The following is a 144,179-nucleotide window of genomic DNA, read 5'->3' as shown; positions in this document are numbered from 1 at the left end:
CTGAAGTTATCTAAATTTGTGTATGTCGAAAAGAGAGAAAAAAAATGCATAGATAAATAATAACAATGAACTTCCAATGATCTACAGCAGCAGGCAAAGTGGGTCATCTTATAATCTTAACCTTGCTGCTTCTCCTGCTTGAACTCTTCCTATGTTGATTGTTCTTGGCTCTAAATAACCAGTGGGAACCACTGGCAAAAAAACCAAATGCTGGTGGTGTCAAAATCTCAAACGCCTTAAGATTCTGTTTTTTTTCTTCCTGTACCACACTTAAATCTTGTAAATGTTTTCTGAAATCATCAAGCTCAAGTTTAGACTTGAGTCTATCATTACAATCAGGTGGTTTTAATCTTTGCAACAGGTCGGCCATTCGTCATTTTTCCAGCTTCGTCCACATGACGGTGGCAGTGCGAAGCGTCAGGAGCTCATAAGTCTATGTCTGACATAAATTCCTTTGTCCTTGTTGGGGAAACTTTAAATCAGTAACACAGTAATTGAAAGGTATGCGAAGGTTGTGTGTGAAGGTACCCAGAATGGTGAGACATCCGGGGTTCGCTTATGACAGGACGTATGTAACATTTGTTGTCGATTTGAGAAGTTAAAAACCAAAATGAGAAAAGCAAAAAGTTTCTAAATGCATTTTTATTAGATCATTTTTAAAGTTTATTCTGCAGTTTTAATTAATTTTTGTCTTGTAAATACTCTTTTTTTTTTCAGAAAATCTCATTTTATTTCTGTGACTCTAATGTAATCCACCAATCCCGTCAGTATTTGTGCTACAAAAAAAGATCCATTAGAATATTAACTTGAAAAAAAAATACAATGATCCAACAAATCAATTATTCAGCCAGTTAAAATTATTGAAATGTCAGAATGTAGTGTATTATAATATTCCGCAAATCATGTATAAAGTTCAGAAAAAAAAAACTTTATCCACTAAAAAGTCAGAGCAAATTTGCAAAAAGAGAAAGTAACTTTAAGATAAAGGGAACAGAGGTCTGCACAGACCTTAAATTTTAAACCAAAGTGACGGAAAATTACATTTCAATACGGACCAACCTAGATAATGAATCAAAAGAATGTAACTCACACACCAGATCAAAAAAATGTATAAAATCCAGGTTATTATTAAAATACAATGAACAACTGTGATATGATAAAAATGTTAAGCGTGAGCGTGGCTGCAGGATGCTCAGACTGTAGTTATTTTGTAGTTGTCTGCTGTTTGTTCGCTGTGTTTAATGAACATTTTTTTTGCTGTTGTTTGCTGTTTCTTTTCAATGTTCAAATAATATAATTACATGAGATAAAGGGGCAGAGCAGATAAGTTCATTCTTATTTCTACTCCATTTATTCAAACAAACAAACAATTATTATTTTTACAATGAATGAAATCAACTAAACCTAAACCAATGTAATTTTATGTATTTCTTTGACTTTGTGAATCACTTTGAATCATCTTGAGTATGAATGTTGCAAAACAAATAAAAACTTTACTTTCAGTTCTGGTCATGCCTCTTCTACCCATGAGGTTTTGCCATCAGGGAGTTTTTCAGCCACTTTACAGACTTCTGCCAGACCCAGATACCCTGAAAGCTTTCGAACATAACCCCTGTTTCAAGGGTTCGTCAAGGTGCTCCCACCGCCTTATGACAATATCCCCAGTCAGAATGTGTCCACAGCTAATCACAGCTTGAGCAAAACCCATCTGACCCCTCTTTAACCGTCCCATGTCCCGTACAAACTGTTTGACAGTCACTCTCTGTGGCTTCCTCAAATAATTATTATGCAGCAGATTGAGCTTCTGCAGGTGCCGGGACCCTGTTAGCCTGCTGATGCCTGTCTGCTGCTGAGTCAGTTTTCCCCTCCACCAATCAGGTCATAAAAATATCTTTCTTCGGCTTGATGCACCGCCGGACCATTGGCGTGTAGCTGTGTTCAAGCTTCTCGCCGAGCAGTTTCCAAATGTGTTTTCCAGGTTTACCCCACAGTCTCGCTTGCACTCTGATCTAACTCGCCATCAGATGATGATCAGTTGAGAGCCCAGCACCTCCCTTCACTGTTGGGGTCAAAACGTACAAACTCAGATCAGGTGAATGAAAAACAGAACTTGATCATCAAAACTCAATACCAGGAGCCCTGGTACTCATGAACAAGGTGGTAGTGTCAATATATCACAGCATTTATATGAACTTGATTATCACGTCTTCAGATTGTAGTCACCTTTCTTTTCAGCACATTGAACAGCAGCAGCAGTTTATCTTTTTTATTTATTTGTTTTTGTTTTGTTTTTTCTTCTTGAAACACCCCTGTATGAACACCATTCGGCCAACATAAACACAGACATGAGGTTCGCCAGTAGATGGTGGATACAGAGGGACGCTCAACAGCTAGAGACAGATATTTCCCTGTGGAGTTGATAGAAACAAGGTCAGATTGGAGTGACTATGGAGTTATATTATTCAAGTGGACATAAACCTGACTCCAAGCGAATGGTAATATTATTCCTTAATAGTTGTTGGTACAAAAGAAGAAAAGAAAATGTTTGTTTGACATGAGAAAACCCCAATTCTATAAAGATTGAGATGACAGAAATGAAAGTAAAGTAGGAAGCAATGATTTCAAATCCTCTTATATGCATTTTCATTCACAATAGAACGTGAACTTAATTTTGATGGCGGTGAGGCATGTTTAAAATTGTTTGGAGAGCAGAAAAAAGGTTAGAACTGTAAATGCCTCTAATAGAACAGCTTGAAGAGCATTTTGGAACCAATTATGTGAATTGGCAACATGTCATTAGAGAGTGGGTATGAAAAAGTCTCTCATAAATGAAGATGTGCAGATGTTCAATTATTTGTGACAAAATGGGTAAAAATAGTAAATAAATTAGAAGAAATGATCATCCACTTGAATTCAAATCTACAACATCTACATATCATAACACAATCTGGAAAAGTTTCTGTGTGAGTGAATAACTCAAAAATGCATGCTCATGATTCAAGCTCATGAGGAGCAGACATGAAAACTTCCAGAAATCACTGCATGTAAATGTAGTGGATGCGAGGGGACTCAGAGTTACTGTACTTCATGAGGGCAGCCTGGAGCCAATCCGACCAGCAGGTCGACCACCTATTTAATGCAATCTCAATGGGAAAAAAAAAAAAAGTGTAAAAATGTTTGAGGATCTGAAAAAGGACAAAAGACCAACACACTCAGGGAGTGACCCTGGGACTCTTAATGGCTGTAGGTTTGTTGGGATCTAGGGTGAGGAGAGTCAAAAACAAAGTCAAGAGGAAACATTTACTGATTTACTTCATTAAAATATTAACTAAAAAAAGAAACATGCAAAATAAAAAGATCCAATAAATCTCAGTCCAACACCCCGCCCTCCACCGGCCGCAGCACCTCCTCCACGGTGAGGCCGTCCTCGGAAGAATAGCTATTCTGAGATGCCTTCGGGGAGGACAGCCACTCCAGAGAAGGGTAATTTTCTGCTGGGATGTGGTCCACACTTCAGGTCGCAGTCTACACCTCACTGGCTGGTCTGCCGGGCCTCCTCTATCTGCCGCCTCCATGCCACGGGCAACTCCGTACGCCAAGTGCCTCCTCTGCTGGGGCACCTCTGTCTGTTAGGCCCCAACTGGGCCTGGTCTGTCCTGCTGAATCAATCATCCCCCACATGATGTTCCGGTCTGTTTGTCACTCTACTGCACTTCTGTTCTGGTGTCCCCGAGTTCCGTTCTCCTGATTGGTGGTTGGTAGTTGGCCGCCCAGCCCTCCAGCACCATTGGCCAGTCTGTCAGCAGGAAGTGATTCACAGGTGTAGATAATCAACGTAAATGCCCTGCCAGGTAGAAAACATTAAAAGTCAAATGACTACAATTTAAAAATCACACAAAAAAGATAATAAGAAACATGTCGGAAAGCCCATACAATGGAATAAAACATGCAGATAAAAACAACACAAATAAACTCTTGCCTCCCAAAAAATGATAACAAATAAATAAGCTCATGCATTTGCTGTGTGATATAAACACAATTCATTATATCAACTGCCAATTAAGGTCATAATTAATTTGTGTCATGCAAGAACCCTGGTGTAAATAAAATTCCTGATTTTTCAAACACCCTGAGCAATAGTTTCAAGTCATAAGAGTCCTGCTACTGAAGTGGGAACTTAAAGTCCATATCTTTATTAATGGAAAACATTTAGCAGATTACAAAATCAGAACTCTAGAAATAGACAAATATTTTTAAAATAGCATGTAAATATTGTCTTTTTCATCTCTTCAGGCGACTGCTACTCCACGTGTTAAACGGCATGTCTGCACCCTCATCCTTGTTCATGGTCGTTGGGCCTCACTTAATTTCTACAGCCTCCATGATCCAACACTCGAAGCAGTTTTCTTCAGTGTGGATGACTGGCCTTGCCCCGGTCCAGGATCTGATTATCACTTCTGAAGTGGTCTCATGTCTGATTTCAGGTTTTCATGGATTTCTTTCCCTTTCATCGCTTGTCTGTCATTTAGAAGTCACCTTCTCATACCCCTTTTTATGTTCAGTTTCTCAAGTGTAGAACTGTCTTCATATTTGTTCTCTATATGTTTTCTTGCATGAGAAAAACAGTACTTTGTATTATGACATTGCATCTGTTTTCTGGTTGGATTTTATCCTTTACATGTAGGAGTAACTGGTGTGCTGATATTGTACTTTTGCATGGTTCTTGTTATAGGTTCAGTTATCTCTCTGATGTTTGGTAAAGGGACATTTCTGATGAAAGCAGGAGAATCCAGGTGAAATATGTCAGATGTATGTTTCAAAAACCTACTTTTTTGCATTTTTTTTTTTCATCAGCATGGGATGTTAAACTAAGCTTTTTGAAAAATTAGGTAAAAGATTATTTATTTTAAGATCCATCAGAAATACTTCTTAAACCCTGGGTGAAAGAAATATACTTTGAAGGTAACAAAGGACAATGAGATCGAAGAAGATAAATGCTTTTTTTCAGTACATATACGGAAAATTGAATTGCTGCATTTAACCCATTTCGTATTGAGCAGTGAGGATCCCTGTGTAGCACACAGGGAGCAGTTCAGGGGACCCATCATGGTAACTGGTTAGCTGTGGACTTCATACATGCAAACCTCCAATCACAAGCTTATTTCTCGAATCTGTAGGTTGCCACTGAATAACAAGGCTAAATCACTTAAACTCAACGGTTCTTTGATACCAAATTTACACTTAGATGTATATACAGTAGTGCTTTGATTTTAATCACAATGCAGGGGGATTTATAAATTGTCCATTCAAATGGTCTTTACATTCAAACAGAAAAAAAAGGAGAAAAATAGGACAATATGTCTACTTTTGCAACCTTATATTGGGAGTTGTTTTAACTCTTTTTTTTATTTGGTGTGATTCAAAAGCATAACAGCTATCAAATGGTAACATTCAAGGTATCCATGATTTGTACGAAGAATCTAGAGAGAGCGCAGCTTTATTACGATAACACGGAGATGCATGTTTGGGATTTCTTACATGTTAATGTCTCCTGTCGAGTTTTACAGTGTGCCCCATAAAGCTTGCATGGTTCCCTGTAAATTAAGAGAAATCATAAATATTCAGTGTCATCTTGTCGGAACAAATGCTAAACAAAAACACTTTAAGTCACCACAGCAGGATGTAAATCCTCCCTCCCTAAAGTATTCATTTAAAGACTCATAAATTCTGCATTTAGTCAGACGAAAGCAGCCAGCCAGTCGATCATGCTGTGAGTTGTGGTAGGGGGTGAAGGCAGCACAGTGACAGCTTGTTGTCGCTTTTTTTTTTTTTTTCCTGCCTAATTGTGGTTTAGTAACTGATATGTAGAAAAGGCATCTCTTGCTCAGCCTTGCCTTTGTTTTTCAAAGAGGTAAAGTCAAGTCGTGACTGTAGCTCTATAAATCAATTCATGTCAGTGAAAAGCTGTTCAAAGTCTCTTAATGGGAAAAAAAAAGTGATTTTAAAGCAACACAATATTTAAAAGCTGCGTGGAAAAAAAATGGTTTCGCTAAAAGTAACCTTTTGGTTCTCAACTTTGCAATCAAACACTGAAAAGTATGAGAGTCAAGTTGTGTGCTCTGGAGACGTGATGCACATACTCATGTGTTGTTTACATACCCAAGATTTTATCATTATTAGCAAGTAACAAGAAGATTTTAAAAGGTGGATTTTTTCAGAGCTGAAAGGTTTCACATCTGCGTAGGTCTCCCTCAGGCAAAATAGAAGAAAAAAAAAAGTATGAAAGAAAGAAAAAAGCCTGCATATGATCATGGCTTTTTAAGAAACAGTCAAGTTTCTGATGAATTATCAGACAGATTTAGCAGGTCTTTGTGTAAAATGCAAAGCACCATCATGACAGAAGCCAGGATCTCTATTTTCCCCACCACTGGAAACTGTTTAAAATTGTTTACAATGAAAAATGGTAAAGGTTGATTTGCTGGTGTTTATATGGAAACACGTTCACATTTTAATGAGGTTCATATTGAACCCTCAGTGATGGAGGAACAGAGGAGGAAGCGGGGCTGTACCCTGGGGTTGACTTCCTTTTGTCATCTCTTCCTCTCTGATCTCTGATCTTTCTTCTCTCTGCCTCTGCAGCTTTCCACCTTGTGTTTCGTCTCGAGGCTTTTGCAGCCACTGTAACAAGATTGAAGGGTGAAGAGACAAATAAAATAATTGCAGCTTTTAACTTATTTGCAATAAAACCTCTAGACATCTCACTGTAGGTATGATTGGAATAGCTTGTTTCCAAAGACTCACACTTGAAGAACTTTTTTTTTCTTGAATGTGAAGGTTGGGGGGGGGGTTCTTCAAACGCTGTTGCTGAATGTGTCAGCATTTGAGAGTCAGCACAGCAGTACTTGCTCGGAGAGAGAAATAATTGGCTGCATTGTGTGAAGGCATACATGTCAGTCTTCCTTGGTGCAGCTATGAATGTGATAACGCCAGTGAATTGTGCATTTCTCAAGCTCTGACTCTATTTCCATGTAGACTAAGGTGTATATTCAGTAAACATTCCTAAATGAATACCTACAATCAAAGATATACTGTTTTCTACATGGCTCCATGGTGCAGCTTAACAACTTTTAATCAGTGCTTCTCTTTGTTTTGCCACATGACGACTAACGACTGCTCCGTGTTTTGATTCTTACTTTTTCCATTAACATTTTTGTTATGTTAATTACCGTGATTTAATGCCTCCGAGAGAACATCAAAGGACAACGCCAGATGAGTGGCTGAGATAGAAAATGACAGGTTTCAGTATTTTGATCCCAGTTGGCAAATCAGGCAATGCTGTTTCTTTTCTCTTCTCTCTCTTTTTTTTTTCTTCTTCAAACTTCCTTCCTCTGAAGTTGCTTCATGCCTCCATGGTGAAGCTCAGTTTAGGGGAGAAAAGAAGGAGAATGGCTAAATTTACTCTTTTATGCAGAGCAGAACTGAGAGTGCATGTATAAAACAAATTAAATTTGGACATTATATATGAAATTCTGTGTTTTTTGGGGAGCAGGGGAGGTTTCAGAAGAGACATTAGATTTTAAAACTATGCCTTTTCTTTTAACTTATGACACCAGAAAAAAGAAAGAAAAAAAAAACAGTTAAATAGAACCTTAACAAGCCTTCGCCTTCCTCCTGGTAAATTATCAGTGGGCACATTTTTTTCTCCACCTTCACCTTAATAATACAAATTACAATAACAAGGGGTATTGAAGCTTAAATGAAGATATGGCCCCATGCTGAAAGCAGAATTTATTATTTCTCCAACATTGCTCTCATCGTTCCTCAGTGACACTTTTTCACCTAAAAGTGCCCGGTGGCTTTCCACCGCTTGTCATATTGTCATATATGGAAAGTACCCACAGCAGCAGCAGGACAGGAAGACACTAATAAGGTGACAAAATACAGAGCCGAGCATTTTCTAGGGGGAAAATGCTGCCACCATGATTTCATATGGAAAAGAAAATTAATGTGCAGCGCCGCTCCGATCCTGAATGTTATCTGTCCTCTCAGAATTTTTCAATAACCATTGGGACCAAAATTGTTAGATTCCTGCAAAGATTTTAAGAAAGAAAAAAACTTGGCTTGATATATGCCTGATATTTGCAATGAATGCAAAATGATTGAGAAAAAGTACAGTGCAATAATATTCATCTTTTCTTTAACCAATTTTTTTTTTCTTTAACCAACTTTTGTGGGTTAGGAAAATATGCCCGCACACATTTTCAATGTGAATGAAAACGACAATCATTTCACTTATTTGAACACACAAACATAAGTGTAAAGCAGGCTTTAAAGTGTAATGTTTTATCCTATTTTTTTCTCAGTCAAACTGAAGTTATAAAAAGGATTTTTTTAATTGCTGACGCTTGATGTCAGTAAAGAATCCCAGAGGGAGTACGTTTTTTTTTAAATACACAAACGATGGGCAGCGTATAGAAGTTTTGATCCTTTTTTTTAGTGTGTGTGTGTGTGTGTGTGTGTGTGTGTGTGTGTGTGTGTGTGCGTGTGCGTGTGCGTGTGTGATTTTCATCATTGTGCTAATGAACCTGGTTTTGCTCACAGCGCTGGCCCTCACTGGGGCATCGTGTCGAAGTCTCTGTTTACACGTTTTCAGATGAAAATGCACAGCTTTCATTGTGTTTTGACTTGGTGCCACTGAAAATGCAACTTTTTGAAAATGGCTCCCAATTTGTAACTTTCTGAAAACTCATCAACTCTAAGTGCATGGGGGAAACACTGCTAACTCGCATGTCCTTTATGACTGTGGTAACCGCTCGGCTGCACATGTGAGAACAGATGGGCTACAAAAATGTTTGACTCCAGAGTGTCATGACTCCCACTCCAGACTTTCTGCAGTGTTTCTGCCATCGATATGTGAACAGACACAGTTTTCAAAACATTGCTGTGTCGACGCAAATCTTCTCTGAAATGAAAAGAACAAACTGACGTGTTTTCACTTGAAATGCCATCAGGGCCTTAAACTGTGCAATCTCATCAGCGCTTCACGGAAATCAGTCTGCAACGGCGACTTTGATCCGCAGCAGTTCCGGCTGTCCACGGACAACAAAGTGCTGCCCGTCATCGTGTGATTCAGAACTGAAACCACCGGCGGTTCTATACTTAGGAGAGGCTGACGGGAGGAGTTCTCTGAAGGCGATCTGAAACACCTGCACAGACTGCTGCACTATCCATTAGATATAAACTAGTCTCAGATGGCCTATTCTCAATTGGACAAGATCATTAGTTTTGCTTGAGCCTCTAACACCACATAGACTTAACTGTTATCTCACAAGGGACTCCCACCTGCAGTCCTTCGCTTCACATGTTCCTTCCTGAGCCTCCCTTGCTATTCATATCCCTTATCCCGATGATCCTTCATCATCCTTTTACCTCCTGTACGTTCCTCTTTATTTCCATTGTACGTTCTGCCTTCTTCTTTCACAGCGCCACTAATTTATCTTTTAATTCCCTAATTCTTAGTTTTGTTTTACTGCACTCCTACCATCAATTTCTCCACCAACTCTGCACACTCACAGCAATTTTTCTTCCTCTCATCTTGCATTCACTCTGTCCATTTGTTCTACTCTCTATCATCTCTGCCTCCCCTGTTCGCTCCCCCCTTCTCCATGCTCCTTTTCCAACCCATCCACTATTTTCTTCTGTCCTCTCCGCCTTGCTAAACAGAGTCCCACATTATCCCCCTCCTTGCTTCTATCAGGGGTAGCTAGCCTGTCAGCCCCAAGCCTTAGTTAATCACTCAGGCAGCCAGGCAGTCGGGCTGCTTGCTGCTAGCTCCCTGGACACTAATAGCAAGACAAGCAGAGAGCGAGAACAGGCAGAGGGGGGTGAGGGTGGACTCATTAGGAATACAGGTATTTAAGGAAATGGTCCATTTCAAATCAAAAGATAATTTGTCTCTTGCTCACACAAAGCCTTTTCCGTGTGTGTGTGTGTGTGTGTGTGTGTGCATATGTGTGTGTGTGAGACAAGCTGATGTTGTATTAGATAACCTACAAATGTGAAGGAGGTGGGTTGTGCTCCGTGAGATGCTGAGGCCGGCTGTTGACATTATCAATTTGAGGCCTGATAAATACTTCCAGCGTTCAGATGGCATATTTTATCCCCAAAAGAGAGGCTGGCTTTGCAACCCGAAGGTGTTTTTTATGCTGACTCCATGTTGCTGCCGCACCAATGGGGCAGAACTCGATAAAGTTGAAATATGACCTCCGTTTGCACAATGACATTGCCTCAAAAAAAAAAAAAGGTTGTTGTCAGGTATATGAGGTGATCAATGCTTTTCAGGAAATCCCTATTTTCCCTTCCCCCAAACTCTTTCTTTTTTTTTTTCGATTCAACAGTCAATCAATACAGTACAAAAGTACCTAACAGACAGATATGCCAAGAATTGAATGGTAATATGTTTTATTCTGTAGCACGTGAAGCACAGTGTAACATGTGGTTCTTCATCTGTAATAATCCATTCTTCTAAATCAATCACCTAACATCTGAAATGGCTCCTTCAAGCTACATCCTGACAAAGGAATCTTAAAAATTATTTTAGAAAAACAAGTGGAATTCAATGAAAATATCCATTTGATAAATTTAGATCTTCAACAGCTTGTTATTCTTCAAGTGAAATTTGGACTATTAGCCTTGCAAAGAGAACTGTATCACCTATATTTCACTTTATTTATTTTAATGGATGGCAACAGAGCCCATCTGAAAGCCATATTTGAATTTTATGACTCAGCTTCAATTCCAATTCAACTTCAGTCAATAAATATTCAGAAAAACACACTCAAAAGAGTGACTTTAATTAAAAGTCAGGACTTTCAAAGTTGTCGCGAAAGTTAACTTCAATTGTGTTTATTTTTAAAGGGGTGATTACAACAATAATTAGGGCACTTAAAGTTAATTTGAAATATAGAGTCCATCAGTCACACCAGCAAACACAAACAATAGTTATAGAGGCTGCAGTTGAGAGATAGTGCAGGGAGATAAGAACAGGACAGAAAATCACAAGCAAATGCAAGAAAAAAAAAAGGCATAAAAGCTCCAGGGTGTGATTAGCTGTGAGGGATAAACCATTCCCCTGTTTTTCCCCAGAACGGAGGATCAAATTGATCTCCCCCATGTCACGATTAAAGTTGCATCCCAAGCAGACCGGACAATATATATCAAAATAATATATTTTGAAATCTAATTAAAGCAAACCTGTCACTCACACAATTGAGCTTTTGCTATTGTTGCTTCACATCGGGCAGTTTTGGTTTGCATATAGGAAGACTGCAGTAATAAGGCGACACACCCAAACTCTGCACTGTTCTTACATACAAAGATCCTATTTAGGAAAAAGATTCCCAGATTTGTTTCCTTTTTTTGTTTTTCCAAAAAATTTGGATTGATACAATAACATAATAATAACAAAAGCAATTAAATACTTGTGAACATTTTCAAATATTGTGTCATGGGTCCATGAACAGATAGGTACAGATGCATACATTTTACTGCTTCTTAATCCATCTCCAGTGTCCTGAGCTACTCTGGTTTCTCTGCAGCCATCGTCACTCTTACCCTGTGATTCCACCTGCTCCTCTCACAGCACATCGTGTTTGCTACCATTCAAAGACTTTAATTTATAACATTTTTAAAATAATGTCAATGACTTATGAACAACAACATCCAGCACTTGTAGCAGGTTTCTCACTCCCCTCAGTATGTTCAGCATGTTCTCTAAAGGTTCCCTGTGTTGATGTTCTGCAGACTTTCACACAAAACCAGGAGCCTGATTCTAAATACCTGATGACGCCATGCTTTTTTCATGACTATTTCCTGAGTGGGAAAAAAGAAAAATCTCACATTTGGACTGATACTTTGGTACATTTTGGTTAAAATTCTGGATTTGCTTGTATTTTTTAAATCAAAGATTTTTTTCTCAAAGCAGATACTGAAGCATAAAATAAAATAAAATAAAATAAAATAAAATAAAATAAAATAAAATAAAATACATTTCTTGAGAAGTGGTAGCTGTGGGCTTTTACCTTAATTTCAGCCTACTGAAAGCATGCTGTGATGTCCCAGGTTGTGGTTTTGAAGCCCAGAGTTGAATCAAACTATATCTATTGTTCTGCGTATTAGTGTCTAATAAGACCTTAAGGTCATGGGCAGCGCAAAGCTTAAAGAAAAACAAACAAAAAAAGAGCTGTTCGTGTTTGTGAAAGAAATGTTTTTGCAATATAACAAAATTAGATTGTGGATTTGCAGTATCTAAATTTGAAAAGTGAATTTATTTTTGTTTTTTAATGAAAAATGTTTGCTAAAAAAAATTAAGCAGAACTATAGAATCATGTGAGTTTGATTTATGTGTAATACATGTGGGGAGGCAGCTTGCTCTGCCAAAGAAGGCATCTAATGTTCATGATCTGCAGTCCCCAAAAGCACTGGTGCCTGACGAACTCCTTAAGTGAACAGGCTCAATGTGAGGCTGTCAGAGGATGGAGAGACTCGGGCGTCGGCTCGGTGTTCTGCTTTGGCTCCTGTCTATGCACCGTCAGACTAGTGACCTTATGATGATGTCCAAAAAGCAGCTGACTTGATAAAAATCTCGGGATACAGAGTGAATTTCAATATGATGACATTGTAACAGACACTCTTTTGTGAAAGTTACACGGTGCAGATTTAAGGACTACATAACACAAAATTAGAAGCTGTGGAATTTCTTTTATCAGGCCCCGTTTCCAAGTTTTCAAATGAAAGCACAGGACCTTCATTTTGGATGTGCTTTTGCATTGGTCGGAGTCACTGTAAACGCTCTGACCCTGTAGACGAACAATGACAGCAAGCGTGGCCTTCAGAGCAGCATGACGCAGAGTCCAAATTCTCCTGGACTTGGTAGTTTTGGAGTTGAGAGTCACTCGTAACAAAAATCCAGCAGTTCAAACGACTGTCTGCGAACTTGTTGATGTTTACAGAGTATTCTTCTCTGCACGCATGGGTGTTTGATTATTCGTTGTGGTATTTGGCTTGCCTCCTGACTTGTGGTCGAGAATATAAAACAAAGCTGTCTAATTAGAAATCCATGTTGCTTTTGACACAGTTGAAAAAAAAAAAGCTGTGGAATAACAGTTGGTCCAGTTTAAATAACACCAGCCGCCTTCCTGACGAGTGTCTCTTGTCACAGGCCCGAAGGAAATGCACCATGACTTGGTCTTAAGTCCAGAACAACCAAATAACTGTTAATAAATAACTCCCAGCATCTGAGAGACAGTGTGCTACTAATGTGGCGCTGAGGATAAAAAGCTGTAAATACATGTAACTCATGGTGTTTTGACTGACCTGTCTCTCAAATAGGAAAATCATAATTGCTGAAAAATGAGTAAATTAAATATTCAGTATTTTTTTTTATTGTTTTAATGCAGTTATTCACATGTTTACAAAAAATGTATATCAAAATACAAGTGCTACACTTTGTATTTTGTGCTTTTTATTCGTTTAGTGCCACAATTTATTTAAGCTAATCCCAGGGCTGGTAAATTGACAAAGAGTTATTTAACACTCAATTTTAATTTGCTTTGCCAATTTCTCTTGCTTCAGCCATGTCAACTTATTAATTAATTGTTAATAGTTTGGAAAAAAAAAACATTTTTGTCTTATGTTATTTTAAATTTTTCTTATCCATATCTTAAATTTTCAGTAATATTTGATGTGCATAAGTCTACACATAATTGCCTGCATTTATGATATGCATATATGTATCATGAAAACCTTTAACTGGCTGAAAACTGCCATGAAAATAAAGCTTGATTGATTGATGCCATTTGTACTGTTAAAGTTCATCCATTATCAATTAACAAGGGATGACTTCTTATGGGGGAAAAAAGGAAGACAGTGCAGTAGGTGCGTAGGAAGTGGACCTGTCACAATGTTGACATTCCTGCTATTAGAGGAACATTCTCAGGTGCAGTGGCTGGCAGTCTCCAGTGTTTACCGGGGAGCATCATTAGCCTGGCATCTCACAGCCTTAAAATGTCATATATCCACAGTAATGAACTGTGAGAGCATGCACTATTCCCAAACTTCCCCACTGCAGCACCCACATTAATCCAGACACTCAAACTCTGCAACGCGAGTCCCTCCACTCATTAACAGTGGCAGATATCAAGATAGGAATAATGAGGAAGTGCCCGCAAGTCAGGACATATATTAAAGAAATAGAAAGTGCAGGAAAGAGAGAGAGAGAGAGGGAGAGAGAGAGAGAGAGAGAGAGAGGGAGAGAGAGAGAGAGAGAGAGAGAGAGAGAGAGAGAGAGAGAGAGGAGAGAGAGAGAGAGAGAGAGAGAGAGAGAGAGAGGAAGATGGAAAGCAAGCGAGTAAATCCTGTCATAAATGGGGAAAATACCCTCGAGAAATGGCCCCGGCTTGGATGACAAACAGCATGCATTCATATTGTTTGGAGATGGTGACAGCCTCCTCTTCTGGTGCCGGAGCCATAATCACAGGAATGTACACCTCATGTGTAGTAAAACAAAATGCACTCGGCACTGAGTCGCTGTTTGTGAGGAGTGTTCATAACATCCAAATCAACATGCTGCAGCATTTCATGCAGTTGTTTTACAGAGAAATGGTACAAAAATGTTTAGAACAGGATTTTCTTTGCGCATCATGTAATATGATGTTGGGCTTGTTGAGGTTAGCCTTGGCACTGCTTATCAAAATTCAGTAGTACTGAATTTTCAGTGTTTCTTACAGCAGAGACTCACTTGTGGTGTATGTTGTCACATCAAGCTCTATACTGAAGACCATAACCTACTACATAATGCTACTGACAGGAATCTGCTTGTGCAAGTTAATTGGTTGCACAGTGGAAAATGTGTATGGCTTTATTGTCGCTGTATTAGATCATCTGGCAGAACCTTTCTGTCAATTTTACTTCAAGACTATGAAAATGCATTTAATGACTACATACCCTGAGTATCCAATTCTAAATTTGAAAGTGTCATTTAATTGCACAAATCAGTTCCTATTACATCTGTATGAATCCAATCAGTTTTTCACACTTTTTCACAAAAGATAATTATTATCTTTAAAAGATAAGTTTGGTTTAAACTGTTTTCACGTTGTTTGTAGAATGAAGTACAACAATATACTCACGCAGAAGGCTTTTCTGATCCAAACAGTGCTTCGGGAGAAATTTAGATCCAAAATCGAGCGGCACACATCCGTATAGGTCTAGCAGACGTGGCATCGGTAACGCTGCTCCTAAAACGGCTTTAATCGTCCAAAAACTCATTAGTTTCACTTTTATTTCTTCATGGTCTGCTCACGCCACTCCTCCACGACAGCCCGGTGTCGAGACTGTCATATATGCAAATATGAGTTCGATTTGAATTTACTACTTGGAGTGCACGCGTATCTAGACACCTACATCTCGATATCTATGTCTATATGTCTAGGCGGTAGTGTGATGTAAGCGGGAGCTACAGAAGCCGCAGTGTTGTTGTGTGTGTGTTTTTTCGACTGCCGATGCTAACGCATGTTTGCTAACGCCATTGACCAGGCCATGGATAAGGGAGGAATTCTCCGGGAACCCGCAGCAGCTGACCCAGGAACAGCTCTGCAGAAGATGCCTGCAGATCCTCCTTCAGGGCTGAACACAGGCCCAGCAGGACCCACGGCAGCCGATCAACCCAGTTGCAGTCCGCAAGGTTGGCACGGAGAGCCACCTTCATGGAGCGGTGGAAGCGCTCGCACTGCCCATTAGCCTGAGGGTTGAATGCCATGGTGTGGTGCAGTTGCACCCTGAGGTTCATTGCCACCGCCGTCCAGAGCTCGGAGGTGAACTGGGGGCATCTGTCCGATACCACATCCAATGCCGTGCCGAAACGGGCCACCCAGGAGGATATGAAGGCCCGAGTCACCTCTGCTGACTTTGTCGATGCCAGCGGGACCACCTCCGGCCACCTGGTGGTTCCGTCCACCATCATGAGGCATTGTGTAAAGCCTTGGGAGGGGGCCAGCGGACCAACCAAGTCCAGATGGACATAGTCAAACTTCCGTTCAGGAACAAAAAAATGGTTCCAGCCGGATCTATGTGTGGCGTTGAATCTTGGCCTTCTGACACGCCACGCAGGAGGCTGCCCAACTCCTGACGTCCTTCCTGAGACCTGGCCAGACAAACCTCGCCCCCACCAGCTTCACCGATGCCCTCACCCCAGGATGAGACAGTGCATGGATAGCGTCGAACACCCGGCGGCGCCAGCCTGCAGGGACCATAGGGCGGGGCTGACCTGTGGAGACATCACACAGGATCGTAGTCCCATTCCCCTGGCATGAAATGTCTTCCAACCGTAACCCTGTGGCAGCTGTCCTGTATGCCTGGACCTCAGAATCAGCCTGCTGGTCAGCGGCCACAGCAGCGAAATCCAGCCCCAGCTACACAGAGCCCACGTGCACTCCGGAGAGGCAGTCAGCCACCATATTGCTTTTACCAGCTACATGACGGATGTCCGTGGTAAACTCCAAGAAGACAGAGAGGTGCCGCTGTTTTCTGGCAGACCATGGCTCACTGGTCTTGGACATGGCAAAGGTGAGGGGTTTGTGGTCCAAAAATGAGGTGAACTGCCGTCCCTCCAACAGGAACCGAAAATGGCCTACAGCGAGAAAAAGGGCCAGAAGTTCTCAGTCAAACGTGCTGCATTTCTTCTCGCTGCCACGCAGCTATTTACTGAAAAATGCCAGAGGCTGCCAGGTCCATTCACCCACTGTTCACACACTGCCCCCACCGCGTCTGAGGCATCAGTTGTGAGCGTGACCGACGCTGCACGGTGAACTATGCCTGGGCAGGGCGAAGCCAGAGGAAACTCTGGTGGAGGCCCGCAGTGGTCCTGATATGCAAATCGGTCGTCTGACCTGGGCATAGGGGCAAAAGTCTCATCGAACCATCTATGGTAGTAGCTGGACACTTCCGTCCGAAGTGTCCCTCGGGACAGCTGAATCTCAGACTCATGGTTTTATCTGGTAAAGTGAAAGGATTGACATATTCATAGCTCTAGTTAGTTTGTTAGTTAGACTTTATACCTGACAGGGTAGATGGTTTAAAATTGCCTAAGTCACAAAGGCATGTACAAAAATTAGCCTATGTCATTTAATTCTCTCATGTTGCATGCTTGACTGACCTCGTTGTTTGTATGTCAATATGCATCTGTTGGAATAGCTGTTTTGATTAACATTGTTAGTAAATATCATATATTCAACCAATGGTTCAGTTTTTTGTGTTTCCTGAAAAATCTTTAAAAAATGACTTAGGCGATTATTTTAAGAAGGCGACGATATGGAAGTCAGTATGTGTTTCAAAGATTTATCTTGATGACAATTTGTTGTTCATATAAGTTTTGAGGACCTTTAATTCCCAGTTGGACCAATGACAATTTTATTTGATTAAAGTTTCCACCATATCAGTATCACAAAGTTTCAGTAACACCTGCACACAGACATAGTTCTGATGTCTGAATAATTTACCATGGAAATAGATGTCAAACAAGCAATTGTTTTGTTTCTGTTACTGTAAAACATGTATCTAAAAATTTGTTCACAGGCACAGCTTTTTTCTGCACAACCTTCACTCCTACAATATAAAGTATTCATTCAGGAGTGATATGGGTAGTTCTATAAATAAATAATGCATTTTTATATGTGAGTTACTTTGATATTAATAATTGAATGGGATCTTTCGTTCATTAAAGCGACTGGGTCCATTTACAAGGCCCAGGTGTGACCATATCAGTTTTGTTTTTTCTTTGCATTTCCAGACATTTACAGTAGGTATGATTTGTACCAAAAGGCAAACCATTTTTGTGACTAATTTAGTTTACTTTATCAGTATTTGCAGTTTGTCTATAGAAATAACTCTCATTAGAGAGGGATTTACATCTGGCGCTTTTCCATTAGTCCTTGCTTTCTTCCCATTTTACCCAGTTCAGCCCTGATTCCTGTGCATTTCCATTACATTTTAGGAGTGGGGGATCCTTCCTGCTCAGACAGAACCCGGCATGCTGGGTGTGTGATCGACACATGGGGCGAGTGGAGGGGGATCATGTGCCTAGTGCCCCTGTCCGTGGAGGATGAAGAAGATGTTCACTTTTTTTGGATTTGTGATGACAGGTCTGCTGCTGACCGGCCGCCTGACTGACTGTGCTGCAGCCTGAGCTTCTGGAGAATTGAAGAAGACCGCCACCATAAACGATGCCCAATGGATGAGGATCTTTACAAAAGAAAGGGCAAAAGCTGACGCTGACCGTTCTGGCGAACTCAATTGAAAGATGGGCAATTTGATTGGGACAGTGGCCGATTCAAGATAAAGTTTGGATGTCATCACCAAGAGGGTTATCGCAGCTGTTCAACTGGGACACAATGACTGGAGCACCATGGGAATGGGATAGGCCTACTACAGACACATACATTTAACATACGAGGGGGGACCCAAAAGTTCCCGGACTGTGGTTATAAAAAAAAAAAAAACAAGAAAGATTTCAGACTTTTGGCCGTTATATGTCGCTATAGCATAGCCTTAAGCATAACTGTGAAAATGTTCACCTCCCAAAGACGCACAGGCAGCTCACAGGCAGTGTTTATGTTATTACAGTCCCGCCCCCTTCTTCGAAAAATCTGAAAATGGCGGAACCCGATTTTGTTTTCTACTGGGAAAAACGGCAACAGAAGCACTCACCATTATCCAGACCGCGTACAAAGATGAGGCTCTGGGGAGAACACAGGTCTATGGGCACTTTAGGAGTGGTCAGATGTCCATCGAAGACTCGCCTCGCTCCGGCCGACCCTCCACCTCCCGCACAGAGGAAAATGTCCGCAAAAGCGAAGCTGATCTGCTTTTTTGACGTCAAAGGGAAGGTCCACAGCAAGTTTGTGCTGCCGGGGCAAACCGTCAACCAGGACTTTTACCTGGAAGTGCTGCGGCGGCTCCGGGAGGCAGTCAGGCTGAAGCGGCCGGCGCTGTGGGAGAGCGGGGACTGGTGGCTCCATCATGACAACGCGCCAGCGCACAGGGCTCTGTGCGTAAAACGGTTCCTGGTGAAAAACGGCATGGCCCTGCTGCTCCATCCGCCGTATCCCCTCGATTTAGCATCTTGCGACTTCTGTCTCTTCCCAAGAATGAAAAAGGCATTGAAGGGGCGGAGATTTGATGATGAGGAAGAGGTGCAGAAAAAATTGAAGAATGCTCTTAAAGCGATCATTACGCACGAGTTTGCCGACTGCTTCGAGCAGTGGAAATCCCGGCTGCAGCGCTGTATTCAAGCCGAAGGAGAGGACTTTGAAGGTGACAGTGTTGATTGAATGTGAAAATAAAAAAATAAAAAGTTATAACCACAGTCCGGGGACTTTTGGGTCCCCTCTCGTATATACATTCCCTACCCCACTCCAATGCCTCCCCCCACCCTTCTGCTGAGGAGCAGTGGTGATGATGTGGTGTGCTGGGAAAGCTGCGACGGCTGATCTGCTGAACTGAAGCAAACTGTCGTATATCATTGCTGTGTTTGTGTACGGGTTTGGTTTTGTTTGGTCTCTCACTTCTTGTCATGACTCCTTTTGGAGCTGAAATCTGAAATGATGAACCTTTGTGTTTTTGTTTTTTTGTGATTACCCACCCTCCCCCCCAACTCTTTACCCTTTCAAGATAAGACACTGCAAATGACTGCCTGGATGTCTCTCCACCGCATCAGGTTCCTTGTATGTGCAACTGTTCTTGGACAATAAAAATGATTCTGATTCTGACACTGATTGACACACATTCACACACCAGTGAAGGCAGCTGCCATGCAAGACACTCAATCTGTCCACTGGGAGCAGTGTCTTGCCCAAGGACACTTCAGCATATGGACGGGGTTGGAGGGTCTAACCGACAACCTCACGATTGGAAAACGACTGCTCTACCAACCAAGCCACAGCTGCCCCCTGTTTAGAGTGACTAATCCAGTCAAAAGTCAGGCAGTCATAATAAATGGTGAGTTTGTGATCATACCAGGGGGCTGAAAATCCACCTACAGGTGTTTCTGTTTTTGTTATCAAGCTCAATCAAACACTTCAGAAAACTAAATTTGGATGTCAGCAAGGATGGACACTCTTTTGGGACAAATGGAATCTTTGGTGATTCGGAGCTAAAGATGATGAGTCAAAGTGTTGACGCTGCACAAGGAGGATTTATTGAAGATTGCAGAGGAAACACACAGATCATCTCATCGAGAGCGAGGCTGCTGCTTTGAGCAGAATCCAACCCAACTCTGGCATAACTTCCGGCAAAGTCAAGTCGTAGATATTACATAGAATAGCAGATGTTCTCAGGCGAAAATCCATGTTGGTTCTCAGGGGAACACTCCTGAGACCAGGTGACTTCAGACGAAAGAGGGTATCCTTCGCACTGTCTTCCAGAGAACTCGTAGACAAAGCATTATTCCATGTCAATGACCAACTTATAAAGTGAAGAAAAAGATTTAGAAACCTCATTTGCTGATGGTTTTTCTTTAAGCAGTAGTTGCTGCCTCTATCTAAGGTTGACAGAGGTTCAATTCATTGTTTAAGCTTGATCTCCATCACAAAATTGCTTGACTTGATTGATTTCAAAGACATCACATGCTGAAAGAAGGCAAAAACACCTTTTTCAGACCTTTCTGATTTTAATAAATCTTTTATATTGATCACTCAATAACCTATGCATCACATGAAGAATTCTTTTAAAAGAGCAATTGGTCCTTTTTTGGGTGGAACCACCTCTATTTTTGAGGGGTTTCTCACCACTCTGGCACAGTAATTAATATACACATATCAGCAATTGCAATGCCTAATTTGTGCTTCAGCAGTTCACATGTTGCAAATCTGTGCTACTGATACATCCTCTAAATTCAATTTCCTGCTCACAGGAAATTTCCGGTAAGATTTCCGGTTGCATGGTCAATAAAGACAGTTTCCACAAAAACGTTTCAGGGACTTCCTTTCTTGCATGATGCAGCTGCGTTCAAAGATTTTTTTCTTTTCCTAATTCTCTATATATCACAGCAAGTGAAGTGTAGGAAAGCTATTACTCAACAGGACCTGTGACAAAACGAAAGCGCTCCACTCAGGTATTTCAATGCATGAGTGAGCTCAGATGTGCACTTCAGCTGAGGACGATCATACCCACAAAACATTTATTTGGTGATAGTTTGGTGATGATTTACTAAGACTTTTAGTGTGACAGGGTTTGAAACTGAGCCTACATTTTATTGTGTGGCTCAGCTGTGACCACTAGCATGAATGTGCACATGAACGAGTGAATATAAGTACGTGCAAAGTCTTTTGAGGCTCTTCAAGCTGGGATTTATATGCTGTATTATAAAAAAAAATACATTAAAATCACATTTCCAAACACACCCGGAAAATGCACACAGATGAGAAAACAATAAAAATATACGAGCTTAAAATATAGGTGGAGTTTATTCATAATTATGTCATAAAAATGTTGGCAAAAAAACAGGGTAAGTGTGAAAAATCTAAAATGGCTTTGCTGTAAATATAATATGAAGCATTGTTTTATTGTTTCACTGGGAGGTGAGGGGCAGTAGTAAATACTGGAAACTCAACAAATTTACAACATTGTTGAAAAGGCAAAGCAATAAATGGAATTCATTTCATAACCTCTATGTTTGGAGCCATGCGCATTTCTTTCCTTCACACAAAATATTATAATATATTATCCTAAAAACCATTTCACCCCTGTTTACTGTAAATCTTGTAAGTTTGTGATTCACAGTAACCTTTTTTTGTTTGTTTATTTTCTAATGATAACAGCAAAGGGGAAAAAAAGCACAATTCATAGAGACATTTTTATTGACTGTTGCATTTTAATGGGGTTTGTTGAAATTGGAGGAAAAATGCATATAACCAAAGATATTCTTTCAAGTACTGTGTGATTTGTTAACACTGAATCCAGTGCTTTAGAAAAGTTGCTGTTCTGGAAACGGGGACCAGTTTCAGAATGTTTATTCTTTGTGAATCAGCCATGATGAGGAAACTCAGGATTACTGACAAATTGATCGTTCACTGTGATTGTCACCGTGTCATTGTGATTTATGGCCATGGACCTGAAAATGTACAAATTTGAGATTCTCATTTGTAAAAATAGAAGTAATGCTTTTACTTATTCTTTACTAAACAAGGCCACTTAAGGTGTTTCGATGCTGGGATGTCATCCCACAAAATCATCAACATAAAAACTGGAAATTTACACTGATTTTATGAGCGGCAAAAACAAAAATTTTCAGTCTTTACCATTTACAAACAAAAGAAATCTGTACTTTTTATCATAGGTACACAGAATGTAAAAAAGGTATAATCTTTAAACAATTTACTTTCATTTCATTGCATGACAAAAGTATTTGTCATGACTAACAAGCACAAATTCTGACTCCCACAGACCTGAGCTGTGCACCATGACTCTAGGGACACATCTTTAGACCTGCACAAGACTGAGATCGGCTGTAGGATGAGGGGCAGGCAGCTTGGTGAAAAGGCAACAACTGCAGACTATGGAAGAATGTTTGTGTGAGACTCCATGCCTAATAGGGTATCAATGATCATGAGAAATGTGAGGGATCAACCCAGACCTAAGCAGGAGGATCTGCTCAGTGACCTGAAGAGAGCTGGGACCACAGCCTCAAAAAACTATCTCCTATAACACAACGCCCCTAAAGACCAAAATGCTTCTCCTGCTCAAGCCAGCACATGTGAAAACCCATCAAATATTTACCCATGTCCATCAGGATGTCCCAGAGCAGGCACAGGAGAAGGTTCCTCTGGACAGAAAAGACCAAAATAGAACATGTTTAGTATCAACTTCCCTTGTGTTTGAATGAAGAAGAAACATGAATAAAACCCCAGAACTCCAGCACAACTGTGAAATGTGAAGCTGAAAACACTACATTTTGGGGTTGCTAAGAGGGGTTGTGGCTGTGGGTCTTCCAGCATGAACACACAACCAGGCCAACTTAGGAGTGGCCCCGTATAAAGCAAGGTCCAAGAGTGTCCCAGTCAGTCTCCAGGCCTCAGTTCAATAGATAATCTTTGGAGCTCTGTGTTTCCCATTGACCATCCCAAAACCTGTACTCCTCCATACAGACTCCATCTGTATGGAGGATTGGGCCAAAGTCCTGCTGCAGTGTGTGCAAACCTGGTCGAGGACCATGGAAAATGTTTGATCTCTGTAATTTTAAACAAAGTTTTCTGCATGGAATATTAGGTTCTGTTTTTCTATTTTATCAAATACTTATTTCATGCAATAAAATGCTCATTATTTATTTCAAAAAAAGCATCCACTGTGATTATCTGCTTGGGGATCTCACAGCTGAAATTTAACTAAAAAACACATACCTCTTTATTGTTTGTAGGTGGGAAAACTTGTGAAATCAGAAGTATATCAATACTTCTTTCCTCACTGTATGTGTCATGGAGAATTAGGACATAAAGAAGTCATTAAACAACAGCCGTGCTTCTTTTATACGGCTTTATAAAACAGGGTAGCTGGAAGCTCGAGATGATCCTTGGCAGGCTGCCAATCCATCATAGGATAATCTCTCCCTCTGTCACACGCATGCATGCACGCACACACACACACACACACACACACACACACACACACACACACACCAATTAACCTCAAATACAACTTTTGGACAACGTGTATGCTTCCAAATAAAAGTATGAAGCCTTACCTTGATGCCTCTGCAGCATCTTCTTTTGAAATCACTTCCATCAATCAGCGTGTGAATTGCTGGGCGGTATGAATATGCTCACAAGCACCCATAAACAAAGCAATTTCAAGAAATAAAGACACACATATGCAGGGCTTGTACTCAAACAAGTTTGTCAGGACTTTATGGAGAGTTATATCATTGTGTTTACCATACATAAATAACTATGAGAATCCTATGAAGTCAGTAAATAATGCTTGTGAATTTTCTCATGCAGTTACCTGGAAAACAAAGCAAAATATATCCAAGAAATTTGCGCAATGCGGGTAGTGCTTAATATGTTCACCTCAAAATGAGAAGACCCATGTTTGAAAAGAGTGATTTCCAGTGGCGGCTGGTGGTGAAATTTGTTGGGGGGGGCTAACAAATGCTAGCATAACACTGATTAAATAGTTAACAGAGCTGCAAAAGCAAAATCACCTATGATACACACAGTTACATCAATTACAGGAACACTATACTTTCTTAGTGCGGTCTCTCTCTCACTCTCCCTCACTCTCTCTCGCTCTCTCTCTCTCTCTCTCTGTCTCTCACACACACATGTGCGCACGCATGCACACACATATACATTTATGCACTTCAAACTTGTTCTAATCAACTTCTGCCCACAGATAGCCTGCTGCAACTGTTTGCAGCCCCGCTGCGTTAACTCGCTGCTGTTGGTCAAAAGTCAGTGGCAGTGGGCTAACTGAAGTTCACCCAAAATGCTCAGTAAACCGCGGGGGGCGGGACATGACACCTGTCAATCACTTACAAGAACCAGATGAATGTATCTGCTGGGGCTGTAAAAAATCAGCCCATTTAGAGATATTCTATGTTTTCCTTTTGAATGATTGGTGCTGTTGCTACCTTTGGTTTTATCTAAACTTAAAACAATCTGTTGTAAGTTATTTAGAAAATAATTTTCTCATCTTTTTTTGTATTAGCTGTCTTTTTGTGCTGGGAGGGCTTAGCCCTGCTTGCCCATTTATACCAGTCGTCCCTGGTGATTTCTATCCATCCATTAAATCATAATTAATCTGTTTTTCACACTGAGACAGACAATCAGGTAAGAATGGCCAAAACAAAAGTTGGATATTTTTGCTGTCACATTCATGTAGTCATGGAAAAAAAGACCTTGACCAAGTAAATATGTGTTTTGCATCACTGCAATGTTGTCATGTTCAGTGAAATAAAGGACTGCTGGAAAAAAGGCATCTCGCCTCCCAATCTTTAGCTCCACGACAGCCCCTCCGTCGGCTCCTTCACAAATTACACCCTGGTTAAATTACGATGCAAAGCTAAATTGCTTGCTTGAACTGGTGATCTGTCAAGGGTGTGCGGAGCTTTTGGCTTTTGGCTCATTGTCAAATGGGATCGACTCTGGCTGTCTTTGACCTGAAGTTGCATCAAACAAGGACGATGCACTGGCGCCATTTTTTTCTTTTGCATGAAGTGTCCTCGGGTCACTGTTGATGCAGTCGAACTGATGGTGAATGGCACAAACTACTTATGCAGACCATTTTTACATCCAATCTAGACTCCAATCAGTTTATCTCAAGTCTGCTCCTCACACTGACAACTTGTTTTCTTATCTCGCCAACACTCAATCTCCTGTGTCTCATGTGGCTGTAGGAAATAGACTAACACTAATTTGCATCCAGACAGCACTCCTCAGTTAGCTCATTTTGATCAACAAGGTGTATTATTGTGATTTGGAAAATGAAGGCTTCAACTAAAAATGAAACATTATGCAAGGTGCTGTTTTTGCAGTCATTTCAGAAATACCTGTGTGACTTTGTTCAATCTTTTTATCTTTTGGGATTTTTTGTTTCCACTCTGACTCTGAGTGAATCAGTTTATATGAACTAAGCACTCCTGTTGGATGATTTTACCGAAAGTGATGAGCAGAGTTTTGGGGTGTCACAGACTCTATGTCCTCTCTTGTTTTCTTCCAGTAAGATTGCTTTGTTGCATTTAGTAGCGTGTTTAGCAGTTGTGTAGTAAAAATAAATGAGGGAGAGAGTGTGGTGATAGAGAAAAAGCAGGAAACAGGATACAGGTCTTTTTCCCTTTTCTTTTCAGAAGGGTGATTACTGATGGGGTCTTGCTGTGTGAGGAAATTGTTTTTGGTACATTTTACATTCTGGATTTTGTAGACGAAAAGTATAAATCAAAAGAAAATTGAAAATGTTCAAAAGGAAATGGAATTTTAGGATTCTTTTTTTTTTAAATGTCATTAAACACTTCACTGTTGTTGGTTGTCTAAAACATGGAAAGTTAATACTTATTTTTATTTGAGCTTTTGTCGTTTGTTTTCAATCTAGGAATCCTTGTTGGTCTCTGTAGTTCCAGTGTCAAACCAGCATCCAGAAGGCTCAGTCACAAATATGATCCAATTACGCTTTGAGATTTTCAAATTTGGTACAAACATTTTTGAATACCCCAACAGATGCTACTGCTTTGCTTACTGGAAAGATTTCAGAAATAATTAAATCAAAGATGAATCAGTTTTTCCATGAACTTTAAAAAAAGAAAAGAATCAAACTAAGTGTCAGAGTTGAAACTAGGATGACAGTGTTATGATAGCAATGCTGAAAGGGGACAAATTCACGTCAACGTAAAAGTATCTATGTGAATATCAGACACTTGTGCTCCATGCAGTTCTTTCCCAGCATCCCAGCATGTGTGAAAATGCCTGCCGGCATCTTTCTCAGTTGTTTTGTCCTTCAGTAAAACATACGGAGGAAGTTCAGCTCTGTCAGTGAGACATGCAGGATAAAGGAAACCAACTCTTTCCATTTCCTATTGGAAGTCACTATCACTGATCTGTGAAAGGCATTTTTTATGCAATTAATCACTGATTCAGGGGGTCTGGGGGTTTTTTTTCTTCTTTTTTTTTCTTATTCGGGGATCTGGATGTTTTTTCCTCTGATTCAGGGAGTCTTGGTGTTTTCTTCTTTCTAATTCAGGGAGTCTGTGTGTTTTTCCCTTTATTTTGCAGGGTTCTGGGTGTTTTTCCTCTCTGATTCAACAGATATGGTTACATTTTTTTCTCTCAGATGCAATGAGGCTGTAAAGACAGCAACTTCTCATTGCAGTCTGAGTCCAGGATTAACCCCACTTGTTTTTCTCCAACCTAATTCACAGATCTTCTCCACCATCTCAAACTGCCTCTAAGCTCTAAATGTTGAGGTTTTTGCAGACTTCACCTGAATAGCTTTGGTTATTCTGTCTTAACTTTTCTCTTTCTCTTTTATGTCTGCAAAACACTTTTAGGACCACAGTACAATCTGTTCTGGCTTTTTGTGCTCACCATCTTCTTATTTCTCACTCTGTGACACTGTGTTTTGTTTAGCAGCTTCACAGTTACAGATTATAAATCTCAGCTGCCTTGATCACCAGATTACTTCACTGTATTAATCCATTTTTTTACAAGCATGTTATCTTTATCTGTTCATTAGCGTTACTTATTTGTGGAATACAGACTGCATCAGATTGTTTATTGATATTTAAAGTAGAAGACAAAGATGAGCAGATATTTCTCTTTCATTAAATATAAGATCGCCTCACTTTTTCTAACTTATTTCCCAGAAATTAAAACATTGTCTTTCTTTCGTGCCAGAATGGTACTGAATTATTTTAGTAACTTTTAATAGAGTTTCATGTTCCTAATTAAAAAACAAATGATTGTAAAGAGACTTAATAGGTTTTCCAAACAATTTAAACGTGTAGTTTTGGAGGCCTGCAGGTATGGAAATCATTGATCAAATTCTAAGTTTTGAAGACTGAAATCATGATAAGTGTCAGCTGATTGAGCTTCTCAATCAGAAAACTCCTATTTTATACAATTACATCTGCATGAAGAGATTACCCAGAAAATATTGTCTACGGTTTTTGTTTTAGTTCCAGTGGAATTCCTACGGCTGTCTTCTCTCCCTTAGGACATCTTGAATTTCTGCTTGTGCTGAGTGGTGAACTTGTTGACTTGCTCCCTTTCAAAGTGCAGACAGGATTACTGGAGAAACCAACAAATCCTCAACCATTCTCTGTCCATTTTGAGCGACTCTCCCCTTTCCTTTGGCAATTACTTTGGCTCTTTCTGATGTGCTTGCCAGGTATTTATTCCTTATTTCTATTAGAGATCGGTGGTAAAGCAATCTCTTCCTGATCCTAGGGTTCACAGAGCAATTATCTGTTAGCTAATTTATCTTCAACCTGGGTAGGTTAGGGTGCTTCTTTAAAGACTGCCACCGCTGTATATTTCTCTTTTCTTTACTCCTGCAGTTTTTCCTGTTGTATTTTCTTTGGCAACTTGTTTTTCTTTTCCACTTATTGTATTGAATTAATGATACCAGATATAACCTGCACATAAAATCTGACTATTTTTCAACACCCCTGGAAAAACAGCAATGCTGTGCAGAATATCTGAGGTTTATGTTGTTCTTTTCCAAAGATTAAGCAATAAAAAAACATTTCAATTTCTTTATAAAGGCATTTAGTGGATTTAAATTTTGTATATGTCTACTGAACTATTTGAACTTACTTTAAGTCAAATAAAGAAGTCAAGCTACATTTTCCTAAGGAAAATCATGATGTAATTCTCCAATTCTACAATGTTGAAATGGTAAGGGACATATTACAAAAATGCAACTGAGAGAAGGGCTGAACCATCTTCTGAGATATATGACCACGTCTCCTTGACCTGATTCAATTTGATGCCTCTGAGCTGGACGAATGAGAACATGTATGAACAATATATGGGGTCACATTCAGTTTTATTATACATATAATTTGGGCCTTGTTTGGAACAATCAAGCAGACCAATTTCCCTCACCCTTCTCATCTTTCTCTTTTTTACAGCTCTTTCTAATAATAATTTTCTGACCCATTTAACTACCCGTTGCTCTAACCTTGAAGACCCTGGCTGTGAGAAGTGTTCTGGGTCTTGATTTTGACTGTGTGGAGGAGTGGTTCAATCCTCATTGTTTCCGAGCTGTCTATGATTCTTCTGTAAGTGTCTCTCCATATTTTTTGTCTCCATTTCTTTTTCATGATTCCAAATTCTTTCTCATTGATGCTGTCCACTCTGCAGGTGTTTCTCCATTCTTTCAGGATCTGCATTTGTGTGTCCCTGATGCCGCTCTGAGTTTTTGCTGCTATTGGTGCATGGTGCATCATGAAATTTGATGCTGGATCTGAAAACTGCAGTGTATTGTATCTGCATTTTTGTTATTATTTTGAATATAGGTAGATGGCAAAATGATATGTAATAAAAAACAGAAGAGAAAAATAGACAGAAAGACCTCAGAGCTTTGTGATGGATAGATAGATAGATAGATAGATAGATAGATAGATAGATAGATAGATAGATAGATAGATAGATAGACATACAAATGCACAATTTACAGATGCATTATCTTTGCACTTTGATTAAAAAAAAAAAAAAAAGATTTTTCAGCCATAGCCTAAAGAGACTGTTTTAAAACGACACTAAGGAACTTTTCAGCCTTAATAAAACATTTTAATATCTTTTGTGATGATACATCGACTTACAACTAGTTGAATGACCCTCTGTCACGGGCTGAGGGTGTCAGTATTGCTTTCACTTGGACTGAGCAGCTGTGAGGAGGGTGGTAGGAACCCTGCACACTAAAAAACTCCAAATGGGCGGACTGCTTTACGGCGTGCGTCACATCACGATATAACATTGTTTAGCCACCATTAGATTCATTACCTCGTCGCTATCCGTCCTTCACACAGCCACTGGAAACAAATGTAGGCAGTTCAGTCCGACAGCACGCCACCGGGAGCAGCATTTTATGACGCCGCGCGCTAAGCCTCATGGGAACTGTAGTATTCGGTCAGGCAAAACACTACCGCTTTTGTCCACTGGCGCTGCCAAAATTAACAAAAACTGAAAGTTCCTTCGTGTTGCTTTAAATAGGAGATAACACATTTTAAGGCCCTGTTTTCATAATGTTTCGAAGGAAAACATATTGTTATTGCATCTTCCTTACAGAAATGACAGTGTCCTTCCTTTTAGACAGCAAAATTTAGAATGCCCGTTTCAGTAAAGTCTTGTTTTAAAAACTTCCGTTTTCAGTGATTCAGAGCTCCACTGTTTAAAATATATTGATTAAAAAAGCTTCATTAATCCCAGCAGGACATTTTTGAAACTAAAAACCAAGAACCAATGGGAGCAATCTTGCTCATGGGTACCTTAACATGTGGACAGGAAGAGATGATAAATTGAATCTGCAATCTTCCAATTGAAAGACGACCGCAGTCAGCTCAGCCACAGCCAGCCGATCTGAGCCACAGTTGCTCCGCTCTTTAACAGAAAACATTCATTAGCCTGCAGGTGGAGGTGGTGGAGCTGTGAAAGTTGAATGAGAAGGTCCTGTCATAACGAATAATCTAATTAATTACTTTTCCCATCGTTGCAACGTCGTTACCGTTACTGAGACTATGAAGTGGCGCGTTACTACAATTACATTGAATGAAGCGCGAGAGTCAGCTTCTGCGCACACATCAGCTGCAGGAGAGAGCAGGGGGGGGGGGGCGGGTGATGAAGACGTGATGATTATTGGCTGGTGGGCAGACCATGCCCTGATCACGTGTCTCACTCACGCATGCGCTGACCGGTAAACACAACAAGACAGAGGCAATGGCGTCGAGCTCGAGTCCAGCCCAGGACGTTCAAAGGTAGCGTTCTGAAACTGGAAGTCTCACTGGAAGACTTTATCCATGTCTGTCTCAAGCAACTCGAACCTTATGAAGCACCTCACATCAGCACATGCACGCATGACACTTGCTGCTGCTGCTAACCCCACCCAACCCGAATGCAGCCAGGAGGGAGATAAGCCGCTCTGTTAAAACAAGCAGCGCTAGATTTTTTGGGGGCAGCAGTCGGCCAAAGCCGAGCTGAACTCACTGACTGCAGGTCCACTGGTACACAGTAGGCCTAATGTACAGTTACTGAGATTTGCACTACTCAATGGCCAGAAGTTTACATTTGTGTTTTCTTAACAGGCTGCAGTTTAGTTCAAATAAATACTAAATTTTCTAAAATACTGTATAAAGTGTTTATTTCTTCAGTCAGTTGATATAAACATCTTTGATGTTATAGATGTTATAGAATGTAGTAACGTGAAACAACATGAAAAACAGCGTCACTTACTTTGCTGAGTAACTAATTACTTTTACAATGAGATAACTGAGTTACTAATTCAATTACTTTTGGGGAGAAGTAAGAGCCCAACACTGGTCTGAACCTCCTCTGAAAACTTTTGGTTTTTTCCGTTCTGACTGATATTTTGAGCACTAAGAACTCTAATTGTGCTTGACTGCTGTGCTGCTATACACAGATACACCATCATAGCTATTTTCACTTAACGACTGATCGTCATCATGCGTAGGAAAGTATTCCCCTCCAGAATCCAAATTAGCAAGAACCTGACAAAGTACTGTGTACACAGTGATAAAAACCTGTTCATTTTGCTTTTGATCTCTTCAGTTTGCTTCACTGACTATGTTTGCTCACCCTACTACCCCTGGAACAGGGATTGCCTTTGAAGCTTGTTTTTCTCAAAAATTTCATATAAACACACTCAGGAATGACAGTCATGTCAGTCTGCCATCTGCTGGTGGAAAGTATGGAAAAGGGGAATGAGTAGCGATTGCTGTTTTTGTTTTTAATTTTCCAAGCTTGTGCTTTGTCACATATTTTGTTTGGGATTTTCATAGACAGGGTGTTGATGTGTAGCCAAGGTCAGGAGGGTAAACTGATGGGGGTGGCGGTGGGTCGGGGGGAAAAACTGGCAGATGATGTCCTTCTGGCACAGTCATGTGGGCCTCCAGCATGCAATGGAACAGTTCCAGCTTGTAAGTAGTTGGGAAGCCGATCAGCACCTTCTCGTCCATGGTTCTCGAATGAAGAAAGATGGCGTGAACCTTCCACAGATGGGAATATCTTTCGGGGGGTTTTTTTGCGGCTCATGAGATGGAGGATTGTGAGTAACTGCAGTACAGTGGTTGTAGCAGCTTGTCGTGGTGGAGAGGGGGGCTGAACTGCAAAGAAAAACCATATGTATGTGGCTTAGTCAACATTGCTTTTCATCATAGACCTTGGTTGCAGGCAAGGGCGGTTTTTGCTATGGGCAATGGGGACAAGCACCCAAGGTGCAATCACTGAAGGGGTGCAAGGTGCACAGAACTGTGACAGTGTGTGTCATCTGTGTATCCCATTCCCGACACCACATCGTGTTTGCACTTCTGAGTCTAGACATCCCATGTTCCTTCTGATTCTTCTTGTGCTTGATCATCTTGTGTTTTTGGACAGTGCCTGTTTACTGGACTTTATGGACTAGAAAACTCTTCTCTGGTTTGAACATAAAAATAAAAAATTGTTCAACTGGAACTCTGCTTTTGGGTTTGCTCGAGACCTGTGATGTCTCTTCAAAATTTACTAAGGAGCCTGTATGAGCTAAGGACAGAAAGTTGAGCCGTTATTCTTCCACGTAGAGAAAAGCCAGTTCTGGAGGCATCTGATTAGAATGCCATTTTTTTGACAACTGGGATAAAGCTGGAACGATTTTATCTTTCAGCTGGTCTTGGACCAGCATCAAATTCTCACCGGAGGAGCAGGAGGAATTTACAAGGACATGAATTTCTGGGACTTCTTTGCTCTACAACTGTGACTATTCCATGTGGACTAAATGGGAATGAGGATAGATGAATTATATATTTTTCATGAAATGTTGAGTGCGACTAAATCAGAAATATTACTTTTAACATAGAAAAAAATGGTTTAACTTGAAAACTAAACAGTCAGTGTGCATTCAGTGTTTTTTTTTCCTCTCAATCACTCTACTACCATTAGACAAAGTATTTTTGTTTGGCCTTGTTTTTGTTAGGGACAGTTGAGACCAACAGCCAATTGAAAATAAAAAAAAATATATATATTTTTTTTCCATTTCAGTCATATCTGCTTTCAATCCGAAAATTCAAGTCTTTTTAGTCTGCTACTGTTTTAACTGTACTGTTGAAAGATTAGCATTGGAACCTGTTTTATCAGTGAATTATATGCAACTTTTCTTTCAATTAATTATTAAATTAGGGATGGACAATATCGGCACATCCACATATGTCAATAAACGCTTAAAAAAGGTAAACATTAGTATTGACATGAAATGCTGAGGGTCGTATGCTGATTTCGCTTGTGTTCTTTTTTTTCTTTTTTGGCACAATCAAAGTGAGGATGCCATGACCCTATTAAGCTGCCAAGTCTTAATGTTGGTCATGTGAAGATTTAAAACCTGCTTCTCCTGTTGAGTACTGGAAAGCCAACCAAACTCGGTTCCTGGTTTTGCTCCATGTAGCACAGAAGGTCCTCAGTGCACCCTGTACAAGTGTTGACGGTGAAGGGGACTGTCTTCCCCATAATACAGATGAGAAATCAGATAGATTGTGAATAGCAAGAGATGCCTTCTTTCATACAGAAAACTTTGCCTGTTGTGGATTTGTAGGATGAAGGATTGTAATTTTTCAGCATAGGTGTAGAAAAGAATTCAGCACTTTTGCTCAGTTTGTTTGTTCTTCATCAATTCCATAGCATTTTGTCAAAAAGTTTTGAGAATCTTAAAGAAAGAATTTACAGTTTTGTATAAAGTTTTCTTCTCTTTTTGGCAGGCGAAGAGTACAACACTAGTTCACTGTATGCCTTGTCATGTCAGAATAGGCTTTCTCTGCAAAGCAGGAGGGTGGAAATTTCCTTCTACCATGTTTATATAAGCATATTTGGTATGGCTGCTGGACACCACTGAGGGTTAGCGCACTGTCAGAGACTGCATGAGAAGGAGGAGACTGAATTCAAGAAAGCTTGAATTTAATCAGAATTTCTTTCAATTCCTCCATGAAACACATTTACCTTATCATGTTCTTCTTGTGGCGTAATGTTCCAGACTGTGGATGGACTAAAATTAGTTGTGTTTTTTTTTTCCTTCCTTTGAACAATCTGATCTTTCCTGAGTTGAGCTGTATTGGGGCACCAGCTTTGATTGCTACTTGGCCTGGAGTTGCGTTGCAGACCCACACACAGGGTGGTAGTGGGCAGGTGCAGGAACAGGCCCTGATAATTGGCTGGCGAGCGTGGCCAGGCCTCCGGTGGGGCTGGGCTGTGACTCCTGAGGAAGACACACAAAATGAGCTACTGCATCAAAAATTGAGGTTGGCAACCTCCATGCACGTCTGGGCGATTTTTCAAATGAGCATTTCTCGGCCCCAGAGGAAACCACGGTGCTCCTGCTATCATAAGCAATTGGAATAGAAATGGACACAAAATACTTTTTTTTTTTTTTTGCTTGGCATGCATAAGTAGGTTGGGCGAAAGGGCAAGCTGTGATGTTCAAAGAATGGTGGATAAAAGAATAGGAACAAAAAGAGACATGTGTTTTATTTTCCATGAAGAAATGAGGTTAGCATATTTTTGTGGGTGTAGCTTTCCTTTAAAGCCTCATATTTTCTTTTCTGGTCTTTAAAGAATGAAAACAGATCAGAGAAATGGGCTTTGAGTCCTCATGAAACTATAAGAGCTGTGTGGGGCATTCTCTGTCACTTGACAGAGCTTTGAAAGCCCAGAGCAGAAATAGCTCAGTTTTTCCACATCAGACGTTTTAAGCCTCTTTTAAAAGTTTGATCTAAAATGTTACTTGCGATGTGTGTGCCATTGCCTTTCTTTAATTCAAAGTAGTTATAATAACACATGGGTCTGCGTTGTTTTTTAGGTGATTATGTAAAGACTGATTGAAATGGCAGTATAAGTGCAAGGAAGACAAAAAAGAGAGAGAATATATTTCAGATTGGTTTGTGACTGGGATTTGATTTAATCCCTTAAGAGTGGGTTTGTTTTATCAGGTGAAGAGCCTCAAGAAAACCAGACTGTCTCCTAGCACTAAAAAAAAAAAAAAAAAAAAAACAGACGACAAGGGACAGTCAGCACAGTGTTTGAGGATTAATCACAAAGTTCAAAATAAATCAATACCGGCATCCTAGAAATGTTGTTTCTGGTCAGCTGAATTGCATCAGCAAAAGCCAGTTAAAGAAAAACCTCTCATTCATGTCATATTTGCTCACTGTGGGTGGACCAGTATTAATATTCTTCCAGAGACTAAACCTCTTGCAGAGCGTTGTCTGCCTGGATTTCTCCATAATCACCTCCATCCATCCTTCCTTTAAACTCATTTTATCTAAATCAAGTCAGAGAAGCTGGCACCCATTCCAGAAAATATTATGCAAAAGGCAGGGCACACCTTGGACAAGTCACCTTTCTATCACAGGGCCAGACCAGAGATTCAGACTGCAAAATGTTGACAAATGCAGTCACACACCTACGAAGAGTTTATAGTCACCAATTGCTCAGACAAGTGTGTGGATATGGGAATGGGTATGGGGGAGTGCCTGAAGAAAGCTCTCAATCAGGAGCAGTTTTTGATTCTTCGTACCGTGGTGGAGTATTTGTCTCTACTCCTACTTCTGGTACGGCCAGCCATGCCGAACATGTCAAAGGGTAGAAACCAGACCAAGAGTGATCCCCGACCCTGCACGTTGGGGGTTATGCTGTGGGCTAATAACCCACTCCAGTAAATCTTTCATATTACAGAAACTGAAATCACAGCCATGGAGCCATAATGTGGCAGAAGCAGAGGTACAAGATCTGAAGACATGGGTGTCAAACATAAGGCCCGCTGGTAAAAATCAGCCCACAGGAGGCTCAAATGCAGGCCACCAAAACAAGCAAATGGTGAAATTAAGAAAACAAATTTCTTAAGATTTAGCAGGCACAGCACAACAGCAAAGCCCAGGCTGAAATATTGGTGCTGCTGCCATGAAAGCTAGCTACCTCACTGCTATCAAACTAGCCTCAAAGCCATGTTGTCAGCTGTCATGATACAGCAATAGGGAAGTTTTCTGGAGGGATATTTGACTGTATTTTGTAAAAAAAAAAAAAAAAAAAACTATCACTCACTTACCCACCTTCTATACTCCTTTCACATTGACAAACTCACTCTGCTGAAATGGCAAGCAATAGCTAAATTACCCATCAACCTCTCCTCCTCCTCCTTGTATCATCTCCACCTTACAGTCTTTCTTCTCTGCTCTATTAATTTATTCTTCCTCATTGTCAGTCAGTAGATAATGGTGTGAAATAACTTCTTCCAGGTTAATGTCTATTGTACAGTCCGGGTACCTTCCTCCTCAAAACCACAGGCAGAAATGATGAGTCACCTGCTGTTTACTCAGTTGCAACTATGCGAATGCAGTCGCGCTTGGCAGTCCACGTGGAATTTAATCCAAAACACCTTTTATAAATCTATCAATCCACCCACTGTCCATGCTGACTGGAGATATAAACCAGATCAGACCGAAATGTAGGAAAACAGAACTCCGTCTCTGTGTAATGTACAACTTCTGCTCAACTGTACAGGATTTATCCACGATTTGCACACATCATAATTGTCTACAGTCTGTCAGCCCTATGAAAACTCTCTGCTAGCATTTGGTAGAGATGCGAAATTAGTTCTTTTTCTTTTTTTTTTTTCAATGAGAAATCGCTTCTCGTGCAACCCAGCTCCACGACATACGGCAGTCCAGAGCTGCGGTGATCCACAGACCCTGGCAGAGGTCGTCGAGTTGGTCAGTGTGAAAGGGTCATTTTCAGGGTGCTGGAGCCAATCACAGCTACTCATGGGCGAGGGCAGAGCACACCCTGTTAGTTCGCCCGTCCATCACAGGGTCAGAAACTATCAATAAAATTTAATTTATATTAAGGCTGGAAAAATATTTGGTGGTAATTACTTGGTTTTGTGAAAATTAAGACATTTTCCTCAAGTATACTCTGCAACATAGCAAAAGAACAACTTTAAAGTTAAAATTCAAAGGTTATTACGGCACCGTTTACTAGTTCGACCCACTGAAGTTGAAACTGTGCTGTATGTGGATTAAAATGTGTTTGACTTCCCTGACTTAGCAGCAGGCTGAAACTGGCACTCAAACTACCATCCTAAATACTGCTGGGCAACCTACTCTAACATCTTAGTCACAGCTGTCAGGTAGTCTGCGTCATTTGATCCTAATACTCTGCTAACTATACAACAACTTCATGAGGGAGTGAGATGATTTCCCAATAGTGGTTCAGTCACACTTGACTGTGCATCCTTTTAGGTTTACTCATTGATAATGTTGCCACATTTTTCCAGAGGGGAATGAAAACATTGATTTTCATACATATTTGTTCAAATCTATTAAAAGTCAATGAGCCTGAACATTTTTTATTCAGCATATGTAACAGAAAAAAATGCAATATTTTACAACTTATTTTTCAGAATGTCACTTGTACAGTTAAAGTTGCTCTAATATTATGACAATATTAATGATAGGAATGATGCTGAAAAGTTGATGAGGAAAAAAGAGAGAATAATTACCCAGTGGATAAATCCAAGGGTTTTGTTCTGCATATTACAGGGAAAACATGCAATATGAGCAAATTTGTGAAATGTTTTGAAGTAGTCTTTCTATTACCAAACCAAGGGTATGACTAACTAATGATAATGTGTGACCCTAACCCTTTTACATATAATAATACAGATATTTAGAAAAAATTAAACTAATTCGAAAAGCAGATTAGCCAAAAACCATTTTAATACATTTTTTTAGTCAAAGCATGTGCGTATATTCATCATTTTCAGTTCATCTTAAAGTCCCCTTTTATTGAATCTGTAAAAGTAATTCAAGAGAGGAATGTGAAACATGAAAATCCAAAAGTGATGAGGTGTGAGATTGCAAAGGTTTCTGATGCAAAAGCAACATGAAGCATATGACTCCCCGCAGGCATCCCTAAAACTTGCACATTATCTTTGGAAATGTATTTCCTGGACGTAAATACCAGCTTTGGCTGATGTTTGTTAAAGGGGCACAATGCTTTCAATCTCCTTTTCTCGGTAGGTAAAGTGCACGTTCAATCGAGATTTAATCTGGTGACTGACTTGGCCAGTCTGAGACCTTCCTGTTTCTGTCACTGATAAAAGCTTTGGTTGCATGAACTATGTGCTTTCAGGTCAACACATTGTTGCAGGAGGAAAGTCTAGTGGAATGGGCTTGTTTTTTTCTTTCCTTTTTCCTTTTCTTTTTAAGCCCTCCTTTTCTCTGATGAGTTATTTTTCTGTAGTCAGTTCTCTAGTCTTCATGCTTGCGTGTGCCTTCTGGGTCCAATGGCAATCTGAGCAGATGAAAGACTTAAATGAAGGCTAAACGCCCACTACCTTATTATGTGTTCAGTCATTAACGTTGCACATGAAAGCAGGGATAGTCAAGACAGTCATTTCTGTGTAATAATGAAGTGCCTGTGCATCACAACCATTAAAGAAATCCTGTTATTGCGAGTCGTGCTTGTATCCGATTACTGTAACACAATTCTGAAGTTCAGGTATAAGGTGCAAGGGATTCATAAATATTTTTTCTTCATCTTCTTCTTCATCTTATTATTCTTATTCTTATTCTTATTATTCTTCTTATTATTATTATTATTATTATTTATTATTACTATGATTATTATCAGTAGGAGAGCTTGAGCACTGTCAACTGTTAGCTTTGGTATCATTTTCCTGGTCTGTTGTCTTTACTGAAAAGCAGCTGATGATATTTCACCAAACTAGAATTTACTAGAGGAAGAAGTGTCTCATTAAACCTTAGCTGACTCAGTTTTTTTGACTGCAACAAGACAGATATCTCAGTGTGTGTCATATTAGCTAAATGTGTCTCTCACCATTCACCTGACTGAACTAAATAATAAGTAAAGCATCTGTTGTTAAAGTGAAGGTTATACTTTGGAAACGGAAGACCATTCTGACCCTGACCCATGTCTGGACGAGCCTGAAACCCATAAGGCAGGGTATACAATGAAAAGGTAATCAAGTTGGTCTTATTTGGAAACACAGAAACAGACATGCATCCACACAAACTTTGACTTCTTTGACTTCATTGTTTTTGGAGTGGCATACCCTGGGAAAACCAGCACAGGCACAGGGAGAATACAAAAAATGAACGGACCCCCGACCATAAAACATCACCAGATATGAACAGTTATCTTACAAAGTCTCATAGTTTTACATCCTTAACATGTCACACGAGAAAAATCTGCACTTGGCTTGCAGTCCATGCAATGTGACAGTGAACACCGCTACTCTAAGATGACCCAGGATCACAGTGTAGATAGCAGACGTATAAACGCAGTCTCGTTGTAGTGTGATGCTAAGAAAAGAAATGATGATAAGCTGAGTCTCTCAAGCTGGATACAAGAGGCTAAAATGAGCAACAGATGAAAAGCTTAAAGTCAAGAAAAGCCAGTTCAGGCATCTGATTAGGATGCCCCCTGGTTGCTTTCCATTAGAGGTCTACCAGGCACTTCCCACTCAGAGGAGACCCAAGGTCGGCTCAGAACCCACTGGAGAGATTACATCTCTCAGTTGGTTTAGGGTCGGCTTGCAGTCCCTCCCCTCGAGCTGAAGGAAGCTGCAGTGAGCTCCTGTACCTTCCATATTGCTGCCACAACCTCATGTGGACCAGGCAGGAAAGAAGATGTTTCATGTTAGACATAATTTACATTTGTATCTGTTTTGTTTTGTTTTGTTTTGTTTTGCTTTGTTTTGTTTTGTTTTGTTTCTAATCATATGATAGGATATGATACATTTTCAATATTTACTAACATTCTATCATACACAGTTTTCCCTTGATAAATATTTCCCTCGGTTTGTTTCAATGATAACAGGTTAATGTTTGGTGATTGCATAATTGGTTAGAAGTACAGCATTAGCTGGCAGCATGCCATAACTTTCTGGATGTGACACTAATATATTTAGTTGCAACTTTGTGTTGTATTATCTTACACAGCTTCGATAACCCACCTCAATTTCAGCCCACTGCTGGAGAAATGTAGGTCCTGATACTTTAGGAGGTCATATCTCGATGTTGAAGTTTAAATCTTTCTACTCCATTATCCCAGATTTTCTGTTCACTTCCAAGCTGTGCCCATAAATCTGATGATTTGCGTGAAAAGGCTCGCTTCAGATCCAGCTTGCATGTCACGCCTGGACAAAACTTGGCAGAGTTGATTGAGGAACACATTTGCATTTGGCCGACCAAATCACTATTTTTATAGACCTCTTTTGCAATTACATATTCTCAGTGTTAATGTTACTTTCAAATGGAATTAGTTCTTTATGTGCTCCGATGCTTGTAGTCCATTAATTTAGTTTTATTGCTGCTAAATTAGATTCACTTACTCCCTCTGGCAAGAAAGCATAATGTGCATAAAAATAACTTATACCGCTAAACATTTGTTCTCAAAATATTCTTCTGAAGTGCTCTGTAGGTAAGCCACAGGAATGTCAATGACCTTCAGGACTCCTTCATGTTTATCATGACATGAACTGAATTGCTTTCACTCTCTCTTTTTTTTTTTTAAATTTGAGTTCCTCTAAAAGTCACAGGCTGCCTCTGCCAGGCAGGGACATCAAGTCTCACCACAACTACTTCAAGTTTCTGAGGGACCGTTTTCTCCGAGGATCTGGCATTGAGTTAATGATAATATTGTCACCTTCACCCACCACATTCAGCACAGGCACTGCTCCTTCTATTTTATGCTTTAACATTATGCTTTAGTGCCACTATTAAGGTGTTATGAGTTTGCTGGAGTGTTTTCTTTCTGCTGGGGAAGGAGCGGTGACTCCGAGGGTCACTTTGGGAATTGTGTCTGATTGCACTTTGGGTGGTGAACTATGAAGAACATTTTCAAAGACCCACACAGATTGTTCTGCAACTAGCACTATGCAGAGGAGAAATAACATCAAAGCAAAGTGGCACATGCCGGTTGTCGTGATATAATTACTTATACCTTATAGAGCTGTCACGATTAGGAATTTTTGGGGATGATAAATTGTCAGGAAAAAAATCACGATTGACGAATATATTGGGGGGGGTCATGGTCGCGGGGGCGGGGGGGGGGGGGGGGGGGGGGTGTTGTTGTTGTGTGTGTGTGTGTGTGTTTGTGTGTGTGTGTGTGTGTGTGTGTGTGTGTTGGCATCTAGTCGTGGGCCTGCCTGGACGGTTCGTCGGGCCGTATTCGGCCCGCGGGCCGCCAGTTGATGATCGCTGTAGTATTAGCATTAGCATGTTAGCGCTTTTGACTGGCACTGTTTTACGGCAAAACGAACACATCGCTTCCTCCTCGTCACTGTGGGCTCTCCCTTAGTTGGGCTGTAAACTGAAATGCATCCACAGCGGTGCCCTGGTACGTGCCTTCGGAACCAGGACCTCCTCACCCTCCATGTTATTAGCCTAGCCTCGCTAACCATCCAGCCGAGACGAGAGGGAGACGGCAGAGTGAGGCTGCAACGCTGCATGCGGCGGGTGCTGCTGGCGCGCCACCATGACGTCAGATTCTGAGTTCTATGGAACTTTGTGGATAAAATGAATAATTCACGATAATCGCGAATATGAAAAATATTCGTGAATATGTAAAAAAATTGCGATTAACGATAATTGTGACAGCCCTAATAACGTACAGAGCATATGTTTCCCAAGGAGGGAAATGATACAACTCGAAAGTTGCAAGACTATTATGCAAAAAGAGCATAAATAAGCACACTATAGCACATGGCAAAATGTATTTAAAATCTCATATGGGTACTCACTGCTAATTATGGTCTGAATATATTTATGGGGGCTATAGCTAACATCCTTTTAATCTGGTGATTTAGTAGGGTCTTTTTTTTTTTTTTTGGTTGTGTTCTTTTTCAACAGAACTTTGAATTTCACCAAACTGATAAGCAGACATGTAGGCACTTTATCTAGAGTACATCAGCCATCAGGTCAGGCCACGGACACACTGCCAGTCCATTAAAGGGCGAACGTAGAAGAGAAGACAAATAATCACTCATGTACACATTCACGCCTCGGGGCCATTCAGAGAAACCAATCAACCTAACGTACACGTCTTTAGATTGTAGGAGGAAACCTGAATATGAGTGAAAAATCAATACTGGCACACACACACACACACACACACACACACACACACACACACACACACACACACACACACACACACACACACGGGACTGTGTGTGTGTGTGTGTGTGTGTGTGTGTGTGTGTGAGGTGAAGGAGAGCGGCATATATTAAAACCATAACTGTTTTAATTATTTTTGACAATTGGCACTCTTCAAATTATATAATGCTGAGAACATTGTTTTTTCATGGGAGAAGGAATCCAAACCTTCATACCTGTAGCATTTCCACCTACGGCCCTTTTATATGAAAACATTTTCAAGTGAAAACCAGAAACATTTTGTTGTGTTTTTGGGGATCCATATGCACAACAACAGTGCTCAGTCATAGTTAAGAGTTCTGCACATGCTCGGTAAGTATAATAACAATGTTTGCTCACAGAATGTCACGATTCCTAGTTCATATCCTCCTTGGGCTTGATTGTTCATACGAACAAAAGTGTACTCGCCATTGTTACTGTTCACAGCGTATTGTTCTTTGCACACAAGTGTGTGGTTTTATTACAAAAACAAACAACAGCACCCACTAGTGGTCCTACGTGAAAACTTGTTTTCAGTGTTTCCGCCATTTCTGTATAAACGGAAAAAAGTGTTTCACTTGTACAGCACACTGCATTGTTAATCATAAATCCAGCCATTCACACTCCAGTGGAAGGGTGCCACGCAAGGCTTGCATCGTTATTTATGTCGTGTTCAGTAGAATTGCTTTTCTAAATTATAGTTGATATGTTTTTCTGGGAGTTGTTTTTTAATTCTCAAGCAGAGAAAGGAAATAACAACAACAGAAGCTTCTCTGATGAAGGTTGAGCTGATTTGCACCACCCTCTCTAAAACGTTAAAAACAGATGTAGCGGTAAACAACCCAAGCAGTTTAAGACACAGTAAATCATATCACGCATTGTGTATAAATCAGTTAGCATGAACTCCTTCCAGTGATTTGCACAATCTATGAGACATGCCTCATATTATATATTCATGAAGGCAGGCACTGAATGTGTGTGTTTTTGTATGTGTGTGTATGGCTGTTATTCCACTGGATGCGCTACGGTTGCAGTGCGCCGAGGCACGAGAAAAACGCAGCGCAAAAGATACACAGCAAGTCTGTTTTCTCCGCTTCCAGTCAGCATGGAAGGAAGTGAAGGACGTCTTAAGTCTGATCCATATCATTAACGCATGGACTACAGTCTAAAAAACTACTACACATCATTCAGCACAACAGACAAAAACGAAAAATATTCAACTAGTAGCCGACTTACTCCTGCTCGGTTGCTGGGGCTTCGCAGTGTGATGCATCAGAAACGTGTGCGACCAGTTTTGATGCAAAGAACCCCGAGGAGGCTGCAGCTGCCGTGCATTCAGGGGAATATGGGGGATGTTCTAAGAGCTTCCACACAATATTGTTTACACAGTTTTTACACGTGTTTAATTTTAATGGATCTGACCCTCAAAGCTCAAAGGGATTAAAATTGTGAGTAGATCTATTACTGTGTTTAGAATAAAGTCCTGCAGTGCTTGGTGCAGCTCCTTTGTTTGAGATACCACCAGCCAGGAGTTTAATGTTCTCATTAACACTAGGAGTAGCACCTCCGTTCCAAATTTGAAATATGTCACCCTGCTTTTGCACTTAGGCTTTCTTTTTCTTCTCAGTTTTGATGGATGACATGTGATGGTCACCTGCGCAGAAAGAAATTCAATTCATGCTTGCTCTCTTGCTTCTATTCACACTGGCACCTTTTTTTTGTACTGAAACTACATTTTGATGAGGAGAAAAATAAAACATTGCTGTCTTTCGGAGAATGAAACTGCAAAGAAAAAAAAAAGAGAGAAGAAAAAGAAAACCCTTTCAAACAGACATTACTTTTGATTGTTTTAATGCATGGATAACTTCAAGCCCCCAAAATTATGCAGAGGAATAATGACAAAAGCAAAATTCCAGACACTCATGTGCATGAGAGAGCTTACAATATGTTCGATTAAACGCTGGAAGCTGAAAATCCCCTGCTGGTTTAGTGTAATTACAGTTTTACTATGTTTGTGGGGTTTAATTTCGAGAACGGCTGCGAGATTGACACAATTGTAAGAATGAGGATTGATTTAACTGGCAAAATGTATGTTTCCTGTGCAGTTCTTACCACATGTCAGTGATTGAGCAATACCATAATTCTACCACATCCAGTCATTTACATCAATTTTCAACCCAACTTTTTGTCAATTTATCTTTCTTTGGTGCTGCCAGAGAGTGATATTAGTGAATAGCTTTTTTGCATTTATTTTACAATTAGCTGTGTTGAATGTTCTTTTATCATAATTACTTACTCTACCCACTTACGTTATTATTTAGTATTGCTATGTTTCCTAGTGGTGCTGATTTACTTCCTGGCCTTCATCTGGGTCCCTCAGTATTTCCCTCTGTTTATGTACAGGGTAGTATTGTCTGTGTCTCTGTATTTTACTATCCTAACTATAATTATATTATTGAGACAATAAACACTAAACAGATTAAAAAAAAATTTCAAGAGCAGTTTTTTTTTTAAGACAAACCAGTAAAGCTGCAGTTTATGAAGTGTTGCAAGACACAGAAATACAGGTTTTATAACCATTTTGTGTCAAATATATTTCATATAATGTTGAACATTTGAGTAGTACAAGTGAAATGTACTGAATACCCAGAGCAATTTCAACAGTATTTGAAGAAGCATTGGTTACATTAACATGGCTGTTGTGCCAACTAATTATTTTGATATTAGAGCAAAATATGAGGTTACATGAATAAAATGTTTGGTAATCATAGCAATTCAAACAGTCCCGAACATTGAAATTCAGCAAGAGTAGACATTGTTTGTCAGCTGTCATTTTTAAACAGAAGATTCAACTGTCATGTCATGTTGTGAAGAAAACAACATACGGTGTGGACAAATAGGTGAATGACATGTGTTTGTGCTTTTAAAAGTTGAAGCAAAAAAAAAAAATTTATTCTTCTAGTAGTTCTTACTCGACCGATGAAGAATTACCTTCACTCAGACACACTGAGCCATGCATGAAAGATTAAAGACAAAAACTAACTGGGCAATACCACTTTTGTATATTTATGACTGACTCTTGTCATTGCTTTTTTCGTGATTTCCTCTGGTGGTTCTTCCAATCTGATGGATTTCGTTGGAATTTGTTACATTTCTTATCTCAGCTTTGACTGGCTCTCAAAATGAAACTTCTTGATTTCATTAATAACAAATTCTAAAACCAAAGCAATTTCATGATAGATCAAGCAAACTGTAAGTAATCCTCATGGCTGTTTTTTTTTTTCTTTAAGCTGTTTTGCACCCTTACATGTGGTCAGGTACAAGTGTCTGATGACTTGAGAATGAGGAAACCATACACTTGATCCATCTTATCGTTATTCGAGCAGGAGGGACCCATTTGCATTTTTCCAACATCTCTGGCATCATAACTTTTGATAGGGAATACTCTGGGCGATTTCAGTCTGTGAACCCGCATTTCCACACTGACTGCTTTCATCATATGAAACGGTTAAACATCAGAGAGGTGTAGGAGAATGGCTGTGTGTAGAGCAGGCGGCGCGGCATACTACACCCAGCACAAAGCACCTCGAGGACTTGGAGTGTGATGCTTTTATTTCATGGCTTGGAGTGAGACATAAACCCCTGCAAATGACAGCAGATTACAAGCCAGCGAGAGGAGTACCTGAAATAGTGGGCTTTGAAGCCGTATCTTCCCCCTGCACCTAAAGCAACCATCCATCATCACACATCTGGAGCTCAGAGGAGATCTGAAACAAAGAGATTTCCTTCCGATTACAATAGAGTTTTACATCGACTGGCGCATATCGTGAAAGATCAGCCAAACATCATCCGCACGGGTATTAAATCATATACAGTTTTTCCATCATTTTAAAGGAAATACTCACATTTCTTTGACAAGTCTCCAGATAAATGATTGAATTCCTTTGATATTCCCCGTTTGGCAGTATATACCAATCAACCATACCACAATGACCACCTATATTGTGTAAATCAACACACCTGACTGAGTAGGCTATGGGCTCCATCAGGTCGACAAACTCGTGATCATAATTCCTGCGGGTTGCAAAGTGAGGCCTCAATAGGACCAAGTGCATCAATAAGCATTCGCTACCCATGACACTGTTTCAGTGCCTTTCATTCCTTTAACCACATTTAACAGATATTGAATGCGCATAGACTGGAAACACCAGGCGAGAGCTGCATGTGTGGAGATGCTCTGACTCAGTTGTCATGTCATCACAATTCGGCGCTTGTCAAACCCGTTTAAGTCCTTCCGCTTGGCCTTTTTTCCCTGCTGCTCACACATCATCTTGGAGGACGAAATGTTCCCTTGCAGGATAATATATCCCACTCACAGACATGTGCAATCATAATGGGATAAGCAGGGTTATTCACTTGTGTCGTCAGTGGTTGTAATGCTTTGGCTGATTGTTGTATATGAGCAAGGTTTATTCAAGTAATATTATTGTACTTTAAAAGAAAACAGTTTATAGCTCCATTCTAACAGCATTCTGTTCCAGATCTATGTACCGTTTGCATTAAATTGCCCTATTTTTTGTTTTTATTTTTTGCAGCGTGTTGTGTTTTTGCTCAGTTCATCTGTTTTCTTCATTAAAATCTGTATATTATAAACATCTATCACCACAAATAACAGGTCTTTGCATGCAAGAATCACAGGCTTTAAGGATGATTCAGACACGAGCCGTTTCCTCAGCAACCTCGTCTTGGATATGAATTATTTCTTTATATAGTAATTCATTTTGAGAGGCTATTCGGAGGGATACTGTGCAGCTAGAAATGCAGCATTGTTCGCAGTAAAGTAAGTGCTGCATTTATAAATGGCACAAAATTGAGCGAGGAAGTTGGTGTCACCGCAAAAGTTTTCGTGTGAAATGCAGATTTGAGCTTCATTTCATGTATTTACTGAATAAATTTCCTAAAGATAGTACTTGGTGATCTCTACAAAGTTTACTTGGGTCAGGTTAAAGTCAGTAAAACTCCATATTAATGACACCAGCTAGGTTCATAAACTTCAGCATTCAAATGGGAACTGCATCGGGCGACAGTGTTAATGATCCATCTCCTCTGTTCAAGTGGCAAAAGCAATGGGAAATTAAAAAAGACACATTCACGGTCATTACTGTATCTTCCAATGAAATGTCACATTTTTTTCTGTTTTTTTTTTTTTTTTTTTTTTTTTTATTGGACACTTTAACTGTCTCATCCTGAATACCATGTGCTCAATATTAGGCCATCACTATTTTGCATTTGTAAAGAGTTAGTATTTGGAAATAAAGCTTAAACCCAGTTTTATCGCATTGGAAAAAAAAAAAAGTCTCCTTCTCTGAGTCTGGTTCTGGTTTCCTGTTAAAAAGGACTTTTTCCTTCCCGCTGCCCCCAATGCTTGCACACATATATTTATTCAGATTTTCTCTATAAAATTACCTTGAGAACTGTTGTATTTTGGGTTATGGAAATAAAAGGGAACTGAATTGAACTCCTTAAAATGCAATTTGTTTCAGCCATCATCACATTTTACACAATTCGATATATTTTAGTCTTTTTTGTTTTTAAGAATGTTGTTTTTTTTAAGTTTTGTATTTAACTTGTAGGATTCCAACCTTTTCCCTTTTTTTTAAAAAAAAAAGAATAATTTTACTCCATTCTATAATTGTATTTGTTTTTTAAAAACTCAATAGTAAACAGTATTGGCAGTGACCTTTTATGAAGTAAATTGTCAGGCAGTATTTAAGTGCTAATAACTCATTAACTGTCACTTTTGTGTCAGGTTGAAAGTGCTGCTGAGCTATGGTCTCTCTGTCCTGGCCCTTCTGCTGGTTGTTTGCTTGTGTTTACTGGATGAGGCGCACTTCATTACTCCTGAACTAACTCACTCCATCTGACAGCACCATGAATGATGCCTGGCTATAAGGAGCATTAACATTAGCCTGTATTTAAAGTAGCTGTGATGTATTTGCAGTCCTAAATAAATGTTAGCTTACCGGTATAAGAGCTGTGTGCTGCTGTCTGCACATTGGTCGTTTATCTCACCTATTTTATTGCCACTTATTCTTCTTGTCATTAGTTCATAAATCTGTTTCTTTTAAGAATAGGGCATTTTTCCCCTCCCCACGGTTCAGAATTAGTGATTGGCTCAAACAGACAGAAAACAAGCCTGAACGGACTTCCAACAAACTAATGTGATTTCAGTTTGAATTAACAAGTGAATCTGTCATCAGACTGACCCACAGAGCTGACAGCTCAGCTCATGTGTCAGAGCAACACTACAATAATACATCTTCGTGAACATTATTACTAAAGCCCTACTTGAAAAATGGCAATTAAAAGTAATGCGTAGTTTAATTTTCCAAGTCGCTAGTTGCGTTTTATTTTCAGTAGCCAGTCGAGTTACAGATGTAACAGGTATTTATATTTTACTTGCATGTAGTATTTGCTTCTGTAGCAAATTTATTTCTATTTTAACTATGTTTGAACACCATTATATACTTTGTTTAAAAATAATATCTAAAGATGATAATTCAGAGCTACAAAGACAGGAATGTAGTGCCGGTGATTGATTTGGAAGTGATAAAATTAGATTTATAAATGCTCTTTCGAAATGTTCTTTAACTCTTTTCCATCATTTTACCAATGCAAATGATACCACACAAGGGAACCGTCTATAGACCACACATAAAAATGTATTTTATTTAGTGTATTAACAAATTGTATCATACATTTTATAGACAGTGTTTTTGTAACTTCCGTTTCACAAACAACAGCATTATAAAAATAAAAGCACATGTAACATATATTGTGACTTGGTACATTTTTTTCCTCAGCAAATCTGGAGTAATACAGCATCTATTTAATCACTTTGTTCACACCTTTTACTGTTTTTATTACAAAATCTTAAAGTAGAGCTTAAAAAATGAGTGATTTTTAGAGTCGCATGGAAAAAGCTAAAAACTATGGGTTGCCCGATGTGCCCAAGGTTGGAAGGGAGAGCCATTATATCAAAGCAAATGCTCGTGTTCATTTTTGCACCTGAAAAGAAATGTGATGAGGAAACTACAAACAAAACAACATGCTGGTGTTGAAATGTTTCTGACATGTTTATATCGCTCGGGTAATACTGCGTCAGCGAAACCTTTTGTTTATGCGTGTGGGTGATTCAGTTTTTGTGCAATCTACAGACGTCAGCACATCGGCAACATATCAGTCACGGCGGAGTTTTAAATTCATATTCTTAACTTTGAAAGTTATCGTTTTCATAAGGAGAGAGGAGAAAAAAAGCAGTGAGGCAAGTATGGTGAAATCCTCCTTAAATCTATGATGTTATACAAATTTATAGGAAAAGCTGACATGAGATTCTCAAATACACTCTGGAGGTTCATGACGACAATGAAAATGTCCCCCAAATGTCCCTTGCACGGCTTCAGAATTGCTCTTAACCATCATCAGGCCGGTGCGATAACTGCTCCTCCATCTGTGCACCTGGCCACCTGCCCACTTATTAGCTACATAATTTGGTTGTTTCATATTCCATCGAGTTGGGCTGCTTGGCACTGAAAGTCTGCAGCGCTGCCTGGATCCTGGCAACGTCGGTGGTGGACAGCTTAAGCCTGTGCCGCAGCAAGCAGGAAAAGAGATCCAGAGGCTGAGCGCCAGGCGGGGAGAGCCTGTTGACCCGATCCCGGATCTCCAGCAGCTGCAGCAGTGCCGAGTCCTGCGATCCCTGAGTATATGGGTAGTCCAGTTGCAAAATCAAGTCCTGGATCGCCTCCGGGTCAAAGTGCATACTATAGCCATACACCTGGATGCTGTTGATCTTCATGTAGCCCAGATTTCGCCCCGGTTCCAGGTATTCCAGGGGTTCGTAATATACAGTTCCATTTCCGTTACTGGAGGGGCCCCTGATCCGGCTCCGCAAGTAAAAGTGAACCGTCTCAAAAAAGGTTTTCCACTTGTTGCCCAAAGTCAAAGTCCAGTTGTAACAGTCATAAGGAAGGTCTAATTTAGTCCTCTCCCAGTCTGGGTAGTTGGTCTGGTCAATGGGCATGATCCAGCTTTCTGAGTGACTTCCTCCAAAGGGATTGATATAGACAGACAGCATGGGGTCCAGAGTGCTGTTCTTAGTAAGGCAGATCTGCAGAGACATGCCCAGAAGCATGTGGACATGGTTTGACTTGTATTTATTACTCTTCAGCGTCAGCAGCATCCTCTTCCTCCATGACGGGTCGAACCAATTATTCAGCCTGACGTCGTTGCTGACGAAGATCCCGTGGATGCTGATGCGGTTGTCGCGTTTCTGCAGGAGGTAGCGCAGCTCCAGGTCCTGCAGGTCCGTCTCGAAGCCGATGTAGTGGTCGGTGGAGTCTGGCACTTCGTTGCGACACATGCCCTGACTCAACATGTAGCCCTGGTTGCAGGTGGCGCAACGGGAGCGGTTCTCGTAGGAGCAGGAGGCGCAGGAGGTGCCCTCCCCCACTGCGCAGGGGATGACGCCCTGGCAGGGGGGGTGCTCGTAGGGACAGGAGCAGCTGCGGGTCTCCTCCAGGTACGAGCCGATGTGGTTGTTTTCACTGCAGTACATGATGGAGAGGATGTAGTTCAGCCAGTAGCTCTGGGGTCTGAAACAGACAGAACAGTGTGTACAATTTACTTCAGGTCTGAACAAAACTACAATTAAAAAAACGAAACAAAACATGAAACTATACAAAATGGGTTTAGTTGAAAGAGAAAATGGTTTTCTGACAATTCCAAGTGATAAACCAGAAACAAACTGAGCATTTGAAAACACAGAGCCTTTGCGTTTCTTTGCTTTTCATTTCTATTGCTTTTTGTCAGATTTACTTTTTCTTTCTTTCTTTTTTTTTTAGCAGTGGTGGTGGGTGTTAATAAAAACCAAAATATATCTTTTAATTATTTTATGTTGTGCGACATAAATTGAATTTTTTGATCAATGTATCAGAATTATTATTATTTTAGTTATCAGGAGGAGAAGTACTAGTAGTAGCAATAGTATTATTAATAGTAATAGTATGAGCTGCTGGACTTTCTGAATGTCCCCCTTGGAAATAAGGTATTTTCTATTCTCATCTATTCTGTTCTATATTTGATTTCATTAGTTGAATATTTTATGATGGATTTCTCTATTTATTAGTTCAGTAAAATGTGAATGACTGCACTTACAAGTGAAAATATTTCTAAATGTTTCATTTATTCTTAATCAGTTATCTTTCGTTCATTGCAATGAGACCTTAATTTACTTAGAATTTGTTTTTTAATCATTCAATATTTTAATGATTATCATTAAGGACCTTTTTAAATTATGCTATTTAGTTGTTGATTTTCTTGATTGCTTTAAAAGGAAGCTGAAATGCAAGAGAGAGACAGGGATAAGGAGAGAGAGAGAGGGGGGGGGGGGGGGGGGGGCGCACATCTTTGATCAGAACTCCACCATGGTGTCATGGAGGCCGGCTTTAGCATGCACCCCCAACACCCAACATGGCCTTACCATGATGCCCTTATAAAAATCTGCTGCAGTGTTAAAACCCAAATCTTTCTCACTTCTCTTCCTATAAAACATGAACATGTGTTTGACGACACACCCAGTACTGAGGAGCTGGCACATGAATCCATCAAATTAAATGTGATTTAAGGAGACCAGCTGAACCCCCACATTGCATAAAACACGGGTTGCAAAAGTAATTTGCAGACTGATATCAGGGGGTTTGTGGTTCAGTGGTAATCTAAGAAAATAAAACGTAAACAAAAGAAATAACATGGCTGACTTGAAACGTCTGGTTCCTGATCTAATATTGTGTGGGAGGGAGGTACGGGTGAAAGTCAACAGCCCTCCAACGCTCTGTATGCATTTATATTCTCCACAGACTCATGCCTGTGAAGCAAGGCCCACGTTTACGTTTTCTATTCGAGCCTCGTCACGTGTTCAAATCCCTCCAGAAATCATATTTTGCCCGCATGTTTGGTTTGCATCTAAAATACACCCCCTAACGAAATCTAGAGCGGCTTCAGCTGCGGTGGCGATGGGAGCATTGTATACAGGAATATAGTTGACTTAAGCTCTCACAAAACACTCGAAATTTTATATATTTGTTGAACAAACAAAAACACAAATGCCACCACTTTTAGCTGGGGAGTAAGCACTGTTGTGGCGTGCTGCAAATCACATTTTTGTCTCATCCACGTATTAGAGTTATAGAACAAAACAGAAGAGAGTTGAATTACTTCACTGGTACCCGGAGGGAAATCCTTGGGGAAAAAAAAAGAAAGAAGTGTGTGTTTCTATTCTTAAGGTTTTAATCCCGTAAAGCACTTATTCTGCGTATTGCTGTACATAAAGTGCTACGTAAAGAAAGTTTGATTGATGGATTATTTCTTTTTACTCAGAAAATTTGTTTGATCTATATTAAGCATGGATACATTTCCTTTTAAAGCATAGGCAAACTGGTTTGAAAAACACATTAAGGGAAATATTGTTTGTCATGAGTGAAAAATGCAGCTTGTAAAATACAAAACAAATAATAACAAGGTTTAGCACAAATATGATAAACACACGGCAAGAGTGTACATATTTTCTAAACGGAAACACAAACCCTGGAGGCAGTGTGGAATTTATCTTACCACACATAATATATCAAACAGTAAGCATACAGGACACAGGAGGCTTCAACATTAAATTCAAGCAGAGACAATTTCTCAGACTTGTGAACACCGTGATGCTTTCTATGGGTAATGCTCTACAGTGCCTACGCCTAAATAAGAAAACCTCTGTCAGTGTAATGCTCCTTCAAATGGGAGAAGACTGTTTTTGTTTGATCTCAAACAACATCTTGAACATTTATTTTGTTTTATAGAACAGTGACACATTCTAGTTGGGCTCAGAGACAAAGGGAACTGTGATTATTTGGAATGCAAGAGATTCCAAGATATGATAACATGTTTTTATATTTCACATTAGCGCAACTTTAAAACAAGAAACGTGATATAAATGAAGAGTTTTCATTGAAACTCTTACAATTTGCTCGGTGATTTGGCGGGCTGGATTGGAACCTCATGTTAGCCGGTTTTGGTCCTTAGGCCATATGTTTGACACCCCTGCTGTAAAATCTGAATCAAGACAGGATGTCTGTTTTCATCCAGGAGTTAATGCATCAAGTGAGTTAAATTTACTTATAAAATGTTTATGAAATTTAAATATGTTAAGACTCCCTCTAAAAAGTATGTTGTTAACACAACATTTGAGCACTGCAATGTGGAAAATGTGTGACATTACCAAGTATTTATTGTAACTAACAAGAGGCAATAATCAACATCATGCTAAAAGCTTTAGTTCAAAACCATAAGTGTGTCAGATGCAACAGCTGCCCAATATATGAAAAGAGTTACTTCAAATTAAAAACACCTAACCAGCATTAGAATGTCTTTATTGCGTATGTGTACAGACAGCTGTGCTAACACCAACAGAAAGACCACTGCCACACACACACCCACACACACACACACACACACACACACACACACACACACACACACACACAGCTACAAGCAATTTAGAATGACCGGTTCACCTTAAAAGCATGTCTTTAGACTGTGGAAGGAAATCAGAGTACCCAGAGAAAACCCACGCAGGCAAACCACACACAGAAAAGCCCCCCCTAACCCATCCTGGGTCATTCTCTACCACAGGTCACCTGCCGCTATATAAAACTGTGACTATGCACATTTTTCCTGTGAAGATTTTACGGATTTTTTTTTTTTAAATTATTATTATCTCAGTCATACTGGCATGTGTGTTTTTACTACAAATTCAGATAGTGTGCAATCCTAACCCTAACGCATAATATTATAATATGCATTATTCTTTGATATTCCTATTTTCTTATCGTTGTGCAAAGTTCAGCTGCTGAGTTGACTGAATTTCCCCATGTGGAATTAATTCTTATCGTCTTCCCATGAGATGAAAGTGTCAATACACCACTCAGCTGTTAGCAATAACTTCTTATAATTTAAGGGACAGCTGGGGCAGGGGGGTGTAAGAGGGTTATACGGGGAACCATGTTGTCAAAGCTACGAAAAAGAGTTGGTGATCATTCTCCTAACCTTTGAAAACCACTGTGGTACTAATGCTTGTTTTTGAATGTTCTCTATAAATACATGCTTTTCTTCTTATTATAGGTAAGCAATAATGGATAATATAATATTATAATTGTCTTGTTAGGACTGTACATATTAGGAATGTGCAATAAAAAGCCACATACCAGTATGACTAAGATAATAAAAACATATGGAAAATCATCATCAGGAAAATGTATATAGTCCTAACATTTATAAAAGATAAGTGAGACAGTGTGTGCTCATATTGGATCAGTGGCGCTAAACAGTTTTATATAGCAGCAGGTGACCTGTGGTAGAAAATGACCTAGGATGGGTCAGGGGGGCCTTTCTGTGTGCGGTTTGCCTGCGTGGGTTTTCTCTTGGTACTCTGACTTCCTTCCACACTCTAAACACATGTTTTTGAGGTTAACCAGTCAATCTCAATTGCTTGTAGCAGTGGATACGTGTGTGGTTATCTGTTTGTTAGTGTTTGCCCAACTGTCTGGTGTGCTAGCCAGATGTTTTTAATTTGAAGTGAATCTTTTTCTATATTTGACAGATGTTGCATCAGATACACTAACGGTTCTGGGCTAAAGCTTAATGATAAATTCAAGGCGCTGTCCATGGATACTGAAATAGCCTATTGACAATTGTGTTGCTGATTATCAGCAAGTCGCTCTTTCATGAAAAGGCCAAGACGCTGTCGATGGTGCTGAAATAGCCAATCCACCATTTTGGTGCAGACTGATAGTGGGTCGCGCTTTCATGAAAAATCGAAGACGCTGTCCATGGTGCTGAAATAGCCAATCCACTGTTGTGGTGCAGAATATCAGTGAGTCGCTGTTTAATGAAATCATGAATTTCATTATTGTCGCTTATTGCTTATGCAAAATATTTGGTATTGTCACACATTTTTCAAGTTTTAGTACTTCAAAAATGTAATTAACAACATACTTTTTCTCGGGACACCTGGAAAATTATGATTTTTGCAGGTGTGGGGGCGCTGGCGATGAGCGAGCCCAACGCCGGGTTGGACGTGGTGTCCATGAAGCTATATATATATATATATATATATATATATATATATATATATATATATATATATATATATATATATATATATATATATATATATATATATATATTTATATATGTATTTATAATTATTTGGCTTTCATTGAAGTTGGCTTTGTGTTGAGACTGTAGTTATTTTATACTGTAATTGTTTAATTTTATGAGAATATAGACATTTTCATCACATATATTTTAAGAAAAGCATTAATCAGGTATACCAAATGTAAACAATAAACACTTGAACAAAGCAAAACAGAACAGTGTTCCTGCTAAGAGGTATAAAGGACAGTCAAATCTTGGCATAATTTCACATCAAATTGCAAGTGGATAACGCATTGTGAATGCAATCCAATGATTTTTGGACCATGTAATGATGTCTACACAAACATGGAGACTTACTAAAGTTACTAAATATGGTCACTTCATTTAATTATTATGATTATTATTAATATTTTTTTTAAATTAAGATGAAATCTTGTTGACAGTCAATCATGTCATTGAACCAATACCTTATGGGGTGAAGGCATCTCTCCAAATTGTTTTTTTATTTTTGTTTTGTTTTTTAACTGCACTGATTTCTTTATAACAATATGATCCATGAAATGACACCATGAAAAATTGAAAACATTGACTTTTTAACAGGGTTTTTTTTTTTTTTTTTTTGTGTGTGTTTTTTAATTGAATGTTGAACACATCACAACACTGAGACCCAAACTAGCAATAGCCTCAAAGCCATGATGCTAAATACTACAAAGTGCATTAAATACAGGAGAATATTTTTGGAGATTTTACTGATTGTATACCAGGTGGTATCATTTAAATTAGTTTTATCTTGTGATTCCAGTATTGTTCTGTACTAATTAGTGAGTTATGAAAAGAAAAAAAAAACACATTTCAAAAGGTTATTATGTTATTATTGTATCAGTCCGGCCGACTCAAGATGAAATTGGTTAGCTTGCGACCTCTGAACTAAAAGGAGTTTGACATCACAGGGCTATAGCTCCCCCTTCCATCCGGCAAAACACCTCACACCTCAAACACCACAAACAAGAGCACTTCTTTTTTTACATGGAAAAGTAATCATCATGTGGCCCATGTGAAGTTCAAATAAGTTTCATTCACAATCTTTCACTTGCCAGGAAAATGAAAAGACGTTTTGTCACACTGTCAACTTCAAAAAGAACTGTGGACTTTTCGTCAAGCGGCCGTCGTCGGGATGCGCTAGCAGCCTTTAACGGCGGCTCCTCCGAAAGTCATCAGAAGAGATCAGCAGATCAGCTGTGCACATCTCACCTCCAGAGTGGAGGCTGTGCACAGCGAGAGAGAGGAAGCTGTCTCGCCATCACGAGGCTCATTGTGTCAGCAGGATGTGTAAACTGTCACGGAGACGCAGTGTGCAGTGTGCAGTGTGGGCCAAACAGAAACTGGGTGTTCACTCTGCAATCTGTTCATTGTCTGTCAGTTCATTTCGCAACAGATCAATGCCATACACCTACTTCCTCCCCCTGAGGCACATCAAATTTTCACCAGCGAGTAAAACTTCCCTTGTTTTTTTCATCTATAGAGGATTCATCTCCTTTTTTTCCCATTACAAGCTGCATTTATTGACTTGACATTGTGGGGGGAGGAAAAAAAAAAAGAACATCATTTTTCCTGTGCCGCTCCATCATGGCTCGTCCAACATCTCTTGTGAGAAAAACTGGAAAATAAAGGAAAAACTGCACTTTTGTCAAAGACTGCACTGAAATGTTTAAAAAAAGATCCTCCAAATTGGATTTGCAGCATACAATACAGCCTGCATATTATTCCCTCGCTACGCTTTGCCAGATGATGACAAAGACCTTGACGCTTCAATATATGAATAATGGCAAAATCTCATATTAATAGTTCTTCAAGTGAAATATTGACAGGCTTTGGGGGGACCAGGTTTGAATTCCAGCTTCAGCATTAGGGGCAAAAACTAGCCAAGTCAAAGGCGATGGGTTGATATCTGTAAAAAGAAAGACACTTTCTTTGGCTTTGAATCAAAATGTCACGTATCTTCACTTTGAGTGAAGAAAAAAAAAATGTCAGTTTTAAAATGCACAGGTGTCAGTTGGAAGCGATTTTTCAAATCTGATTCAATGAAATATACCTGAAAGTGAAAAGAATTTAAATATAGGAGAAAATCTGAAGTGAGAAAAGAACTGCGGGGCTTTGAAAACTGTTAATAGGAGCCAAAAGACTCTTCCTTAGATCGTTTGAGAGCACCAGGTTATATCACAGCAGGGTCCAAAATATCCACTTAAACTATTTACTTTCATCACTCCCGCTCCATCTCATTACTGCATTTACTGCTCTTTCAAAATTTGCCCCAGATAGTATCCAGCTTAAATGCTGAGAAACTCTGCGGATTAGATTCAGCGCACGCAGCGCTGCACACATGGGTGTGCCTTGTTTGTGGACTCGTCTTTGCATAATCCTACAATTATTTCATTACTGTAGTTTAGCTGTTTATGAGTTCTTATACACAGAGGGCAATATTTACAGGGATTCTCACTATTTTCAAATGCTTATGTTTTGGACTACAACATTTATTTTTATGTAGCTGAACTCTCTGTAAGAAGAGCAGCACATGCAATGGCTCTGATTTACACAAGGTTAACAATCATAACAACACTATGTTAGAGGAAACCCTCTCCTAAATACTTCCCTCAATGCTTCAAACACTAAAAACTATGTGAGGACCCAATACAGAATGGTAAATTTACAGTTTGGGTGACAGAGCTGCACCTTGTCTGAGGTGCTGAATTCAGAGTAACTTTGCTACACAAACACACACACACACACACACACACACACACACACACACACACACACACACACACACACACACACACACACACACACACACACACTGTGCCTTGCCATTAAGAATGAATCATGGTTTCCTCCTTGGCAGTCATCAGTCTACAATGATGATAATAATAATAATAATAACAATAATAATAATAATAATAATAATAATAATAATAATAATAATAATAAAACAACAAAGTTTCTCTTGTTTTTCATTCTATTTCACCAAATTCGAAAATGTTAACAGACAACAGTTTTCAAATTGCTTTTTGACAGAGGCTGAACTTTCAGCAATAAGCTCGATATCTTGGTTAAAAAAAAAAAAAAAAAGAATAACTGTAGATCCTTGATCAATAGCCTTCAAAATTTACATAAATTCACTGGTTATTGGCCTTCATGTTAAAACGTTCTACAACCAAATGATTCAACAATAAAAATCCTGCTTCGAGGACACAACTGCAACACGCTGTTACTGTAAGATTTTCATAACTAATGATCACACAAGCCTGGCTAATGAAGAACAATCACACTGTCAAGGTCACGAGTGTGTTGTTTTGGTGTGTGTTGCTATCGTCTTCCTCGCCTTTCCCCATGTGATGTCCTACCAAAGGTGAGTATTCACTAAAAGCATTACGAGTACAAAGATCCACAAGAAAATAAAGACCATGGATATTGGATAGTTAAATGTACCATTAAACTGCACTGACATTGTTTAGCTTCATTCACTCTGCACGTCTTGATGCCCAGATTGGATTTGCTGTCCAAATCTGATTTTTTTTTTTTTTAAGTTTTTTGAGTGGCTTCAAGTATTTCATCAAGTGACCCCATGATTACGCTTTCTGACATCAGAAACATTGCGTACTTGTTGTGTTTACAAGCTTGAGACTACTTTTGAGCCAAGTGCAAACTGCAGAGCCAAAGAAATGAAAGAGGACATACAGCACCTTTGACGATAACGTCACGGTGTGTGAGAAGTTCACCAAACACTGCCAGGACTTTCACGCAGAGGAGGAAAAGGACCAGAATTTCATCTTACGAATATGCTGCAATTATTTCCTCTGCTGAGAAGGAACAGTGAGAAGTCATGTGACCTCCAGATTTTCCTTCTATTGGACAGACTCCGTGCTTGTCATTATTTATTGTTCATGATACAACAAAATAAAGGTCGACGTTCGCGGCAAAGATAAAACATTACGGCAATCTGATCAGCCTACACGGCGGTCACATTGGCACAAATCTGAAACAGATCTGATTTATTTCCACACGTCCTTTTCCTGCTTACAATGTCTTAAAGCTTATCCGATCTGTGCCACATATGAGCAAAACATTGGGCTTGAATCACATCACACTGACAGTGTAAATGTCAGTTTACGTTTTATTAACATTCCCTCTGAGCTGTTTCTCTTGGTCAGACATGGTTTCCTTGTGAGGGAGTTAATATTAGTTAAATGCTTTACCGCAATTTATTCTTGAGAAAAATCAAATCTCGATCTGATCTTTTGATGTTTGGTCATTATTTTCATTCCAGTTTCACGTCACTTTACATGTAATGATCCTATTATCATCTCTGGGTCATGACCCTCCGCCGGTTTCAGACAGAAGAGTGCGAAAAGCGAGAAAACAGAGTAATTGCTATTAACAAACAAGAGTCTATAAAACAAAAGCATCTTAAAATTAAAAAAAAAACATTGCATAGAAAAAAAGCAAGGTTTTTATTTAAAAAAAAAAAGTGTCATTTAATATCTATGAATTAAATGTGTATTTCATCTGATAGAAACCAGCAGCAAAGCCAAAACTGAGCTGGAGTTTGGAATTTCACTCTTTATATAGTAGAAGAGGTGGCAGTTCTGCTTGACATATGTTCCAGAATACATTTTATGTGCTTATATCAGTCCTCTTGTGAAGGAGCTTCAGTCACTCTGCAATAGCAAAAGTACTTAAGGAGCAGGAAGGATATATAGACTAAAAACAGCGGACACTGAAGTACTGCTATGGGCTCAGTATTGGGTCATAAATATTTGCATATGCAAATGAATTTTTCTAAATAAAATGAATGTTTGCACATAATTTCAGAGTTTGTATTTGTAAATCAAGTTGATTTGCCATCACGCTAAAAAAAACAGCACATAAAATTCTACTTTGTGAATGCTTAGGAAAGGATACACATGGTTGTAAAAAAAAAAAGATTTGCATTTGTGAAAATAAACAGAAGTCATTTTGCAAACATACTGTTTGAGTTGCGAAGCATAAAAATTCCATGCAAAGTCTCTGAAGCTGCACTTGTCAATTTTAGCACAGTCTTAACAACTCTATCTGATTGGATCGCGGCAAACGGCACCGTCCAGTCGATGACCAGATGGCTTTATGTCCACCCGCCTCGCTGCAGACTTAGGAAGAGTAGAGCGAGACTCCATCTGCGACTCAGGTGGGTTATAATTTATGATATTGTGGGAATTACAAGTTCAATGAATGGTGTAATTGTCTGACTATCCAACTCATTTGCAGATGCAAAATATTTATGACCCAATATTGAACTGCATTGCACTGCAGAGAAAAACAAAAACAAAACAAAAAAAATTTAAGAAAAGAGATCTGCTTCAGTTTTATTAAATACATTTACTTTGTGTGTTTGGCTTAGTCCTCTGGTGAAATAAGAATAAGTAAAGTTACCAAAGGAGGAGGATGCAAAGGATGTGTAGCCCAGAAGTGTGTGGATGTGGGGGTGGGTGTGGAGGTTCACCCTTCTCGTAAATTACGCCCGATAATAAATGAATGTCTCCTACCAACAATAGCTTCTAAACCAAAGCTGGCTGCACTGACATAATCACATTTCTTTTTATATGAACGTGTTTTGCATGCTCCATGACTGAATGTTTCTCAGAGTAATAAAAGTAGAGTGATTTATCCAAGATTTATCAGAAGCTGTTTTTTTTTTTTTTTGCATACAGTTTTATCACAGTCTACTTAACCAACAGGAAAATCTCTTAAACTTTGCATATCCCTTTAAAACACTGCAAACTTTAATTTCACAGGAGGATAGCTTTGATTTTCTGAATGTAAAGGAGACCTGTGCTGGGAGTGCAGCCAAGTCATCAGGTGTGACACTATAGCTCACTTCAGTGGGACCTCAGTTGAATATCAAAGTGCTAATGTATTGTGTGTATTATTAGCATAATGCCGAGTTCAGGGGATAACAAAGCGCTGTGCGCGGAGTGGGGCTGAAGAAAATAAATGAGCACTGCCGTTCACAGCTCGCTTGAAAGGACTCGTGATGTGGCTGCAGGCTTTGGAATTTTTGCTTATTTTCACGCAGGCGCAGCCACACACACACACACACACACACACACACACACAGTATCACATCCGTGTCAACAGAAAGGTCAGCAGGAATACTTATCAGCTTCTCACCTCTCTCTCAGCATAATAATTTTGGGCTGAGTTTGACACCTCTTGCTGAGGGTGAAGAGCTTGTTGACGATGCGCCTCGCTTTGCTCAGGAACTGCTGGGTGCTGAGCTCCAGCTGCTTGTAGCGTTGGTGGATGGCTGGCTCCGTCTTCCAGAAATACTGGATGGCAGACATGTTCAGGGCGTAGACAGTGGGAAGCCTTCGAACAAAGTTCTGAAATTCATCTGGAAGACAAGGAGACATGAAAGCAGATTGAGAGGCAGGATCTAACTCTCCTGTTTTCCTTCCAACTATATTTGGCTCACAAATGTTAATTCAAATGCAGCAGCCATGAGGGCTCAAGAACTGCAGGGCATACTGGAAGTGGTTTGATGCATATGCTAATGGAAGAAGGCAGAGCTAAATACAAGGATAGTGTAACATTTTTCTTTGGCCCATTACTGAACAGCCAACAGCTTTTTTGGGGCTTATGCTTCAAGTCCTCTCTGGGACAAAAACAGGCTCACCACGGAGTATTGAGATTCAGATTGAGTTACTGTCACGTGCACCTGGATAATGCTTGCCGTAGGACTGCTACGATACAACCCTTTTTAAGGGACGAGTACAAGTATGCATACCAACCTGTAGCTACTTGCTGGTACTACCAAAACCAGTACTTATTACATACGTAATGCATACTCCATAAACGTGAAGGCTATGCGTCACACTGAACAGCCTCTGTGGTGACGCTGTGCGTCACGGCGGCAGTGCACAGCATCATTGCCCTGTGCATGCTGTAGACTTGCTGTAGCGTAGCTCAGAATAAAATCCTCCTGGATTCACTGAGCAGTCAAAGTAATGAGCAGCATCGGACAATTGTCACTAGTCATTACGTTGCTGTTGTCCTCTTGATATTTTGGCACATCATAGTTTACACTCTGCCTTACGTTTGTTCTTCTCATTAATATTAAAGCATCTCCCAGCAACTGACCTTGCCCATCCTCTCATGCGTACCTGCGGGCGATGTTGCTGACGTATCACATTATGTGATAATTGACGGCTTGTATCGGAGATCTGTTGTGAATATGAGTACTTTGTGCAGCATCGGTTTCTCTGCATCCCTTGTTTGCTTGTTTGTAGAGTACTGCTAACGATCAACCACTGTGTCAATATATATACCACACAGCCATCAAATGTAGTGACTGGCCATAATGCCACAAAGCACAACTTTCTAATCATGTGTTCAAGGACTGCAATCAGTTTGTTAGTTTGGAAAAAAACAGGCAGACATGCATGTGTGGCTAATTATGGCCACTTTCACAGGAAGGGGTTAATCTACTCAACAATATGTTGAATAGTTTCCTGATTGCATTGAAGCTGCAGATGTTAAAGAAAAACATGTAACCAATAGGGGACGTGTCCAACCTAATAATATGGAAAATGAAGGAGCCGCAGGCACAGAGAGCGAAATTGACAAAAAAAAAAAAAAAGAATAAATGCACAAACTGAATAATTGAGAGGTTTATTACAATTAAAAGGCTTTAATTTTCATCCTGTTTGTTTGGGTGGATGCCCCCTGACGTTTAACTCTGTAACCCCAGTTACCCCCTTTAAAAATGATCTGTTCCCGTCCTTATGGAGGATAAGATCTGTTCGCACTTTCTAAGCTCTTTCTGTTGCTGCTCAGTCAAAGCACTGTAAACAGATTACATTTCCACGGTATTCAATAACATTATCATCATCACTGTAATCATGATTGGTTGTATGGAAAATCGAAGCATGTGGAAGACTGATTAGAAAATGACCGTGCTACTGTTTGTAATTAGTTATCTTGATAACGAAGTATCTGATTAGAAAACCAATTAAGTGTCAATGGCTTCCCTGGTGATTATGCAAGGTGTATTACATGTTCCTGTGAAATTAATAAGTTGATTAAACAGGTCGTAATAAAATATATTAAGGGGTATTCACGGGTGCTTTCCGTGGCCTACATTTTAAAAATGGGAGATTGCCCGAGGAGAAGAGAAATTACATGCTGGTGCAGCTTCCCCATTTTTTCATTTAATTACATATGTTCAGTAGATTATTGCCTTTTTGACATATTCATTTGTCTTACAAAATTAGTTTAAATGATATGTTCATGTTAGCATCCCATCATAGATGGAAGTTTTTTTCCCCCAAAACTTTGCACATTTATGTTCATTGTAACAATTAGCGGTGGGGATATCGATCTATTGGACATTAGGCTGAAGAGGAAGAGTATCTAAAAGGTTTGCGTAGCAAGAGTAACATGCTATTTCTTTTGAATGGAAAAATGCAATTACCTGGATTTATCAACAAAAACAATTTTAATATTAATGGATCACTATGATTCTTGAACTCTCTTGACCAAGGGTGTAGTTCAGGGTCCATTAAGCCTCGTTTCCACTCGAGTGTTTCCACTGGCTAAAGTTGTTCATATAGTGCCCCTTACATAACCTCTTACAGTACCTAGCAAATCAGAACGTTTCCATACAGAGTACTGACAACACTTTCTTTTTTAATGTCGGCGTGTCACATAGCACTGGTCACCTGACGATGATGGGAGAGGAGGAATACGGACGGTGCTGTTCAGAATAAAAATGTTTTCCAAACTGTACCACAGAGAATGGAGACTTGTGGCTTCACCCTGAAGCCGTTCACAACCCCACCTACATTTTAGCCATGCTCCCTGCAGAGGAGACACGACACAGATGTGGGTCCGGTTACGCTTCGTCGTACCATACCATCCCGAAACGGCAGTGGAGCTGAGGCTATACAACCCAATTTCATCTTGAGTGTGCCAGACGGTAAAGAGTGCCATAATGATCTCTAAATTACAAAGTGTGTGTCATGAAAACACATTTGTTTTGACAAAACCAAAAAATTACGACAGAAAATGTATACAACTGCAACATACAGATAATGTTCCAAATACTTCTCCTGTAGCATCACTGAAATGTCAGTTCAACTGTCAATGTTGTGTTGTGTTGAAAAATCAAAGGCCTCTTTGAAAATCAATCTATCTATCTATCTATCTATCTATCTATCTATCTATCTAATGTAAAATACATTATCAATCAAAACAAAACAAAACAAAAAAAACTAACAGCCGAACTGAAAGATAAAGTTTTTAGAGGTGTCTTTTTAAATTGATTACTAGCCGTGTTACAATTCCAGAAACGTGTGATGTGAATTTTATGCCTTTTTTCATCATCAAATTCAGACAACCTGAATAAAATATCCTGAGTTCCTTTGTGAGTTTACTCAGTGTTCTGGCCAAGATATTCAACCTGAAAATGTCCCTACAGGTTAAAGTAATGGAGAAGAAAACTTTGACTATTACAAAGAGAAATGAAAATACATTTCATCCAGTAGCTTGGGACATGTTGAAACTCCCAAGTATCGGATGAACTAGACCATTATTTTATCTCCACGACAACTATTCCTCATCCCTTGAAACCCGCTCTCAAACCACCATTATTATCTTGTCAGCCACTGAACCGAGGAAGGTAGCAACAGCGCTTTTCTTTCCGTATCATTTTAAAATTAGAAGAAACTGTCACAGGAGGAGCGTTGGCGTTATCAAAAACAATGACGAAGAAGAAACAAAAACAAGAGAGAAGTTAATGATGCATATCAAACAAACTATTTTAATGAGTCCTATGAAATTCCTAGATTATGAGGTGACAATTAATAAATTATGGGCTGGGATGATTTCCAGCTGAATGCTTAAAGCACCATAATGACCATAATATAATGACCAAAGCTTTAAGCATTTGTGATAAATATTCATTCTTCCCAGAGTCACTGACTTGCTGTTTTCTCAACACGGTACCAATGCACTGCTCAAAATACTTGTTGTCTGGATTGAAGAAGAAGAAAAGCTAAATAATAAGAAGATTAGAAATTAAAACTTGATCCATTTATGTCATTTATTTTTATAATATTGTAATTAATGCATACCACACGTTCATTAGAAAGGAATTCTCCTCTGCCTTAACACTGCTGTAGGAACATCATTTAATAATCACAGTTATGATTATTAATCTCTCTGCTACCAATGTTAGTTATTCTCTATTAGGTCAACAATAAAAGCACAGATCTCCGGGGGCTGCATGGAAACTTATATTTCTTTATTTAATACTGCACTGTAACTGCGGTTCTCAGGGCACCTTGCTGCTTAAGTTATTGCCAACTGTGCGCTAATCAAGTTGCCCTTAGTGTAGAAGCATGTAGGCAGTAATAACACACTGAGCCGGCGAGGTACGCCGATAACAGCTCCAGGCAGAGCTGGAAATGACTGCAGCAGCACGACGCCTTTAGTGTGTGTGGATGCAGCTCAGTCTCAGTAATGATGGAGGGCCATTAAAAAAAGGGGGCGGATACATATCAATGAGCGCTACATAACTGCAGTACCTCAACTCAAGCTCAAGCATAGCTCCAACAATTGTGTGCACCAGTTTGTATCTATTTAATGATGCAGAACTTGCTTAAAGGTGTGTGTGTGTGTGTGTGTGTGTGTGTGTGTGTGTGTGTGTGTGTGTGTGGGTGAATTTTAATGTACTCATTTAAAAAGCTATTGCTAAAATGATGCTAAATATTATTCAGTGTGGTTGTTGAACATTTCAGTTTGGGCTGATTCAACTCACTCTCGACCATCTTCTAAGTAAAGCTGCTTTAGGTGTAGACACATGTGTCAGTGGGTCACATCTCTCTCTGCTTTAGTTTTTCTCCTGTAGCTTTCTGCAGGATCTTTGCTGGTGGCAATGGAAGTTTGTAATCTGCGCTGCCTACCCTTTATCCACAGTATGCAGCTAGTGGAATAGCTTTGTGTCTGATGTCAACTTGTTTGTTGTTATCTGTCTTTTCCTTTTCTCTCCTACAATCATCTTACAGCAACCAGAGCTAGCTGAAAGCCGCCACCCCTGTGACTGCCTCTGCTGGAGGTTTCCTCTCGGTAAAAAAGGAGTTTGTTTTTTCATTATTATAATTATTTATTTCCTCTTTTCGTCTCTCACTCATGACTTCTCATAGGAGATTCTTCTCTTTTTCTACAGGTTTTATTTGATCGTGCTCCGGCAAACATGCAATATAAGTGGTGGTATATAAATTCAACGTAGTTGAATCGAGTTGATTATTTTTCAGTGTTATTTTTCAAAAGGTGCACTTTTATGATATGGACTTTGAAAGTTTGACAGTGCACTTTTTTTTTTACACGCAGAAGCTCAAACACAGCACAAATAAAAGGTAGCTGTTGAAATGTCAGGGATGGCCAGGGAGGGCTGACCGGTTTGACAATCTACAATGTAGGCCGTCAGATTTGTCAAGTCATAGTGATTTTGCAAGGCTGTTTTCGGCCAAGTCAGCTATCCCAGTCATATCTCTGGCCGTATGGCCACTGAAGGGAACATTGTCAATCAATAACAGCTGCTGCTTTATAGCACTATTGGATTTACAGGTTTTTTGCATTAGTTTGATGAAGTATAGTTTATAAAGCAATAACTTAGCTGAATACTTATAGATAAGTCAATGGGCACTTCTAGAGAGGATTATGGAGAAATTTTTCAAGAAAAAAAATTCTAATAATAAAAAAAACACATGCATCTGGGTAGTTGCATGGCACAAAACTCTGCAACGTCTTCAATGATGATGAACAACAATCAGAGGTTAGTTCAGTTGTTTTATGGTGTCAGAATTTGTAGCTTGTGACGACAACTATAATTCAAGTTCAAGTCATTTTAATGAAAAGCAATGAGATGCTCCTGTCAATTGTTTTCATTAAATAAATGACGTTTTGCATGACAGTCTCAAAATTGTTCCTCTCTGTTCTAATGAATCCCCATTACACGGAGTGGATGTAATATGTAACTGTCCTTTTTTTTTTTTTTTTTTCCATGATCTGTCGATCTCACTTTTCTTTGCTCTTCAGCTCGCCCAACAATAGGATGTAATTCGCTGTCAGCGGGTGGGTCACCGCCATTGTGTGTGAGTGTGAGAGTGAAAACACTGACCTGACTCCTCAAAGTCTTGGTTGGCTATGTTCCAGGAATCTCGGATTTGGAGCAAACTGGCTTCCATAGCTCTTAGATCCACCTCGGGGCAATTACACTGTGGATAGTTGACGGCGCACTGGCACCAGCAGTCATTGTCTCGGCACACAAACTGGCCCTCCTCATTACAGGCGATGTAGCTGAGAGCCGCCTGCACAAACCTGGCCCTCAGATACTCTGGCAGTATGGCCTGAAGGCCTGAGGCAAGGACAAAAACAGGACAAAAACACAGAAATGTCATATGGATGAATGAAGTGGGAGCTGTAAGTACTTTAGATATTGTAGAAAATATGTCTAAATGGCTGTTGTACGGTGGATCTGTAAATCATTGAAGGCTGGCACTCATTTTCTGTTTCTATGCCACGCTTGACATATGCTTGGCGTCACATACAATGTGCTGAGATTCACTTAAAGTTTTATTTTTACTGCGCAGTTCTGCTACTTTTGTTCTGAATCATTACTGCCAGGAATTCACTTCAAAAATCTGCAAGCATGCATGGCAAAGAAAAGCAAGAGAGTGATTGAGGCGAAATTCGTTCTGACACTCTCGTGCAGCAGTTATAAGCTTGCCAGAGAACAGACACTGTGACAATTCCATCAGAAATTGGGGGAGTTCAATTATGGATGGCCAACCTTGCAAATGAATCTTGTTTTCGGGGCTCTGAACCAAAACGGAGCTGACAGAGTCGAGGTTGTCATAGTTACTGCATCCAAGAGGGCCCGTCCTTGTTTCGGTCACCTAAAGGGAGGAACACAGAGGCACACAACAATAATCCATACTGAGAAAGGAAACCACTAATGGCATTAAATATACAGACCGGCACGTGGAGAGTGAGAGAGATTAAGAGGAAGACAAAGAGGGAAGACGCAGCACATGACTAAATGTCATGCAAAATAAGATTAGCATGCCTTCCTCTTGTATTATCCCCTCTTCTGAGAAACACAAAATATATTACACATTATTAAGACCTCTCTATTGTGAAAATTATATTTAGGATAATGACTTTGAGCTAGTGAGCTGGAAATTGAGTGGTGATACAGATCCCGGGTGTAATGCATAATGAGTAAGTTGTGGTGTCATCTGTCAAATCCATCTCCACGTTGGCTTTACCCATTACAGTGCCCACTGACACTCACAACATGCTAAAAGCCAGTGAATGCCAGGGTAAGCATGTCCTCTTCAATTATATATGCACCTGAGGGTTCATTTAATTGCTTGGGGTAAATTTTTACACAAAGGCGTGCGATGTTGTTAGAAGACTTGATGGGATGGAATGTGATGAGAGGATTGGCAACACACTTATCACAGTCAAACCAGTCCCAATATGGCTCTACGACTCCAAATGTTGCTGACAAATATTGTCGTTTTTATGGCAAGTAGAAGAATTTCAGCATAAAAAATGCAATTAATGTAGAATTAGCAGAGGTGTGGATTTTTCTTTCTTGAAAAACAGTATTGTTTTTACAGTGATCAAAGAGTCTTTACATGCTGTACTCTACTGTACCGTAGTGCCATACTGCTCATGTATTACAATATCCAAGCTGTTTGGGATATTTCAAGTGTTGAGCAATATAAAAATAATGAAAGCAAGTGTCACTAAGTTTCCATACCTTCAGAGCTAACAGCAATCTTCACTAACTTATTTTACCAATGTTAAAATCTGACTAAAGAGACAAAAAATAACAACTGTTCAAAGTAATTAACCAAAGAGAGCGTGCTGAAATGAATATTCTGTATGACTAGAAACACCTACGGAGACACAACAATAAACAAACAGCTTGATGCAGTTTGTTCTGAACATCAATACAATAATAGCTAATTGCTCAGTGTAAAGTATCAAAATTAATGTTCGTGCACTGAAAAACATCTTGTTTGATCCACAAAGGTCCACAAAAATGCATCCCCATTACCTGTGTGGGGTGGGGGAGAACTGTCTCAAGTATATGTTCCACAACTTGCTTATCATCTGCCAAATTCCCTCAGTAAATGACACGGTTTAACTGTTACCACAGGTGATGCAGCAGAAGCGAAGGCATAATCAAGGGTGTCATTGTTCTAATGTAATGCTATAATGCCGGGTTCCTTTTTCTCATGGCTTCAGTTCTGAAATCAGTGATACAGAACAAAAAGCACAGTCAAAGGTTTATATTGTGAGCTCTCATGGTGTAATGACAGATTTCTTTTTTTTTTTTGGCAGTTTTGAGCACACCTGTGGAGAGTTTGAAAAACAAACTACAATGGCATGGCAATGTCCGTGTGTGATTACTTCAGTCATGGCCAATCAAGCCACATTTTTTCCGCTGGAACTAATACGGTTTGCTCAATGGCAGTTTGACAATTTGGTGGCTGGGAGAGGAAAGTGGGACAGGTTTCACAGCGGAAAGTTTACCCAGAGGAACCTCGTCTGCTTCTGCGTGTGAAGTTTTCATGACAGAATGAATTACAGCCGAATTGGGCTACCGATTGTTTGAGGATAATAAATTACAGCAGCTTGAGTAAACACATTTGGTTAGCACAAATTCATCATGGCCCAAAGTGAAATGATGTGCAATTCAAAGAAAACATTCAGTGACATTAACTGAGGCGCAAAAAAAAAAAAAAAAAAGTTGGCAGCAGTAGTTTGGCTCCTGCAGAGGGTCATTTACCAGCAAATCTGCGGAGGATGAGGGCACCTTATTTATTCACAAGCTGCGCATTATCGTGTATTTTAGTATTTTCAGACAATCTGTCCTTTAACAGCGACGTGTACATAATTAGCAACAAACCCTCTTCTCAGTTTACGGGTTCAGAGAGACAGAATCACTAGAAACAAGATCTGCTCGGGAAGAGATCTGTCACAAGTAGGTGTTGAAAGCACCAGCTGGAGGCGGCGAGGGGATTTGGTTGAACACACCTGTTCCAAGTCAGGTTAATTGACTGAGAACAGGCTCAAACATGTAGGAGTAAGATAGAGGGGGAAAAATGCATTTAAAGCACAGGAACAAAATTCAGTCTTTTCCAGTTGTAATTTGAAGAGCGAGTATTTGTTTGGGGCGTGAATATGTACACACAGAGGCCTGTGGACAGTTGAACAGCACGCTGTGTGCGCAAGGATTGTGCAGATTCTCAGAAAGCCGGTGTTTGTCTGAATAAACAGTCTGCGTGGTAATCATCGCTGTGCTCCTTTGTCTGGGATGGAGAGCCAAGTGAAATAACTTTGCAGTTTGCTGGGTAAATTCATGAAAACAGCACCTGTGATTTGTCGTCTGGGCTTTTCACCTGTCCCGTGACAGCGACGCAAATCAACGTGTTTCATACCAAAAGCATGGAAAAAGAAAATAGGTAAAAGTAATAACGGAGCTGTTTGTGCAGTAGATGTGGGATCTCTGGATATTGCCCATTGCTAACGCAACATTTTAGGAAACAACTCCAAATGACGGCAAATCTAACAGAGTGTAGCAGATAAGATAATGTTTCTTGTGTAACATCTGCTGCTTGCTTGTATTATGAACAAGTGAAGGGAATCCATGCTTTTCCTGTTATTTCATTAATCCTCATTGTGAGCGCCATGAGGAAATTAGTCTGCAGGATAAATTGGGCTTTTTGAAGCTGTTTTAGGAGATAACTGATCCACAACTTAATTTGAAAGAAATGTGTTTATTTATATTACCAGCCTGTCCTCACATGGCATGTATTTATAGTTTAATTGCTTTAATTGTTGTCGCTTTGTTTATTAGATTTTTTTGCATAATGAGTGTCTTAGAAGTTTTAAAAGTATTAAAGTCTGACAAAATAGAGAAATTATGGGCAGTACTTGAAAATAACAGACATGTAAAAGCAAACCATGTTCATTACTTGAAGCAAAGTACTTTGGGCAATCTACATAAAAATGAGAAATATTATGACCTGTGACAACAAAAAACTAAAAAAAAATATATATTTATTTATGAATATTCTGTTGACAGTTTAAAGCTAACAACAGCTGTCATGTTTCACTCTTGATACTAAGGCTCTGTTAAAAAGGACAATGTTTCATGTTTCGGTTTTTGCATTTTCGGTTTAGAAAAGTTTCATGCTTACACAGAAACATTTTGAAAATGATGTCTGTTTGTACAGAAACTGCTGAAACACTAAAAACGGTGTGGTTAGCATGTCGGGGCTGCAAATTGGAGCTGTAGGTTGTTTTTGTAATGAAACCACACACCCATACAGGGAGAGAACAACACAATATAAACATTATTAATGGCGAGGACACAGACAGTCATATGAACACAACCAAGGTGGATCGCTACAAGTGACTATCAAATAGGAAACTGTCAAGTTCCAGGAGAATGTGGACTGGGAGTCATGACACTCTGGAAACAAACACTTATGTCCATATACTTGCACATGTGCAGAAGAACCATTTACTATGGCTGTGCTGTAGCAGCATTTCAGAAAAGTTACATTTTCCCACATTTACACAGAGATGGAACTGGAGCATTTTTAAAACAATGCTTCCAACGGAGTTGGACTCTTTGCATATATCCAAAACAAGACAAAGGATTTCCACATGAAATTATGAGTCCGAGTTGTCAACGTTGCCTTCATTTGACCGAATGACAACATCTCCGAGTTTGTTTTCTGCAGGACGCTCCAGTAACCTGAACGCAGCAGCTAACGTAGTGTAGGAGGAGTGATAAGGTGTTCTGGATTAACTGGTTTCCCCTGTTAACTAGTGGCTTACTTTCTTTCAGATGCCCTGTCGTTAGTAAATGTTAAAAACCCAAATTAAAGCTGTGTGAGACCTTTTATGGAAATAACGGACTGACTCTGGCACTAATGAGAGCCACGTCTCTTCTAGAGATCTTATGAATTGTGCCAATGAGCCAGTGTTTTCAACAGCGACTCCTCAAGACCCGACTCCTCTCAAAGAGTCAGAAATCCCAGCTCTGGTTGTTAGTTACATTTCCAAATTGAGTTATCATACTGTAGATAAAATCACTAAGAGACTCCACAGGTGCATTTCAGTGTGTGGAGCTACAACTGAAGGCCTTGAAAACACATTTTCAGACTTTAGAAACCAACGTGATGGCAGTGCTTTGCAAAGCTAAAGGCTGATGTTACTTTTCCAACACTGATAGAAAAACTAACAAGAAAGAAAATAATAATAATAATAATAATAATAATAATAATAATAATAATAATAATAATAATAATGCTTGGAGTTTTCAGTCTGAAAATCAATGACAAACTTTCTCCAATGCCACCGCTTCTGAATTTAAACCATTTTTTTTATGTTTGTTGATGTCTAAGGTGAATAAAAAAGCAAAAGCTGGACAAAGAAATCATGTGTACATATCCATCTATAGGTGTGTAGCAAAAATATGACTTGACTCTGGATATTTGGAAAGGTACTAAAATGTGGGAAATACAAAGACTAGAGGAAGAGTGTAAATGAAGTGTGGAGACTCACACTTTAGTTCAGGGACGGGCAGGTTATGAGCAAAATCCATGTTAAATTTAATGAGGTAGCTAAGTCTTAAATGGGCGACTCTATCTCAACGTCCACTCAGTGGGCTCAAATTAAGTGTCTGCTCTATATTAAGGCTACTTGACACCATAGGGACATCATGGTGATGTAGTGCTGACTCCTCTTCCCTCAGCGGCACTTTTTAAATCCAATATTGAGTTTGCACATTTCTCCCTGTGCCTTTTGAGGGGTTTTCCCTATTTCCATGATGCTCGTACTGACTTTTCTGCCCTGTGATGATACTGGCGAATTGTCCAGAGTGGACTCAGACTTTACTCCAGAGATCAGCTGGAATGAGCTAAATCCCCAGCAAGTCTTGTTTGAATCAAGTGAATGTCGATGGATGGATGGATGGATGGATGGATGGATGGATGGATGGATGGATGGATGGTCTACTTGCCATTTCATACCTATTTAGGTTTTTCTTTAAATTTATTTGGTGCTATACCGTGAAATGACAGTTTCCTTAAAGTATCGGGCTTTGTAATTCATATGCATTTTGGTTGTTCAGTAAAAATCACACAGAAATTTAACACAATTATCATTGCAGAAATGCCAGTCTTCTTATTGCTACATGTAAGTTTAAAATATATATTTTTTTACATTTTTCAAGGAACAATAAGTCTAAAATTTTAACTGATCGAAAGTTAAATTAGTGTGTTGTGAAACGAATAGTGACTGAAAATGATGTCTCACTCTCTCACACACACACACACACACACACACACACACACACACACACACGCACACAAAGATAGAAAGCAAGCTGTTTTTGTCTCGTCTATTTTTATGGAGATTGCTTCAATTTTTCAGGGCCATTAGCGAATTCTCTGCTGTCAAAATTAATCATAGTCTGATGCATTAGGGTACAATGTAGACAAATGGGTTTTAAAACACAGTACCTAAGTGCAAGCATATGTAGCAGGCTGATTATGCTTAAAGTATTCTTTTCACACATTTAATGAGCTGACCTTTGAATCAAACTGCGGTCTGTCTTCTTAATTCAAATACAGTTCTAAAATGTTACTTTTGACAAAGTGTTGTGGCAACTTCTACCAACACAGTGGCTTTGAAACACTGTTTACAGACAGTCTGGAAAATGTTCCCAAGGTCCCCGTCCTACAACAGCCGGAGGACGATCACACCTCTATCAGTCCACTCCATTTCTTAATGTTGCTTTAAATCAGGGGTTTCACACGAATTCTAGTTCAGGGGCCACGTAGTCCTTGTTGTTTCTCACAGCATATGTGATGAAAATATCTATATTTTGACAAAACTGAAAATTGGTACATAAAATTACTACAATTTCATCATAACTTCAGTTTAAAAATACAGTAAAATGTCCAAAACAAAAACTTCTCTATAATTGTTGCATTATGCTTGTTTTCAACACTAACCCTGACAGCATGGTTTTGGGACTAGCAACGAGGCAGCTGTACGTCATGCCAGTATCAGTGACGTCTCAGCTGAGTTCTCAGTTTAAAAAATAAAAAACTACTTTCGCTGAAATTTTCAAATTACGCTGGATGATTTGGTGGGGTGGATTGTAGCTTCCTGGTGGCCAGTTCTGGCCCAAAGGCCTTATGTTTGACACCCCTGCTTGCGCGAAAAGGGGTGAGACGTCTGTTCTTCAGTGCCTTGCAGAAGGACAGTTTGATAGAGAAACAAACCAACAAAGCTCTGTTTGTGAGACAACAACTCAAGCAACTGATTCACCGTTGCCCCAACCACCTGAAACGACCTAATATCTTCATTATTAATAGAAAATAATAATGTCAGAAGATGATGCTGAGTTTCTAACACTTTGGCGCCCTTGGGTGACATTGTAAAAGATAATAAATTAGCAAAAAGGTAAAAGCCAGTCAGCACACTCATAATGCAAAATCACAAAAGAGAAAATTTCCTCAAAAACCCCCCCACAGACACTAATGACTGCCCTCGTATGGGAAATCGACTAAATTAAGCAGAAAATCGACTGTCTAAAGAAGCTTAAAGGTCAGAGAGACTTTTAACATCTTGACTGAACACAATGAAAATGTATTCATTGCAAATGTATTTTGTGAAGCGCATGCTGAAGACAAATCACTGGAGGAAATGGGTAAAAACTCAGGACCAAGACAACTTCCGCTAAAAACATAAAGGTCCCACAACGCCTGTAAATCCCGAAAGATGCAACTCTATCCGCACCTCAACGACACAAAGGATTCAAAGAGTGCTGACAAAAGACGCAGAGACGCAGCAGACTCCTTCTCTCCTCTCAGATGAACTCGCCGTTAAGATTGTTCACAATCTCAGCTCAATCATCCTTGACAAAAGTCTGACGTAGAGCACGCGTACATGCAGGCTCCACAGGCAGCAAAGATAAACTGCCAACCTGAAGGGAAATCCATCTCCTTCGCTGTCAGCTGAGAATTATTGCCAAACACCATGACGGTGTCTTCTTTTAATATTTTCCCAAAGGTCCAATAAAAGTAACCACAACTCCTTGCTGGATTAATGGCAGCATCTGCAGTATCCAGACAGGAGAAAAAGGAAGACTTTTGCGGCCGTGGGCAGAAAAGTTGTCTTTCTTTTGACATCTGCAGTAGTTTTGACAACTACAAGGTCAACGAGGAACAGACAGTACGGACAGACAAGAGGAGGGATAAAGACTGGGAGCTGTGTTACTGCGGCAGGCTGTAGTTCCTACAAGTCTCCAACTAAAACTCCCCATACTTAACAAATGTTTTCAATTTACAGTTATGGAAATATAGTCTTCTGAATACAGAGACATCATCAATTTACTTAAGGCAGGCAGACAGCTAGAATGCGAGAGCGAGAGGGGTGAAACTCACATCCATTCTTCTCTCTTTTTTTTTTTTTTCATAATTGATGCGTTAACACAATTAATTAAAATCCGAGCAGCCTCCGTAGGGACCCGCAGATTAATTTCTAACACAGACAGATGTCCAACTTAAAGGGGAAAATTGACCAAATGCAAATCTAAAGATGGCTTTTCTATGCATAGCAATGAGACCATCTGCAAAAAGAACCCAGCGGAGCAGAGCATGTGTGCACAGTCAGCCTTCTCTATTTGAAAACGACCCCAAAAAGGAAAGAGAGAGGGAGAGAGAGAGAGAGAGAGAGAGAGAGAGAGAGAGAGAGAGAAACAGCTTTGTGTATTTCACCAATTTCAAGACCTCATTGAGCATTTTTCGCTAAAAGGGAGAAAACATCAAAGTTATTTGAAAAGTGAAGTGTGATCTGTATGACAAGGATCCATCGGTGAGGGAATTATTAATGTGCCATAATTGAGTAAAAGATAATTGTGCTGACTGTGTTGGAATAACTAACAGCTGCATTTAATGGAACATTTAATTGCACTTAAAGGCTTTCCTAGAATAAGCAGTTTGTGATGCTCATACATGCCGCAGACGTGACTTGTTTATCCTATGAATTTGCCCTGCAGGCTTGCCTTTTGATGTCTTCTTCTTACTGTCTAAATACTCCTTTAGAATTTATTAAACCTTAAAGCATTTCTTGTGTATGTCTTCAGGATAGACTAATGTGGTGAATGCCATGATCCCAGTAATGAAAGGTGGATTTATTTTTTATCAGAACTTCAAAAAAAAAAAAAAGGTCTATAAGCAGTGAAAAACTCAACCTAACTGTGTAAAACACTACATTAAAGTCTTACAATATCGGTTATTTAAAATGCTTTTACTCATGACCGTTTTAATTCAGGCTGATGATCTGTATATCAATGTGAATTGCTTAAAAACTATTGGGGAAAAAAAAACAACAATAGTACTGCATGAGTAAACTAAGCAAATCACATCTTTACCAAAGGGAAGGTCAAACATTAAAAACAAACGCAAATAGAAGTTATCGTAATGGTAATGGTTAAAACAATCAGCACACTGGACATGCCATCACTGGTACGTGTTCTGTTAGGGTTTATCCTTCATCAATAGTTTATTAACCCTTTGTAACGATAAAGCCTCATAAATACTACTGCCTCTACGCAGTTTCTTCATGTCTGGACGCTCTACTTCAAGGCTAAATGAACTGCAAAATGCGTCACCACCATAATGGTAGAAAGATTGGTTGTTAAATGGCATGAAACTCACTGGTCTTTATTTTCCGGTCACAATGAGCAATCAGGCACAAAGATCAGCAGTGACGCCGTGAAATTCAGACTGCTGTGCAAGCCAGCAGACCCGAGTGACGAGCTACAAGCTAGCTTCCTGCAGGGTGTTTTCTAGATTGTACGAGGTGTGCGAGATTATTTCAACATCTCTCATGACATAGCAGAGTGGACCAATCACAGCCCTCGTGGAATGCCTGCTTCCCCTTCTTCATCACCATTCTGTGACGCACTGATCACACGGAAAGAAGCTGTTTGAGGAACATGGAAAATTAAAGTAGAGGTTCTGTGGAAGCGGTTTACAGGAATGCATAGCCTCTGCGCATCGTTTGTGGATGGAGCACGGATTACACTTTCATGACATACACAGATGAAACAACCGGAACCTGATCGGTGCTATGCTGCATTTTTTAGACTACACTATATAAAATCACACTTTGTGTTTGTTTTTTTGTTTTGCTTATATTGTAAAGTTGTATATTTGTTTTGCTTATTAACAAAGTTTCTCCCAGAAACAAATTCAAAGATAACAATATAGCAAGGGAAATGCATGGTAATGTATGTATAGCTGCTTAAATAAAAGCTTATTTTACAGCAAAGTGCAAAATACTAAAAAAAAAACAAAAACAAAAAACAAAAAACAGTGACTCAAAGATCTTCACTAACAATAACTTTCTTGTTAAAACTGTATCTGAACAAATATCCATTTCCTTTGCCAATGTCTACTACTTTGAATATTTCTTTTCAAGCCCACGATTGATCTGGATATTCATAAACTATTCTCTAGTTAACCTGTTCTTATAGTGACAAGGTGGAAAGTGCTTTATATTCCAGATTTTGTAAGTAGCACATATTTCTTTAAGTTGCTACAAAATAAATGTGGCTACAGGTAATTTCAACACACGTGTTGAAAATTTCAAAATTCATACAATAAAGCAAAAAAAAAAAACTTGTGCTATAATTACTAATTGTAAACATAAAACAAATACAGTTAAAAAATAATGATAGGTTTCAATAATAAAAAAAAAAATTGTTAAAATTGTCTTGCAAAGGTAAATCTCAGATGTATATTTCACTTCAGTATGAGTAAAATTCCACGCTTGAAAGCACAGCCTAAAGAAATTTGAGACAAATTAGCTGTTAATTATCTGGTCCCCTTGCTCTCTCCCAGCCAGTTTTTGTTGCGTGTATACCACTTCATAACTCAAACTCCCATTTCGCTTCCACTGAAGATGGCTATACTTGATTACTTGCATTATAAAAATACATATATGGTTGTATAAAACGCAAAGTAAGGCCTGGAAAATGCCCGCAAATAATTAAGTTAAGTTTTTAGGCTGTATTGGCAATTGTTGATTTTTTTTTTATGTTCCTCTGCTTGTTTATTCATGCTCTTTCTTTATTTTTTTTTTATTTATTTATTTTTTTTCTGTACAGTCATGCAACCAAGCATTCCCAGGCGAGCCCTGAAGGCATCCCTCTCAGCCTCTCAGTGAAAATGTTGCTCTGTCTGCTGCCACACAAATTAGTTCGGGGAAACACTGCGGCTTGTAAAGTTGACATAGTTCCCCTCCGAGATGGCACAGCGGCCCGGCACACAAGTGCAGTGGCTCAGAATGAGTCATTTCAACTTTTGGAGCAGGTGAGAGCCAGAGCCGGTGCTTGGCATTGTAACTGAATTGAACACTGCACACCTGCTAGTTTTACTCAGTTTCTACAGCGGAGGAGGATAATATACCCGAGCTCAAGTTTTCCCACAGGAGAACTAAAGGCACGCACGGAAAAGGGTGCCTTGATTCCTCCATCAAGTTCAAATATGTTTTATTGGCTTTGAAAACTATAAATAAAGAGCGCTGCAATGGAAAACAGAGGACACATTGCAGGGACATACATAAAACAAATAAGCAGGATAACACAGCTTCTATCTCCAGCCTGACTGGGATCTACTACACACAACATTCTTTTCACTTGCGTGAGAGGCTGCAACTGAATATATCGATCAATCTGAGTCAAACTACGTCGATGTCAAGACTTCATTGTACGACTTGCCTGATGGATGACGGTCCATGTGTTATTGGTGTGGAGCCTCAGCAGGGCAAAGCAGCACTTAGCCTGTTAACATGTTACACCGTTACAGATGCCTCCGAGGCACATTCATCATTTAAAAGCGTTAGGCTTTAATATTATTATAGGACCAGTTAGGCAAGACCGTTGTCACTGATGAAGATTCACCACTGTAGTGAATTACTCATATGAATAATTCCACAAAAACAGCATAAAATGTCACTTAGCAAGCTTGTGTTGTCAGATGTTTAAGCAACAATGGACTTTAAATGGCTGCACTCTCTGCTTGCTGTGGAAAAAAAAAAGTACAAGACGGCATTAATGTTTCATGAAAATCATCGCTCATCTCAAAATTGCCTCATCTGCTGCACCTTCAAGAATTGTCGTCCGCTTAATCACCACAGCATAGTAAATGTGCAAATCCACATTTGCATCTGAGATACGTTTCCGCCTGTTTATTCAGACTTTGACGATTTCAATGCATGTTTTAAGACCACTTTGTTGCACTGGCTTACACTCTAATGTCAAGCGGAGAGGGATAAGCTTATAAAGTATAAGCAAGAAAAAGGGGAAGAAGAAGAAAATAGCATCAGAACGAGATTATGGTGCGCCTTCAGCAAGAAAAAAAAGGAGCCACGGGGGAGCAGAGGGGGACCTTTGGTAGAAGAAAGTGCAATTTAATGCTGTATGTGGTGTTATGTTCACTGCGGGAAGCCGGGCTATTTTATAGGAAGTACCAGTCAGTTGCAGAGGGGCCAAGGGAGCAAATTTGACTCTGTGTATTTTGTTTTTGCTCTCCAGGCTTCTCTTCTTTAAACCAGCCGCAGATTAAAGAGAGCTCTCTGGAAGAAGTGAAATTCAGAAGAATCTTGACATCGGATGTTAGATATCAGACTGGAGCCAAGAGCTGTCATCCAGTTACTTACACCCTGCTATTATCACAGGCTTCTTTATCTACAGTGCATCGAGGAGGGAAACTTGTAAAAATTTAAAGGGTTGGTGAGATGGTGGTAAGAAAAGAAGAAAAATAACTTTATCTTTCGTTCTGAGTGGCGACGATGCAAAAAAAAAAGCATACTCGTAGTGAATTATTCATCCACTTTCATGATAATCGAAGAAAAATTATTTGTTTTGTTTATCCAGCCATCGAAACTGCCAAATTCACAGAGAGCGGTCGTCTCTGCAAACGTTGCTCAGCAGCTGATTTCTGATAACAGAATTACTTGTAAAAACAAAAAATATTAACCACAGTGTGAAAATTTGTATTTGGTTTTCCATCTTATAAACATCCAATTAAAAAACAGCAGTCAGAATTAACAAAAGACAAAAAAAAAACAACAAAACAAAAACAACAAAACAAACAAACACACACACACACACACACATAAAAAATACAAGGAAAGATTTTTCAAAAAGAGGAAGTCAAAGGTCCACCATGTGAGAACACTTCAGTCTGCTGCAGTAAAGGCAGAAGCCTCACAAAGGATTTAAATATTTTAGCTTCTTTGGTAATCTGCATTGTCTCCTTGAGGGCAACAGCAGTTTGATTATTAATGTACTGCACCAATAAAAAAGTGCATGATAACAATTAATAAGTTATTTTTTTCTTACTTTTAGTGCATGTTCCTGTTAATTGAGACAATTTTAGCAAATGGGTTCCAAACAACATGACATTTCTCCAGGAAGTCCTGTCCGTAACAGTGATTATATTCCATGTTTACAAAATAACTTGTTTCAAGAGAAATTGCAAGACTTTCATAGCATTTTCTGTGTCCAATTACATGTCATTACCCAGAGCCACTGAAAATACAACTTTTTGAAAATGGCCATAGTAAACAGTTCATTCTCCTGCATGTGATAGTGGGAGTTGACAGTCATCCAGAGTAGCAATCAAGCTGAGCCATCTGTCTATACAAATGTCCGTGTACTCGTGTTGCAATGTTTAGTGTATAGTTCTCTGCATGCATGCATGTGTGGATTCATTACAAAAGCTAGTGTCGAGCATCCAGCAATCAACGTCATTTTCAAAATGTTGCTATATCAAAGCTGAATTTTTCTGCAGCAAAAGATGAAGCCATTTTTAAATACAGAAAATTAAAAATTGAATCAAAGCATAAACCTTTAATTGTAAACTCTAAATCAGGAAGACTTAAAGCTCGTGTCCGCAATTTCCGTTCGTTTCCAATATATGTATCATTTTTTAACAGAACTTAAATGTGTTAGTCTGTTTCGATACTATAATATAATATTAGCATAAAGCAATATAAAAATGTATTTATGAGCTCCGCTTTCCTATCATAGACCCTCATGTTATACAAAAAAGCGCCGGTCAGCGTCAGCCAATAGACTTTGAGTTTCTGCTTTGTCATGCTGTCAATCGTGTGCGCGCTAGAGATGCGCGGATTGCGGTTGCACCCACGGAACCCGCGGATAACCGCGGATTGGGCGGATGACGTGTCGAAAAATTAAGATTTTAATTACATTCGGGCAGGGTGCGGTTGAAGCACTCAAATAAAAAAAGCAACATTTTAAAAGCCAAAACACTATTCTGAGGGGTGGCGGGAGGGTTGGGTTTCGAAAATTGATAAAAAATCTTTTGTGCGGGCGAATAGGGGGCGGATGGAGATTTTAAGAAGCGGTTGCGGATGGAAAAATGAGCCATCCGCGCATCTCTAGTGCGCGCAGCCAGAGAGCACGGCCACTCGCCCAGGCAGAGGAGAGTTAGCTATGCAGCAGCCGCCGCGCTTACCTTGGCTACATCCATGGTCTACTGAACATCCACCGTAAACAGCTAAACGTGTAGGATGCTTGCGGATTCGGAGGCACTCATTTTCAGCCCACGGGTAATGAGCGTGCACAATTAAAGGGGCGTGGCTTGGCCGCTCATTAAAGCAGAGGGAGGGCGGAACCTGAGACTTTGGATTAAAAAAACTCTCATTCTTTCAAAACTCCAGACACGAGTTTTAAGATCATGTGAAAAATCACTTTGTTACATGCCAAGTTCAGAATGGAATTCAACAAAAGTGTATTTACTCAAAAGGCTCTGGCATGTAAACAAGAAGATTAATCATACCAGATAGAAACAAAAGTGTTATTCATGTTAACTGATGTATTAATTAGAAACTTGTAGTAAATTCTTAAACAAATGGAAATGTAATTTGCTCTGCCAGGACATTAATATTTTATTTGGATTAATATTGCAAAACGCCATCAAAAGACCAGAACCAGGGTCATAACACAGTATTGGTCAAGTCTAATTAAGATTTTTTTAAGGGGGCAGAGGGGCAAAATGCATAGTCATCTCATATTCTGAGTTTATTGCAGCTTTCCTCCCTCGTATCTCTGGTGTGCAAATTGTTTTGTATATCTGAGACATCATTGGCAACAGAAAGGTAAACAAAGGTCATGTTGTGTTCTCACAACTTGCTGACGATTACAAATCAAATACGCATATGTGCGTATGAAAAAATCATATTCCTGAGAAGGTGATTTTTTTCATAATTTTTGTATTGCACTTGCAGCCCTTCTGTTGCATTGGTGCTTCTCTGTGCCCGCGTGCGTTTCAATGGCCACCTTTCCTTGGGTGCTAATGTCAACATCACATCGACAAAGTGTGCAATAAGCATTTAAATCGCCTTTGCTGCTCTTGCTAATAAATGCATGCTCTTTTGACCACTCTGAGTTGAATGATGTCCGTCTTTTCCGCATGTTGATATTCAACGAGATGCTGCAGCTAGCACATGGGAACAGGGGCGGCTTGTTCACATTTTTTCAACCAATGAGAAACCAGAGAATTGAGTGACACTGCTATTAGCCAATCATTTGTAATCGCGTTTTTTTTTTTTTTTTTTCTAACCAAAAGTCTTACACCATTGGACGATATGCAGTGTTGCATTCAGGTGCAACTCTACAAAGGAGGACAAATGAGTGTCCGGCTTGAGGTTGTGCCGGACGCCGGACAAGGCGTTTAAAATCCGGACTGTCCGGCCTAAATCCGGATGTATGGCCACCCTAGCCTGCAGAGAGTCTCATCCTACCATCCACTTTAAATATCTAACTGATGTATCTGCAATGAGCTGCATGGCTATTCTGCAGCAGAACAATGAAATTAGACTGCCATAAATTCCAAACATATTAGTTTTGATGCATCTGTGATGTGACTTTATATAATACACTCTGATTATATACAGACTCTTATGCACTGTTTATATCTTTTCAGATTATGGCCTCAATGTAAACCTGACCTGACTGAATTTGTAATTGAAAAGTCCAGATCGAGAGGATGAGTGGAGCTTTGAGTGGACGAATAGAGTAGATTTTGCATAATTACGGAGATGGCATCAAATAGTCGAGAACGTCCTCAAATATAGTCCTTCTCGTATGACTTCTATATAACAAATCACATGAACATATATTAAGAGCAAGAACATTGTTCATTTGGATCAATTATTTCCAGAGAGTTTTGGCCCCGCTCTCTTGCTTACATTCTGTTCTGCTTGGACACATGAGAGGTAAACACCCCATGACTAACTGCACACTCCAGGCTGGCACAGCAGATTGGGTCAAACATTCCTTATACCCTCTCAATTCTTGTGAATATTCAATACAAAGTAGTAGGCTGTGCTGCAAAATAAAAGGTGCACACATTAGCGATGCAGCTCATTCCGTGTACCTTCTGCATCTTGATCCTGAGCTGAGAGGCCTGCTAAATAAGGCCTTTCTGTCCTCGTCTCATCTCTCCTGTTCCATCTCGTATGACACCTTAACTCATACTACAAAATCTTTGACAAATGACACAGGCTCTCAAAGGAAATTACTGAAATGGAAGGGCTGATTCATCGCACTACGTAGCAGCAATAGGCTTTTTTCCCCCTCTTTCCCACTGCACTCCTATCTCGTTTATCCCGCCTGTGATTATTTTCCGGTGCTGCAGTGTTCAGTCCTCCAGGTCATGAATTTGTACTATTTAAACATGTTATCTCTTAAAACCAGGGGGACCGATACTCCTCTTAAAGGCAGCTGTTTTGGCATCCATCTTCATTGGGGTGAGGTAAAGACCCATGTTTGGAATTAAACACTGCTGATGCTGTGAATATTTTACATCAGTCACCTGAAAATGCCTCACAAACAAATGTACCCCAGAGGGCTTTTTCTCAATTCATCTCAATCAGAGAGGTTTTTAGCAGCACTTTGGTTCAGTGGTGGCTGCCAAATCAGCTCCACATACTCTTGCCAATTCACTTTAGAGAATGTACAGTTTTATCTCTGATGGACTGCATAGTAGGGCATCACTAAGGACAAGCCAGTGAAAAATGGGCTGAATCTTCCCAAAAAAAGAAAAAAAACACATACAATTTAGTGCTTTAAACTGCAGCTACACTGTTGGAAAGAGAGGAAGAGTCAGTTGTGTTTCTGCCTTTCCAGCTGAGTGCTGTCTCAGAGCTCCTGCTGGCTCTGCGCTGGTCTGTGACAACCACTTCATGTTTGTTTACTACCTGGTATACGAAGCGACATCGCTTTCACAACACACAGTGCCAATAATGCACAAAATAGGTTGCACAGATTAATATAAAGTGTTGACGAAGCATTGCAGAATCTTATTTTTTGTGTGTTCTGCACAAACATTTCTCCAGTGTTCCTTGAATCCCGAATGCAACCTGCAAACAAATTAATTTGTGATGTTTCTAAATCATGACTCGGTACATGCCCCTTGATCTTTTTGCATACAAATTAAATAGTGAAATAAAGTCAGCATTCAACGTTGAACCGAAATGAAATAATGCGTTAGAGGAGGAGTTCTAAAGTGTGAGTGAGACCTTATGTGAGGATCACTACATCATAAAAGGCCTGGCAGTAGGAAAAAAAAATCAAATTTACAGGGTAAATGATGGAATTTTCATCACAAATTAGTCGGGATTTATTGAAACAAATGAAAACAAATTCAAATAATAAAAATAGATAAAAAATACAGTTTTACTGAAAAGTTGCAAATTTAATAGATATGCCTATTGCAAACTACACATTGAAAAGAGACATTTCAAATAATGGACCCACCTGGTGTGCAAACCAAGGGTCAAAAATTATTTTATTAGTGCAACAATCAAACAGATTTTGATGGGCTATCTTCATCTATTTTTTTCACTTAAACATGTTTGTATTGGAATTTTTCCCATTGGAACCTTCATACATTGTTTGAGATCAATTTAAGGAGGAATACATCTTCACAGAAGAACAAAATATATCGGTTACAAAATAATCTAAATGTAAAGAATGGCAAGTTCGGCCAAAATAATAGATTATAAAATATGCTTTATTTTTTTTTCTTCATCCATCCAGCCATTCATCCACCCCCCGTACAGCTTTATTTAGCAATGGGTCAGGGAGTGCTGGAGCTGATAACAACTGACTCACTGGCAAAGGTATGGTACACCCTGAACAGTTCACCATTCCGTCATAGCGCAAAGAGACGGATGAAAAATACGTTAACATTGAGACCCACTGGCACAACTCCAGCCATTTTTTTTTTTTTTAAAGTTTGATTATGAAAAAGAATCCCTTCTGGCTGTATCCTTCCATTTTTAAAAGCCGATTTTGACAATATCCAAAACTAGTTGGCTATAAAAGATGACGGATGGACTGATGGTAGGATGGATGGATAATGCCGATGTCAGGTGCCCCCACAGCCCACCAAATAAAAACAAATTGCGGTTGGCCTGGTGTGTTACTCAGAGGAAAGGATCCCTATTAATGCCCTTAAAAGCCAATAGGCAAAACAGCCTTCTGTTCCACAGATCCAATAATATTACTTTAAACTTTATTATTGTGGTTACTGGTAGTGAATTATATATAACTCAGGTATTCTCAAATTTACTTTGTTGTTTTCCCCTTGTTATACTTCATACCAGTGACCATTTGGCATCCCCGTGTACTCACTCATTGCTGGATATGTTGTCGGATATGTCATGGCCCTGGTTTTGGCCACATGCTTGTTCCCAGGACGGGCTTTAGCGCCATCACCTGGGTGGCCCCACCTGATCGTTGACAGTGGTGTTGTTAGTCGTCTTCATCTGCCACGCCCTGGAGCCGCTCCCCTGAGCAGCACTATATGTTTGTCCTGTTCACATGCCACGCCCCAAGTGACCCCATTCGCTCGCCCTGTTTCTGTCTTGAGTGGCATTTTCAGTTTGTCCAGTTAACAGCCTGTGCTCTCAATTCACCACACTTGCCTGCCCTGTTGCCAGGGCACCTCTCTGAGCACTTATGTTTGCCTGTCACATTCATGGTCCACGACCCCACCAGCTTGACCTGTTCATGGGCTGCCCCTCAAGCTAAGCCTTCAGTACTGCCCTTTTGAACTCTTTGGATATTTTTTTGTCATATACTTTATTTTCCTGGATTCCTATGTGTGTATGTCATGCTGACTTTCTGCCTGATGATCCTTGAATTCATTTTTCATCTGTCTTTCTAGCTTGTCATTCCAGTTTGTGCTCTTGCCTCTTTTATTCCTCCATGGATATTTTCCAGGGTTAGATTTTTGTTTTGTCAGAGGTTTTTACTATTTAGATTTAAACTGTAAAGTTTGCTTGCCTTTTATTTGATACTGTGATCAAACAAAGGTTTGTTTTCGACTGACCAAGTGGGATCAGCAGAGCTCATACCTAGCTGAGGAGCTGCAGGGGATGAAATTATTTGTTCAATGCAGCAAATGCTAAGAGAAACTGTGGACCAGGGCCAAATGTGGGATATAATGTAGCAAATGAGTCACTGAGTAGTGCTTATCCTACTTCCTTGCTCCCAGCCTGCTAGCTATAAGCCTGTTGGCTCCTGATTAGCGTGGAGAAGATTACGTCACACATGCCAGAGGGACCTAGCTATTGCTGCGGGACTTTTCCTGGTCATCAGTGCTGCACCACATCTCATCTCTGGGGTGTGAGGGTCAATGTCATAGAGCCTGCACCAAGATGGCTCTTATGCTCAGTCCCTGAAGGAGTGTGGTCACTGCCACCCCCACCAGCAAACCAAGGGACATGGTTTCCGCCCTCCACCAGCTCATCTTTAATCTTTGCTGTTCCCCTTCAAGCACTCTGGAGAGGCTTTGCCTTTGCTGTCCATTTGGTCATCTCCTGGAGGAGCTCCATTGCCATAGCCATCCTGCTCAGCCCCCAGAAAGGTCATAGTTGACATCCTTTCTCTCATTGGCCCACATGAGAGTTTCATCGCCCTTTTCCAAATGACTTTGCCATCCCGCTCACCTTGTTCACAGACCGTCCCCTTGAGTGGCCCTACATGTTCACCCTGGCGTGGCACTGCTCCCCCGAGCAGTCCTGCTTGCTTGTTCTGGTGATGGGTCGCCCCCCCGAGCGACCACATCTGTTCGCCCTGGTAGCAGGCCGCTTCCCCAAGCGACCTCACCTGCTGGTCTTGTCCATGGGCTGCCCCCTCGAGCGGCCCTGTTTGCGCACCATGTTCATGGGTTGCCGAACCAACTCACAATGTGAACAGACCTGGCCACCGTATCTGCAAGCCACTCTGCAGGTTTCACCTTCAATCGGCCCCACAGTCCTTTCTGGTTGCCATGTTCTTGGGGCACCCTTCAGAATGTGCTCACCTTATTCATGGGTCACCCGACCTGCTGCCCCTTCAAGTGGCTCTTTTTGTATGCCCTGCTCATGGACCGCCCCCTCAAGCGGCCCTGTTTGCTTTCTCCGTTTCCAGACCACGCCCCAAATGGCACCTTCTGCTCGCCCTTTACCGAGGCTGCTAACCTTGGCGGCCCCATCTGCTCAACTTCCTTCCGGACTGGCCTCCTGAGTGGCCAATTTTGACTGGCCCATGACTTTGCAGTCCCGTCAAATGGCATCATCTTTTTGCCTTTTCCAAGGCTGCTCACCTTGTGGCCCCGTATGCTCAACCTGCTTCCAGACTGACCTTCTGAGTGGTCAGTGCTGATCGCCCCATGACTTTGCAGTCCCATCAAATGGCCTCGTCTTTTTGCCTCGTTCCCAGGAAACTTTTATGTTTCCTAGTTTTGTTTTTGAATTTCACTAATCTTGCCCCCCACCCACCCCAAATCTGCAGCTTGGGTCCTTTCCACCCCAACACCATAACCACAATTTATTCCATCCCATTGCATTTGAAAATTTTCTTTAATAATTTTATTATTTGCTCTGAAAAAGATTGTAAAACTAAATGTTGTACCCAGTGACGCTGCAGGAAATAAGATCTCCCCACAAGTCTTGACTGGAAATACCCTTGACTGGAAAACCTTATGCAGGGTATGCCTTACATTACTTGGTAGTTTATATTTTCATCCCTTAAAGAACAATACAAGATGGGTTGACTTTTTTCATAAATCTGGCCTAGCACAGTTTTAACTTTTTAGCCAATGTAAACAACCGTACACACCATTTCCACATGTCACAATCTACTAGGATAGGAAAAGTAACCAAAGTTACATATATTCCACTAACTCCTGCCAGAAATTGCCAACAAATTAAATATAATTAGATAGATGATTATTGAGGTCTGACAAATACTGTGTTAACTGTACAAAATTAGTTGACCATAAATATCACATAAAAGTAAATCTTGTGTTTATCGTGCACATGTGCTATCTTTGAGCCTAAGAAAAAATAATTATACACCTACACGGGTACATCAACAGGAAGAACCTCCTGTTCTACATTCATGTTTTGCTAATGTACAGGATTCAAATCAAACAGTGTTTGCCATTTTGATGTCTATATACCCAATTTGTCATAGGCTATTATGTGCACTTCTTGAAATCCAGTACAAGCAATATCAGTCTTAAAGTTTATCACAATCAATCAATCAATCAACAATTTGCTTTCCAATTGTCTACTGTTCATTTTGAAGAATACAGGATAAATGTTGCAATTACCGAATGTGCTTCACTTTCCTGATACGGTTTTGAACAATGAATGCATATTCATTAGTGAGGTCAAAGGTGTGCACTTCTGCTGGCCCCAGTCTCTCAGTTTTTCCCTCAGGAATAAGTGTAATCACATGAGAAACAGAATGAGGAAGCAGACAGTGTGTCAGGCTTGTGTCTTTGCAGGTTGCTGCTATTACCTTCAGTCTGTGACGTTAATCTGTTGTTTACCACAAGCAGGTGTAAACACATCAAAGCCATGTATGAGAACAGATTCCTCAGAGAACACAAAGTATTCTGTGCAAAGGGGGTAAACTCAGCCAATTCAATTCATTCGGCTTGATAGCAGCTGACAGAGTGATGAATGAACACACCCTGGAGGTACTGAGCAGTAAAAAGATGCAGGGTGATATTTACATCATAAGCATATCTTGATATGCACAGCATGCCATTCCCTTATACAAGCTTGTGAGCATACACATGAAAGAGCAAGGGGGAAAGTAAACAATACTGCTCGCTTCATCTCCTCCCTTGGTCCAACTCTGTCTTGCTCATTGAGCGTACATGTTTACTGAAATGCCACATCAAAGGCCCATCAGGTGCAAACACACCCTTTGGAAACTTTGTTTGTTTTAATAACACAGCTCAACAACAACACATAGATTATTAAATATTCATACAATAAATAGTGCTTTATGTAAACCCATGTTAAAAGCTGCTACATAACATTTACTAAGTGATCAATATTACAGGCGTGAATAAAAGGAATATAGTATAATTCAATATGTATAATAGTAAGTATATTTTGTGTTAAAAAAACTACTAATAAATACTGACGTCATCATGATAGCAGTGAAAAAAACATTTTTTTCCCCACAGGGCATGTACAAGCAACCGACTTTGTGTTCTAGTTCTAGGCAAAATTAGTTCCTGTGTAATTAATTCAACAATTGACGCAAACCACTCCGAGGCTCAAAAACTGAAAACAATCTGAAGTGGGCAAATGAGTTTTTTTTTTTTTTTGGTCTCTCAAAACAAAAATAAATATTTACATTCACTGATATCTTTGGCAAATAATTACAATTCCAAAAATAAAACTTCATAGCCTTTATTTTTTCATGGAAAATCTAAAACCCCTTTTAGAAGTAAAGCATTTTCACCATAATAAAAGAAATGTCCTACAAAGGTAATTGGAAAAACCAGTACTCTAGTACACATTTATCAGTCATTCTATAAATTATTTTCAGGACAAAAGAGGTGGACTGACTGAAGATATTATCTATGTGGATAATTTTACTTTAAGGTACTGTGGAATTATTGAAATGGCTGCTGGATTTTGCCAAGAACATTAGCAAAGGTCTTAAAGTGCATTTACTCTTAATGGTTCATTAATTAAAGATGGTATGAAAAATAGCCGTCGTTTATTATTCCATGTGGACATTTTGGTCTTTAAATTGTTTAAATTCTCTCCACAACGTGCTTTAAAATATGTTTTAATAAAGATATTCTGCATATGAAGCAGGCCAAAGTTGCCCATTGGGAGCCTGTTCATGGGTAGTAAACTGCATTCTGTAATTGGTAGTAAGATGTAAGTACTTGGCAAGTGCTGACCATTGTGAAGTGTGTTTTTCTTAAAGACTTATTCCCAGGAAGGGCTAGAAATGGAATTACTAAATCAACAATATACAAGACACAAACGACTGTTAGCCAAGGGTCAGTGACTCACAATCTAATCGTGAAAAGTAAAATTTTCAAGGTAATCAGTTGTTTGTTGTAGTGTGTGTGAGTGTGTGTGAGAGGATTACAAAAACCATATGATCGCTGCAACCTTCAGAGGATGGAAGGTTTCCATTTCCAATCAATGTCGCAAATACTCCAAAAAAAAAGCCATTACATTATTTTCTCATCATGAAAGGGAGTCAATAAATGACACATTTTACAATATGCACTGAAATAATTTCAGCATCAGTATGTATGCCCATATTACATTCCCATGCCTTCTGAGAATGTTGTATTGATTTACATACATTTTCTGCACTCTCTAAATTCAATTAAAAAAAATTACAGCTTGCCTATCTCCAGCCATCATCTTGATGTGAATTCAGTACAAGTCTTGCCCTTAGCTTTTTTTTATTTTGTAAAGAGCCCTGTTCAAATATCAAAACATTATGAATATTAATATAAAAAAAAAAAAAATCTTTTTTTTTTCATGTCAAATTTTGTATTTTTTGTCCCGAAGGTGACATTAGTCCACATAAATCAAGTGTGCAGACAGGCTGAATTCCCCAGAGCCCGGCCTCGAAATGAAAACATAAGACACACATTATGTTTTCACGTCCTTCGGGTACATTGCATTACCTGACACTAATTGATAAACTACTCAAAAATGCAAGTGTGCAAAGATTGTTTTGGCCTCTGGAACACATACATTCCGTTGTCTTAAGTTTTAATTTCCTGCAAACACTTCAGACACACTATAACTCTAAATATGATAATATCTGTCTGACCTTAACTCTCATCCTTACCCTAATCGTACTTAACTTTAACTGCTTAAACAGATTTCAGTGTAGATAATGCACACACACACACACACACACACACACACACACACACACACACACACACACACACACACACACACACACAAAATTGCTGTCTCTCTGTCTCATATGACCTAAATCTACTGGATATAAAACTCCTATTAAAATCCCCCTCACCACCAATTAAATTTGAATACCTTAGTGAAGAATCCAATTAACATCACTTGCTATGTTTTGAGGAATACAATAATTGCCTTCATTCACTGAAACAAAATTGTAGCATGACGATATGAAACTCGGGGCAATTATAAGGAGGATATAATAAGAAGAGGAAATCTGGAAACTACAGCTGCATCGCTACGGCCAAAATGATTATCTCAATTATTTTTGATAAACACTGAACTTATGATCATTCATATTTTGTGCTGCACTTCAAGTGAATATGTATAATGCATTCTGTTCAGTTGTTGCTACTCCTTGTTGAAGTTGAAATTTAAAATAAGGTTTCTACTCACCTGTCAGAGCGTTTTTCCTGGAAGCGAAATATACATGACATTTACCCAAGATAAAGGATTAAATAAACAAAAACATGTCATCACAGACTGGAATAAAAACAAAGAGCATCCCTCACTAAGTTTTATTTTTTTTTTTTTTTTATAGTATGGAAAAATAAGTCTTATGCAAGTTAACAAAGTGAAGTATTATAGATTTCCAATTAAAAAGGGAAATAAACAAGTACATGGTTAACAATGTTTCTATGCATTTGCACTCCAAAAGAACTACAAATGAAGTCCTGACCAGCAGAAGCTGTGAGGCTTATTTGTAATCTGGACATGGCGGTCTGAACATGTCGGGCTGTGAAATCAACTGCTGTGTGAGTGCCGGGCCGTCAGAACTGCAGGAGTGGAGGAGGGGACCGCCGCGACACTCGCTGCTCGTGGAGAGGAATAAGAATTATATGTGCTTCACATCAGACTTCCGATAGTCTCAAAAAACACCACACAAAGGGTCCGATTCATTAAGATCCTCCATGCAGAGTGCCAAACTGCATGCAAATAGACTGTACTTTCACGCACACATGAGTATTCAAATCAGGGCTTTCTGCACTTTATAGTCTGTTTACAAGAGGATGATCTGTTGGGAATTGCATCATTTCTGTGTTAATTGGATGGATGGATTGATTACACTGGAGCGCTGAGACCCCTTCTGCTCAATAATGTGGAGCTGTACATGTTAGTGGAGGAATTGTGAAACACCGCAGCAAATATATCTGAATTTGGGGAGTCTCAAAAAATGGAATGTAGGAAAGAGTCAATCACAAAGTTTAAGTCTGATGTACAAATATCATATAATAAAGTCTGCAGATGAAAGTTGCAGAAAGTGAGGTGATGAAAGATATCCAATCACAATCAGCATCTCTGTTGAAGGCGGAGCCTGAATGTACCGCCCTTCAAAATACAGTAAATATATAACTATAATAAACTATACTATAACTATAATAAACAAACGATTTGAGACATACAAAATTGTGAATTGCACATCTACAATATAAATACTAAAAGTAGCTGTGCAAACATGTCCAATATTATAAACAAAATTATAAACAAACTAAAATGATAACAGTAGTTTAATTTCCTTACGCCTTTAAGCATAATATCCACAAAGTTTAAGTGGGAAAAAAAGAAGGTGAGAGATGTCTGAAAACTTGCTTTTTAAATGACAAAAAAAAGACTAATTGTTCAGTTGACAACAGAGTTTTTCGTGGAGGTCTTTTTTTTTTGTTGTTGTCTTGAATGTAGCTCCATTGTCATCTTCTGCTTGGGACATTCGATTCATATTATCTCCATTTGTTCTAAACCAGGGATGTCAAACTTGAAGCCAGTGGGCTCAAAATTGGCTCATGAGAGACTCCGGTCCAGCCTCCAAACCAACAATCTAACTAACAACAATCAAGAGAAACCTTGAATTTTTTTCCAAAAGGTTTTTTGGGACATTTCACTATATGTTGCACATTGAGATTTTTGTAATTTGTTGGAAGTAATTTTCTGCAGGAGGTGTCATACTCTGTGCCACAAAAACAAAATATTTCAAGGTTAAACTCAAAGGTTATTGCATTACTGTTTAACCAGTCTGGCCCACTCATGATGAACGTGGGTTGTATGTGACCCCTGCATTACAGTATGTTTGACAACTCTGCTTTACCTGTCTCGCGACTCCTTTCAGGAAATGTCAATCAAGCAGCTCAATAGAGCATTGACCTCACGCCCGCCCCCTGGTGGTTGGCTGATGGTTGGATTAAGATGGGACTGGGTTTGCCATGCAGCAAGGTCTGCATCTTAAATGTTAACATTTCTCAAAGTCATGTTGATTTTTTTCACAGTGGCCAACATTGTGTTAGTGACTAAAGCTCTAATGATCTCGCAGCCCTTTACCTTGATGGCAGTGGAGGCGATCTGGATGTGGTGCAGCTTGTGCAGCGTGCTCTCTCTGTCGATGAAGTAGGAGGCGGCCAGCTGGTGCAGAGCCTCCAGCGTCACAGAAGTGCCATTGGCTTCACTCACTTCAGATGTCCGACTCAGCTTCCGCTTGTCCACAAAAATCATTAATGACTCTTCCCCTATGAATAGATGCAAACACAAACTTCAGTGTAATCCAATATGAGCACATAGATAATCCCTCTGATTGGTCTAGTGGTAAATATTAACACAGACTGCGGCCTGATTTGATACTCTATTCAGATTTGGTGATAAATCTCAGCAGTGATTAGCTGACTGAGATGCTTCATTAAACACACAAATCTAAAAAAAAAAACAAAAAACCTTTGGATGGTGAAATGTACCAGATAATAGATGTTTTTTTTTCTTCCTTACAGACACTAAAATATAGATACCCAGACTGTAAATAGTCAAAGGTTAATGGTTTCCTTAATGACACAGATGAAAAATCCCAGTTTAATCAACTTCTTTCAACCTATAACTGTATTCTGAAATATGGAGAGTTTGGGGATGTGTTTCTCGTGGAAATCAAATTACACCACAAATTCAGTTTACTTTTCTAAATTCTGTTGTTACTATTTATTCACCTTTCTTACAGAAGTCCTTTGACTATTTTTTGTCAAGACTTTTTTTTCTGGTGAAGCGTTTTCCACACCCAGTAGATTTTTAAGTATATTTACGTAAAAAAATACATCCTAAAGTGCCTTGAAGCACATTGCTCCGATAAAAACTACCAATACAACCCTTAAGGCACCCTGTTGTGTGTTTTAGAGCTTCTATGATCTGGTTTATTTATGAGTGGGTCACTCTTATGCTTACTCTCTGCATTCACTTGAGCACAGAGCTGATCCTCACAGTGGTTTTTACATTATCACACACTGACCCACAAATAGAAATGTTCTGCAATTGAAGTTAATAATGCAGACTTTAAGATCTCTGTTGTGCATTGAACACTTGCAGATGTTATTAAAACAAAAAACAAACAAACAAACAAAAAAAAAACTTGGTTTGGTTTAATGAACCCGCCAGGATTTGAAATCTGTGCAAAATACAGTTTGGCGTGCTACTTTTTGTTACAACAATTTAAGATTGAACAATGTCACGTGCACAAATAAAATTGAACATTCATTACCTAATAAACAGAGCTCATATAGATCTGATTAAGCCATCATTTGTAGATTAATGAATTATTTACTGTTCTGGACAATGGCTTTAACGATTTAAAAGTAAGAATTTTGTTTCCAGGTTTCTGTCCAGAAATGATAACTCCGTCTCTGCTTGATTTGTGGCATAGTCTGAGCACAGGGCATAACATCCAATACCCTAGAGAGATTTTAGTATTTGGTAATTGGTTGGTGGTGGAGTTGCGTCTGGACCATGGAAGGAAAAAACTGTGTTCTTGAAGGTGATGTTCTCCTGTAGGCCTTACTGTGCAACATCACTGTATCATAACATGATCAGCGCTTTGTTTGTAGCGAAACCTTCCATCTATGACCATGGAAACAAATCAGCCGATCTCCTGCATGAAAGTCACGCCTTACATCCTTCCAACTTCCACCTTCCATTCTCACTTTTAAATTACTTTACCTGACTTCTCCCTTTGCTCCCGTCAGCGATACCAAAAGGCACCTTGTGCATATCTTTGAGACACCGGAGGCTGTGACAAAATGGCAATTTTGATGACCTGAGACTGAGGACTGACTAAAGAAATCCTACTGGCCACTTTAAAAAGAGGCTAGAGGTGATTCTGGAGGTTATTTTAGGCAGGATTCAGCCACTGTAATGCTTTCTATTTTCTCGTTTGCAGCAGACAATGTGCAAGACTGTTCTGCAATCTATTTAAAAAATAATGGTATTCATAATTGCTTTAAGAGTTTATCCTCATGAGACAAGATAAAAGGAGCAAACAGAGGAGTTGAGGGGGTGATTGTGCACCACACAGCCATGGAGCTTTACTGCACATTACACTGCTTAGGGTAAATTCTTTCATTATGCAACCAAGGGAACACAACTGGCGTGTTTGTTGAGAGATGACAAATTCAGATTCTGTATGTTTAGTGCTAACTTAGATAACCCCAATATGTCCAATATGTAGCTGTGGAGACATGATGGGAAGTATCATAGCAGCATATACATTCACTAGAAAAAGCAATTGAGTCGATCTACTACATTTATTAGCCATAACATTATGAACACCTGCATATTATTGTAATTTTGGCTATCATATATTACATGCCGCACTGTGCAGTGCATTATGATCCCATCCTTTCAGGATGTTGAATTCTGCAGCTGTCTGGGAGACAGCAGCTCATCTATTGGATCACATGGGTCAGTTTTTCCTTCCTAAACACAGTTTTTTTCTTGATTTAATTCTATTAAAAATGTAATTGCAGTGTATCTATTATTTCACATTTTCACTATTTTCATGATTTTTTTTTTTTAACAATTAATCTATTGAGTGAAATATTTTGTCCATATCTTCTTCTTCTTGAGTGAATATATGTTAACAGGTACAAGGGAGAGCAGAGCAAGAAAGGATTTTGATTCAGTTGTTTGTCTTGCATGCATAATAACATTTGACAATAAAGCTCAGTTTGACTTGGACTTGTTTCTTCCTGCTGCTCATATCCTGCTGACAGATACAATGATAAAGAGAATATTAGCGGTATTCAATTAACCTGTCAGTGTCTGTATTGTCTGGCATACTACTATTCTTCGTTGAATAACCTACATATTTTATTTATTATATATATAAAAAAAACAGTTTTTGAAAAAATTGCCTGCACTGTCTTTCATTTCCCATGTTAATTTGAAACAGGAGACAATCGGAGATAAAAATAAAGTTTTAATGTGCGTTTGCCACTGTGAGTTAGAGTATATTTTTATGTATTCTGACTTTCAGAGCAAAAATATGGGGAATGTTTTAAGACATTAAACAGTTCTTGGAGGATTTCATTTAACTGAGGCTTGATCTCCGTCCTAAATCTAGGTCACCACGATTCCCCAAATGCCTTCTTTCTACAACATCTTGCACTAAGGTAAATAAAGACACCATATGCACTTTATTTACCTCCCAGTGTAGCAGAGAGCAGGAAGTGGGTTCCGTATTTCCTGATAATGTTGTCCGTGATGGCGCTAAGACTGGGCCTCCTGCCCAGCTGCCTAATGGTCTGGAGGAACTCGGGGTCCAGCGGCAGGGAAAAGCCATTGTTCTCTTGTCTCTCCAGGGCCAAGCTGTTCACCTTCCAACGGCCAAACTCCCTGCAATGTCACACAAACACATGCTCGGCATGAGCAAAAGGTCCACAACACATGAATGCTGCATGCAGGCTCATTTAGGAGACGGCTAACAAAGAGAAAGTGGCGTGTGTGTGTGTGTGTGTGTGTGTGTGAGCGTGCGTGTGTGTGTGTGGTGTTATATATACTTCAGCACAATGATATCCTAATTTGTCGATCTTCACATCACTGTCGGTGAATGGGCATTTGTTTGGACTAGTAATGCAAAACACGAAACCCACTTTTCTGCTTCTTCATGAGAAGAAGCAAATTTTCAGCACACAAAACATACAGCTGGCCTTTTACGGATATATGGAGAGATTTTTCTTTACGCACATGAGATGTATACATGATCTCTGAATGATTCTTGTGTGACACTCTTTAAAATATGAAAGGTGTCAAGCTGTTTTCAACTCCGGCTCTTAGAATTACGTTCCACCACAGTGAGAAAAAAAAAAAAAAACAAAAAACAAAAAAAAAAACAAAACAATAAAAACCTATGTTTATACACCAATTTTAAATAATAGCACAATCTTTTCTCATCACCAGTCACTTTTTGAAGCACTGTGGTTGGACAGGTTGTAATCAGGGATGGAGTCTTGCTGTTCTCAGGGCCTCTTTTGGAGAGAGGAGGCTTCATCTGCAGTTGTTTGATGTTCAGCCTGGCCTCAGAGCATGCCAGTTGCCTTTATCAACTAAGTGCAGACTGCGAGCTGCGGCCTGATGTGTAGATTAGCGCGATTCATACACGGCTGGTAATGAACATGGTTCCTCCACAACTCAATGGAAGAGCAACTGAGGCTCTGTCAGTTGCGTTGTCTTTTGAGAAAGGACTACATCTAAAGTACATGCATTTGAAAGCAGGTCTGCATTACCAGGGGATCTTTCATGTGGTAAACCTTATCACATAGCTTCATAATAAAGCTTTCTTTCCCCACACCAATGGGTGTTGTCCACTCATGCCGCTGTTGTGTAACTCTACATCTAATATACATATATATAATGATTAAATCATTTCAAATGAAGGTTGAGTTGCAGATAACAGATTGAAACCAAGAGACGGTGTTGGCTGAGAAAACATTAACACCGTTTCCGCCGGCATTCGTCTTTAAGAAAGAACATCTGAAGCAGTTTAGAAAGGACTATCTTCAAACAAACAGCATAATCACTTTGAAGATTCAAAGAAGCATGGGAAGCTGGTATTCCTCTCTCCTGAAATGCAAATTTAACACAGAAACAAATTAGGATCAAAACAGATAGGAGCAATCACTCAAACTCCCACAACTCGGGAGATTGAGATGACAAAAAAAAAGATGCATTGCTTTGTTTTGATCTGCTACTTTGAATAGGATAAAAAAAATTGTTTCTCAGTATCAAGCTCTATATTCCAACATTTTATCCAAGTGGCTGATAAAAACTTGAAGATGATGGCACGAGATAGTCACATCAGGTCTATTTGAGCCAAATGGCAGGCGCTTGTCTTCTGCGCGATCTTCAAATCTCTCATTCCATTCAAAGGTCATGCAAGTGTCTTGCGTTGACCAAAAAGATAATGACAATATGCTGTCCACCTAATAACAACTAAGCTGCACTACAACCTTAAGAGCTGTTTGTACCCTACTAGGCCATCACGCTTTTGTAGCTCATAAGATTTAAATGACAGGAGAGTTTTCAGTTATCAGGTTTCTTTTCTGGGAAACCAGAGGCTGGTTTCAGTTTGGGAGGCATACATGACCTCAGATAAAGGTTGAATCAGGCCATTTTCATCAGGTAAGCTGCTATAGGGTTACATTACAGGACAGGCCAAGTAAATTTGTACTATTTTTGGATATAACATGTAAATACAGGTGCATCTCAAAACATCAGTCATTTATTTACAGATTGCCTTTACACTGAAAGGCTTCAAGTGTTTATTTAGTTTGAATAGTGATAAATGTGACTTGCTAATATTCTGTCATACAGGCATATCTTATGTTTTTACTAGAAGCACTTATCAGCGAAAATTTTGCAATAAAGCAACTATTTTTGGAAAATTAAGTCAACCACGGTATTGTCTCTTGATCTCTCTCTCTCTCTCTCTCTCTCTCTCTCTCTCTCTCTGTCCTTCTGTATCTTCATGCAGGGTCGTCCAGCTTTGAAGCTTGAAGTTCAGGATCTGTAATCCTGAGTCATTCAGCCTGTGCTTTGTTGTTTGTTCTCCAGTTTGTTAGTGTTTTTGTTCTTTAATATCTCTTGAACTCAACCACTTCAGGCAGATGGCTGCCACCTCTGAGTCTGCTGTTTTTTTTAATGTTTCTTGTTGTTAAAAGGATTTCTATCTTCTTCTCCACTCCTGCTCATGTTGAACTGTTTTGGGGGTTTTTTTCCCCCCGAATTGCAATGTTGAGCTTCACAGAAAGGTGCAATAAATGAACTGAACAACATTAAATTGGATGAAATTGTCAGCTGCTCCTCCAGAGGAGACTTTATACCATGTAACATACATTACGCTTCACCTCGGGTTTTTACGGCTGCTGTTATCTGGTCACAGAAGTGCTTTCATCATTTCAGGTTGTTGTTTGAAAAAACAAAACAACTTGGATGCAAGATGCCCTGGGACACTTGAGTAGCTAATCCATTTCCTCTTTTCGGTTAATTGAAACAGCATACATTAAAAACTATAAACAAGATAAATGGGATTAGTTAAATGTCATATTACTCGTTTGTCTCTCCAAGCAGAATACGGTTGGGTAAACTTGATGAAATGCCCTAATTTGTCAGTAATTGTGTTTGGGTAGCTGGGATCTGAAGTTAATGCACCACCACATGCCTGTGATACCAATTTATAGGCTTTCAAAGCGCAATCTTTTCCCCTTTATGAAGCAATTTCAGGTGGAGTTCAGAGAAAGCAATGCAATATGTTAAAAAGACCAAGCTGAAGCTTAGCGATGCTTCATTTCCGCTCTTTAAAATACTCCCTGCAGTCCATCGGGACACATCAGCGACATAATGCTATGACACATGCACATGCATTCACACACCCTGCAGGTGCAGCCATCTAAACAAAGCCGCCCTTGCTGCAAAAGCATTGCTATCTCCCAGAATATCATAGGGCCCCCATGGGTGCAGGCCTGCTGCCAATCAATTTTGCTCCAATAACAATGACCCCCCGAGAAAGATACAAAACAGAAAACAGCTCATTAAGACCTGTTTCATGTTGGTGTTTGGCTATAACGAGTGGCCATTAGTGTTTCTTTCCATCCACTGAGGCCAGCTGAAAAAAGGAGCAGTGGGAGGAGAGGAAGGGAGAGAGCCTAACTTTGATCGACACTCTGCCTCGCTATGATTTTTACTGATGGACATTTATGAATGGTGTCACAGTTATACTGTAGTGTGCTGCTCACACACACACACACACACACATGCACTCTTCTGTCAATTCAGACTACAATTCAGCCGAATCTTTTGCACACCATGACCATAATTGCTCGAAAACATCTTGCGTTTCACAGAAGACTGCTGGTTTATTTTACACTGAATCCTCCTCAGTGAGCTTCTGAGTGACTGAAATAGCCTTTGTCTCTCTCGTACACACACACACACACACACACACACACACACACACACAGAGGCAGCAGGTTTATTTCACCTGCAGCTCTGTGCAGCAGGGGGCTCCCTGCTCATCTACCTGTCAGCCCCCCCTGAGCGAGCAGAGCGCTGCATGCACCAATAGCGAAGAGCTGCCGGAGATACAGAAGCCACAAATGGAGCAGGGGGAGCCGTATCCTGCTACCTGTCCATCATAGCAAAGGTGCCTCAGATCCATGAGAGAGTACAGCCTGCCTGAGGGTGCTTCTCAGTGCTCAACATAACAAATCAGGAAATCAACCCGGTGAATAACCTACTGATGCAGCTGAAGCGTGCCACAGAGCATAGAAATGCAGACTTCACTCAGTTCACTGTGTCACCTGTGCAAAGCAAAGTAGCGTCTGCCTCTCAAATCTTTTGTTGACGTAACTTTAGAATCACATAAATAAATACATATGATGAGACTTGCGATGAAAGCAGGAAGGGAGATGAAAAGTACTAATAGACATATCGTAAAAACCTGCCTGAGCGGCGATGCAATATGTTTCCATGCACTATGCATTCATGTTCTGCAAATTCAAAATAATACATTCATTTTTTTTTTTTCAACAAAAACAAGATTGAGCTGAGCGAGAAATTTTAGTGTTAATTGGAGGAACAAATCTGAAGCTCAAACGCATCAACATCATCTACATTAGTATTTGTGCCCATCACAAATCACAAACCATATTATTTGAGATGTCATTATCGCATATTCACCTCAATCAGCCCGACTCTAAATGAGGAGACGGCGCTGCTACTTTACATTTTCCCCACATGTATTCAATGTTTTTCAGTCTGGTCTGCTGGTGAAGTGGCTTTAATCACTGTGCTGGAGAGATGCATATTTTCCCCTTCTGCTATAGAAATCATTCAGCTCCAGGGTGGATGCCGAGCCTAGAACCACCCACCAGCTAATGTCCTCACAAGCAGGGGAACAGAATCATCTGCAGATAACGCAGAATATCGATAATGGCCATGAGAAAACATACATGCTCGTCATATGTGCTGTTGGCTTTGTACAACATCCAGGAAACTTTTATAGAAAACTGGAATCTGTTCTGGAAGCTGTGATTTGGTCATTTCTCAAGGGAGTTAATTTTGGAGAGTTTATGTGATGCGGAGCAAATTGCAAATGACATGCTGATATAGCTGCTTCACACAGATGTTTTTTTTTTCTTTCTGTCATCATTTGCTGTAATCCAGCTTGAAGCATAAGGTCCGAGGGCCAAAGCCAGCCCTCAAGATGCTGCAATCTGACCCAGGAAACGAGCAAATTGTCAACATTTCAAAGAAAAAGATACAAAAAAATAATTAAAAAAAAAAATCTCAAGAGAAGAGGAAAAACTAGGGATGTAATGATTCACTGAGCTCACAATTTAATGTGACTCATAATATGATTTTTTTTATTTGAACAAAATGATTTTTCGACAGATTTGAATGAAACCTTTTATTATTCCTGTTAAATTCAATGTTGTACTTTCTTGTCTTCTTTTCAATACTGTATCAAATTAAGCTTCTTTTTATTCTTGAGGTACAGTGACTGACCGTCAGGCACCAACTAGGGAATAATTCTCTTTTCTTTGTAAAAGAATAACTTCAAATGAAAAAAAAAGGATAAATAGAATTTCAAAACAAAGCTGAAAATAAAAAAAGGAAAGTCTCTTCAAAAAAACTATCAAAGGCTAATTGCAGTATTTGTGAGACTGTTTTGGGTTTTGTCTATTTTCTCAACATTTTCATTTTCTGAGTTTGGAAGAAAAAAAAGTGTCCACGACAGCCGTTGTGTTTCTGCATCCCATACAGTGTGTATGTGAAACACACCTTGGTGCATGCTGGGCGCAGTGCTGCACGTTTTGAGCTCCATTGCAGTGCATCTCCACAGAGCTGTTCATTTGGATAAAGTAAAATTTTCCCAACTTTGTGCAGATGAGGCACATGAAGCAAAGCTCAAACGCTTCATGCAACGTTTATAAAACACCTAAACTAATGAACTAGTAGTGAAACAAAAACGAGGGCAGATTCTGCAACTGCACATCTTATTTCACGTCTCAAACGCTTTCAGAAACACTTTTCTCTGAACTGTTTAGGTTATAAAAGAGAAAATTTGTGACTGAGCTACCACGTGGGTGTGGTCCCAGCTCTCAGACCAGACAGCGACCAAGACGCGTTTGTCAAATCAGCTGCAGCACATTACTCCAAGCCATGCTACAGGACAGCGATGCTACATGCTAAGCATGATTAAAGTATGACTGATACACACACAACAGCGAGATGGAGCATGTGGTGGCACACAGCAGCGTAGCACAACTGCGCAGATAGACTGCCTTGAAGTGTTGCAGTTGAAGGACAGCATCTCGTTCTGGAGACTTGCCCCCAGCAAGCGTGTGATTTTCAGATGCGGTGCGTCTGCATGCGGGGAAAAGCAGTCTAGTGGGCATGAAGCCAGAGCTTTCCCACTCCGCTCTGCGCGTTATGTAAGACCACAAACACAGAGCAACGTGGAACATTTTTCAAGGAAGGCAAAGTGTTAAAAAAAAAACTAGATTGTGCCCTTGTTTTGCCGTTTGCATCGCAATGTATTTTATTATTCCACCGATTGGTCACACGTTTGTATCAGTTTTTCACTGTTACGTCCCTTAACACAACACAACACAACACAACACTGAGCTGAGATATCGGTGATGCTGCCATGAAAGCTGGAAAAATAGCATTAGTTTGTGAAATCATGCATAATGCAACAGTAATCGGAGGGTTTTGTAACCCGTATTTTAACTTCTATTTTTTCACTGTATTGTGCAAATTTATAATTGGTTGTATCTTGAGATTGCAGTTATTATCCATAGTAATTGTTTAGTTTCACACACACACAAAAAATAGACATTCATCACTTACAGTCTGTAATACAACAGCAGAAAAAAGTTAAAAGTTTACATTAAAAGATTATTAAGGCACTATTTCACTGGTCCATCCCATTAAAGATGAAACTGGGCTGCATTTGGCCTCTGAATTAAAATGTATTTAATACCCTTTGATGGAGACAAAATGCTTTCATGCAGTCGAACCACACAAATTCAATGCTTAATATGTTACACAGACACCTGAATACAGCAAGAGAGACAGCATAACAAGTAATTGCTAGTTTTGCCCACTTTTATTTCACTCATTAAAATGTAGTTATTTTATCTTTTTTTCTTTAATTGCACAAAACAGGAATGGAATCCATAATTACAAGAAATGAAACCAAACTGTGCAGGAGAGGAAGGAAGCCCAGGGGGCTCATATGAAATCCTCCCCATCAATAAACATTGCTGTAATGAAAACAAAAATAAAAATGGACCAAGAAACAATGAGGAGTGGAAACTAACAACACAGTCACATAAACCACACAACATATCAACTCAGAATCAGTGGGATGCTATTTGGACGGGAGACAATAAATAATTTAGACTTTCAAAGTTACAAGGAGGAAAGTAACTTAAATGATTCCGTTATAGAGTTTCACAGTATGAGCTCCAGAAATGTGATGAAAAGTTGATGCTTGGAGGTAAAACAAAGTGGTAAATGAAAGTCTGTTGGGCTCCCTGTTGGGTCGGAGTGAATGTCTGATGATAAGAGGAAACTCTGTCTGTCTGACTGTCTACGGTAGATAAATAGAACATTACAGTATCACAGTATTATTCCATGCTTTTTCAAGACTAAGTGCCACGTGAAAATGCATTTAGTTAAGTAACTATGTATATAACTTGTCACCAGGTGAATAGGCTAAGTATTTAAGGCAGTAGTGATCGAGAGAAGCAGACAAGGACTCGGGAGATCGAAGGTTCATGGGCCACAGCTGAGGGGTCACCGCTGCCGGTCCCTGAGCAAGACCCTTGGTCACGCATTAGCTCCCCAGAGTGCTGCAATGTGGCTGCACATATGTATCCTAGAAATGCGATGAGTAAATGCTGAGGAGTTTAACAAAATATGATTAATTTATTCACTATAGTATAAATTCCTTGTGAAATGCAGAGAGCTTCTATGAGTGAGCATTCAGGAAGTAAGGCTGAGAGGACTGGATGACTTGCCGATTCCTTCTCGCTGAAAAAAAACATACAAGGTACACAGTGTTGGTATAGCGAATCATGACATTTCATTAAAATTTTCTGGTCTGTAAGTCCGTTGATTTGACCTTGTGTAAGAATTCAAGCTTCACCGTCCGACTCACACTTGTTTCAAATTCTGTTAAGCTACAGTGCATTTTCTTCTCTACATCCGAATGTCAGCGAGCAGGAGAAAGAGGAATCGAGGTAAAAGTAATTCCACTCATCTCTGAAGGTGTTCTGACGCTCGGTCTTTAGCAGTAATCAGCTCTCTGTTGGATGTGCCATAAGAAAGCAGTTTTCCTCCATCTCTCATTTTTTCACTGTTTTACTCGACACCGTCTAATAGCTTTACGGCTCTTAGGCCCAGATAACTGCTCAAAATATCAAAACTCTGTTTTGAAACTCTGCTTTGCAAAAAAAAATATCACCATATTGACACAATAGACAAATAAAAAATATATATATATATATAAAAAAACCTGCTACTCCCAAAAAAGTCGTTTTCCTTCGACTCTAATTAAAGCACATTTTAAATCCTGACAGTGCAATGAAGGGGAGGACATTAATTAAATGCTTTGCTTTATTTAATTGCCTCAGAAAGGGCTAATTTCACCTGTGACTTCTTGTAGTATTGAGCTTTTATTTAAATTACATATTTGCCTTTCATGGAGCATTATACCACTGCTACGTTTTGAGCGATCGGAAAAACTCTTTTGCCCCTCAAGATGAATCTATGATTATCTACTTCAGCTAATTTATTTTGCTTTGTTTTTGTTAAATTGGAAATTTAATTGACGGCTGGAGTCCATTTATGGGTGATCACAAGCTCTGGAAAATGGTTTCACGTCCTTTCAGTTGTGTTTAAAGGCAATTTTGGTTAAGTTTAGGAATTCTATTAAAGTCAGTTTCAAGCATGGTCAACACGTACTCATACAACCATTAAAATCTAATAAATACAGCATGTTTGCAGCAATCAGAGATCAGTTGAGAAAATTGGTTCCATTTTATACCTCGATTACTTATCGTGTATCTAATTATACACAGTGTGTGTACACAACATTTAAATGTTTTAAAAATAGACGACGTGTTCAATCATTGGTTTTCAGTGGGATTAAAAACGCTTCTGAAACGCTAATTGGCAAGCTGCAACTGCGCATGCTCACTCGGTGGACATTAAGAACAAAGCTTTCCTCCAGACTGCTGCGACTCCCGGTCCAGATTCTCCTTGACTTGCTAGTTTTAGGGTCCAACTTGTGGCCCTGGCATGCCAGTTCCACCATTTTTAGCATTTCTGCAATTTCAGTGCAAACAGTAACCGTTTCAAAACTGTGCCATGTACACACAAAATGTTTCAATGCATTTTCAATTAAAAGGTTGTGTAAACGGGGCAACAGTCTGCAGCTGATGTCACTGTTACATATATCACTGTCTGATTTCACCTTTTCTTTATGTCACAATGAAAATGAAATCTAAACACACACACACGCACACGCACACACACGCACACACACCACCCTTATTCCAGTTTTTTAAAACACACAAAAAAAATTGTGATTGCTTTCCTCTCAGCGTTGGCCCTGACGAGAACAGAAAACATGCCCAGTATGTGGAAAAAAAAAACTGCTGTCGGTATCTATAAACAAATGTTCAGAGCAAGCTGCTGGAAGAATGCAGAATGGCCTTATTTCAAAACAATGTTCAAAACCTGTTTGCTGCACCAATTAATAAAAGAAATTATTCATACTTTGCTGCTCTGTAGTTTTAACTTTCACATTCATTTTTAATCTTTATCTCTTGTTTTTAGGCCATTCAAAATGTTTGTAATTCTTCTTAATGTTCTTGCTCATTGTTCACTTTTGTTTAATGTTTTGTTTTTTGTACAAACAAAGCTGTCTTGTTTTTTTTTTCCGTCTTAACCCTGCTTCTTGCAGATAAAACAAATAAAAAAGATGGATGGATGAATGTTTCTAAAATGATAAAAAAGAAGTTTGTAAATTCTATGTTGAATGAAAACAATAGCAGACTACCTGAAGTTGTTTCGAATATATATCTCACACACACATATGTGTGTGTGTGTGTGTGTGTCTGTAAAAAAACACAAAACATCGTAAATAAACACAGCATGGTAATCAATAAGGGCTAAGTGAGAGCACATTGTGTTTTATAGCTGGGTTACCCCAGATACCAAAATAACCCACTGTGCAAAACAGTTGGTTGATGTCGACTCAAAGTTATTTCAAGGACCTCCCCAAAGAGAATAGTGCAAAAACAGAGAGAAGTCCTTCATGCTCCATTCTGTAAGATAAACCAAATTACATTTAATTGGGAGGCCTTGCAAGCAAACCATAACTGTACTACTGTTCATACTGTAGCAGATTTGTATTTTCCCTTTGCAGTTTCTTTTTTTTTTTTTGCTTTTTTTTCTTTCCTTGTGTTTAATCTGATGTGACATTGATCCTTCTCAATATGCACGCATCATTAGCAACAGGGAAATGATTTTAAAATTAAGAATTGCTAAGCTTTTCTTTTGAATGGCATCAAAAGGGGGGGTTTGGGGGGGGGGGGGGGGGGGGGGGGGGGTTGTATGCATGGCAGTTGCACAGTGAGCAGTTTCCTGAAAGGCACCTTCATCATAGCACACATCAACTTTGTTAATTAAGCTACCGATGAACCCATCTCAACGAGAGACTGGCATTGTGAAATGAGAGTGTGAGTCAGATGTGAGTGAGGAAGACGCACTTTGGTGCTGCATCTTTCAGGCTTCGACCCACCACTGAGAAATCCCAGAAAGAAAAGAAAGTGAGAACACGACGGAGAAAGGGCGTGTAATAATGTGGTTAATGGCTGCTGGTTGGGAACGCTACACTGAATTGCCACCAACAGTTAATCCAACAACATCAAACAAACATTAGACCATTAATTTGTGAAAATCCCATTAAACCTGCTGAGAGGTCTTGTAAACAAGGCAGCACACTGTTTCCTCTGCTATTTGAAATTTTCATGCTTTTGACGATGCAAAGTGTTACTGAAGTGTGCTCTGCCAACACTTGACTGCCACCTATGAGCGCGGCCATTGTACCCGACTGTGTAAAAACCCCTGCAGAGGATTAGGAGGAATTCGACAAGAGACTTTTCTACCTTTGTCCCAGGAGCACACTTAAAATGCATGTCTTTGGGACCTTATCTACACTTACACAGATTTAATGCATTTTCTCTGTTTTGTTGAATTTCCTCTGAGGCAAAGATGAAAAAAATAAATAATGTATTTGGTTATAAATAAAAACTTTGGGTGATTCTTCTGTCTGGAGTTTGCTTCCACTCCATTGGGGTAGCAAAGGAGGGAAAGCAACTGGACTTGTAACCTGTCCCACCTCTTTTCTGACGGTCAGCTTTAAGTTGATCCAGATCTTCCCAACCCTTTAGGCCGGATCAAGCAGACATAGGAAATTGATTGATGGAAAGCATTTGGGAGACTTTGACATGACAGCTGAACTGACACAGGTTCACTATTTCTATTTTTTAATGAGCAACAACGTCCATCTAACTATCATGTTATTTCTTTTTCTACATGCTGCTGATCCACACTTAGATAACAGGGATTTGGAGCCAAGCTCAGCGAGAAAAACAGAGGTCACCTGTACTTATGTATACACGCTAATTTATTTATGTTTGGTTGTCAGCTCCATTACTGCACCACTTCAGCGTCATGCGTGACCTTTTGGTTTATCCACTGTAAGGTATTTCAAATCATTTTTGGTTTAGAGTGTGTCATTAAGAATCATTTTGTTTGTGCATTGTTTATATTTGACAGTGTTAAATTATAACTTCTAACCAATTTACCACAAGAGGCAGAAAAAATTAAACGGACTTAAGGCAACTTTACAAAATTTACCTCAGTGCTGCCGCGATAGGCGCTGTGGGGAACTGCAGCCACCAGCTAAGGCGGCATGGAAGCGCGCACAAACACTTTACAGACTGTCCGTCTTCACAGCACTGCACCAGGGATGCTAATGCTGTTTACGCGGTTTACTGCAAGACCACAGTGCATATTATATATAAACAAGCACCATGTCAAGCGACGAAGTGAGTCCGTGTCCACGGCGGCCATGTTCTTCCTGTTCAAGACCTGTCAGCAACGCGCATACAGCGTCAATTTACGTCACATCCCCACGATCGCGTGGGAAATTCTGACGCCGAACTGCAGCCAATTATGTGCCACACAGCCTGTATAAAGCAACAGACAGATACGAGGATGGCCTATTATTTTAGGTTTTTAATGCTTCACGGCCCATTAGCATTGAATAAAGTGGAAATGCATGTGTAGTTTTTCACAAATCTTGCCTGAAGTCCCTTTAATTCTCTCCATCAAACTGTCAGATTTTAATGGATTATTTATTGATTAACGAAAATTCCATGTAGTATCAGACATAGCTATGTAAATGATCAGTTTTATATTAATCTTATTAAATCAAAAACATGCATTTTGCAGTTTGCTTTCAGTTCTACTGTTTCTAAGGCAAAAAAGCAATCGGCGTTGGGTTCAGCTGCAAATAAGTATAATGGACGATGTTTAAGCCAATGAATGGCGTGATGCGAGTCTCAACTATTGGTCCTCCGACATGTCAATCACGCTGGAGAAATGCTTGCGTAATGCCGTCAAGCGCGCTCGTAGGAGCAGCAGAGCAGGTAGGATGGTCTGGCGCATGCGCGTTTTTCATAAAGGGAGTAACAGACGTTTGGCTTCGACTTTTTCGAGAAAATCGTCCATTACACCTTTAAGTGAGGTTAACACTGAATTCTAACAAAATGTGTCATGCAGCAAACAAAAGCAACATCTGGGATATGCCGAAATCACCGCAGCTCGTGTTTCCCAAACTGGGACGGTGCCCGAGGTCAAGGGAGATTTATGAAGGAGTTTTTTTTTTTGTTGCTCCTGGGAGTGGGTGTTTTTCATTGGGTCTTATGTTTGAGCAAATCATATATCGATGAGAGACTCTGCAGCGTTTTATTTATTTATTTTTTTTAGTAGAAGAAGCCTGGCAGTGAGTTGAAGAGCTGGGTAAAAGGTCCGGAGCTGCTGATTTATGTTGTAATGAATAAGACAAACTCTCCGGCCTGTTTCCAACATGCTGTATTTATTTGAATACTCCGCCTTACTACATAAAGCACCTAGCAGCTATTCTTCATTTCGACATACATTAACAGGTAACTAACAGCAAATTGATATGGAAGAAACCACTTAGTGATGAATGTGAATCAAGATCTGTGTAAACAGCAAATACATGGAGAAATCACATCCACGGAAAAGTAATGCCACAAAAGACCAAATGACTTCTGATCCCTTTAACCCGATAACAGTTCAAGTGAAAATGCGTTGTTTTTGCATTTCCATGTACAATATTTTGAGAATTGTGTCTGTTTCCATGGAAACAGCAGAAAGTACTCTGAGTACACAGACCTGAGTACAGAAAGACAAATTTATATTGCCATGCCGGGTGACTCTCAATTCTAAATCTACCAAGTCCCAGGAGAATCTGGACCGGGAGTCACGACACTCTTGAGGTCACCACTGTTGTTATTGTCCATCTACTCACATATGTGCAGAAGAACCTTTTATTACACCCGTGGTGCACATGTGCAACAACAGTATTTCAGAAAAGAAGCATTTTCCTTGTTTCCACAGAGCTGGAGTCAGAACGTTTATCAAAAGTTTCCACTTTGGGAGCCGCGTTTCAGAAAATTTGTGTTTTCCTTGAGTCCACTGAGATGGAATCAGTGTCTTTTCTGAAAAGTTCCACACTGGGATGGCTTTCAACAAATCACATTTTCAGATCATCATAAAAGTGATTTATCTAAGTTCATTGTTCAAACATTATGTTAAAGCATGTTTAGAATTTCTGTTCAGTGTTCTTGTTTGCTGACACATCACTATTCTAGCTACAGCTTTAGCCTGGCTTAGCGCAGTTATTCCTAACATTTATTTTATGGAAATTTGCAGACCTCATCTGCGGACATATTCACTCTTACCAATAGATGTGCGATTTTCAATTTTAACAACCTCAGGCCCACACACTGATCTCAGGAGTCTTGGTCTTCAGATTGGGGACCACTGCATTGACATAAACTACGAAACATGACACCAAAAGTTATCAGATTGGATTATATACTGCCTACAACCTTTATCTGTTACATATTGACATGATGCCCCTGATCAGAAACAAATAGGTTGTCAACATACTTTATACAGCCCTTAAAATGACCTTTTCATTGGAATCAGGTTGCTGAGGGCTGGAAAGCATCCCAACATATGAGGGATTCATAGTCACGTAAACAAGCCATCCTACTGTGAGAAATCAAAGTACAATCAAACTAGAAGCAATGCAATGCAGAAAACATAGACTATATCGAATTCCACTGAAAATAATTGTTCATGCAAAAAGCAATTCCAAAATTAGGAAGGGTTCGTGAATGTTGATAACCAACTTTGCAGTGCTCAAATATGTGAAGGCAAGTCCGAGGAGTCAGTGGGAGCAGCAACCAGGGTGCTGAACACCAAAACAAAACAGTATAAACACCAAGATGTATGCAGACCTGACAAACAACTACAGAAATATATCAGGCGTAACAATGGCAGCTGATAGATGATTGAGGCACAGGTGATGAGAACGAGGCGAGATGACTGCAAACAGGGGAAATCTGGCGGCCATATGGAGATAGAAGTAAAGTTTTTTTTTTTTTTTTACTCCTCACTTTCGATAAACAAAGTTTTAGTATTCTGGAGTGGTAAGAAAATAGTGGACTTCAAAAAAAAAGTCTCATTATTTTTTGTTTTTGTTTTGAGTGCCTGGAACCTTCATCGCCACAAGACTCAAAATATTGGAAGACCTGTGCGTGGCCTAGAATCAGTATACTGCAGAAAACCACAACTTGTCAAATGTTGATACGAATTCAACAAGTGTGGATTGCAATGCATTAATTAGTGAAGTGCAGGGTTGCTGCCATAGGAGTTTTTCTAAACCTTTGGACGGAGCCTGTGAAAGCCATTCCTGCTTCTAGCCTTTATGTAAAGTTAAACTAATCATCTGCTCAGTGGAGCCATACATGTGAAGGAGAGCAGAAGCCGTCCTCTCAGCTAACTCTTGGCAAAAAACTGAACAAATTTAATTCCCCAACATGTTCAAGTGTTTCTTTAAGGATTTAAAGTTTTAGGGGTCGACTGCAGAAGGCAAGCGGCAAAGCTTGCCATCAGTTCATGTGTCCAGACATCCACCAGTCCCTGCTTCTAAAAATAAAGTTTTCTTTTCCAGACAATTGTCAGGATTAGCACAAAAGATTAAAAAAAAACATACCAGTACAGCTATAAAATCTCTTCTGCAAACAACAAATTTCACCTATTGACTCAATCTCACATTTCAATCTATTTCCATCTACTTTCTGAAGTTATATTCACGTTTGTGCAAAGCTGCGGTGCAAGACATTCAAGTATATTGCAACAATACTTCAGATAAAGGCATTAAATCCCATCATCAGCAGCTTATCGATCAGCTGCATGTAAGCCAGCTTACTGGCAACAGTCAATACAGGTGTTTTTGCGATGACCTTATAATCTGTTATGATGCACATACGGACAAAACCCCTGCTAATGCCAATGTGTGGCTCCAGCCGAGTCCACCACAGCTAGCTCTTTATGTATCATTAAGTAAGATGTAATGTCTATATGTTCATGCATGCATGTTGGATGAAGGGAATCATTGTTCACACTTCTGTTAAAGTAGGGTCTGGTTCCACAGACATAAAACAATTTCAGCGATCATTTCCTTGACTTAAATGTCTGATTGAACTGATTATTTGATGTTACCATCCAACCAAAACGATTTTTACGACTTCGCACATCTTAAATGGACCATTTGTATGAAATCATGACTCTCTCCTTTTCCTTTTTTCCTCTGTTTCCTTCCAGACCATCTCTAGTGGCTTGTTTTTGGCAATTATTGATATTAATTTATTAGTCCAAAATATTAATTTTGGAGAAAAAAAAAGGTACTTTTTTTTCTTTTTTGGGGGAGTTTTGCTTCCATGAGTATTACTACACGGGTGATAATAAAATAAAAAAAAAAAGCAAGGGCGACTCAGAGACAGTCAGATCATGATTTGTAGGAGGTTTTACTGACAAAGATACTGCTTATCCCTTTTGTACTGCAATTTGTCATTACAGTGCCGACAGGAGACCGCTCTTCACACACAAAACAAGGAATGCTGGGACTCGCTTTGTCTCCATAATGAGGCTCACACATACTGTTAATACGTGCTCCGCATACATGTTCCAGCTCGCAGCCACACAGCACGCGCAAATAAATTAAACGTATCACACAAAAGCTACCAGCTAAAGTAAATCCTGCTACTTGTGACAATTTCTGTCAATGGCATGCTTCCATAGGCTTTTAAAGATTAGAGCCACACACTGTTGATTTGCACAATGAATCTTCATAGCCACACATGAAACACCAAAGATCAACAACGCAGCGAAATTCAGCAACAACATTTCAGTTTTATGAGTCAGTTTTTTTTACGAGTCAGTCCATATTATATATTCCATGCAGTTGCACCTGTTTAGAAAATTGCATTTGACAACATGGTATTGTGTCCTGTTGTACTGTAATACATTCTAGAGTATGACACTGTATCATCTTTTGTACCATAACATGGTTCATACCCCATTGTTTAACCCTGGATCATATGAGATCTTATCTTATCACACTGGATAGCATCTTATTGTCTGATATCTCATTGTATTCTGTCATCTTGTATCGTATTGTATCATATTACATCGTGTATCATAGTGTAATGTATTGCATCATACCTGGTGATGTAAAATACGAGCACATCATATCATATTGTAATCTATTCTATCTGATTCATCCAACAGCATATTACATTGTATCATCATCTTACCTCATGACGTATTGCATAGTATCACTTTATTAAGTCACATCATTTGTCGTTATCAGATATCAATTCATTTTATACTGTACTGATCAGCATCGCACCATATTACATCGTATCACACCCTATATTTCCTGTTATCAGTTTATGTCATATCACACACCGTGTGAAACTTCACCATATTGCTTCTTTTGTTCCATCATGTCTTATCACATCATATCATGTATCATATCACATCATATGCAATTGTGTCATAATTTTGTCTTAAAATATGACACTAATGATTTCTATTGCCTTGTGGTGTATTGCTTCCTATCGTACCTTATTCCATTCAATCACACACTGATCATGTTGTGTCCCATTGTGCTGCATTACATATGATCTGAGACCCATGGCTATGGGCCAGCCTGTCTGGGAACATAATGTTGACAAAATGTTTTTACATGCAGTTTTACAGGCTTGCATTTAATTTCCAATGCCATTACGACATGTATTTATTTTATTTTATCTTTCTCTGTTTGCAATACTGTGCTCATATCATATCTCACATCTGGCTCCTGGTTTATTTGCTCTGGTTATTCCTGTGACTTTTCTATTCTATATTTCTTTACAAGTACCTACTGCCGGTCTGATTGGTGTTTCTGTTACTCTTTCATTGCTGTTGTATTTTTATAAATCACTTTGTTAACTTTCTTTCAAAAGATGATGTACAAGTTAATTTCTTTAAAACATTACGTCACATTCTAATATAAGCAAGGTTGAGACAATAAGCCAAAATAACATGCGCATTCATTTAGCGTGGATTCTGTTATGTTTCATTTTCTAACTGCATGTATTGTAATGAAAGTCCCAGAAAAAAATACAACTCAGACTTTTTTTTTTTCATTAATTTCTGCAAACCACAAATACATGGCATTGTGAAACCCAATGTTATTAAGTCTGTAGAGCTTGAAAAGGTATGTCATTTTACAAAGCATTGTGATCCACGGTCGCCATCGGGTTTTGTTCACATGGCGCAGGTATACTCGGTACGCTACCAGAGACCCTCAAACATTACAAAAAAGCAGACTACATAAAGGAAAAAAAAAAATCTATGGACTGTACTGAGACCAGCGGAGTAGATCCATATGACCACGTTCGGTGGACCACAGATTTAAACAGCTGTCTGAAGCTGAGCTCATCCTTTATCTGTTTAGTGGAGTTAGTTATGGTGATGTTTGGGCGTCTCATTGCTGCTACCCGGGCCGTTCGGCGTGCCTTCGTTAGTTCAGACACCCAAGGTTTGCTTCCACACTGGAAATGAGAAAAATCACAGCCCAAGTCGTGGCGTTTAATGACAGTACGTTTGCACCATGTTTTTAAGTTTTTAAAAGAGAAAAACAGCGAAAGACAGCGTCATGTAGACAGAGGCCATAAACAATGTGTCAGTTTCCCACAAATGCCAGAATGTAGTACAACTTGATATTCTAATCTTAAATTAAAAACAAAAAAAAGAAGAAAAAAAAACATAAGCAAAACGAGAACAAAAGGACATATTAGTTTGGATTTATTAGGCGGACAAAAAAATGCAACTTTCTTTCAAGGTAATCCTTGCAATTCCCTTTTTGAAAGCACATGCTCAGCAAGTGAATAGTAAATGAAGTTCACTCATAAAGCACATTTTCATGGTTTCAGTAGGCCCAAGGGTCTTTGCACTTTTAGTCAAATTCACTCATTCACACTCATACAAATGCAATTGGCAACAGCTGCCATGCAAGGTCCCTCAACTAGGAGCAACCTTGGATTCAGTGTTTTGCTCAAGGACACTTTGATACAATAACAGTGCAACAAAGACTGAACCACAAAATTCTGGATGATTGGAAAAAAAAATGCTCTACAGCATAAAAAGTCATACCACTGTAAAATATACACTGATCATTATGTCACATAAAATATAGTGTTTATCAAAACTATATCATTTTATATTGGTACTTAAATCCGAAGGAGTTATAATTCTGTCCGGTATATACTGTCACCATGAATATGAGAATAATAAAAGTCATTAGCCGCAATCTAGAAATTGCAATAAGAAACTTAGTTTTCATTCATGAACATGGGCATTCAATGACAATGGTTTGCAGAATTACTGAATAATTTTCTCTGGGGATTGGGTTGCTCAGAGAAGAAAACTTAAGCTTTGACTGTTTACACAGAAAAAGCAGAAACTTTTAACGCAAAGCATTTTACTTGTCTGGACTCTAGTGGGTGTTTGTTGGTTATTTTTGTAATGACACCACACACTCATAAAGACAGAGAACAATATGATCAATACATTAATAATGGCAGGTACACGGAAATTTGTAGGGACAGACGACCAAGTTGAATTGTCATTATGAGCGCCTCTAAAACGATCAGATCCCGGGAGAGAATGGACTGGGAGTCAGGACACTCATGACACCGGAGGCAAATATTGCTATTGTCCATCTACTGACCATGTGCAGAGGAATTATTTACCACAGGTGTGGTACACATGCGCAGTGACAGGTATTTCAGAAAAGTTGCATTTTGCCCAGTTTACAGGGAGAACACATGGAGCTGTTTTCAAAAAGCTCAACCTGGGGAGCTGTTTTCAAAAAGTTGTGTTTTCAGTGGCTCTGAGCACCATTGTTGTGTAAGCGGACAACCTAAAATTCAACAAAGGCTTTGCATGTTCACTTTAGCACCTCATGCAAAACATTTGGATTTACACTGATTTGATCAATGATTCATGAAACACATAAAATCAATCTGCTGCATTTTTGAGTTTGAGGAAAAGCTTCATTCTCTGGATTCTTGTTTTAACAGTTTTAAGTCTATTTTAGTGTTTAAAAATTTCAGTTTTACCTTGTCATAGCATTATCGATCATCTTTGAAGGCATATAAATAAAGTTGCTATATTTTGTGAATTAAGTTTCAAACATCAAAAGGGCCACACAGTGGTGCAGTGATTAGCGCTCTTGCCAAGGTCCTGGGTTGAAATACCAGCCGGCGCCGGGGGCCTTTCTGTGTGGAGTTTGCATGTTCTTCCCGAGTGTGCGTGGATTCCCTCTGGGTTCTCCGGCTTCCTCCCATGGTAAAAAAAACATGCATCTTAGGTTGATTGATAACTCTAAATTGGTCCTAGGTATAAATGTACGAGTGAATGGTTGTCTGTCTATATGTGTTGGCTCTGAGACAAACTGGTGAACTGTGGAGGGTGGACCCCACCCTTGCCCACAGCAACTGGGACTGGCTCCAGGCCCCTCGACCCTGTGAAGGACCAAGTGGGCTGGATAATGAATGGATGGATTGAAGCTAAAAACATTGACTGATTTGTTTCTTTTTAATTTGATGATTGTATTGAGATATTAAAAACAAAAACAAACTGTTCTGGGTGACACATGCGGATATATTTTCTATTTTCTACATTATATATTTGGGAGGCTCGTGTGATTTTTTTTGTTGTTAGTTTACACCTTATTCAAAAGAAACTCGACTGTGCAGATGCATTCTAGTACAAAATCCAGCTGACATTAGTGGGATGAAACATCACCTTCAATAACAACTTTACTTACTTCTATTTTATGAGCGTAATTCTAACTATCAGTGGTATATTTACTCAAGCAAAAACACTCAAGAGGAGTAATTTCATAAGCACTGCCCCTGTAAACCTCTGGCCCCAGTAACTTCCCATCACACACTTGTCAGAAACCATAAGCTCCGCGCTGGCTGAAGTCCTCGTCACTGCCGTTGCTGCTGGTTATCAAGAAGACGGGACTGCTCAGTTTTTGTCCTCAAGACACATTCAACCTCTGACTGAGCACGACAAACAGACTGGTCTCTTCCATGGTTCGCACTGAAAGGAGTTACTCAGGTATTTGTGCCGAAGAGGAAAGTGCAGTCTGGAAAGAAACTACATTTCACTTGTGCCGTTCCTGGATATGTTTTGTAATGTGTTTGCAAAAAGCTTTACCACAATAATTCCCTGACACTAATATATTGATTATAAACAAACAAGACCATTGCCTTGAGGATCAACAAGAACTGCAGGCAAATGCATTCCACAATGTGTACCACAAGGTCAGATTTGATTTGGTTATGTAAGTCAGAAAAAGTGAAGAGGCAAAGGGGGGAAATGCTGGAATGTGTTCTGAATTTAAAGACACAGCATCAACAATAAATGAAGCGTGAAATGAACCAACTGGATCCAATCATCTATACTTTATTGTGGGTAAACCAATGAAGGAAAACAGAGGATTTTTAATTTCTTTAAATTGCTTGACATGATTTGTGTTTGTATTATTATTTTTTTTTTCATGACAAAAAAAATATATGAGTGAAATGAAAATGTAACCCAACAGAGGTGGCAATTTATGTAAATTTCATAAGTGTTGAACCTCTGTGTTTGGGTTTCGAATCCGAAACATATTTATTATAAACGACTGGAGATATATTCATGCTATTCTGTCCCACTGTCATGACAGCACAGACTAGCTGCCATGGAGAGGCTGTCAGCCCCTCACAGTTTGCCTGAGCGAGGTATGATTACCTGCCGGGGGAGGGATACACCCCACCCCCGGACAGAACACAAGTCTTGTTTAACTCTTCAGTTCACTCAGTAAAGTCTAAATATCACTCGGTTGAAAACAAGTTCTATAATTTGGTTAAAACAAAATTTGTCTTGCTTTAAAACAAAAAACAAAAAAAAACAAAAACAAAAACAAACAAACAAAAAAAGATGTGCTTGTCTTAAAGCATATTTTAGTTCTACAGCTACAGGAGGTCTCTAAAAGACAACTCTCTTGCAGTGGTCTTCACATTTGCGTTGTCTCCGGTGCATCATTAGATTTAAGTCCAATAATTCTCACTAGAGCCTGCAGTGGTAAAGCTTTCACACTCTATCTATGGCTCTTTTGTATGGCAGCCTTTCATTTTTTCAAAACACTGTAGATGCCGATATGCATAACCTATAAGTCACTGAGCTGCAAGGTAACAAATGATAAATTAGTTGGACCATCAAAAGTAATGCTCACTACTCAGCACAACTCGAAAATGTATAGAACACCCAAACAGTGAAAAGAGCTACTATGCCATTTTTCAAAACAGGAATTTATGTTGATTTGAGAAATATGCACATATTAATAATGGCCATACACTATATTCATTACATACATCAAAAGTTTCATATTTCATCCTTAACCATTAAATAATTCATGTGCACCCTTAGTGTTTTTCCATGGCTCACAAAAGCCTTGTGTTGCATTGCAGTGCATTATGTTATTATGTTACCGTTCTCTTTTTTTTCCTGCTCTCCTCTCTTCATTGCTTTTTCATTGCGGTTGTATACCCATTTATTCCGTTCCATTTCATAATCTCCTTTTAAATGTGCTTTCCCATCAAAAGCATTCACAACACAATAGCAAAGTCATAAACACGAGGACGGATAAAGCTCAGGAAGACAGAGCTCAATGACAGGTATTGTAACATCATGCCTCTGCAGCCCATCCAATCCGCAAACATGTCTGCATATAATTGAAACACTAATCACTCCATAATTACAAGAGACGACTCCTTACATCAAATGAAGTCAATGTGATAGCCAGTGGGCTGACAGGAGAAAAGAGAGGAGAAAACACAGGAGATGAGGCGTGATATAAAAGTTATGGCCCATGAAGAAGAAGAAGGGAGGAGGTGACATTTTGACTAATATGCTACTGTCTGTGGCTATGGCTCAACTACACCCAAGGAATCTCGAAGTAGGAGCTTCTCTCATTTTCAGTCAGAATTTCACAACACCACAACCTTCTAAATTATTCAATGAAACATGCCTTTGTTCATTTTTACACCCATTTTGACCCCTCATGCACATGTAAGCAGGAAGTGCAAAGAAAAAAAAGCCTTCTACCTCAAGACCTGATTTAATCCTGCGTTATCAGTGTGAGCCGCTTTCAGAGTGAGATGAAAGCCACGGAGCTGTCGTAAGATTTGATTCTCGCCATGATGAGAGAAGCAGAAGAAGAAGAAGAAAAAAAAAGTGAACCTGGAATAACGGCCAGGTGTTTTAAAGTTGCCATTATAGCTGATATAACAGGTGCGTTTTTTTGCAATCACAGTAGAAGTAATACCGCTAAGTGCCTCTCCGCCGCTTTGTCACTGCTTTTGAATTCAGTGAATTGATTTTTTTTTCCTCTAGTTATTTCATCAGACCTTGAAAAAAATGTATCTCACTTAGAGGATATGCAGTCCAAAAAAATCACATCTTCTCTTCTTTATATATCTATATTTATCTATATCTATCTATCTATATCTATATCTATATATATCTATATATATATATATATATATATATATATATATATATATATATATATGTATGTGTGTGTGTGTGTGTGTGTGTGTGTGTGTACATGCATTGTTGCAGAGTACACCACAGCGACAGAAAGCTGTGATTCTCCAAGCTCTTTAATCTGTCCATTTAATGCAGTTCAGAGACAACATTTTAAAAAGTGAAAATTAAGCACTTTACAGCTTCTTTTCTGGACAGTTCCAAAAAAAAAAAAAAAAAAACAAAACAACAAACCCTACAGTTTTATTAAATTATTAAAATTAGAAATGACTACAAGTCGATCCACTGTAGAAGCCAGCCAGTAGGGGGGGATAAAACAGTGGCACCTCTTTCTGTAGCCACTCCAGCTCCCCCAGGTCTTCCCCTCGTCCCTGACTCCCTCTCTCCTGCCCCTTGACGGGAAAGGCCAACTGAGCTCTGGGGAATATTTATGAGCGAGGGAGAGCAATTGGTTTGAGATCATTCAACAGAGTAGGCAGGGAGGGAGGGAGGGAGGGAGACAGCAGGAAGAGAAAAGACAAAATGAGAAATAGAGACATCGAGATAAAGGCAGGAAGCCTTTAGACTTTAATGTCTTCATTTACCCGTCTTTGGGCCTGATAATCATTCAAAACTAACTGATATTTTCTTGTTGTCTGTGTTCATTATGCATGTTCCCAGTCTCTGTGAAATCTGTGTGAGAAAAGCTATCATAAGTGAGAACATTTTGGCTCCTCCACAGTTCCACATGATGCCAGTTTGTGCATCGTTATCCAAGTCTAAACCTCAGTGGTGATGATTCAAGAGGCAATAACGGGACTTTTACTGACCCATAAAGGGTTGTAAAGTGTCTGCAAGAGGCTGTATGGTGTTGTTGATCAATACAAATGACTCAATGAATACTTTGCCTGGATTTTTGGCTTTCAAAATTCATGAGTTTGTTGTAGATCCCACCCCAAAAGAGGGAAAAAGACAACAGCGTAACCCATAACAGTTTGGAGGCACTTCTGATCTCTTCAGTTCTCTCAGTATCCTCGACTGCTCAGCAATGCATGACAATGCTGGGTATACAAGTTATTCTAAAGCCTCATAGGCATTATTTCTCAAGCCAAGGACAATATTTGAATGTTATTTTCTGTTTCAACGCAATGCTTCACCTTTTTTATTTGAGTGCCTGTATAATTTTTTTCTTCTTCTTCTGCTCTCTAATTAGCCAACAGGCTGTTATTTTTCAGCGGAAAACTGAAAAGGCCACCGTAGCCCAAGGGGAAAGGATGGTTATAGACTTGTCAAGTGTGCATTTCCAGATATTTGCTGATAGAGGTCAGTAAAAGTCATGGAGTAGGTTATACAATATACCATCTAAAGAGCTTGGAACTAAAGTTTTGGAAACAAAAGTGAAGATAAAACATCTGCAAAGTGAAAGATTATTCTCATGCATGCAAATTATCCCCTCAATTTGCATGCATTGGGTGGGGAGCAGAAGGTGGAGGAGGACAAAGAGACAAGAAGGAAGAAATATCGGTATGAAGACATCCCGAGAATTGGAAAAGAGACGCCAGTAGAGAGGCAGTGAAGGAGGAAATGATGGATGTGGGGGAGCCAACAGCGCTACATTCTCTATCTTTGCCTGGCATTGTCACCCCTGTCAGCTGCTAAATGCCAGTGTCAGTCAACCCTCTATTCAGCTGGCAACAGCTCCTCCACTGCGCGACTGTGGACACTCCGACATCAATGTCATCACCGAGTACCAACACACTTACCTGCCACACTAACAATCAAACGCACACCCCCAGTCACTATCAGATATAGTACATGTTATCTTCTGTCAAAGTGTAATGCTGTTTTTTTGGCTTTTAACAAAACTTTAACAGCTTTGAAAAGACTGGAATTAGTGAATAAACGTTCAATGTGGGGTTATCTATCCTGTTTAGGGTTCAAAGTACCCCTTAAACTTCCTTGAACATAGAGGACCATCTCACATAGAAAACCTGACAGGAATGTCATGTGAATAAAATCAAATTAGTATGGTAATTTGTGGAAAAAGTGGAGAGCTATAATATGATTTACACACTGATACAGAAGGCGTCACCCTTTCATAATGCAATAAACGTGTGTACGGTTGAACCGCTGCAATATTTCCTTTATGAAAAGGTTCAAACTTGGAGAAACACTATCACAAACAGACATCTACACTTGCATAAACACAGACTGCCAACAATAAGAGACTGCTGCGCAGAGTTGAGATTTATGGCTCCTGCTGCTGCATTTTTTCTTTTTAATCCATCAACTTCATGTTAAATTTCATGTGTAATAAATTTGCCAATCTTTTATTCTGAGATGCAAGACTGAAAATTGTTGACAGAGTGAATTTTGTTTTTTTTTTGAAAGAACATATTATGAAGGATGCTGTGTAAGATTTTCTTCCAAATATTCATATGAATCTACTTTATTCATGAAAGTTCGCGTCTTGAAAAGCGGAGCTTTCTCTTTACTTTCAGTTTTGTCTCAGAAAAAACTGGGAGGAAGAAAAAAATTACATCATACATCATTGCAAGCTCTCAAACAATACCCTGCTGCCTCTAAGCACACACCCACTATACTTCACACCACACACTTCTGAAGCCATCCTGTCTACACACTGTCACACATCAACAGGCTCAGTCAGATATCTGTTATGTCCCGCTGCTTCGCCCAAACCCTCCTGCGGTATCTTCACTTTGAGTTTCCACTGATATGCAGCACTCTGAGAGTTTGTATCATACTCCAACCATATGTCTCAGCTGCCCGCAAAAAGAGGAAGCAGGCAGTTGCACCCAAAGAAGCTCAAATCCATACAGAATACACGCAGAGATTTCATGTGACTGTGAAACTCCACTAAGTAATCTTCTCAACAATTTGCTACCTATGAAAGCTGCTTTTTTTTTACAGTGTAAACAAAAGAATGGTGACATCTAGTCTCTATAGTTTCCTCTATATCTTTTCACACAGCCACAACAATCAGAGCCTAATTAGGTGCACAGCTTGAATAAATCTATTTTAAGCATTGAGGAACAAATACACTCCTGACAGTGTCATTGACAGTTTCTCACCTGTAAATCTTGTACTTGGTGGTGAATCCTTGCTGGTAGCGCTCTGTGAAATCTGCAAACTCCTGAGAGTTGTGAAAAGGACCCTTATCCGACAGGAGCCAGCCCAGGGGCCCAGTGGAGCCACTGAAGCCAGCCCCGACAGAGTCCGCCCCACTGGACCCGAGTGATAACCAGCTCTGGAGCAGGCTTAGTGTTAACCACTTCCATAGAAACATGAGGGCCGTCAGTCTAATGGAGATGCACAGGCCACTCATGCTGCTTCCCCCGACCCCGGTGACTCCTCATTCTCCTTGCACTCCTGATGGATCCTGCTTGGAAGAAAAAGAATGGAGAGGAGTGGAAGCAAAGAAGATGTAATTCAAATAAAGTACAGTGCTGCTTTAGAATAAGGAGAGATGCATTTGTAAAGCTCTGCTTTGTAATTCATGAAAAATTAACACTTTTTTTTGCACGCTACTGGTATAATAAAGTCATTAATTAATTTTTTAAAGTTGTGTTTGTTTTTGTTCATCCAAATAGGTATGCTACGATACCGTATGGATACTACGGTATGGCTGACTGATTAATTAAGTGAAATACTATTTGTAACGGTGTGCTTTTTACCTTATTCGGTGAGTGTTGTGATCCGTCACTGTCCGGAATTAGTCTCCACAAAATCCCCGGAAAAGACCGTGAAGTTGAGTTCGGCTGAGCGCACGGACGAGGCGACATTAATAAAGCATTTTTTTCGAGTGGAATTATCGCAGCCAAACACAAAAAATGAAAAAAAAAATTAAAAATTAAAACAGAAAGCCTATCAAAAGCAGCGCAGCATGAGGATAAAAACAGAGGATGACATCCGACCTCCTCAGAGCGTACTCATCTTTTTCACACTTGTATATTTCCAGCGGAGAGACTGAGACGCGACGCACAGTAGGCGCTGTAGGTCCACTTCAATGGAGTGAGTCGCAGCGGACTCGACGCTTCAAAGAGGGTCAAATCTTCCAGGTAGACAAATTATTTAAACACACTGATACAGTTTGGGCTCGGCGAAAGCTGCGGGGACAGCCCGCATGGGAGACGCGTGGTGAGCCGCTTTCCTTTAACTCATATCTGCTGCTGATTGGAAAGACGCGCTCCGAGGCGCACGCAGAGCGCACGGAGAGCCGCTGCTACTGCCGCTCTCTGCTGCCGACGATGATGATGCTGGCGGTGCCTGGACTCCCAGCGCACGGAATGTGTGAATGGCATTCCGGGCGCACTCTCCCTCCCTCCTGTACCATACCGCCGCAATTTAATTTATTCCAGCAGCGAGCGCACTCCCGGTTGGCTGAGACGTAACTGGAGGAAGTGCGAGTAGGAGGTGTTCAGAAAGGGGGGGCAGGCAGGCTGGCTGTATGAGAGAAGGGTCAGTGGATGCTTGTGTCTTGGAGCCAGTTGTTTCTTCTTTTTCTTCTTCTTTTTTATATTCTTTCTCTTCTTCTTCTTGTTTTTTCCTTTAATTCGGGGGGTGGAGGGTGGGGGACTGAATAGAAGACGCAGATTCAATACAAATTAAAGACAAGACGGAGAGAAAAGAGGAAACCAGACTGAAATGTCAGTTTTAATCAGTCGTCCGCCTTTGTGTTTACGTCTGATATGAGTTGCGTAACGCTGATGATAAATGGCAAAAATAATTTACTAATAAAAAATGGGCACAATAAAGCCTCTCTATCAAGGAAATTGCTCTTGGAGTTAAAGGATATTTGGGAAAGTTTAGGTAATAACAGACAGAAAGAGATAAATGGCTTTCACAAGGGAATTCTGTGGAATAAAATTAATATTCCGGGCCTTGATTTCGAGTCAGTACAGTAAATGTAGATAGTTAAAACGGATCTTATCTGAATGTAAGTGAATCCAGAAACTGTTTTAATTATTTAAATAATGTCTTTAATGATGATTGTGGTCGCGATGATGATCATTACAATGAGGAGGAAGAGGAGGACGAGATTCAGCCCCCCTGCAGTTATTCTCGTTATCTTCTGTGCCCCTTCCTCCCTCTTCTTTTTTTTTTTCTAGCAGAATAATCATCACTTTCACCATCAGCAAACTTAATTAGATCTGCTCTATCCGCGCTCCATCCGCGCGCCTGTGCGTCGGACACTGAGCGCGGATCAGAGGCAGAGAGCAGGCAAAAAAAGGGAGGGGTATGTGCTGCCTTTCAGCTTTTTCTGTACACGTTCAAAGGGAGGTTTTATACAGGGATTGGATTAGAGAAATGAACACCATTGAGTCGCGAGATTCACTGGCTCCTAAACTCAAAGAGAAGCTGAAATCCTGTGGCACAGCGACTTGCAGATTCTGAAGTGAGAGAATGAGTTGATTTGTCACGGTTTCATCATCATGTCTTGAGACTGGGTGTCTTTTCTTCTGACCCTGCCTTGCAGCTATGGGGACTTTGTGAAGGACAACTACCTAATAGGAGCAGTGTTTGGTCTATAGAGTTATCAGAGGACTAAGGGTGCCTCTGTTTGTCTGTTTTATTATTGCAACCTTGAGCTTAACATTTAAACTCGGCTTAGAAGTTCAGATCAAACAGTTCTTGAAGTTTTAAAGGAAGGCACCCTAATGGTGAGCACTCTTCCCTTACAGCGAGATGGTACTGGTTTGGAAGCCTTTCTGGGTAGTGTTTGCAAATTATACCTTTGCATGTGTGGGTTTTACTCTGATATTCTCCCACAATAAAAAAAAAAAGAAAGAAATTGCACTGAGATAAATTGATGACTATATTGCAAAAGAAATGTGTGTGGTTGTCTATATGAGCCACATGATGGACTTGTGACCTGCTTAGGGTTATTATTTGTCTTCAGTCAGCTCCATTACTCTGCAACACCATGAATAAAGCAGTGGATGGATAGGTGTGCTCCAACATCATGTTTCAGGACTGTATGTCATTGTTTCTGACCCTGCTTCTCAGCCTTTGCAACTTAAATTGTCTCAGCTTTACATTTAGAATTTGACATTTATGGCTGGTTTGCCAGTGTTTTTTGTCACTCACTTGCAAAGTTGTAGGTTTGAACCGCATTTGTCCATATGTTAAGCATCCTTGAGTAAGACACTGAACCCCAAATTGCTCCCAGTGAATATGCATGGCAATCCACTGATGTGTGAGTGTGTGTGTGAAAGTTTGAATGCAACATTTTTCTTGAGGGACCCAGTTTTTTACAATTGTAAACCTTGGCGACCACCATCATACCCTGTACAACTCCCACAAAATTTGAGGGCACCTCATAAGGAAATTATATGGAAAACACACTTTCTTTGTTGTATTCTGAAATAATTAAATCATTTTCTAGAAAGGTAAATTCTTTGGGTTTATACACCATCTCGGGGTGTTTGTTGGAATGGTGCTGCTTCAGCTTACACCTTTAAAGTTGCTTTCAATCAGCACTAATTTTGTATATTGCTTCTAAAAAGCCACATGTCACATATTGGTACACTTTTTTTTGCTTGTTTAACTGATTCATCATTTTCTGTAGGCTCACACACCACTATTTCTTTCTCCCAGTGCTTACACTTTCAATGCAAATGCTTCAACTTTATAGTTTTGTTACATAAATAAACTGAGTACAGACTCAACCTTTTTAAGACTGAAAAAATGGTGTCCTTCTTAAAATCAAGATTGAAGAAAAAAATAGAAATATCTGTATGGAGAAGAACTCGATTACTTGAATAACTTGCATATAAAAACAAATATTGCACATGTTTCTTTTTAAACACCAAAAAATAAAAATAAAAAAGATACACATGAAATGTAGAATGCACAGAGATGCAATGTGGTGACAGGAGGCCAACCTGATGAACTTTGAGGTCATATTAAGCAATGTAATAAAGTGCAAGACGTGCTTTTGTATTGTGTTTTGCTATTAAGGTCATTATGCATTACTTTGTTTCAAGGATTGCTGTTTATTTTTAAAGTCCCTTTTTATCTGGACTAAATCAGATGAAATACAGGCAGATTCAGCCAACATATGTAAGAAGTTACAACACTGTAATAAAAAGGCATCTAATTGTGCCAAAGGGTAACCCTAATAAAATCCACAGCAAATTCAGAGCGATTTGCTCCAGTTTCTCACTTGAAACAGCAAAGATGATTATTTCTAACAATAGATGAAATGACAGTGCATGATGAAAGAAGTTAGTTACTAATCCGCAAAGACTGAACACAAAAACCCATTCCTTTCACTGCATTTTGAAGCCTTGCTGCTCAGTGTTTCAGTTCCACATTGCATATTTTTATGGAGTCGATGGACGTCACATCTGCAAGGTTCAAATTAGTCACACACACACCGCCATGCCCCCCCTCCCAGAAACTGTATGACGTTAGAACACTTCAGACATAATCATACATTTTACTTTAGTGCATCTGTTTGTGACACTTGATTTTTACAAAGAATCGAATTTGCGACATTTTACTGTGACATCTTCAGTTTTAGCAGTAAATTATTACTCTATTACTCTGATAGTCTAGTTAGTGTTATTTTCTTACTGTAAAAATATCCCCTCAGTACAACAATTGCATGTTTGCTTGAGTTTTCAAGAGGTGCTCTGGTATTCTCATATGTTCCAAAGAAAATATTAATTTGAGGTCAATTATAAACTCAAGGTTTCAGTTTGGTGAAAATGCGATTGTGTTGTTTCTTATGTGGTTCTCTTGTGTTGCACTGCCAGGGCATCCAGGGTAAACTCTGCATTTCCCATATTCAGCTGGGATCAGCTTCGTCCCCTGAGGTACAGAACATGGATGAATGGGTGATTACTCCTATGAAATTGGTAGCATAGTAAAAATGGCTGACGTTTTGTTCAATGGGATGATGATCACTCCACCCAAAATAAATGGAGAGTTACAGAAGTTTTTTGAATTAGCAATTGGCACTCTCTTTAACCATAACAAAATCAAAGAGTGACAAAACAGCTGCACTGGACAACAAACATACATGAGTAGAAACCTTTTTGACAGCCTCCACTGCAGTCACTAATATTGACATAGGGGGTCCTTACACAAATAAAATAACCATTGTGTCATTGAATTTACAACATATTTTCACTTTGTTCGTTTTGTGACAAAAATGTGGGGTGAAAAATCCCTGCCAAAATCCATGAGCACACTGAAAACCGCATGCATGGATGTAAAGGAGCTGCACGTACAACGCAATCAGCCATGCATCTGTGCGCATTCATTTCATTTGTGCTCGCAAATTTTGCCAGGAATTTGACATCCTGATAACCAGTTTTAAACAATATGCACACTGAGCCTTTTGCCAGTGTGTGAATGATTGTGCTGGGACGTGCCAACTGTGGCACCTGTGCCTGAAGTTGCTGACCCATGCTCTATGTCTTACTCATACTGTCCAAAGCTGTTGACCGCAGTAGCCTTTGACTATAATAACATTAACAATAATATTAATAATAACAATGACAAAACATTCTGTCTGTTAGAGGAGGACATCATTATTCAATCCAACTCACTGTGTTATGAAAGTTGTCCCATGGTAAATAGCATTTGCATTATTTTTCATCCACAGTAAATAAACATTAGCTTCCCTGCATTAAAGCTGTCAACTGCTGTCTGCATGTTTGTGGTTTATCTCAGCTGTTTTGTTTTTTTTTTTCTTTTCGTGGATTCCTTTTGTCGTTAGTTAATAAATCACTTTCTTTAAAGAAACGGCATAGCATTTGAATTATAAAGCATGTTCCTCGGACTAAGTAGCGTAACCTCAACTGAACCTAATGAGTGAATCAGTTATTAGGCCGACCAAAATAGTGCTGACAGCGCAGTTTATGCATCACAGCAACAACAAAATAATGCACTATAATGAGACAGACCTACGTTCTTTTTAAGAAGTGATTAGGAATTATAATCAGTCATTAATTTCCATTCACAACATTGCCTAGGATCCAAACTGTTAATAGAATAGAAAGAAAATTTAAATCTTAAAAAGGAGACATCCTTTAATTCAACTTCAAATCACATTATTTATTTAGCATATTTGCCTTCATGCATATGAATCAGGATGTTCCAGATTGTGCAAAATAGTGGGAGGAGTTTAAGCCAAGTGATTAATATAGACAGTACAATGCAATTTACTACCTTTGAGAACACTTGCATTATTGATTACTACATCTGTTTTTAACAAATTTGAACAAGGGGTGCAAACTTCAACTTGAGTAGAGGCGTTTCCTTTGCTGCCCTGCCATGATTTTTGTTTGCAGACTTCGTTATAAGACATTTTTGACTTTAGACTGATCATTTCCCATATTGATCTTTTTTGTTCTTTCTTTTTCCATCCATTCACACACCCAGCTTCCATAACGGATGTAACAATATGAAACCTTCATTACATGATTGTTGTTAGCAAAGCTGACCAACACAAATATGAAGGGGTCTCCAACGCGGTTCCTGCAGAGCTCCTGTCCAGCATGTTTTAGCTCTCTCCCTGCTTCAACACACCTGAATCTAATGATTCTTTCTTCACAAAGCACATAGCAAAGCCAAGTAACGAGCCTGTCAATGTAAGCAGGTGTGTTGAAGCAGGGAGAGAACTAAAACATGCTGGCTATCGGCTCTTCAGGGTTGGAGATCCTTGATGTGCAGTATTCTATTTAAAAAAAAAACCATGCAGGCAATACATTTTTCAGCAGATTGTCTAAACAATATTCTCTTTGTAATGAATCACCCAACTCTGCCTCTGATTGACTCATCACTCCAATAAATTCTAGCCAATTAGAAGTAGAATCTGGTGGGACATGGATTCATCATCCTTGGGAAACAAAAGTAGTCAATCTGGCTCCTTGATACTATTGTGGTGTATCAGTGGATATTTGGAAATAGATGCACGTAATGCTGACTGAAAGTGGATATACGATATGTACCCTGCTCTATGCTACTGGCTGGAGCTGAACCCAACTGTCCATAGGCAAAGGGAAGGTGTATCTTGGAGAGACCATTGTGATGTGCTGCGGCCACATCATTTTGTTTTTTTACGTATAGTTTCTTTCTTTTTTTTGCCGTTCAAGTATTTTGTGAATATTTTTCCTGTTTTTTCAGGAAGTTTTGTTTTCCGTTTTCTTGAACGTAATTATCTTTCTCTTTTTTTCGGGTTTTGCTTTGATTGCGCTGCACCACTATGCTATAAATAGCAGCGTTGGAGGCGGTGCTCTCTCTCTCTCTCTCTCTCTCTCTCTCACCCTCACCTTGTTCCACCTGTCACGCCAGGTACGCGCTCTCGTCCCAGCGCGCCCTGGACTCCGGTTCTGTTTGGGCAAGCATGTTACTGGCCACGGCATGCTAGCCAGCTAGCCGGCTTCGTGTTTCTTTTTTTTGTGATCGCTGTCCGTTGTTTGTCCAGGTGTGTCCAGCCGTCCCATTTTCGCCTTTCTTTTGTAATTGGTTTAGTTGGGATTTTTGCCTTTAGTTTGACGAGGGATCAGCTCCTATGGCTGCATAGCAGTTGGGCTGTGAACTCGTCTTTTTCTTAAGTTTGGCTTGCGCATCTGAGCCTTCCTTCGTTTGATACTTTGCTTCCTTTTTGATATAACTTTTGGGTTCATTTTTTTTTTTTTCCAGAGATTCACCAAATTACCTCCAGAAGACGCCGTCTCATCTTATTTGCTCTAATAACTACCAACTTTTAACTATAAAATCTGTAACTGTAAAAATGTGATCCATCACTAATTTTGAGTCCTGTGAATAATGCAGCCCAATGCACTTTTCTGTGTGGTCTCTTCCAAACCGTACTTTCATCAGCAAACAAACAAACGAACAAACAAACAAACAAACAAACATGATATTTGATGCTTGACGGCTATACACAAGCTACTTTCCATAGGAAATACACCCACATACAAGTTGTTGTTTCATGAAGTATAACATATATTATATCTTGTCTGCTTTAGGTTCCCAAAACATCGAAGGTTCACTGGTAAACCCAACAAATATTGTTTTATTTTAGTGGTATAACTTGTCTCAGCATGCGGCAAGCCCACAGGCAAAAAAACCCACAGTGAGCAGGTCATCAGTCCATCACAGGGCAAATACAGATAAAGATACCTTCACTTCCACATGCTGGAAGTTCAGATTCCTCCATCTATCTGACTTCATTTTTCAAAAAGCAAACAAAACTGGCATGCCACTCCGAGCAGACAGAGCAGAGGTGTGGATGCCAACTAATGTTTCTCTTTGAGTTAAGTAGGAACATCTACCACTGTGCCGCCCATGCTGTCCACCAGTCATCGTACAGAACAAAACAGTAACACAGCCTGCAAATGGTCCGGTGTCATTAAACAGCTGGTCCACACACCTCAGGATGAGGTCTCACTCTCTGCGTGAGTCTGTGTAACCTCAGTGAGTGGCGGAAGGGACTGAGGCAGTTGTATTTACTCAGCACTGAGACAGATAGTCATTAGGGGAGGTAAACATTCACTTAAGCCTGAGTGTGCTCATTGATGCCACTCAAGGGTCTTTGTGAGGAGTGATCAGGGAGCTGAGTGAAACTGAGGTTTTAATTAGCCTGAAAACCTGACAGCCATTGTCAGTGCTTTGTTACAGCACTGTTGGCTTTACCTATGTTTTCATGACAAGTAGTAAAGAAAAGGATAAATCATGGTTTTGCTTGGCATCTCTGAGTCCCACGTGAAATGAACACCTGGTTCTATATAGATGCGTTTAGGCTTAAAAGAAAAAAAAAACATTTTCAAAGATTTTACTTGTGAGATTTAATAGATGGCATACTGCATCTTTAATGTTTGTATAAGTATCACTAAATGACACAAGATCCCAGGTACCTGCTTCTGTGTCTGTGTGAAGTATAATTTATTTCCTGTCAGTTGTAAAGAAGGCTATTCACCCTTATTTAAGCATGTCCACGTACCTCAGTGAGGTCAGGAGCATGCATAATGTGATGAAAAGACAAAATAAATAAAGACAGAAATTAAATAAAATAAAATACTTGACAACATTCTAACCAGAAGTTAGATGACTTGCTGTTCACAACACTCACCACTAATCAAATCAGGAAGCCCTTTTATGTCTTCTTTATTATCCTATCCTGCTCTTGAGGTTAATGAATATCCAATTCCTAATTACAACCACGACTCGCAGTCACAATTTTTTCTGGTTCATAGAAAATAGTACCACTGAGGAACGTGTCCCTCTTCTTTGAACATCTGTCTGTAAACATCTGGAAGGTGAGGGACACATTTGATGGAATTTTGGGAGGAGAGTATTTTCTATCTTTCTCTGATGTATAATTCTAGCTGATCAAGCATCCCGTTTGTTGTAGGGAAAGTGTTTAGTACAGGGAAAGAAAGTTCAGGACCCAGACCTATTGAAGCCGTGCCGCAGCAATGCATGCAGTATGTAGTTTAGTCTTGTCTTGTTGAAAAATGTAAAGCTTTCTAAAACCTCAATGTACTGTTAAGCATTTATGTCGCCCGTTCTGGTATGTAGGCTGCCTACACCATGGCCACTAATGCAACCCCATACCATCAGAGACACAGGTCTTTCAACTGTCCACTGATAACAAGCTGCATGTTCCAGCCCTTATTTAGGGAGCAAGACATGGCATCCATGGTCTCCTGAAACAATTTCACATTTGATTTGTCTGACCACGAAATTCCATTTTGTCTCGGACTATTTTAAATGAGCTTTTGGATCAGAGAAGATGACTGAATGTCTGGTTCTGTTTATGCAGTGCCGGCTTAGGCCTCAAAAATCACCATTGGTTTTTGAGGATGACCCTGTGTATTGCAAGGTGTTTCAAGAGTAGGAATATTTTCTGAAATTGCTTAACAGTGTTCAGACGCAGCTTATCACAGGTTGGTGAACATATATCCCTCTGCGCCACTGTGCCTCTCTACGGCCAGTGTACACAATATTGTTTCAAATCAAAATGCATAGTTTTATGCATTTTTGTCTGTAAAAGTTGCATTTTCAGTGGTTCTGGGCTCTGAACACTATTGCCATGTAAATGCATTTTTTTCTGAAAAAAAAAAAAAAAAAGAGAAAAAACATTGCATTTTCTTTTGAAATGTCATGTAAATGGGTCCTAATTGGCGGGGCAGTCATGTATTTAGGCACGTTTTACACATGGATGGAAAAGAGTGAAAAGACAAAACTTTCGTCACATTTCACTTAACAAATAGCAGCAGCTCATGGCTTGGCATGCTAACCAAATTGTTTCCAATATTTCTGTCTTTGGTGTGTTGATGGACATGTTATTAAGATGGTTTCCGTTAAAGCAAAAAACTATTACGTATCGAGAATGCAAAAAAACACGAATGTGTTTTCACTTGGAACCATGTAACATAAACTTAAACTGTTCAGATACCACCCAAGGTTTCACATGCTAGTTAACTCAGGTTTCTATGGTATATGAAATGATATTGTTAAGTGTGTGGTTGTTTTTTTTATTTGCAATGAAACCACAAACATGCAGAGAACAATACATTATAAATGTTGACAATCAAGAGTACACAACATTGGCATGGACAGATGATTAATTTGATATCGGGTGAGTCACAATTTTGAAACTACCAATATAGACAACTTTTGCTGTCTTATAACAGGACACCCAAAATGCAACAAAAGTTTTGTGTTTTCTCTCATCCTCACTGCTATGTTGATGGTTGCTGTTGGTGAACGCTGGGGCTCATGAGGCAACACTTCACTCAAGTGTTCTTTAACAACATTCATTGTGGCCATTAGAGTGAAACAGTTTCAAGTGTCTTTTTTAATGGTTATTCATTTTGACTAAGTTACCATGTTTTCATTTTGCACCATGAGAATAAATCCCCCAAAAAGTCAAAAGAACTATCTGCTGATTCTGTCTGTAGCCGCCTCCAGCTCTGGGAGAAAGCAACTGTTTAATGAATCCTTCTATGCTCACTGAACTCTAAATAAACAGTACAGGAAAATTAATAGTTGCAATCATACATACACAAATTTTCCCCATTAGATTATGGGAAATTGTGCATAAATTCTTAAATCTGAGAACGAATCAGTGCACTCATGTGAAAGACCTCTGTGTCTTGTGCTGAAGTGAGCTAGCTTAACAAACTAGCCTCGGGCTTTCCAGACCCATAATACCACTTTACCGCAGCATAGATGCATGCTGAATGTCTAGATTAACAGCACATTCAGTCACTTCATGACGTCTTACTGTATATTCTCTGTCGAAGAAATACCTGTACCTACTTGCAAATTGTAAGGGTGTCTAAGATGATGGCTGAAACATTTAGTGACTTTTCATATAAAAGTTGCAAAGTTCCGAGAGCTACACCCACTTCTGCAATCCCGTGGCGAAAAGTGAGAGACAATCAGCCTTACCTACTGCACATTTTACTTGTTTGCACTAATACTGTAACAACTGAGAGAAACACAATTAATTAGACTACAACTTTAGTTTCATATGATGTGATATCTATTATTATGTTGCGCCTTGTTCATATAAGTGTTCGGAAAATGTGTAACTGCTTGCATCTAAATAACAAATTAAAAAAAAACCATACAAGATAAATTTGGCCTTGCAGATTACACTATGAGAGTATTGTGTCCCTGGGCACCATGAAAAATGCATCAATGTTTCACACACATTTTACATTGATTTCTTTCGTACTGTGTCATGCGCCACAATAAATACCATGTATATTTTTCAGATATTTATTTGTATTATGTTTTATCATGTCATGGGTTTCCTCTACAGCTGATATAACAACACTCATGTAAATAGAGAACATTTGCAGTAAAACAGGAAGAAAGAGAAAAGGAAAAGAAAGAATATTATTCTGTCTGGGAACGAAAAACTCATAGCTCACCGTAAAATCTCCCTAGATACTCACCTTCTCACCGTTGTTTTCTCTCTTATTAAGTGATTCTGACACTTGCACGTTTAGTCATGAATGCTATGCTATGACAGCCGGTGTGTTTATGTGTGCTGGTACATACATGTGTATATATATATATGAAATGATCAAGAGCCCGTGTGAAATCGCTCCCTACTGTCAAGGCTGGTAGACTTCTCACTTCATCAGGGAGTCGGGTTCATTTGCAGTAGCAAAATTGTTATTTGCAAATGTGGCCACTTCAGTTCAAAAACCATTAACTCCAGAAATTGAAATATATACCATGTTGCATAGTAAAGTGTAAACATTATTGCTTTTTTATTGAGTGGGAAAACAGAGGCTCAACAAGCAGATGGCAAACATCAGTGTGCCTACCTTTCAAGAGCTTTTGCTGTCAGCAATTAAATTATATTCCTGCTTTCTTGACAGTGTTTTGGGGTGTACTTGAGACACAAGTATTCATACAGTCAACCAAATTGTTAAGTTGCATCACCCTCTAGCAATGTTTATAAGTGTAAAAGATGAAGAATGTGTATGTTTGTTGGGCTGGTATGTGTCATCTAAGGCCATATCGCAAAGAAAAATATATGCAGCAGAGCTATAGAGATAGATATTCGTAAAAAGACCAACAGCAAACACTTTAAGGGTCCAAAAAAGAAGTGATCATTGGTAGCATATAGTCAATGTAAGATGCTTTTGTGTATATGGAACGAACAGACATTTCTATATTTGCAGAGGTACTTGTTTTGATTTCATATTGTATTTTGTAGGTGGCTGACTGTAGTAATATCTGGGCTACTTTGGTGCTCAACAGATGAATGGATGGATGATAGTAATATGTGGGGTACCATGTTGAATACCATTATAATATTTCAGATATCATAGTAGTGATGTGAAACGGTGACTATCATGGTAGCTTCTGTTTTGCCATGATGAGTAATATCTCATGTACTATTGTAACTGCTGAGGTTTTTTTCTGAGGTGGTAATATCTGGATTTTGCTTTTCTGTAATACGTAATATTGCATACTGTTAAACTTCTGTTTCTTACGCCTGATTTCTTATTGAGTATTCCTAATGTTTAGAGACATCAGCAAATCAACATTCAAAAATTACGTTTATTCAGCTACTAAACTACAACTACAGATTGTTTTCCTCAAAGTCTTAGGTCTCTGTCTTCTCTAAGCTTTCATGGGTTCCCATCGCAGAACCAAACAGAGATACGAACTTCCTTCCAGTCCACTCTAAAGCAGGAAAAAATTTCTTCATTCCATCCTGGTTCCAGCTTGATTTCTCTCCTCAGGGTCCACCTTCATGGTGTCATTGTTCTCTTTTTGGTACCATGAATCTTCTGACTCCTCAGCAGGCGGTCTCACATCTTCTCTGTTTTAAAATGGTGGGTTTCAAATCCTAAGTGTCTTGACTATTCCTCCCTGGTCTCCTCTCTAAGTTACACCCTCATAATCCTTTACAGTGATATCAAATCAGAAACTCAAACAAATCATCCAGAGAAAGCATCTCTGATTCCTCATCTTCGCATGCACAACTCCCTCTTCTAGCAAGATCTCACATTCAAAAGAAGTCTACAGGTCTGCATCCACTGAAAACTAACGTTGTGTGTGTATTGCTTAACCTTAAACAATATAAAGCAATACCATAGAATAAGCTGTGTGTTGAAAAACATGTCTGTGAGTAGCATAGGGATGTCTGGTTGACCAGTTTGGCAACACTCAAATTTGATTGACTACACAACTGGCTCCAAGCATTTTCAAGACTGCGGCTTTTGTGTATGTTGTGTTGTGCTGTGTTGTGTTGCATTGTCAGTCTGCCATGGTGAGTGTCCATCAAACATGTTCCACAGGAGGAAATACCGTGAAGCAGGGTAGAAGCAGGGTTCTGAAGCAGAAACAGGGTCATAGGGAGCCAAGGTTCGCTGGCTGAAATGAACTGTTGCTACTATCTTTTTGTAAGATAGCACAGCACACCTTGAAAGTTCTTGGGGAGTTGTTTTCTTGACAGGTCAAGGTTTGTTTTACCTATCGGCTTTTTTTTTTTTTTTTTTTTTTTTTTTTACATTTTCCTGAAAATGCTATGCTTGATGCAATCTTCACATCTCTCTTTAACATCCTTGTCGGCCAGAAACTGTATGTCAACTTGTGGTTAGTAACAGCACAGTAACATTTTTTTGTTCATTTTCATATGCAATTAGAATAAATTCCACCTTAAACCTGCAATAGGTGACCTTCAAAATATGAAAGTGGTTTATATGTTCCTATTGCTGATTTGTGTAACAAGTACTTTAACAGAGCTTGCATTAGAAATAAACATGGCAAACATTGCTGAAAAAAAATGTAAAATTCAATCTATTAGGTCATGGACATAAAAAAAAACAGTAGACTGAAAAGACTCTGCTATTCACTCATGGATGTACATTTCTCTTCATAAAGGTTTCTTTACTTTGAGGTAGGCATGGGCTTGGTTTTGGAAAATAAACTCAGTTTTGTCATTAAAAATCATTATAGCTGACGACTGCTGAGATCTCAAAGGGAAAACATGACATTTATAATTAGTTTTTTTTTCTTTATTTTACTTTTACAAGTACTAATAATCAAATGTTTTTGCTGAAAAAATGCAATAAGTTTTGTATCAGTCGGCAAAAAGAAAGAAAACAATAATAAAATAGTTGTGATGATCTAACTGTAGATTCCTATTCATGCAATGCTGAATCACATTCGCCTCCGTTTTATTTAATGGCTGCATGAAGCTCGAAAAGTGGTGCACATGTAAACAAAACCCAGGCACAAATGGCTACTTTTCTCATAGATTCACACAATAGCTCACTTTTTAATGCTAAGCACCCAGTTTCATTTTTGTCCAGCTGGGCAGAATGTGGTTAAGTGTCTCATAAAACATGTTGCGAATTGCTTATCTGACCAAACAGATTGCTTGGCTGGCACAAGCCATTGTATAAACCTTGTTAGCATTATGTTTTCCTCCTCTTTCTGTTTTCACTTCTTCAGAGTTATTCCTCCTTGATGCTGGTCTGAATTTGCAGCGGGGGCCAAGGACGATTCATTCCCTCCTCAGAGAGAGAAAAGCAAACAATTCACCAGTGATAGAAAGTTGTTTTTTATTTTATTTTATTTAATCATCTATTTTTTTAAGAATAAAACCAAGTGTTGGTAGGACATTTTCTCGGTTTATAGAGAACGTAGGTCAGAGCTAGAAAACGTTCATGTGTCTTGCCTGTGGTGACGGGCTACTGATAAATGACCCCAGCCAACTGTCCTCAGGCCACAGTGACCAGTCGAAATACCCAAGAGCTTTGCTATAATCATCCACATGCTTTACACAAGCATGAGTTTTCACCCGCTGTGAGTTTAATTGCCATCAGAGTATGCAAAATGCCCAAATGGCCCATTACTGCCAATCAGTTTTGACTTGTATTGGAAGATTAATACCCTCTCCCCCATCCTCAATATTTATTTGTTAAGCTCAAATGGTCCTTTTGCGTGTGCTTATATGATTTCAGGGTGCGGTCATCAATTCCAGTGGCGTATTGCTATCTTAAAAAAGCAACATGCTGTTACAGATGTACTGTGTGAGGCTAATGTTGTGTTTAGTTGTCCCCAGTATGTCCAAAGTCATTCAGATTCTCCCAACAACATGCAATAACACTTTTCCAATATAAGGTCACTGCTGCACTGCCACCAATCCCAATCCATTTGCAGACATCAGCTCCCTCACATTCATGTCTGCTTAGGGTCACCAGTTAGCCTCACATGCATGTTTTTTGACAGTGGGCTGAAACTCGAGTAGCGACTTGGAATAAAACAACACATGCATGGGGAAAACAACAAAACTCCAAACCGAAAGGCAAAACAATGCGTTTGGAACACCTTTGCCTGCCCATTCAAATTCGATACAGCTCTATCCTTTTTGCTGGAGCCAAGCCCAGTTGGCTATTTTGACAATATATGCTGAAATTATCTTACAGAGGAAAGAATCCAACCATAGAAGATAGTGTATTTTACTTTCTACACTTCAGACAGCTTGGTCATACCCGTTTTATCGTTTTTCTCGTGAACCCCTAGTGACCTTTTGCAACTGGGGGCGGGGGAGATGCTCTGGGGACAGTGACAGGTGGAGAGCTTGACTGGGACACTACACCTGTCATACAGTACTGCAGATATCCTATGGCAAGCCCACTAAGGACAAAAACCTCCCAAAGAGACGCATGACAAAACCTTGCTGGATGTTGATTTTCAAGATGAAAATAAAAGCAAGGTCTCATGATCCTTTCTGACTTGTTTGAGGTTTAAGTAGGACGTGTCAGAATAGTCACTATAGGTATCGCTGGCTTACGGCCATCAAGTTTTCAGATGCTCCTTTTTCCAAGCCCGTTCCAGTGCTAGTTCGGAGGCAGAGCCAGGCTTAGCACCAGTTATTTGTGTTTTCACCACCGAAGCACTATCTCCAGACTTTTGAAACTGGTGCTTAGTGACTGAATGAAATGCAGAGCCACCACCAGTTAAACAACAGCCAAGCTTACAGATACATTTTTGACTATCTCAACATGGACATTAAAATAAAGTTCTACCGAGTCTTGCAAAGCCAGGAACAGCACTTTCATGAGCGCCTCCGTCATTGCTGTGTGGGCTGTGTGGCACAGAGTTTTTGGTAAATGGCTACGTATACAATGACGTATTGATATTTTACAGTTCTGCGTGGCTCGTACTTGGCTTCTCGCCAATGGAAAAGCATTCTTGGTTCTTGGTGCAAGATTTGAATGATCTACACACTGACACTAGCACCAGCACCAAACTAGCACGTAGTGCTTCTTGGTGGAAAAGGTACTTGTTAAAAGGAATGTGGTTCCTTTTATCGTTGTCAGGAAGAGTTTACCAATACTGGGTCAGCTGCAAATAAATCAGCAACATGTTCAGTTCAAATGTAGTCTGGTGAGAGAAGGAAGACCACATTGTTCTGTGAAAGAAGCTTGAAGATCCCCAGTGCTACTGTATCATTACATCTAGCCAAGACTTATCTAGAAGTGTTCAGTCACAGATGGTAGCCTAGCACCAAAGACTCCTCAGTTGAGCACATACACCAAATGTCTTAAACTCTAATTGCTCTTATACTGAGCAGGATTACTACTGTAACAATGCATCATCAGCAAAGTAAAACTAAATTGTGTCACAATGTCTCCAGTCTACTGTCCTCAGGCATTAACCACCTTCCACATGAAAATAACCAATTCTTTTGCAAAAAAAGCCATCTTGTCAACTGTTTGGTGAATCTGCTTTCATGATAGAAATATGCCTCAGCTATGTGATAGTAATGTGTATTTATTGTCTTTCTTGACACCCAAAACTGGGGCAGATTTGGAGAGATATTTCAGGATTTTCCAGAAAATTATATTAGATGGCAAATGTTATCCTGCGGGGATGATGGAAGGTGTAATATTTAATGCTTGTGGAATTGTTGTCTTAAAGTAGCTGTTATATTGGGATTGTCAGTGAGTGTATGATGACATTGCAGCATTCTTAGTTGTTTATGGCCACAATAAATTAAAAAACAACAAGGCTGCTGGGAGATGTCCTGATGCTCTTGGTGGCCAGCTTGCCCCTGCCCAAGATGCCTCTTATTAATTACAAGGCTACGTACAACCCTCTATAACAATGTTATCACTTTTTGCCCAGGTTATCTGCAAAAAAAAGGTTAAATAAATAAATAAAACGCAATAGTGAATGTAGACACCTCTAAAAACCTCTAGCTCGATTGAACCAGGCAATTTTGCATGTTTTTGTGACCCAGTCCATCAATATTTCCATTTTTTTTCCTTTTTAAATATATCCACTAATCTCATGCCAAACACTTCAAAAAGCTTTTGATAAAAGATGACACACAAAATGTCCATGTTATTTTCACCATTACAGTTTAATTTTGCCTCTTCTGGAAGCCACCACAATGGATGCCAAGGAGCTACTTTTGTATCAAGGCTTAGTTCTTTCCTCACTAACGAGTGTACTTTATTTATAGACTGAAAATTTTGAAAAATGTACTTTCAAAAAAAGGGCAGAGAGACAGCAGTGGTAGTTCTCCGTGTGCTGCGGGGCCACAAGAGCACAGCGAGAGGAGAAAATCTAGAAATATAATGAGGTAAATATTGGACTTTTGAATAGTTGGATTGTGCTGCACAAGATGTTTGCAGTAATTTTATGGTCATTGTTTGCTCACATTAGATCTCAAATAACCTTGCTAGGGGTCACAACTGTTTTCAGGAAGAAGCTGTGATTGCTGTGCTATAATGACATGCAAACTTGATCTTTTTTGAGAAGATTTTTTTTTTGATAAACCAATAGCTTGATTGCTTTGGATTTTCTCATCCTGCACACTAATTCTGCACTGTATTCAGCCCAGACAAATGTTTTGTTTTGTTTTTGTTTTCCTGATACTCACTTACCTTTAGGAATTTGGATATTGCTCAGTAATTTGGTACAGGGTGGATAAGGGATAATATGGTGGCTGAGGTTGGTAATATATATGAATTGTAGCAGAACAAAAATGTCAAATTAAATATGTAAGCATTGCAAAAATGCTGCAGTGAGCAACTAGCACCATGTTCATATACAGTGCTGTCTATTCAACTGTTTTTATGTTGTCCATATCTGTTTGGAAGAGCAAATTCTTTACAGAGTGATATTTATGGATTGATTTGGATGCTGTCTTTCATATGGGACAAGATAATAACATTTCATCAGTGACCATATGTCACTGCAATACTGAATTTACACAGCAGTGAGATTTTTAACAGCAGACAACAGCCTGTGCTGAGATTTAATGAAATGGCTGCAGATGGACAAATAGTTAGAGCTAATGCAGAAATGAGACCGACTGAACTGGTTAAATATAGTATACAGCATGTGTGTGGCTTTGTGACAGTTTGTTTGACAGACCGTGTGTGTGTGTCTGTGTCTGTGTGTGTGTGTGTGTGTGTGTGTGTGCGTGTGCGTGTGTGTGTTTGGCTGTGAGGCAGAGCCAGATGCTGTTTTGGGACATGATCTCAGGAGAATAAAAGGCTTGGCTCTCTAAGACCTCATCAGCTGCCATAAACACTGGGACAGTGCAGAGAAAACCAAATTACATGTGATCACAAACACTTACCGAATAAATGGAATGTTGTGATCCGAGGGTGTTGCTGAAAAGTGAGTGACACGTGGGAGGCTGCAGAGACCTGAGCGGTCACAACTCAGGTCCAAAAGATGTAGTCGGGGGGAAAAGAGCAGGAATTACAGGGAGTATGAGAAAAGGTTAGAGAAATGGTTTACTAGGCCACACACACTGTAATACAGATCCATTTTGAAAATTCCTGCAGTCTTTCTGTGAAACAGAATCTAATTTAAGGTTAATTTAAAGTATTCATCATTTTAAATTGTATCTAATAGTGGATATACACTGAGCATTTCAAGAGAGAAATGAATTTTTTTTTAAAACGTTGTGGTGGTTGTTTACCTTGTGATATTCAGTGACTGAAGGTCATATTTTTCATACCTCCTTATTTTATGCTGCATCATTACCCACACAGCAAATGCTGGCCATACCCCTGCAGAGGGTTATTAGTTGTGTTTAAAAATGCATTAAACAAACTGCACTTTGAAGACTTTAGTTTAAACACCCTCACCTTCTCAGCATTCAGCTTCATTTTCTGTGCCTTGTGGACCTTGTTGGAAGGATACAAAGAATTTTTATTGCTGAAAACTAAAAGGATCCAAATCTTTATTTTATTGCATTTTTAAATCATTTACTTTCACATTTATGGAGAGATCTGAGAGTTCTCATTCAACCCCTTGTGCTAATTCAGAAAGAGCAATTCAGGCAAGCATAACAAATCAAGATTTTGCTCCTAATTATGTAATTCAAGGAGTGAAAGTGTTTTGGCCAACAAATTGCCACACAAACCCATGAAAAAGAAAAGATGTAAGAACTCAACAAGCAATGTTTTGTGTATCTTTTTTTCCCCTTCTTTTTGGACATAGAACTCAGTGTGACCAGCAGATGTTTTGACACCCTTCCAGCTTTCACTATATTCTCACAAGGGTCCTCTCTTCGTTTTATTTTTAACTGTCATGAATAAATTAATTACTTGGGAAGGAGCAACAAATGAAGCTTCTCTGCAAAAATAATGGCATCATACACACTGTACTACTTTGTCCCAGTGCAGCACTTTCAAGATCACACACAAATACAGACACAATCACCTGCTCATAAATCTCTCTCCCAGGAGGATATACTGCTTCTAATTGCGGTCATGTAACTTGTGTGTAGCCATGTTGTTGAGCCTGAAAAGGATCAGTGAATAGCATGCAGCAAAGTCATAGGCATTGCTTTCACATTTATATCCAAAGGCATCAGCTTCTTTTAAATTTACAAGTCAGTCCAAGGGTCAGTGCATTTGATATATTAGCCACAGTTTTAGCTGTGAGCTAAAGTCAGGCACATACTTTGCCAAGTCTTCTCTTCCCTCCCTCCCATATTCAAGAATGTATTTATTTTGGTGAATTTAAGGGAAACTTGGAAATGCATGATTTCCCCTTCATGCAGATTGCACCATTGCTTACAGGTCTTTGTAGTCAAGACAGTAGACTTCTGAAATAGTGTAGTTGTCTTTTTATGTTGTGTACTAGAATGAGTAGAATAAAACACTTCATCAAAGCAACAAAATGACATTGCTACCAGTTGGTTCTGTGAAACCTTAATTACCCTCAATTATATATATATAAATATATATATATATATATTAGTGCTGTCAAAATTAGCGTGATAATAACGAGTTACTTAAAAATCCTCTTGACGCTACTAATTTATTTGTGATTAACTTGCAGATGTTTTATTACCCTCATCTCACACCGTAATTTG

The 144,179-nt window shown here is 39.4% G+C and overlaps 1 protein-coding gene across 2 annotated transcripts; it reads right to left on the bottom strand.

The window, feature by feature from the left end:
- Positions 1–48,803: 48,803 nt before the first annotated feature.
- brinp3a.1 (bone morphogenetic protein/retinoic acid inducible neural-specific 3a, tandem duplicate 1) lies at positions 48,804–124,108 on the bottom strand. Of its 2 annotated transcripts, none has more exons than XM_030082545.1 (8): positions 124,006–124,108; positions 123,403–123,710; positions 97,146–97,336; positions 94,013–94,197; positions 68,100–68,205; positions 67,428–67,664; positions 61,418–61,640; positions 48,804–50,607 (listed from the first exon to the last, which is right to left on the bottom strand). In XM_030082545.1, exons 2-8 carry the CDS (start codon positions 123,654–123,656, stop codon positions 49,491–49,493), a joined length of 2,313 nt encoding a protein of 770 aa, XP_029938405.1. In that variant the 5' UTR covers positions 123,657–123,710; positions 124,006–124,108; the 3' UTR covers positions 48,804–49,490. The 2 variants fall into 2 exon arrangements, with proteins under 2 accessions (XP_029938405.1, XP_029938406.1); XM_030082546.1 differs by having other exon boundaries at positions 123,403–123,713; positions 124,006–124,102.
- Positions 124,109–144,179: the final 20,071 nt, after the last annotated feature.

This window comes from Salarias fasciatus, chromosome 23 (assembly GCF_902148845.1).
Source record: "Salarias fasciatus chromosome 23, fSalaFa1.1, whole genome shotgun sequence".
In the NCBI taxonomy this organism is placed as follows: domain Eukaryota; kingdom Metazoa; phylum Chordata; class Actinopteri; order Blenniiformes; family Blenniidae; genus Salarias; species Salarias fasciatus.
This window is presented reverse-complemented; position numbering and strand designations above follow the sequence as displayed.

Coding starts and splice junctions, on each gene's coding strand:
- brinp3a.1 (XM_030082545.1), bottom strand. CDS start 123,656: ATGAGTGGCCTGTGCATCTCCATTAGACTGACGGCCCTCATGTTTCTA. Junction 67,665..68,099: donor AAACAAGATTCATTTGCAAG/GTTGGCCATCCA, acceptor TCCTTGCCTCAG/GCCTTCAGGCCATACTGCCA. Junction 50,608..61,417: donor ATTATTATGCTGAGAGAGAG/GTGAGAAGCTGA, acceptor TGTCTGTTTCAG/ACCCCAGAGCTACTGGCTGA.